Consider the following 144,179-nt stretch of genomic DNA (forward strand, 5'->3'; position numbering starts at 1 on the left):
ACCTGTGAACTCATCCTTTCTTGGCGAGGAAGCAAGTCTTCCTCATTTCGAGGGACTGCCTATGATCCTCCTGAACTCTCTGTAGCTGTGGCGTGACCAGCTCCTGGAATGTGTGCTGCAGGAAATTCTCAGCCTCCCCTGTGCCCTGCAGTGACTCCAGCCGCTGCTCAATCTCAGAAAACCTGAGCTCGAGTTCCATCAGCTGGAGGCACTTCCTGCACATGGGGTTATCCCGGACAGATGAAGCATCCTGGAGATCTCACATGGCTCAGGAATGACAGGCAACAGGTTTCTGCTGTCCCATCATTTTACTTCAAAGTCTATCTGCTTATGGTCTATAACTATGTGTTTATTTTAGTATCCTCTTACTCCTACTTATTATTTAATAATTTCTGTACACCAGATTTTAATTTAATGCAATTCAGAGACAGTTAATGTTGGTATCTTCTATTTAGTTAATTTGAAGTTATCCTTAGAGCGAACTCAATGCACTGATTATTTATCAATTTACTGTTACCCCTTGGTTTCAATTACTCAGCAGCTCTTTCCCCCCTCTGCACCGAATTCCCACCTTCCATCCTTCCTGTGTAAAAATAAAACCTACTTATCGGTTCTGGTTCTTTTGCCAGTCAGCCTTAAGTCTGTGTTCTCTGAAAACCGACCCTTCTGCCACTGGAAACAGCTTCTCCTTATTTATCAAAATATTCATGATTTTGAATACCTCTATCAAATCTCCTCTTACCTTTCTCTGCTCTAATGAGAACAACCCCAGTTTATCCACTTAACTGAAGCCTTTCATCTCTAATGACATTCTAGTAAATCTCTTCTGCACCCTCTCCCAGGCATTGACATCCTTTCTAAAGTATGGTGTCCAAAATTGTCCACAATACTCCTGTGGCCGAACCAGTGTGTTATAAAGATCCAGCAAAACTTCCTTGCTTTTATATTCTATGCCTTTAAAATTGTACCGTTTAGTTTATATTTCCTCTCCTCGTTCTTCCTACCAAAATGCATCACTTGATACTTCTGTGTGTTAGATTGACAGGAGCACAGATTGAAGCTATTGAAAGGCTCATTTCGGACTGGATGAATGAACTAAGATCAGTGGAGGTCTTCATTTCTATCTATCTGGTGTATTATCCCCTGGGGGTAGGGGGGTCTCCATTATTGCCACACTAAACCAGGTTCCACACGTTGTGCAACATGACCTGGTCCCCAGGATTCCTTTCCCCCCCCCCAACACCAAGGACCTGCTCTTCATGGAGCACTCCTATGGCTCTTCCCTACAGCATGATGTTCTTTCTGGGGCGGAGCACATCATTGAAGGAAGACACTAGACTTTTACCAGCGAGTCGCAAGTCTCAGCATTCTCCTCTACTTTCCCAGCTTTCTTCATTCTCTTCAGCCTCTTCTTTTCGATAGCTTCTGTCCGATCGAAGAAAGGATCCTTGTCACTTTCATGGACATCCTCTGCCTCCCAGTGTTTAGATTTTCACTTCTAAGAAACTGGTAAGAAAGCAAATTGTGAGGCTATTACTCTTAGTTTTGGAGCACAAAAAAAAATCACAGGAATTTCTATTAATGATAAAGGTACCTCCCTTTTAATCGTTATTATTACAGATTGTGTGCAATGCTGCAGTATTTTCAAATCTCTCCATGTCCTCGTGTTTCACAATTTCTGTAATCTTCTCCAGCCCCACATCCCTCCGAGATCTCTGCGCTCCTCTAATTCTGGCTCTTGAGTATCCCCGATTTGAATCGCTCCACCATTGGTGGCCGTGCCTTCAGCTGCCTGGGCCCTGAGCTCTGGAATCCCCACCCTGAACCTCTCTGCCTCTCTTTCCGCTGTTAAGATGCTCATTAAAACCTACCTCTTTGACAAAGGTTTTGGTCATCGACCCTAATGTACCTACTTCTTATGTGGCTCGGTGTCAAGTTTTGTTCTCTAACGCTCTTGTGAAGTGCCTTGGGACGCTATATAAATACAAGTTGTTGTTGTTAGCATTGAGTGTTAGCATTGAGCACTCCCAGGGCAGGGACAATACGGAGCTCCCTCTACATTAACCTGACAGTGTACCCCCACTGTCCCATCAAACACTCCCAAAGCAGGTATTGTACAGTGCTCCCTCTATATTACCCTAATGGTGTACCCCCACTTTATACCCAGTGTCAGCATCGAGCACTCCCAGGGCAGATACAATACTGAGCTCTCTATACATTACCCTGACTGTGTACTCCGAGTTTGTATACAGTCAGCATCAAGCACTCCCAAGGTAGGTACAATACAGAGCTCCCTCTACATTACCCTGACCGTGTACTCCCACTTTATACCCAGTGGCAGAATTGCACACACGCAGAACAGGTACAATACAGAGCTCCCTCTACATTACCCTAATGGTGTACCCCCACTGTCCCATCAAACACTTCCAAGGTAGGTACAATACAGAGCTCCCTCTACATTACCCTGACAATGTAACCCCACATTATACCCAGTGTCAGCATCGAGCATTCCCACAGCAGAAACAATACAGAGCTCCATTTCTACATTAACCTGACAGTGCACCCCCACTTTAAACCCAATATCAGAATCGAGCACTCCCAGGATACAATACAATATAGGTGTGTCTCTGATATGGGAGGGATGTGTCTCTGATATGGGAGGGATGTGTCAAGGGATATGGATATCGTGTAGGCAAGTGAAGTTGAGATAGAAGATCAGCCATGATCTAATTGGATGGTGGAGCAGGCTTGAGGGGCCAAATGTCCTACTCCTGCTCCTTTTAATGCAGTTTCTTAATGTAATCCTATGTCATTAAACTACAGTATGTGGACGACGCTTGCGTCTGTGCACATTCAGAGACTGAATTCCAAGCCAACGTCAACACATTCACCGAAGCATACGAGAGCATGGGCCTTACACTAAACATCCGTAAGACAAAGGTCCTCTAACACTCTGACACCTCCACACAGCACTGCCCCCCGGTTATCAAAATCCACGGCGCGGCCTTGGTCAACATGGACCATTTTCCATACCTCAGGAGCCTACTGGCAACAAGGGAAGACATTGCCGGTGAGGTCTAACACCGCCTTCAGTGCGCCAGTGCAGCCTTCAGTCACCTGAGGAAGAGAGTGTTTGAAGACCAGGACCTCAAACCCGGCACCAAGCTTATGGTCTACAAGGCTGTAGTGATACCCGTCCTCCGATATGGCTCAGAGACGTGGACAATGTAAAGCAGATACCTCAAAACGCTGGAGAAGTACCACCAGTACTGCCTCCGCAAGATGCTGCAAATCCACTGGCAGGATAGACGTACCAATGTCACTGTTCTCGCTCAGGCCAACATCTCCAGCATCGAAGCACTGACCACGCTCGATCAGCACCGCTGGGCGGGTCACATCACCCGCATGCCTGACACGAGACCCCCAAAGCAAGCGCTTTACTCGGAGCTTCGACATGGCAAGCGAGCTCCAGGTGGGCAGAGGAAACGCTTCAAGGACACCCTCAAAGCCTCCTTGAAAAAGTGCAACATCCCCACCGACACCTGGGAATCCCTGGCCAAAGACAGCCCTAAGTGGAGGAGAAGCATCCGGGAAGGCGCTGAGCACCTCGAGTCTCATCGCCGAGAGCAAGCTGAAGCCAAGCGCAGGCTGCGGAAGGAGCGCGCAGCAAACCAGGCTCCCCACCCACCTGTTTCTTCAATCACCATCTGGCCCACCTGTGACAGAGACTGTGGGTCCCGCATTGGACTCTTCATTCACCTGAGAACTCACTTCTAGTGTGGAAGCAAGTCATCCTCAACTCCGAGGGATTGCCTAAGAAAAAGAGGAGAAGAAGAGTTTCCCAAGCTAACTCGGCCCTCATACCTATGCAATTTGCTTTTAGATTTAAGGCTCTCATTTCGGATTTAATTAAGTCACTTTCAAACTCAATATAAAATGTTATCATATTATGGTCACTCTTCCCTAAAGACCCCTTTACTACAAGCTTATTAATGCACCATTTCTCATTGCACAATACTAGATCTAAATGAACCTGTTCCCTAGTTGCTTCCCTGTCAAGCCTTGTACAAACTGAGTATTTTCAATGAGCTCACCTCTCATTCTTCCAAACTCTAAAGAATATAGGTCTGGTCTACTCAATCTCTCCTCATAGCACAATCCCTGCCCCCATCCCAGGAATCAGTCTAGCAAGTATATCCCTCCTTAGGTAAGGAGACTAAAACTGTACACAATACACCAGGTGTGGTCTCATCAGAGCCTACATAATTGCCATGTCTTTACTCTTTTACTCAAACCCTCTTGTAATAAAGGCCAACATACCATTTCCTTTCTTAATTGCTTGCTGTACCTGCATGTTAACTTTTAGTGATTTGTGTACAAGGATACCCAAGTCCCTCTGAACACCAACATTTCCCAATCTCTCACCATTTAAAAAGTACTCTGCTTTTCTTTTTTACTACCAAAATGGACAATTTCACATTTCTCCACATTATATTCCATTTGCCATGTTCTTGCCCACCCTCTTAACCTGCCTATATCCCCTTGAAGCCTCTTTGCATCAACTTAAATTCCTACCTAGCTTTGTATAATCAAAAAACTTGGATATATTACATTTGATCCCCTCATCCAAATTATTAATATGGATTGTAAATAGCTGAGACCCCAGCACCGATCCCTGCAGCACCCGACTAGTTACAGCCTATCAACCTGAAAAAGACCAGTTTATCCCTACTCTCTGTTTTCTGTCCGTTAACCAATTCTCAATCTATGCTAGTATATTAGCCCCAATCTTGTTTACTAACCTTTTGTGTGGCACCTTATCTAATGCCTTCAGAACATCCAAATACACCACATCCACTGGTCCCCCCTTATCTACCCTGCTAGTTACAGCCTCAAAAAATTCTAATAAATTTGTCAAACGTGATTTCCCTTTAATAAATCCATGTTGGCTCTGCACAATCTTATTATTATTATTTTCTAAGTACCTATACCCTGTTACCATATCCTTGATAATAGATTCTCATATTTTCCATACTACTGATGTCAGACTAACTGGTCTGAAGTTCCCCGTTTTCTCTCTCCCTCCATTCATAAATATTGCCGTTACATTTGCTACATTCCAATCCGCGGGAACCGTTCTATAATGTATGGAATTTTGGAAGATGACAACCAATGCATCCACTATTTCTATAGCCATCTCTATCAAAGACCTAGGATGTAGGCCATCTTTAAACTAATACTAATTTATTTCAGTTCCTCATTCTCGCAAGACCCTTGGTTCTCCACTATTTCTGGCAGGTTTTTTGCTCTTCTTCTGTGAAGACAGACACAAATTATTTGTTTCTCTGCCATTTCCTAGCTCCCCATTATAATTTAATCGGGTGTCAGCCTGTAAGGGATCCACATTTACATCTCTAATCTTTATTTTTTACATACGCATAGAAGCTTTTACAGTCTGTTGTTATGTCCCTCGCTAGTTTACTCCCATATTCTAATTCCCCTTTCTTTATCAATTTCTTGGTCCTCTTTTGCTGAATGCTAAAATCCTCTTAATCCTCAGGCTTACTACTACTTTGGCAACATTATAAGCCTCTTCCTTTGATCTAATACTATTTTTAACTTCTCTTGTTAGCCACCATTGAACCACTTCTCCTGAGAGATTTTTATGCCTTAAAGGAATGTATATTTGTCGTAAATTAATCCTTGAAATTCTAGTCATTGCTTGTCTACTATCATAGTTCATTGTTTATAGGTTTATATGTAACCTTCAGGGCTGCTGACCGAGGACCGTGTGGCTCTTTGTCGGCCGGCGCAGACACGATGGGCCGAAATGGCCTCCTTCTGCGCTGTAGATTTCTATCTTTCTATACATTTTAATGTAGGCAATTGTGTGGGACAGGCTTTACCTGTCCGTCATTTTTTGTATGTTTCATTGTTTCCCAATCTACCTTAGCCAACTTGGCCCTCATATCTACATAGCTTACTTTTAGATTTAAGACGCTAGTTTCGGATTTAACTAAATCACTTTCAAACTCAATTTAAATTCTATCATATTATGGCCATTGTTCCCCAAATGCCCCTTTACTACAATCTTATTGATTACATTTTTCTCATTGCACAATACTAGACCTAAAATAACCTGTTACCAAGTTGATTCCAGAATATCAGCCTGTACACTATTACTGCATATTTGATTTGCCCAGTCGATATTTAGATTAAAGTCCCCCATGATTACAGTATTACCGTTATTACATGCGTTTCTAATTTCCTGATTTATACTGTGCCCTACATTACAACTACTGTTTGGGGCACTATAAACAACTCCCACCAATGTTTTCTGGCCCGTGCTGATTCTTAGCTCCACCCAAACTGATTCTACTTCTTGATTTTCAGAGCTAAGATCCTTTCCCTCTGCTGTCTTTAGCCCATCCTTTATTATCAGGGTTACCCCTCCTCCTTTTCCATTTTGCCTATCTCTTCTAAAAGTTAAGTATCCTGGAATATTTAGTTCCCAACCTTGGCCACTTTGCAACCATGTCTCCGTCATGGCTATTAGATCAAACCTATTCAGTTCTATCCATGCTATTATTTCATCTATTTTGTTGTGAATGCTTCTCGTATAGTGCCTTTAGATCTGACTCATTTCTATTCTTCCCTGATGTCACCTTAGTCACTGATGCCTTATTACCTTTGTTAATTTCTCTGTCCCTATCTGACGCACTCTGTTATATTTACCCAAAACTCTACTCTGCTCTGCTCTAGAGCCTTGATATTTTGCGCTGCTTTTAAATTTACTCTTTCCTGAAACCTCCCATTGTGCCCCCCCCCCACCCCGCTCATTAGTTTAAAGTCCTGTTTATTGCCCTAGTTATTCAGTTGAGCAGGACACTGGCACCAGCCTGGTTTAAGTGGAGCCTGTCCCAATGGAACAGTTCGCTCTTTCCCCACTACTAGTGCCAGTGTACCATGAACTAAAACCTCTCCCTCCCCCACCTCTCTTTGAGCCACGCATTTAAACCTCTAATCTGTTTGTCCCGATGCCAATTTGCGTGTGGCTCGGATAACAATCCCGAGATTATTAGCTTTCAGGTTCTGCTCCTTAATTTGGATCTTAGCTCCTCCAACACCCTCAGCAGAACCTCATTCCTTGTTCTACCTATGTCATTGGTTCCTACGTGGACCATGAGAACTGGATCCTCCCCCTCCCACTTCAACTTCTTCCCCAGTGCGAGGCGATATCCTTAACAGTGGCACTGGGCGGGCACACAACCTCCGGAACTCCCTGTCACGGCTGCACAGAGCAGTATCTATCCCCATGACTATACTGTCGCCTACCATTACCACATTCCTTTTTACTCCCACCACTTGAATGGCCTCCTGGACGATTGTACTGTGCCGTGGGCAGTTTGCACATCCACCCTGCAGTCCTTTTCCTCATGCATAGAGGCAGCAAGTACTTCGTACCTGTTGGACAATGTCAAGGGCTGAGGCTCCTCCTTCACTATATCCTGGATCTCCATACCTGCCTTCTGTGCCTGACTAGTGACAAATTCTAAAACACTACTGTGACTGCCTCCTGAAACAAAGTATCCAAATAATTCTCCGCTTCCCTGATGCCCCGCATTGTCTGCACCTTGTACTCCAGCACAACAACTCTGACGGAAGTTCCTCGAGCTACAGACACTTACAGCAGACGTGGGTGCTCAGGATCGCCATGCTCTCCACAAACTCTCACATACTGCTGTTACAGAACACTGCCTGCCCTGCCATGTCTACCGAACCATATTTATTTATTTGATTAGTTAATTAATAATTTATTATTTTAGTTTTATTACTTAATTGCTTTATCTAGTTTAGTTACTAATTTAATAAAGTAGTTATAGTAATTTACAGTTTCTTAGCTACTGTAGAGGCTACAAAATGGTAGTACTCACCAACCAGTCACCTATCTGCAGTCTATTGATGTCTTTATATCCGTTCCTTTAAGCAGGCTCTCCCGATCATCATATCCACCCCTCTCAGCCAATTCTCCCACTCTTTATATCCACTCCTCTCAACAGAGTGTGTCTTTACACCAAAACTGGTTGCCCAGATATCCAGCCCAGTGATAGGGGTTGTTAACACAAGCAGAAACAACGTATGTTATTGAAACCTCCGAAGACACTTGTGAACATGCTGGTGTGTCAGCAGGTGAGATGATCGACTGAATCCCTTCCCACACAGAGCTGGTGAAGAACTTCTCCCCAATGTGAACTGATCGGTGTATCCTTAGATTGGATGCAGAAGTAAATCCCGAGAGTGGGTGAATGGCTTCTCCTCGGTGTGACTGCGTCGATGAATTTCCAGCTGGGAGGGGAAGCTGAATCTCTTCCCACAGTCTCCACATTTCCATGGTTTCTCTGTGGTGCAGGTGTCCTTGTGTCTCTCCAGGTTGGATGGTCAGTTGAAGCCTTGTCCATACACACAACATGTGTACGGTTTCTCCCCGCTGTGAATGGTAAGATGTTTTTTCAGGCTGTGTAACTGGTTAAAGCTCCTTCCATAGTCAGTACACTGGAACACTCTCACTCGGGTGTGTGTGTCTCGGTGCTTTTCCAGGGTCCACTCTAACCCCCACCTTCTCTCTCTCTCACTATTTATGGACACTGATGCAGTAATTGCTCCTCTGACCTTTCTTCTCTTGTCCCTCCTACACCCAAATACACAGCCCCACACAATCTCCCTCCCCTTACATCCTTACTGTGCTGGCATCCACACCAGTCTCCCCATCTGCTCCTTGTTCTCTCCCTGGATCCTGAAACTACTGAGCTCAGACTTACTCTCCTGAGGTCTACAGGCTCTAAAACTGAAGCTTGGTGTCCCTCAGTCCCTACTCCTTGACTTACCTCCCCTTCTCTCCTCCTCTTTCCCCCTTGGTTGCGTTCCACACTCTGAGCCCTGGCCCTTCCCTGGGGATTCTCAGTATGAACAGGGGGGATGTGTGTTGAGACAAGATTTCCCAGCTCTCCTCCTTTAAAGGGACAAGGAGAGGACCAGCTGGGCTGAATGGCGCTGCTTTATGACATCACTGCAGTGCCTAGCAATCAACCTCCCTGAGCCCTGCTCATTATGGGCTGGGTTTAGCTCAGTGCTGCAATAGGAAGGGAAACAGGAGCAGGATTCGACCCCTGTGGAGCCCAGGATTAATGGGGAGAGGTACAGGATCAATTTATAACTGACTGACTGAGAAATGTCATTGTCCCAGACACTCCCTGTCCCTCAGTATCTGTGTCTGGGGGAGAAGCTGATGGGTTTGTGTTAACTTCTTTAGGTGAATCTTTGTGCTCATCAAGATGGATTGCCCTGGAGTGTTTGATGGGACACTGTAGAGGGAGCTTTACTCCGTACCTAACCCGTGCTGTACCTGTCCTGGGAGTGTTTGATGGGATAGTGTGCTTTATCTGACGGGAGAGAGTTTATGGCAGACACTCGGTGCTCAGAATACCTGGCACTAAAATCCCAAAGATAAGAGGAACCCATCAGTTCCTCCCCGACACAGATCCGGAGGAACAGTGAGTGTCCCGAACATTGTTGTACAGTGTGCTCGATAGTTCCTCCCTGAGTCTGAGCCTTTTGGTGATGATTTGAATTTGATGCCCTCGAGTTACTGACTCACCGACTGGTGGAAATAGTTTTTCCTCATTTACTTGATCACATTCTGAACACTTCCATCAGATCTCCAATTCCCTTTTGTTCTAATGAAAAGAGCCCCAGTTTCTCCAATCTCCCCTGATAACTAAAGGCTCTTGTCCCTGGTATCATCTCAGTGAATCTCTCTGCACCCTCTCCATGGCCTTGACATCCTTCCTGGTGTAAGATCCCCAAAACTTGACACAATATTTTAACTGCAGCCTAACCAATGATTTGTACAGGTTTACATGATCTCTGCCCTTTTGTACTCTGCACTCCTATTTATATTACCTAGGATCACGTGCTTTTTAACCACTTTCTCAACTTACCCTTGCACTTTTATAGGTTGTGTACATGAACCCTTGGAGGTTTTAGAGATATTAACATTGCATGGCTAAAACACATTGACTTAAAATGTCTAACATAATATGTATTATGGGAAAGAGAAGTTTAGCCTGAGTTAGAAACTCAAACAGGCACTTCACTGCAGACAGGTCGCCACAGCTAATAAGACATTCCAGTCACTGAACCGGGTAGTTGGAAGCTCTAATCAGATCAGGGAAAAGAACAGGGTTTGTCTGTTACTAACCACAATATAAGCTTAAAGCAGTGAGTAATAGAATAGATTAGATTATAATTTGTGATATTTATACCTCTAATTTTGAAATTATAAGGAATAGCATAATTATTAGTAAGCAGGTAGTTTAGCAACATTGAGAAAATTTCTGAAGAAAAGTAACTGCTGGGATCCAGAGAAAGTTTCCTTGTAAAGCACAGATTGGAGAAATTCCTGCTGTCTTTTCCTCACTTCCTGCCCAAACCCAGAAGACAAAGAAGAGACTGGTGCCAGAGACGGATCACTGCAGGGTATAAAAGTGAGGGGAGACTAATTAGCAATCTTGTTGTGTGAGGCCCCTTGGGGAAGAGTGACCATAATATGGTAGAATTCATAATTAAGATGGAAAGTGACACAGTTCATTCAGAGACTAGGGTCCTGAACTTAAGGAAAGGTAACTTCGATGGCATGAGATGTGAATTGGCTAGAATAGAGTGGCGAATGATACTAAAAGGGTTGACAGTAGATAGGCAATGGCAAAGATTTAAAGATCACATGGATGAACTTCAACAATTGTACATCCCTGTCTGGAGTAAAAATAAAACTGGGAAGGTGGCTCAACCGTGGCTAACAAGGGAAATTAGGGATAGTGTTAAATCCAAGGAAGAGGCATATAAATTAGCCAGAAGAAGCAGCAAACCCGAGGACTGGGAGAAATTTAGAATTCAGCAGAGGAGGACAAAGGGTTTAATTAGGAGGGGGGAAATAGAGTATGAGAGGAAGCTTGCTGGGAACATAAACACTGACTGCAAAAGCTGCTATAGATATGTGAAGAAAAAAAGATTAGTGAAGACAAACGTAGGTCACTTGCAGTCAGAATCAGTTGAATTTATAATGGGTAACAAAGAAATGGCAGACCAATTGAACAAATACTTTGGTTCTATCTTCATGAAGGAAGACACATAATGTTCTGGAAATACTAGGGGATCGAGGGTCTAGCGAGAAGGAGGAACTGAAGGAAATCCTTATTAGGCGGGAAATTGTGTTAGGGAAATTGATGCGATTGAAGGCCGATATATCCCCAGGGCCAGATAGTCTGCATTCCAGAGTACTTCAGGAAGTGGCCCTAGAAATAGTGGATGCATTGGTGATCATTTTCCAACAATCTATCGACTCTGGATCAGTTCCTATAAACTGGAGGGTAGCTAATGTAAGAAAGGAGGGAGAGAGAAAATGGGGTATTATAGACCGGTTAGCCTGACATCAGTACTGGGGAAAATGTTGGAATCAATTGATAAAGATGAAATAGCAGCGCATTTGGAAAGCAGCGACAGGATCGGTCCAAGACAGCATGGATTTATGAAGAGGAAATCATGCTTGACAAATCTTCTAGAATTTTTTGAGAATGTAACTAGTAGAGTGGACAAGGGAGAACCAGTGGATGTGGTGTATTTGGACTTTCAAAAGGCTTTTGACAAGGTCCCACACAAGAGATTGGTGTGCAACATTAAAGCACATGATATTGGGGGTAATTTATTGACGTGTATAGAGAACTGGCTGGCAGGCAGGAAGCAGAGAGTCGGGATAAACCGGTTCTTTTCAGAATGGCAGGCAGTGAGTAGTGGAGTGCTGCAGGGCTCAGTGCTGGGACCCCAGCTATTTACAATATATATCAATGATTTAGATGAAGGAATTGAGAGTAATATCACTAAACTGGGTGGCGGTGTGAGCTGTGAGGAAGGTGCTAAGAGGCTGCAGGATGACTTGGACAAGTTAGGTGAGTGGGCAAATGCATGGCATATACAGTATAATGTGGATAAATGTGAGGTTATCCACTTTGGTGGTAAAAACAGGAAGACAGAATATTATCTGAATGGTGGCAGATTAGGAAAAGGGGAGGTGCAACGAGACCTGGGTGTCATGGTACATCAGTCATTGAAAGTTGGCATGCAGGTACAGCAGGCGGTGAAGAAGGCAAATGGCACGTTGGCCTTCATAACCAGGGGATTTGAGTATAGGAGCAGGGAGGTCTTACTGCAGTTGTACAGGGCCTTGGTGAGGCCTTACCTGGAATATTGTGTTCAGTTTTGGTCTCCTAATCTGAGGAAAGACGTTCTTGCTATTGAGGGAGTGCAGCGAAGCTTCACCAGACTTATTCCCGGGATGGCAGGACTGACATATGAGGAGAGACTGGATCGACTGGGCCTGTATTCACTGGAGTTTAGAAGAATGAGAGGGGATATCATAGAAACATATAAAATTCTGACGGGACTGGAGAGGTTAGATGCAGGAAGAATGTTCCTGATGTTGGGGGAGCCCAGAACCAGGGGTCACAGTCTAAGGATAAGGGGTAAGCCATTTAGGACTGAGATGAGGAGAAACTTCTTCACTCAGAGAATTGTTAACCTGTGGAATTCTCTTCCGCAGAGAGTTGTTGATGCCAGTTTGTTAGATATATTCAAGATGGAGTTGGATATGGTTCTTACAGCTAAAGGGATCAAGGGGTATGGAGAGAAAGCAGGAAAGGGGTACTGAGGTGAATGATCAGCCATGATCTTATTGAATGGTGGTGCAGGCTTGAAGGGACGAATGGCCTACTCCTGCACCTATTTTCTATGTTTCTATGACTGATGTAAGGGGATAGTTGAGACTGGAGACATTGGAGATCTAGCTCAGGGCACCCGAGGTTCCATCCAGCGGGCTGACCTCGTGTCAGTTATTGTGGACACGCGGGATTTGCATGTTTACTCTGATTGATGGATCAATATAAGGTACGGTAGAGGACCGAGAATCTGCTCATTTTCTATTTCTTAATAAGGTATTAAAGGTTCTAACACCGAAATCTCAAACCTACTAGTTAATAAGACAAGGCATTTCCTTTCTCACTGCATTGTGTTATTTCCTGCAATAATCCCTGCTGTCTGTCCTGAATGAATCCATTTCACTACCAAATGCTGCAATGTTTGCTCCAGCTCACAGGGTTCCATCTGTTTATAGCCACAACAGGAAACTCTTTTTGGAGTTTATCTGAAAACATAAAACATTAATCCGTGCCACCCGACCTGGATGACACACCAGACATTTACAAGGCCCTTTTTTTCCTTTTTTGTGTTTTTTTTTTGTGTTTTTCTTTTTTTGGTTTTTTTTTGGGCACTAAAATCACATTTTTTTTTCCAGTGCCCCCTATAAAAGGGGAGGGGGACACTAAAAGCACCGGCAATTAAAACAAATTAAACTTTAAAACGTAAAATCAAATTAAAATTTGGTTGCCGGGCGTGATGATGCACTCCTAGCCACAACAGGAAACTCTTTTGAGTTTACCTGCAAAACATAAAACATTAAACGGTGCCGCCCGACCTGGGTGACACTCCAGACATTTACAAGGCCCTTTTTTTTTCCCCCCCCTTTTTTTTTCTTTTCTTTTTTTGGTTTTTTTTTTGGGCACTAAAATCACAATTTTCCCCAGTGCCCCCTATAAAAGGGAAGGGGGACACTAAAAGCACCGGCAATTAAAACAAATTAAACTTAAAAACGTAAAATCAAATTAAAATCTGGTTGCCGGGCGTGATGATGCACTCCAGTCCCTCCGGTGCCCATCTCTCGCGGAAGGCCGCGAGCGTACCGGTGGACACCGTGTGCTCCATCTCCAAGGACACCCTGGACCGGATGTAAGAGCGGAAGAGAGGCAGGCAGTCAGGTTGAACTAGCCACAACAGGAAGGTCCCGTTTCCTCCTGGAGTGTGAGAGAAATCAGCTTTAACAATGGGGCAGAGTTTCAGCCAATGAGGGAGACCCGGGCTCAGCCCCGCCCACTAGGTGCTGCAAGGCCCGCCCCTCGCACTCTGATTGGTTGGAGGACCAACCGCCCGCACGGTCCTCCAGCCACGCCCTCGCTCTTTCTATTCGTCGGGAGCTTCCGTCAATCACTCGGGCAGTGTGAGCTGAGCATGCGCGAATTGCGAGAGGCGGAGCGGCGACAGCGGGTGAGAGTTCGGTGGGTGGAGGGAGAGGGTTAATAAATCCCGGGAGGCCTCGGCCTCGGCCTCGGCCTTAACACACACCGTGTGCGGGTCTCAGGCCCCGAACAAGAACCTGCGGCTCCGGCCTTTCACCGAGCGGGGCCCCCGGGTGGCAGCTGCGGGTCTTTCTCCCGGTGACAGGCCCGGGGGGGACGGCCGCCATCTTGGGAGGCTGAGGGGGCAGCAGGGCGCATGCGCGGCCTTTCCCTGGGCCAGGAACCAGGAGGAGAGAATGTTGTGAATTTCTATCCTGGACTCACAGTCAGGGCTTTTGTAAACTGCTGTTCCAGGCTGTGAGAGAAGGGGGGCAGCATTTACAGGCCGCAAACTCACACCCAACATCACATCCCGGTCTGACACACTCACTCCATTCATCAGGGACCCAATATCATCGGCCTTTCAATGTGGAAGGAGAAATGTTTGTCTGTTCTGTCTATGGGAAAAGATTTCAAACTTCAGTGTGACTGGAAAAGCACCGAGACACACACACACCTGAGTGAGAGTGTTCCTGTGGAAAGAGCTTTAACCAGTTACACAGCCTGAAAAACATCGCACCATTCACAGTGGGGAGGGACGTACACATGTTCTGTGTGTGGACGAGGCTTCGACTGATCATCCAAACTGGAGAGACACAAGGACACCCGCACCATGGAGAAACCGTAGAAATGTGGGGACTGTGGGAAGAGATTCAATTACCCGTGTGCTGGAAACTCATCGACACCTTCACACCGGGGAGAGACCATTCAGTTGCTCTCACTGTCTAAAGACTTTCAAAGAATCATCGAACCTGCTGAAACACCAGCAAATTCATGCTAGTAAGAGACTGTTCGCCTGTGCAGTGTGTGGGAAGGGATATTGTCAATCCAACCACCTGCTGGCACACCAGCGAGTTCACACTCCGGAGAGATTGTTTAGGAGCTCTCACTGCAAAGACATTTGCTCACTCGTCAAACCTATTGAAACACCAGCAAGTGCACACCAGGGAGAGGTCGTTCACCTACTCTGTATGTGGGAAGGATTCACTCGTTCATCTAACCTGCTGACACACAACGAGTTCACACTGGGAAAAGGCCATTCTCAGGCTTCGTGTGTGGGATGAGATTCACTCATTCATCCAAAGTCAGGACACTCCAGCTTGTTCACACTGAAAAGAGACCGTTTAAATGTTCTGATGTTGAGAAGTGCTTTAAAATCACAAAGGATCTGCTGACACACCAACGAATTCACACTGGGGAGCCGTTCACCTGCCCCAAGTGTGCAAAGAGATTCACTAATTTATCCAACCTGCTGAGGCACCAGCGAGTTCACAAGTGAGTACAGGGGTTGGATTCTGCTGTTATTGTTGCTGTTAATCATATCCAGGACTGAACCATGTTCATTCTGGTTGTTGAGGCTTGCTAATGCTGCTGTTAGTAACCCTATAACTGGGCTGGAGTTTAATCCGTATCAACGTAAAATAAATGAGCTTTGTGTCCCACACATGCAGTGTGTCGGGTCCTTGATGTCTCGAGAATAAGATGAGCTGATTGGGCATTTGTTACAAACTGTGTGGAATCTATCTGAGAACTGAGTTTCCACAACTTTTTAAAGGATGGATCTACAAGATGTCCAAATCTGACAGGACAGAAAATTGTATTATATCACATGGGCCACTTCAACCATCCAGGGTAATGAGTCCCTGTAATACTGTATTTAATCTGTTATTGTCACGGGGCAAAGCAGCATTGTTACTTTATTATCAATTTAGTCAAACTCAATGGTCAATCCAATCTCCAAAGTGAAACGTCTCCTGAAAGCTGACGGTGTCGGCTGTTCTGCAGCTTATTTCTCAGCGAGCGAGTCAGAATCAGCAGCTTTAACAACAGCCCATGTTTCACAAAGGGAGACCTCACCAGACCAAAGGACATTGGTGGAGTTTAATGGGCTGTCTGTGTCACTGGGCTACAGGAGGCTATTTTTAACAGAAGGAAAGCTGGTCACAGCAAACAGACAGTGTAACAGACTGTCCATGGTCCACTCTAACCCCCACCTTCTCTCTCACTATTTATGGACACTGCTGCAGTAATTGCTCCTCTGACCTTTCCTCTCTTGTCCCTCCGACACCCGAATACATGGCCCGACACAATCTCCTTCCCCCTACATCCTCACTATGCTGGAATCCACACCAGTCCCCCCATCTGCTTCTTATTCTCTCCTTGGATCATAAAACTACTGAACTCGGTCTTCCCCTCCTGAGGTCTACAGGCTCTAAAACTGAAGCTTGGTGGCCCTCAGTCCCTACTCCTTGATTTACCTCCCCTTCGCTCCTCCCCTTTCCCCCTTGGTTGTGTTCCACACTCTGGGCCCTGGCCCTTCCCCGGGGATTCTCAGTATGAACAAGGGGATGTGTGTTGAGACAGGATGTCTCACCTCTCCACCTTTAAAGGGACAAGGAGAGGACCCGCTGGGCTGAATGGCCCTGCTTTATAACACCATGGCAGTGCCGAGCAGCTAACCTCCCTGAGCCCTGCTCATTATGGGCTGGGTTGAGCTCAGTGCTGTTACAGGAAGAGAAACAGGAGCAGGATTCGACCCGTGTGAAGCCCAGGATTAATGGGGAGAGGTACAGGATCAATTTATACCTTATTGAGTGAGAAATGTAATTCTCCCGGACACTCCCTGTCCCTCAGTATCTGTGTCGGGAAGAGACCGATGGGTTCACTCTGTATTTAACCCGTGCTGTGTCCGACTGGAGAGTGTTTGATGCTGGCACAGGGTGCTCAGCTCGATGAGCACAACATTTAACCCAAAGCTGATCAGATAAACCATCAGCTTCTCCCCTGGACACAGGTCCTGAAGGACAGGGAGTGTCTCTAATAATTTGGCAGGTGTCCTTGATCAAATTTAAACACCTCGCTCACACATTCTTTTTCTTTTATTCGTTCATGGAATGTTGTCATTGCCTCTCGCCTCTCATTCATTCTTAAATCCAGAGTATATAGGCCTAGTCTGCTCAATCCTCATAGGATAACCTCCCCATCCCAGGAATCAGTCTGGTGAACCTTCATTGCACTCCCTCTGTGGCAAGTTTATCCTTCCTTGGGTAAGGAGACCAAAACTGTACACAATACTCCAGGTGCGGTCTCAACAGGGCCCGATATAATTGCAATAAGATGTCCTTACTCTTGTACTCAAATCCTTTTGTAATAAAGGCCAACATACCCCTGGCTGGGTTCAGTTCTATACTCACTGGTTCTCCTCCCCTGAAGGTGCTGACTCTGTCTGGGTTCTGTTCTACACTCACTGCTCCCTCTCCCTCCCCTGAAGGTGCTGACTCTGGCTGGGTTCAGTTCTACACTCACTGGTTCCCCTCCCTCTCCTCCCCTGAAGGTGCTGACTCTGGTTGGGTTCAGTTCGACACTCACTGGTTCCTCTCCCTCTCCCTTCCCTGGAGGTGCTGACTCTGGCTGGGTTCAGTTTAACACTCACTGTTTCCCCTCCTTAAAGACATCTTTACTCTTGTATTGCAATTATATAGGGCCCTGGTGAGACCACACCTGGAGTATTGTGTATAGTTTAGGTCTCTTTACCTAAGGAAGGATATACTTGGCATAGGGGGAGTACAATGAAGATTCACCAGACTGATACCTGGGATGGGGGGATTGTCCTCTGAGGGGCGATTGAATAGATTAGGCCTATATTCTCCAGAGTTTAGAAGAATGAGAGGTGATCTCATTGAAACATACAAAATTCTTCCAGGGCTTGACAGGGTTGATGCAGGGAGGATGTTTCCTCTGGCTGGAGAATCTAGAACCAGGGGTCACAGTCTCAGAATAAGGGGTCTGCCATTTAGGACTGAGATGAGGAGAAACTTCTTAACTCAGTTGGTGGCGAATCGTTGGAATTCTCTACCCCAGAGGGCTGTAGATGCTCAGTTGTTGAGTATTTTCAAGACCGACATCGATAGATCTTTGGACACGGGGAATCAAGGGATATGGGGATAGTGCAGGAAAGTGTTGAGGTAGAAGATCAGCCCTGAACTTATTTAATTGCGCAGCAGGCTCGAGGGACTGATTGGCCCACTCCTGCTTTTATTTCTCATACTGAAATCCTCTTGTAATAAAGGCCAACATACTATTTCCTTTCCTAATTGTTTGCTGTACCTGCATGTTACCGTTCAGTAATTCGTTTACAGTGACACACAGGTCCCTCTGAACACCAACATTTCCCAATCTCTCATTATTTTTCTATTTTTCCTACCAAAGTGGATAACTTCACATTTCCCTACATTATATTCCATTTTACATGTTCTTGTCCACTCACTTAGCCTGTCTATATCTCCTTGCAGCCTATTTGCATCCTCCTCACAATTTACATTCCCACCTAGCTTTATATCATTAGCAAGCATGGAAAATTTACATTTGGTCCCGTCATCCAAAACATTGAGATAGATTGTAATTAGCTGAGGCCCAAGCACCAATCCTTCTGGTACCCCACTAGTTAAAGCCTGCCAACCCAAAAATAACCCGTTTCTTCCTACTTTCTGTTTTCTGTCCGTTAACCAATCCTAAATCCATGTCCAATCCCATGAGCCCTAATTTTGTTTCATAATCTCTTGTGTGGCACCTTATCGAATGCCTTCTGAAACTCCAAATACACCACATCCATTGGTTCCCCCTTTATCTGTTCCACCAGTTACAACCTCAGAAAACGCTCACAGATTTGTCAAATAAGATTTCCCTTTCATAAATCCATGTTGACTCTGCCCAATTCTATTATCACTTCCTAAGTGCCCTGTTACTATATCCTGAATAATAAATTCTAGCATTTTCCCTACTACTGATGTCAGGCTAACTGGTCTGTAGTTCCCATATTTTCTCTCTTCCTCCTTTCTTAAATAGTGGGGTTACATTGGCTACTGATGTCAGGACTACCCTACAGCACAGGTTAGATGCCGAGTAAATCTCCCTGTCCCAAACACTCCAGGCAGGTGTACCACATTTCCTCCATTGCAAATAGTAACTACACTTCAAAAGTACTTCATTGTTTCTAAAGTACTTTGAGAGGACCTGAAGGTGGTTCCTGCCTTCTTCACAGCACGGATTAGACACAGAGTAAAGCTTCCTCTATGTGGTTCCATTTAAAAACTCCCAGGCCAGGTACAGCCCGGGTTAGATACAGAGTAAAGTCCCCTCTGCACTGTCCCATCAAACACACCCAGGACAGGTACAGCCCGGGTTAGATACAGAGTAAAGTCCCCTCTGCACTGTCCCATCAAACACACCCAGGACAGGTACAGCCCGGGTTAGATACAGAGTAAAGTCCCCTCTACACTGTCCCATCAAACACACCCAGGGCTGGTGAACCACATTTCCTATATTACAATAGTAACTACGCGTCAAAAGTACTTCATTGATTGTAAAGCACTTTGAGAGGACCTGAAGGCAGGAAAGTCATTATAGAAATGCAAGTTCCTGCCTTCTTCACAGCATGGGTTAGATACAGAATAAAGCTCCCTCTATATTGTCCCATCAAAGAGTCACTGGGCCGGTACAGCATGGTTTAAATACAATGTAATTTCTCCCTCTACACTGTCCCGTCAAACATTACCAGGGCAGGTTCAGCACAGGTTAGGTACGAAGTACATCTCCTTCTACACTGTCTTAAACAATCCCAGGGCAGGTACGGCAAGGGTTAGATACAGTGTAAAGTTCCGTCTACACTGCCCCATCATCGAAACATAGAAAATAGGCGCAGGAGTAGGCCACCGGCCCTTCAAGCCTGCACCACCATTCAATAAGATCATGGCTGATCATTCCTTCTGTACCCTGTTCCTGCTTTCTCTCCATACCCCTCTACACTGTCCCATCAAACACTCCCAGGACAGGTACAGCACGGATTAGATACAGAGTAAAGCTCCCTCTAAGCTATCCCATCAAACACTTCCAGGCCAGGTATCGTACAAGTTAGGTACAGAGTAAAACTCCTTCTTGAATGTCCCATCAATCACTCCCAGGACAGGTATAGCATGGTTCAGATTCAGAGTATATCTCCCTCGAGGAGGTAACCAGGAGGGTCGATGGGGGCAGTGTGTATGATGTAGTGTATATGGATTTTAGCAAAGCTTTTGATAAGGTCCCACGTGGCAGACTGGTCACAAAAGTAAAAGCCCATGGGGTCCAGCACAAAGTGGCAAGTTGGATCCAAAATTGGCTCAGAGGCAGGAAGCAAAGAGTAATGGTTTATGGGTGTTTTTGTGACTGGAAGGATGTTTCCAGTGGGGTTCCGCAGGACTTTGTACTAGGTCGCTTGCTTTTTGTGATATACATTAATGATCGAGATTTGAATATAGGGGGTATGATTAAGAAGTTTGCAGAAGATACTAAAATCGGCTGTGCGGTTGATGCTGCAGTACTCAGCTTTCTTCTTCATTAAGATGTCAAACAAATTTGGCAGATGGAGTATAATGTGGGAAAATGTGAGGTTATCCACTTCGGCAGAAATAATAGAAAAGCAAATTATAATTTAAATGGAGAAAAATTGTAAAGTGCTGCAGTACGGAGAGACCTGGGGATCCTTGTGCATGAAACACAAAAAGTTAGTATGCAGGTACAGCAAGTAATCAGGAAGGCAAATGGAATGTTGGCCTTTATTGCAAGGGGTATAGAGTTCAAAAGCAGAGAGGTCCTGCTACAACTGTACAGGGTATTGGTGAGGCCACACCTGGAGTACTGCGTAGAGTTTTGGTTTCTATATTTAAGGAAGGATATACTTGCATTGGAGGCTGTTCAGAGAAGGTTCCCATTGGTTGATTCTGGAGATGAGGGGGTTGACTTATGAGGATAGGCTGAGTAGGTTGGGCCTATACACATTGTAGTTCAGAAGAATGAGAGGTGATCTTATTGAAACATAAGATAATGAGGGGGCTCGACAAGGTGGATACAGAGAGGATATTTCCACTCATCGGGGAAACAAAAACTAGGGGACATAGTCTCAGAATAAGGGGCCGCCCATTTAAAACTGAGATGAGGAGAACTTTCTTCTCTGAGGGTTGTAAATCTGTGGAATTCTCTGCCCCAGAGAGCAGTGGAGGCTGGGTCATTGAATATTTTTAAGGCAGAGATAGACAGATTTTTGAGCGATAAGGGTGTAAAGGGATATGGGGAGCGGGCATAGAAGTGGAGCTGAGTCCATGATCAGATTAACCATTGAATGGTGGAGCAGGCTCGAGGGGCCAAATGGCCTACTCCTCATATTTCTTATGTTCTTATGTTAACTGGTCAAGTGGGCAGAACAGTGGCAAATGGCATTTAGTCCAGAGAAGTGCGAGGTAATGCATTTGGGGAGGGCTAACAAGGAAAGGGAATACACCTTAAATGGTAGGGCACTGAGAAGTGTAGAGGAACAAAGTGACCTTGGAGTGTATGTCCACAGATCCCTGAAGGTAGCAGGCCAGGTGGATAAGGTGGTTAAGTAGGAATACGGAATGCTTACCTTTATTAGCCGACACATAGAATACAAGAGCAGGGGGTTTATACTTGTGCTGTATAAAACACTGGTTAGGCCACAGTTAGAGTACTACGTGCAGTTCTGGTCAACGCATTACAGGAAGAATGTGATTGCATTGGAGAGGGTACAGAGGAGATTTACGAGGATGTTGCCGGGAGTGGAGAATCTTAGCTATAAGGACAGATTGGATAGGCTGGATTTGTTTTCCTTGGAACAGAGGAGGCTGAGAGGAGACCTCATTGAGGTGTATAAAATTATGAGGGGCAGGGAAAGTACAGGTTAGATACAGAGTAATTTCTCTCTCTCACTGTCCCATCAAAGAGTCACGGGCCAGTTACAGCTTGGGTTAGATAGAGTGTAAAGCTCCCTCTACACTGTCCTATCAAACACTCCCAGGGCAGGTACAGCTCAGGTTAGATACACAGTAAGGCTCCCTCTACACTGTCTCAGGTCAGTAACAGCATGGGTTACATACAGAGTAAAGCTCCCTCTACACTGTCCCATCAAACACTCCCAGGGCAGGTACAGCACGGGTTACAGGTTAAAGCTCCCTCTACGCTGTCTCACTGTATATTCCCAAGGCAGGTACAGCACATCAGTAAGACAAAGATCCTCCACCAGCCTGTCCTCGCCGCACAGCACTGCCCCCCAGACATCAAGATCTACGGCGCGGCCCTGGACAACGTCCCTTATCTCGGGAGTCTCCTATCAACAAGAGCAGGCATTGACGACGAGATCCAGCACCGCCTCCAGTACAGCCTTCGGCCGCCTGAGGAAAAGAGTATTTGAAGACCAGGCCCTCAAAACTGTCACCAAGCTCATGGTCTACAGGGTCGTAGTAATACCCGCCCTCCTGTATGGCTCAGAGACGTGGACCATGTACAGTAGACACCTCAAGTGGCTGGAGATATACCACCAACGATGTCTCCAAGATCCTACAAATCCCCTGGGAGGACAGACGCACAAACATTAGCGTCCTCGTCCAGGTCAACATCCCCAGCATCGAAGCACTGACCACACTTGATTAGCTCCGCTGGGCAGGCCACCTAGTTCGCATGTAACCCCACTTTTTAAAAAAGGAGGGAGAGACAAAACAGGGAATTATAGACCGGTCAGCCTGACATCGGTAGTGGGTAAAATGATGGAATCAATTATTAAGGATGTCATAGCAGTGCATTTGGAAAGAGGTGACATGATAGGTCCAAGTCAGCATGGATTTGTGAAAGGGAAATCATGCTTGACAAATCTTCTGGAATTTTTTGAGGATGTTTCAAGTAGAGTGGACAAGGGAGAACCCGTGGATGTGGTATATTTGGACTTTCAGAAGGCTTTCGACAAGGTCCCACACAAGAGATTAATGTGCAAAGTTAAAGCACATGGGATTGGGGGTAGTGTGCTGACATGGATTGAGAACTGGTTGTCAGACAGGAAGAAAAGAGTAGGAGTAAATGGGGACGTTTCAGAATGGCAGGCAGTGACTAGTGGGGTACCGCAAGGTTCTGTGCTGGGGCCCCAGCTGTTTACACTGTACATTAATGATTTAGACGAGGGGATTAAATGTAGTATCTCCAAATTTGCGGATGACACTAAGTTGGGTGGCAGTGTGAGCCGCGAGGAGGATGCTTTGAGGCTGCAGAGCAACTTGGATAGGTTAGGTGAGTGGGCAAATCCATGGCAGATGAAGTATAATGTGGATAAATGTGAGGTTATCCACTTTGGTGGTAAAAACAGAGAGACAGACTATTATCTGAATTGTGACAGATTAGGAAAAGGGGAGGTGCAACGAGACCCGAGTGTCATGGTACATCAGTCATTGAAGGTTGGCATGCAGGTACAGCAGGCGGTTAAGAAAGCAAATGGCATGTTGGCCTTCATAGCGAGGGGACTTGAGTACAGGGGCAGGGGGGTGTTGCTCCAGTTGTACAGGGCCTTGGGGAGGCCACACCTGGAGTATTGTGTACAGTTTTGGTCTCCTAACCTGAGGAAGGACATTCTTGCTATTGAGGGAGTGCAGTGAAGATTCACCAAACTGATTCCCGGGATGGTGGGACTGACCTATCAAGAAAGACTGGATCAACTGGGCTTGTATTCACTGGAGTTCAGAAGAATGAGAGGGAACCTCATAGAAACGTTTAAAATTCTGATGGGTTTAGACAGGTTAGATGCAGGAAGAATGTTCCCAATGGGGGAAGTCCAGAACCAGGGGTCACAGTCTAAGGATAAGGGGTAAGCCATTTAGGACCGAGATGAGGAGAAACTTCTTCACCCAGAGAGTGGTGAACCTGTGGAATTCTCTACCACAGAAAGTTGTTGAGGCCAATTCACTAAATATATTCAAAAGGGAGTTAGATGAAGTCCTTACTACTAGGGGGATCAAGGGGTATGGCGAGAAGGCAGGAATGGGGTACTGAAGTTGCATGTTCAGCCATGAACTCATTGAATGGCGGTGCAGGCTGGAAGGGCCGAATGGCCTACTCCTGCACCTATTTTCTATGTTTCTATGCTAGACACGAGATTCCCAAAGCAAGCGCTCTACCCGGAACTCGTCCACGGCAAACGAACCAATGGCGGGCAGAGGAAAGGTTACAAGGACACCCTCAAAGCCTCCCTGATAAAGTGCGACATCCCCACTGACACCTGGGTTTCCCTGGCTAAAGACCACCCGAAGTGGAGGAAGTGCATCCGGGAGGGCGCTGAGCTCCTCAAGTTTCGTAGCCGAGAGCATGCAGAAACCAAGCGCAGGCAGCGGAAAGAGTGTGCGGCAAACCAGGCTCCCTGCCCACTCTTCCCCTCAACCACTGTCTGTCCCGCCTGTGACAGAGACTGTGGTCCTCGTATTGGACTGTACAGCCACCTAAGAACCCATGCTAAGAGTGGAAGCAAGTCGTCCTCGATTCTGAGGGACTGCCCATGATGATGATGATGACAGCACAAATTAGATTCACAGTAAATCTCCCTCTATATTGCCCATTAAACAATCCTAGGGCAGGTACAGCACGGGTTAGATACAGACTAAATCTCCCTCTACATTGCCCGTAAACAGACCAAGGGCAGGTACAGCACGGGTTAGATCATCATGTCATCATCACAGGCAGTCCCTCGGAGTCGAGGATGAACTGCTTCCACACTAAAAATGAGTTCTCAGGTGACTGAAGCGTCCAATGCGGGACCTACAGTCCCTGTCACAGATGGGGCAGAGGGTGGTTGAAGAATGGGTGGGTGGGGTGCCTGGGTTGCCCTGCGCTCCTTCCACTGTCAACGCTTGGCTTCAGCTTGCTCTCGGCGAAGAAACTCGAGGTGTTCAGCGCCTTCCTAGATGCCAGTTACAGCGTGGGTTAGATACAGAGTAAAGCTCCCTCTCCACTGTCCCATCAAACACTCCTATGGCAGGTACAGCATGGGTTAGTTGCAGAGTAAAGCTCCCTCTACACTGTCCCATCAAACACTCCTAGGGCAGGTACAGCATGGGTTAGTTGCAGAGTAAAGCTCCCTCTACACTGTCCCAACAAACACTCCTAGGGCAGGTACAGCATGGGTTAGTTACAGAGTAAAGCTCCCTCTACACTGTCCCATCAAACACTCCTAGGGCAGGTACAGCATGGGTTAGTTGCAGAGTAAAGCTCCCTTTACACTGTCCCAACAAACACTCCTAGGGCAGGTACAGCACGGGTTAGGTACAGAGTAAAGCTCCCTCTACACTGTCCCAACAAACACTCCCAGGGCAGGTACAGCATAATTTAGATAAAGGGTAAATCTCTCTCTAAACAGCCCAGTGAAGCACTCTCGGGGGTTCCACCAGACATTCCCAGGCCAGGCACAACATGAGTTAGATACAGAGTAAAGCACCCTCTACACTGTCCCATCCAACACTCCCAGGTACAGCAAGTGATCAGGAAGGCAAATGGAATGTTGGCCTTTATTGCAAGGGGATGGAGTATAAAAGTAGGGAAGTCCTGCTACAACTGTAAGACCACACCGATAATACTGCGTACAGTTTTGGTCTCCTTATTTAAGGAGGGATATACTTGGAGGCAGTTCAGAGAAGGTTAGCGAGGTTGATTCCTGAGATGAAGGGGTTGTCATATGAAGAAAGGTTGAGCAGGTTCAGCCTATATGCATTGGAGTTGAGAAGAATGAGAGGTGATCTTTTTAAAACGTATAAGATTCTGAGAGGGCTTGACAGGGTAGATACAGAGAGGATGTTTCCCCTTGTGGGGGAATCGAGCACTAGGGGGCATAGTTTCAGAATAAGGGGTCGCTCATTTAAAAGGGAAATAAGGAGGAATTCCTTCTCTGAGGGTCATGAAGCTTTGGAATTCTCTGCCCCAGAGAGCTGTGGAGGCTGGATCATTGAATGTATTTAAGGTGGAAATAGACAGATTTTTGAAAGATAAGGGAGTGAAGGGTTATGAGGAGCGGGTGGGGAAGTAGAGTTGAGGCCAGGATCAGATCAGCCATGATCTTATTGAATGGCGGAGCAGGCTCGAGGAGCCAAGTGGCTGACTCCTGCTCCTACTTCTTATGAGACTGGCACCAGTACTGGAACAGGAGGGAGCTGTATCGTTGGGACAGGCTGGGACCAAGATCCGAGCGGAAAGGGTAATTAGGAAGGTAAAAGGACTTTACACTACTAGAAATCATAGTTTAAATATAAAAAAGGGATAAGAGCAGAGTTCACTCACAAACCGTGATATAGATTCTCCGGGTGAAGGGAATACTACAATAACTGAAGCAGTTGCAGTATGGGTGACAAATAAGAAAGGTGTTAAGTTAAACGGAGAGAGAAAGACAGCTTCAGGGCAGAGGGACAGGTTAGGGTCTCTTGCCCAAATAGAGTTTTATATACTAACGACAGAGTACAAGAAATAAATGGTGTGAATTGGAGGCTCAAACACAGCGTAGAGGGTACAACATGGTGGCCATTACTGAGACATGGCTGCAAGCTGGTCACGGTTGAGAGTTACATATTCCAGGTTATAAGGTCTTTAGAAAGGATAGGGAAACTGTAAGAGATGGGGGGAATATCTTTATTGATTAAAGGTACTATTGCAACATGAGAGAGAGAGGATATTGGTGCGGGGGAAGCACTCAGCGGATACTCTCTGGTTAGAATTGAGGAATAAGAGGGATTTGAGTGGTGGGAGAAAACACAAGGTGTCTCTTTATACAGAGGGTGTTCTTCTTACACCTGATTCAGGTTCAAGGGCTGGAGGTGAACACAGGGAAGGGAACAAGCAATGGGACAATGGGAAGAAACCACACCCAGGGGGCAATGTTTGGGAATTCCAGGGGCAGTGCAGACACACCCGGAAATATCCCGGGGCAGTGAAAGCCCACTGGGCCCCAGCACATGCTCGGGGAAATCCCCGGGAAAGGGCAAATTTAAACAGGTTTGCAGGCGTGATGCTCTATTCACACATGGAAGGTGGGAGAGATTACAGAGAATTTACAGCACAGAAACAGGCCATTCGGCCCAACTGGTCTATGTCAGTGTTTATGATCCACACAAGCCTCCTCCCACCCCACTTCATCTAACCCTATCAGCATAGCCTTTTATTCCTTTCTCCCTCTTGTGTTTATCTAGCTTCCCTTTAAACTATGCATCTATGCTACTTGCCTCAACTCCTCCACATTCTTAGCACTCTCTGCGTAAAGACATTTCTCCCGAGTTCCCTATTGGATTTATTAATGACTATCTTATATTTATGACCCCTAGTTTTGGATTCCCCCACAAGTGAAAACATCTTAAAGATCTCCATCAGGTCACCCCTCAGCCGTCTCCCAGCTTGTTCAGCCTTTCCTGATTATAATCTCTTGGTTCCGGTATCATCCTTGTGAATCTTTTGTTGCACTTTCCCCACTGTCTCTCTTGCCTTTTTGTGATACGGAGACCAGAGCTGTGCACAGTGTATCTGTGCAGTGCCCTTTTAAAATCTCCCGAGAGCTGAGTTTGCCTCCAGGTGTTATCGAATTAGTCACTTTGTATCCGGTGTGCTTGGGCAGATTGAGTGGATAAAACAGTGTTTGGCCTGTCGGTATTGCCGAGATTTTACAATGAACTGCAGGTGGAAGGAATGCGTCACAAGGTGAGCTTCTGCTTGTCAGGGGAGGGTTAACTAGAACTAGGAACTCACTAAAAGAAGCAGCTAAAGGGCTGTGGGGCACATGCAAAGTACAGTAACTGAAAGTGATTAACAGACTGGGTTTTGTGTTTAGTGATCCCGGGCGTGTTACCCATACCGTCCCGGGATACCAAAGCTCTGGAAGGTATGGGAAGCTGGGACTTGTCCATGAGAGTAACCGAAGGTATCAAAACTGAAATAGTCTAGAGCTAGAAAGGAGAAAATGCCCAAAAATGGAAGAGTCAGTAAGAGGCATTAATTAGTCTCCTCTTATCTCGTGTTTGAAGGAAAGCTGATTTATTTGCCATTTGAACAGAATATTAAACTAGCCCAGCTATAAAAGTTATTAACATCAGCAGAAACAAACTCCAACTGCCAGAATGAACATGGTTCAGTCCTGGATGTGGTTAACAGCAGAATCCAACCCCTGCAGTCACATGTGAACTCACTGTTGGATCAGAAGGCGGGATGATCGAGTGAATCCCTTCGCACACACTGAGCAGGTGAACGGCCTCTCCCAGTGTGAACTCGCTGGTGGTTCCGCAGATCTTGTGACCTTTTGAAGTTCTTTTCACAGTCAGAACATTTAAACGGTCTATTATCACTGTGAACTCGCCTGTGTTCAGTGAGGTAGGATGACTGAGTGAATCCCTTCCGACACACAGAGCAGGTGAACATCCTCTCCCCAGTGTGAACTCACTGGTGTCAGCATCATCATAGGCGGTTCCTCGAAACGAGGATGACTTGCTTCCATGCCAAAAAAAGGATGAGTTCACAGGTGTTTTAATGAAGCACCCGAACTACATCCTTAAGGTGGAAGATGCCTGTGCGTGGATTTTTTTAACGTGTGGTGGCTGTTGCACACCAGCCACAACATGGGCTTGACAGCTAGGTCTTGTTCCAGTGACAAGGATTACCCAAGACGACTGGAGACCAGCTCTGCTGCACGGACCTCGTTTGCGCACATATCGCAGTATGGGCTGGTCCGTGCTGCCCCTGGCCCCGAACTCACTCCTCCCCTGGGCCCCGATCACATCCCTCTACAGTCTCTTGCCACTCCTTCACCCCGACCTCGCCGCTCCTGCTGTATCTGCCCACGCTCCAATCACTGACCTGGACCTTGATGATGTCACTCTTCGCTGCCGTCGCCCTCCTGCACCAGCTCGCCATGCTCCTGGAGTTGTATGCCTCCACTGGTGTACAATGAGGGTTGATGACTGCCTGAAGCTCTTCCCACAGTGCGAGCACCTGAATGATCTTTTATCAGTGTGAATAAGCTGGTGTTTACTCAGCTCATCTGAGCATTTAAAAGCTCTTTCCCCAGTGTGAACTCGCTGGTATTTCCGCAAGGTGGATAACTGAGTGAATCTCTTCCCACACACGGGGCAGTTGAACAGCCTCTCCCCAGTGTGAGTGTGTTGGTGTGCAAGCAGATTATTTCTGCTTTTAAAGCTCTTCTCACAGTCAGAGCATTTAAAAAGTCTCTTATCAGTGTGAACTCACTTGTGTTCAGTGAGGTGAAATGGCCGAGTGAATTCCTTCTCACACACTGGGCAGGTGAACGGCCTCTCCCCAGTGTGACTGCGTCAATGAATTTCCAGATCAGACAGATAATTGAATCCCTTCCCACATTCCCACGGTTTCTCCGTGGTGCGGGTGTCCTTGTGTCTCTCCAGGTTGGACGATCAGTTGAAGCCTCGTCCACACACAGAACAAGTGTACAGTGTCTCCCCGCTGTGAATGGAACAATGTTTTTTCAGGCTGTGTAACTGGTTAAAGCTCTTTCCACAGTCAATGCACTGGAACACTCTCACTCGGGTGTGTGTGTCTCGGTGCTTTGTCAGTCACACTGATGTTTGAAATCTTTTCCCACAGACAGAACAGACAATCAATTGTCCTTTCACATTCAAAGGCCAATGATATTCAGGTCCTGGTGAATCGAGTGACTGTCAGATGTTGACGTGATGTTTGGGTTAAGATTCCCGTCTGTAAATCCTCTCCTAACATCCTGTAAAAGGATTCTACAAAAGTCAGCACTGTAAGTACAGGACAGAAATTCAGAACAGACAATTCTAGTTGCTATGGAACATTCTTTCCTCTCTCGTTCCCCTCAAGCTGTAAATCCCTGTCCCACACACTCTCCCTCCTCCCTGTGCTGAAATCCAGACCCATCGCACATCTCCAACATTTCTTTCCTCCACTCCCAGTTTTCTCTCTCCCTCTGCTCTGGTTGGGTTCAGTTTTACACCTGCTGTGTGCAGAGTGAGAATAAAATCGATCAGTCAATGATTTTCTCTCTTGGTCACTGGAACCCTGAAGCCCCACCCACTCTACTGCTCCTGCACCAAGATGGCCGCGCATGCGCCGTGCTGCACGGGGAATCATTCTATCTTTCCTCCACCAAGATGCTGGCGCGTAACCCGGGCCTTTCACCGAGAAAAGGCCTCACAGCCGCCGTCTGGCAGAACACAGATCGGGCCGCTGGATCACATTTGAGCCCTTAGGCCGTTCTCCGGCTTTATAAACTGTGCGGCGCGGCCTACCCGCAGTTTATTAATCTCCCAACCCTGCTCCCGCCAACCTTCTCTATTATAAATAAAAACAGGAAATACTCAGCAGGTCAGACAGCATCTGTGGAGAGAGAATCAGATTTAATAGACAGATCTTGTATAAACAACTTCTTAAACCTTTTTAGATAATCCAAGTTAATCGGGGCATATCCCAAATTAAATGGAGCATTGTACCTGGACATCCAAAGGCCATTGATAAAGTATTGCTTGAGAGACTTCTTTACAAACTAAGGTCAGTAGTTTACACGGTGAAACATCATCTTGATTAATTACTGTCGATGTGAAGCTAGGTTGCAAAGGGAGAATACTGAGTGGGTTACCCCAGGGGTCCATGCTGGAAATCCCTCCCGGTCTTGGTCGACAAAAGTGACCTTGACTCATAATCATAATATAAAAGTTAAATTTGGAGACGACACCAAGCTAGGAAAGAATGTGAATTCAGATGAGGCAACTAGGATCTTACAAAGGAAGTTTTCAAAGAATGAAATGGCAGATGAAACTCTATAGAAAACTCAGGGAAAAATAGAAATGTGTGTGAAAGAACTCGACAAGTGGGAAGAGTGTTAGTTGAGTCACCACTCATCAATCCTAAAAGGTGTGGCTCATCAATAAACAAAGGAAGTAGCATGTTGGATCATATTGTCAAATCAGTTCAGTTCCAATACCCAGAGGTAATGCCGAAGCTGCCTGGTCACATTGCACTTGGTATGCTGCATGTAGTCCTGGTCACCGGGATATTCTGGGAGCCATCCAGGTCTTACCGGCAATCCAGACGAAAGCAACAAGCTCCGATCCATGGTGTTAGAGGGAAGAGTTATGATGTACACAAGAGTGTAATCAGTCAAATACTGACATCGAGCCAAAGAAGGAGACATTAGGACAGGTGACCAAAAGCTTGGCCAAAGATCTAAGGGCCTCGGCAATTGAAGATACAGCCGGAAATGGTGGAGCGAGGGAAGTGGGAGTTGCACAAGAGGCCGGAGTTAGAGGAGCGCAGGGTCCCAGAGGGTTGCAAGGCTGGAGGATGAGAATTTTAAAGGCTGAAGCCACCAAAATAGAAAGCAGTCTCCCCAGAGAATGTGACTTAGTATTAATAGGAAGGATGTTACTTTAACTACTAAAGGTGCAGAAAGGTGTGACATTGTCCATGTGTCAGTCTGTGGCTCAGTTGGTAACACCTTCGCCTGAGTCAGAAGGGTTGTTGGTTTAAGTCCCACTCCAGAGATGTCAGCACAAAAATCTAGGCTGAGGGAGCGCTGCACTGTCGGAGGTGCTGATAAGACGTTAAACTGAAGTCCCATGTGCTTGCTCAGGTGGAGGTAAAAGATCTATTTCGAAGAAGAGCAGGGGAGTTATCAGAACATAAGAAATAGGAGCAGGAGTAGGCCGTACGGCCCCTCAGGCCTGCCCCACCATTCAACAAGATCATGGCTGATCCGATCATGGACTCAGCTCCACTTCCCTGCCCGCTCTCCATAACCCCTTATTCCCTTAACGTTTAAGAAATTGTCTATTTCTGTCTTAAATTTATTCACTGTCCCAGCTTCCACAGCTCTCTGAGGCAGCGAATTCCACAAATCCACAACCCTCTGAGAGAAGAAATTTCTCCTCATCTCAGTTTTAAATGGGCGGCCCCTTATTCTAAGATCATGTCCTCTAGTTCTAGTCTCCCCTATCAGTGGAAACATCCTCTCTGCATCCATCCTGTCAAGCCCCCTCATAATCTTATACGTTTCAATAAGATCACCTCTCATTCTTCTCAATTCCAGTGAGGTAGAGACTCAACCTACTCAACCTTTCTTCATAAATCAACCCCCACATCTCCGGAATCAACCTAGTGAACCTTCTCTGAACTGCCTCCAAAGCAAGTATATCCCTGTGTCCTGGCCAAAACTTTGATTAGCCTGCTCCTATTTGTTATGTTTTTATGTTCTTATTCATCCATTAATCAACATCACTAAATAAACATTATCTGGCCATCATCACATTGCTGTTAATGGGATCTTGTTGTGCATAAAATGACTGCCGCATTTCTTACATTACAACTGTGACTACACTTCAAAAAGTACTTCCTTGGCTGTAAAGCATTTGGGACGTCCAGATGGCCATGAAAGGTGCTCTATAAATACAAGTCTTTCCTTCTCTAAATATCACAAACAGATGCATAGTGAGGGAAACCAATCTCTGTACCTTAAATTAACAGCAACATGGGACGAGGGAAATGAATGATCTTTAAACGCCTGGTCCACTTGGCATTGAGTGTCTGAAACTCAGAATAGGAACTCCAGGGAAACACAATGCAGAAAATGGCGGATGCTCTTACCCAGAGTGCTCCGTACATTGGAATACGTCCTATCTCCATCAGTAGGGGGGCAGCACGCAGGCTCTCGGGAAGGGCTGGTCCCTTGGGACCGCCTTCCTGCAGCAAGCATGCCTGGTGCGGCTCCGGGAGACTGAGCAGAGCGAACGCGGCCTCAGCAACACCAAGTGCGGGTCTCAGACCCCGAGTCAGAGCCGGCGGACGTGTGGCCAGGGCCCCGATACCAGGAAACCCTGGGACAGCGAGAGCCTCCCCCACACAAGGACAACAACAACTTGCATTTATACAGCAGGCCCAGCAATTCCGGGCCGCCACTATCGGGGTGGGCGCTGGATGTGGAAGTTGGTCCCGGGCCTCCTGTGTGGGTCTGTTTGAGCTGGAGTGGGGATGGAGGAGAAGCTGCTGGGTTTAACCCCCAGTATTTCTGGGCCCAGTGGGACCAACAATTCCCCATGTGGGACTGTCGGGGTGTTGGGTTCTGGGGGAGATTAGATTGTTAAACAGACACTGTCCACACAATATAAAAGAGTATTGTTTTAGGAACAAGTATTTCTGTCGAGACCTTTAGTCCATTTTACATATATACAGATTTTTTTAATTCATTCGATGTGGGCATTGCTAGCAAGGCCAGCATATATTGCCAATTCCCAGTTTCCCGTTGAGAAGGTGATGGTGAGCCACCACCTCGAACAGCTGCAGTCCATGTGCTGAACGTGCTCCCACAATGAATTTTTCGAGGAGGGTAGGTGAGGGCAGTGCGTATAATATAGTGTATGTGCATTTTAGCAAAGCTTTTGATAAGGTCCCACATGGCAGACTGGTCACGAAAGTAATAGCCCATGAGATCCAGGCAGACTGGTCACGAAAGTAATTGCCCATGGAATCCAGGGCGAAATGGCAAGTTACGTGCAAAATTGGCTCAGAGGCAAGAAGCAAAGGATTATGGTTGATGGGTGTTTTTTTGACTGGACGGCTGTATCCAGTGGCGTTCCGCAGGGCTCAGTGCTGGATCCCTTGCTTTTTATGGTATATATCAATGACTTGCACTTGAATGTTGGAGGTATGATTAAGAAGTTTGCAGATGATACAAAAATAGGCTGTGTGGTTGATAATGAAGAAGAAAGCTGCGGATTGCAGGAAGATATCAATGTACTGGTCAGGTGGGCGGAACAGGAACCAATGGAATTCAATCCAGATACGTGTGAGGTAACGCATTTGGGGAGGTCTAACAAGGCAAGGGGATACACATTAAATGGTACGACACTGAAAAGTGTAAAGGAACAAAGGGACCTTGGAGTGCATGTCCACAGATTCCTGAAGGGAGCAGGCCAGGTAGATAAGGTGGTTAAAAAGGCATATGGAATACTTACCTTTATTAATCGAAACATGGAATACAAGAGCAAGGAGGTTATGCTTGAACTGTAAAAAACACTGGCTAGGCTGCAGCTGGAGTACTATGTGCAGTTCTGGTCACCACATTACAGGAAAGATGTAATTGCACTGGAAAGGTGCAGAGGAGATTTACAAGAATGTTGCGTAGACTGGAGAATTTTGGTTATGAGGAAAGATTGGAGATGCTGGGTCTGTTTTCTTTGGAACAAAGGAGGCTGAGGGGAGACCTGATTGAGGTGTATAAAATTATGAGGGGCCTGGATAGAGTCAATAGGAAGGACCTGTTTCCCTTGGCAGAGGGGTCAACAACCAGGGGGCACAGATTTAAAGTAATTGGGGGGAGGTATAGAGGAGATACGAGAGCAAATTTCTTTACTGGGGTCTGGAACTCGCTGCCTGAAAGGGTGGTAGAGGTAGAAACCTCACCACATTTAAAAAATAATTGGATGTGCACTTAAAGTGCCGTAACCTACAGGGCTATGGACCAAGAGCTGGAAAGTGGGATTAGGCTGGATAGCTCTTGTTTGGCCGGCATGGACACGATGGGCTGAAATGGCCTCCTTCCGTGCTGTAAATTTCTGTGATTCTATGAATGTCAGGAAAGGAGTTCCAGGACTTTCACCCAGTGACGATGAAGGAAAAACGATATATATCCATGTCAGGGTGGTGTGAGACAGAGAGGGGAACTTGGTGGTGATGGTTTTTCCATGCACCTGCTGTCCTGGTCCATCCATCTGGAGGTCGCAGGTTTTGGAGGTTCTGTCAAAGTTCTGGTAAAGTTGCAGATGTATAAAATCCCTCCATTTTGCCCCGCCCACCTCGCTCTCCCCTCCCATAGAGACCAGAGTCTTGTGTAGACCCAGACCGGGTGGTAGGTTCCCTTCCCTGAAGGACATTAGTGACCAGTAGGGTATTAATGACAATACAGCAGCTTTCATGGTCACTTTTTATTGATGCCAGCCGCACAAATAACCAGATTAGTTCAGCTCAATTTCACAACCTGCCTTTGTGTTTTTCTCTCTCACCCTCCCCTTTTCCTGTTTGTAATTCATTTTACAGTGTGTTAAAATGGGAGGATTTGTAGACTGGAAGCTCAAACCAAACATCACATCAAGATCTAATGGAGTCATTTGATTAATCAGGACCAGAATATCATCGGCATTTGAATATAGAAGCAGAAAGCACCGTTCACAGTGGGGGGAAAACTACGCGTGTTCTGTGTGTGGACAAGGCTTCAGCCGATCTTTCAATCTCGAAATACACAAGCGCAGTCACACCATGGAGAGGCCGTTCACCTGCTCCGTGTGTGGGAAGGGATTCACTCAGTCATCCCAACTGCTGATACACCAGCGAGTTCACACTGGGGAGAGGCCATTCATCTGCTCCACGTGTGGGAAGGGGTTCACTCGGTCATCCGACCTGCTGAAACATCAGCGAGTTCACACTGGGGAGAGGCCGTTTACCTGCTCTGAGTGTGGGAAGGGATTCACTCGGTCATCCAACCTGCTGACACATCATCAAGTCCACACCGGTGAGAAGCCGTTCACCTGCCCTGAGTGTGGAAAGGGATTCACTCAGTCTTCCACCCTGCTGAGACACCAGCGAGTTCACATTGGGGAGAGACCATTCACCTGCTCCGAGTGTGGGAAGGGATTCTCTAACTCATTCAACCTGCTAGCACACCAGCGAGTTCACACTGGGGAGAGGCCGTTCACCTGCTCTGAGTGTGGGATGGGATTTACTCGGTCATCACATAGAAACATAGAAAATAGGTGCAGGAGTAGGCCATTCGGCCCTTCTAGCCTGCACCGCCATTCAATGAGTTCATGGCTGAACATTCAACTTCAGTACCCCATTCCTGCTTTCTCGCTATACCCCTTGATCCCCCTAGCAGTAAGGACCTCATCTAACTCCTTTTTGAATATATTTAGTGAATTGGCCTCAACAACTTTCTGTGGTAGAGAATTCCACAGGTTCACCACTCTCTGGGTGAAGAAGTTCCTCCGCATCTCGGTCCTAAATGGCTTACCCCTTATCCTTAGACTGTGACCCCTGGTTCTGGACTTCCCCAACATTGGGAACATTCATCCTGCATCTAACCTGTCTAACCCCGTCAGAATTTTATATGTTTCTATGAGGTCCCCTCTCATTCTTCTGAACTCCAGTGAATACAAGCCCAGTTGATCCAGTCTTTCTTGATAGGTCAGTCCCGCCATCCCGGGAATCAGTCTGGTGAACCTTCGCTGCACTCCCTCAATAGCAAGAATGTCCTTCCTCAGGTTAGGAGACCAAAACTGTACACAATACTCCAGGTGTGGCCTCACCAATGCCCTGTACAACTGTAGCAACACCTCCCTGCCCCTGTACTCAAATCCCCTTGCTATGAAGGCCAACATGCCATTTGCTTTCTTAACCGCCTGCTGCACCTGCATGCCAACCTTCAATGACTGATGTACCATGACACCCAGGTCTCTTTGCACCTCCCCTTTTCCTAATCTGTCACCATTCAGATAATAGTCTGTCTCTCTGTTTTTACCACCAAAGTGGATAACCTCACATTTATCCACATTATACTTCATCTGCCATGCATTTGCCCACTCACCTAACCTATCCAAGTCGCTCTGCAGCCTCACAGCATCCTCCTCGCAGTTCACACTGCCACCCAACTTAGTGTCATCCGCAAATTTGGAGATACTACATTTAATCCCCTCATCTAAATCATTAATGTACAGTGTAAACAGCTGGGGCCCCAGCACAGAACCTTGCGGTACCCCACTAGTCACTGCCTGCCATTCTGAAAAGTACCCATTTACTCCTACTCTTTGCTTCCTGTCTGACAACCAGTTCTCAATCCATGTCAGTACACTACCCCCAATCCCATGTGCTCTAACTTTGCACATCAATCTCTTGTGTGGGACCTTGTCGAACGCCTTCTGAAAGTCCAAATATACCACATCAACTGGTTCTCCCTTATCCACTCTACTGGAAACATCCTCAAAAAATTCTAGAAGATTTGTCAAGCATGATTTCCCTTTCACAAATCCATGCTGACTTGGACCTATCATGTCACCTCTTTCCAAATGCACTGCTATGACATCCTTAATAATTGATTCCATCATTTTACCCACTACCGATGTCAGGCTGACCGGTCTATAATTCCCTGTTTTCTCTCTCCCTCCTTTTTTAAAAAGTGGGGTTACATTGGCTACCCTCCACTCCATAGGAACTGATCCAGAGTCAATGGAATGTTGGAAAATGACTGTCAACGCATCCACTATTTCCAAGGCCACCTCCTTAAGTACTCTGGGATGCAGTCCATCAGGCCCTGGGGATTTATCGGCCTTCAATCCCATCAATTTCCCCAACACAATTTCCCGGCTAATAAGGATTTCCCTCAGTTCCTCCTCCTTACTAGACCCCCCGACCCCTTTTATAACCGGAAGATTGTTCGTGTCCTCCTTCGTGAATACCGAACCAAAGTACTTGTTCAATTGGTCCGCCATTTCTTTGTTCCCCGTTATGACTTCCCCTGATTCTGACTGCAGGGGACCTACATTTGTCTTTACTAACCTTTTTCTCTTTACATATCTATAGAAACTTTTGCAATCCGTCTTAATGTTCCCTGCAAGCTTCTTCTCATACTCCATTTTCCCTGCCCTAATCAAACCCTTTGTCCTCCTCTGCTGAGTTCTAAATTTCTCCCAGTCCCCAGGTTCGCTGCTATTTCTGGCCAATTTGTATGCCACTTCCTTGGCTTTAATACTATCCCTGATTTCCCTTGATAGCCACGGTTGAGCCACCTTCCCTTTTTTATTTCTATGCCAGACAGGAATGTACAATTGTTGTAGTTCATCCATGCGGTCTCTAAATGTCTGCCATTGCCCATCCACAGTCAACCCCTTAAGTATCATTCGCCAATCCATCTCAGCCAATTCACGCCTCATACCTTCAAAGTTAGCCTTCTTTAAGTTCTGGACCATGGTCTCTGAATTAACTGTTTCATTCTCCATCCTAATGCAGAATTCCACCATATTATGGTCACTCTTCCCCAAGGGGCCTCGCACAACGAGATTGCTAATTAATCCTTTCTCATTACATAACACCCAGTCTAAGATGGCCTCCCCCCTAGTTGGTTCCTCGACATATTGGTCTAAAAAACCATCCCTTATGCACTCCAGAAAATCCTCCTCCACCGTATTGCTTCCAGTTTGGTTAGCCCAATCTATGTGCATATTAAAGTCACCCATTATAACTGCTGCACCTTTATTGCACGCACCCCTAATTTCCTGTTTGATGCCCTCCCCAACATCACTACTACTGTTTGGAGGTCTGTACACAACTCCCACTAACGTTTTTTGCCCTTTGGTGTTCTGCAGCTCTACCCATATAGATTCCACATCATCCAAGCTAATGTCCTTCCTAACTATTGCCTTAATCTCCTCCTTAACCAGCAATGCTACCCCACCTCCTTTTCCTTTTATTCTATCCTTCCTGAATGTTGAATACCCCTGGATGTTGAGTTCCCAGCCCTGCTCATCCTGGAGCCACATCTGCTAAGACACCAGCGAGTTCACACTGGCGAGAGGCCGTTCACCTGCTCTATGTGTGGGAAGGTATTCACTCAGTCATTCACCTTGCTGAGACACCAGCGAGTTCACAAGTGATGCAAGATTTGGATTCTGCTTATTGCTGCTGTTAATCACATCCCGGACTGAATCGTGTTCATTCTGTCAGTTGGAGTTTTTTTCTGCTGATGTTAATAACCCCTATAACTGGGCTGGAGTTTAATATTTTGATATTTCAAATAACACAGTGTGGATATTTGATGTCTCCAAGATAAGAGGAGACTAATTGATGTCCTGTTACCGACTGCTCCATTTTTGGGCCTTTTCTCCTTTCTAACTCGAGATTATTTCAGTTCTCAGACCTTCAGTTACTCTCAGGGAAAAGTCCCACTTCCCCATACCTTCCAGAGTGCCTCTCCTAGCCTTGGTATCCAGCGAAGGTATCGGTAACACGCCCGGGATCACTGAACACAAAACCCAGTCTGTTAATCACTTTCAGCGACTGGGCTTAGCGTGTGTCCCACAGCATCTCTCACCTTCGATGTGTGAATAGAGCATCACGCCTGCAAACCTGGTTTCAATTTAAATTTGAATCAATTCAGGAAGTGTCTCCGTTTCTGTCTCTGTTTATATTACACTAGACCATGACTCTGTTTATATTACACTAGACCCTGTCTCATAGAAACACAGAAAATAGGTGCAGGAGTAGGCCATTCGGACCTTCGAGCCTGCACCACCATTCAATATGATCATGGCTGATCATGCAACTTCAGTACCCCATTCCTGCTTTCTCTCCATACCCCTTGATCCCTTTAGCCGTAAGAGCCACATCTAACTCTCTTTTGAATATATCTAATGAACTGGCCTCAACAACTTTCTGTGGTAGAGAATTCCACAGGTTCACAATTCTCTGAGTGAAGAAGTTTCTCCTCATCTCGGTCCTAAATGGCTTACTCCTTATCCTTAGACAGTGACCCCTGGTTCTGGACTTCCCCAACATCGGACACATTCTTCCTGCATCTAACCTGTCCAATCCCGTTAGAATTTTATATGTTTCTATGAGATCCCCTCTCATTCTTCTAAATTCCAGTGAATATAAGCCTAGTCGATCCAGTCTTTCTTCATATGTCAGTCCTGCCATCCCGGGAATCAGTTTGGTGAACCTTCGCTGCACTCTCTCAATAGCAAGAATGTCCTTCCTCAGATTAGGAGACCAAAACTGTGCACAATATTCCAGGTAAGGCCTCACCAAGGCCCTGAACAACTGTAGTAAGACCTCCCTGCTCCTATACTCAATTCCCCTAGCTATGAAGGCCAACATGCCATTTGCCGCCTTCACCACCTGCTGTACGTGTATGCCAACTTTCAATGACTGATGTACCATGACACCCAGGTCTCGTTGCACCTCCCCTTTTCGTAATCTGTCACCATTCAGATAATAGTCTGTCTTCATGTTTTTGCCACCAAAGTGGATAATCTCACATTTATCTACACTATACTACATCTGCCATGCATTTGCCCACTCACCTAATCTGTCCAAGTCACTCTGTAGCCTCTTAGCATCCTCCTCACAGCTCACACTGCCAGCCAGCTTAGTGTCATCTGCAAACTTGGAGATATTACATTCAATTCCTTCGTCTAAATCATTAATATATATTGTAAATAGCTGGGGTCCCAGCACTGAACCTTGTGGCACCGCACTAGTCACTACCTGCCATTCTGAAAAAGACCCGTTTATTCCTACTCTTTGGTTCCTGTCTGCCAACCAGTTCTCTACCCACGTCAATATATTACCCCCAATACCATGTGCTTTCATTTTTGCACACCAATCTCTTGTGTGGGGCCTTGTCAAAAGCCTTTTGAAATTTTAAATACACCACATCCACTGATTCTCCCTTGTCCACTCTACTAGTTACATCCTCAAAAAATTCTAGAAGATTTGTCAAGCATGATTTCCCTTTCATAAATGCATGCTGACTTGGACCGATCCTGTCACTGCTTTCCAAATGCGCTGCTTTTACATCTTTAATAATTGATTCCAACATTTTCCCCACTACCAATGTCAGGCTAACCGGTCTATAATTCCCTGTTTTCTCTCTCCCTCCTTTTAAAAAAAGTGGTGTTACATTAGCTACCCCCCCCCAATCCATTGGAACTGATCCAGAGTCTATAGAATGTTGGAAAATGACCACCGATGCATCCATTATTTCTAGGGCTACTTCCTTAAGTACTCTGGGATGCAGACTATCTGGCCCTGGGGATTTATCGGCCTTTAATCCCATCAATTTCCCTAACACAATTTCCTGACTAATAAGGATTTCCTTCAGTTCCTCCTTCTTGCTAGACCCTCGGTCCCCTAGTATTTCCGGAATGTTGGTTTGTGTCTTCCTTAATGAAGACACAACCAAAGTATTTGTTCAACTGGTCTGCCAATTCTTTGTTCCCCATTATAAATTCACCTTATTCTGACTGTAAGGGACCTACATTTGTCTTCACTTATCTTTTTCTCTTCACATATCTATCGATGCTTTTGCAATCAGTTTTTATGTTCCCTGCAAGCTTACTCTCATGCTCTATTTTACCCCTCCTAATTAAATCCTTTGTCCTCCTCTGCTGAATTCTAAATTTCTCCCAGTCCTCAGGTTTGCTGCTTTTTCTGGCCAATTTATATGCCTCTTCCTTGGATTTAACACTATCCCTAATTTCCCTTGTTAGCGACAATTGGGCCACCTTCCCCGTTTTATTTTCACGCCAGACGGGATGTACAATTGTTGAAGTTCATCCATGTGATCTTTAAATGTCTGCCATTGCCTATCCACCGTCAACCCTTTAAGTATCATTTGCCAGTCTACCCTAACCAATTCATGTCTCATACCATCAAAGTTACCTTTCTTTAAGTTCAGGACTCTAGTCTCTGAATTAACTGTGTCACTCTCCATCTTAATGAAGAATTCTACCATATTATGGTCATTCTTCCCTAAAGGGCCTCGCAAACAAGATTGCTAATTAATCCTCTCTTATTACACAACACCCCCAGTCTTGGATGGCCAGCTCTCTAGTTGGTTCCTCGACATATTGGTCTCGAAAACCATCCCTTATACACTCCAGGAAATAATCCTCCACCGTATTGCTACCAATTTGGTCAGCCCAATCTATATGTAGATTAAAATCACCCGTGATAACTGCTGTACCTTTGTTGCACGCGTCCCTAATTTCCTGTTTGATGCTGTCCCCAACCTCATGACTACTATTTGGTGGTCTGCACACAACTCCCACTCGCGTTTTCAGCCCTTTGGTGTTCCGCAGCTCTACCCATACAGATTCCACATCATCCAAGCTAATGTCCATCCTTACTATTGCATTAATCTCCTCTTTAACCAGCAACGCTACCCCACCTCCTTTTCCTTTCTGTCTATCCTTCCTGAATATTGAATACCCCTGGATTTTGAGTTCCCAGCCTTAGTCACCTTGGAGCCATGTCTCCATACTCCCAATTACATCATATCCATTAACAGCTGTCTGTGCAGTTAATTCATCCACCTTATTACGAATGCTAAATGCGTTGAGACACAGAGCTTTCAGACTTGTTTTTTTTGTTTATATTACACTAGACCCTGTCTCTGTTTATATTACACTAGACCCTGTCTTTGTTTATATTACACTAGACCCTGTCTCTGTTTATATTACACTAGACCCTGTCTCTGTTTATATTACACTAGACCCTGTCTCGGTTTATATTACACTAGACCCTGTCTCTGTTTATATTACACTAGACCCTGTCTCGGTTTATATTACACTAGACCCTGTCTCGGTTTATATTACACTAGACCCTGTCCCTTTTATATTACACTAGACTCTGTCTCTGTTTATATTACACGAGACCCTGTCTCTGTTTATATTACACTAGACCTTGTCTCTCCATGCAGTCCTGATGGAGTGCTGCACTGTCAGAGCTACTCTTTCCATTGAGAAGATAAGCCAAGGCCCCGCCTGGCCCCTCAGGTGAACATAAACATGCCATGGCATGATTTTGAAGAAGAGCAGGGGGATTGGTCCCCAGTGTTTGGGCCAATAATTATCCCTCAACCAATAACACTAACACAAGAAATAGGAGCAGGAGTAGGCCATTTGACCCCTCGAACCTGCTCCGCTGTTTAATAAGATGATGGGTGATCTAATCATGGACTCAGTTCCACTTCCCTGTCCGCTCCCCGTAACCCTTTATTCCCTTATCACTCAAAAATCTGTCTATCCCCGCCTTAAATATATTCAAAGACCCAACCTCCACAGCTCTCTCAGGCAGAGAATTCCACAGATTTACAACCCTCTGAGAAAAAATTCCTCCTCATCTCGGTTTTAAATGGGCAGCCTCTTATTCTGAGACTATGAGCCCTAGTTCTAGATTCCCCCTATGAGTGGAAATATCCTCATTGCATCCACCTTGTCAAGCCCCCTCATTATTTTATATTTTCGATAAGATCACCTCTCATTCTTCTGAACTCCAATGAGTATAGACCCAACCTACTCAAACTATCTTAATAAGTCAACCCCCTCATTTCAGGAATCAACCTAGTGAACCTTTTTTGAACAGCCTCCAATTCAAGTATATCCTTTCTTAAATACAGAGACCAAAACCGCACACAGTACTCCAGGTGTGGCCTCACCAATATCCCGTGCAGTTGTAGCAGGACTTCTCTGCTTTTATACTCTATCCCCCTTGCAATAAAGGCCTTGCTGTATACAACCAGCGCCTCACTGCTAACCTGATGATCCTTGATGACCCTGAGATGCAGAATGCCCACAGCGCTTGGTCTGCCATCCAGGCCACCATAACCAGTGCCTGAGAAGAGACGCTCGGTCACTCAACCAGGAAACACCAGGATTGGTTTGATGAGAATGACCAGGAGATCCAAGAGGTAATAAATCGCAAGTGCAGGGCATTTCTGAACCTAAAACAACAACCCAACTCGGAAGCAGCAAAGCAGCATTGCAGACGGCTTAAGGCCGATGTCCAACAAAAAACCCGCGAGCTCAAGAACAGATGGTAGGTGGAGAAAGCACAGGAGATTCAGCAGCTGGCCAACAGCCATGATGTGCAAGAATTCTTCACCGCAGTCGAGGCTACCTACTGCCCATGCATCCAAGGCCCCACCCCACTGCTGGCCAGGAATGGGGAGATACTCATCAAGGACACCGAGGCAGTCAGGATCCACTTCGAAGATCTCCTTAACCGACACTGTCTTTGACTCGAGTGTCCCCGCAGCATGCTACCCCCCACCATCTCAGCAAAACCCCAGCCCTGCACGTGGTAGAAAAGGCCATGCACCAGCTCAAGGACAACAAGGCAACGGGAGCGGATGGAATCCCCACTGCGGCACGAAAGTATGGCGGAGAGGCACTATTGGCATGAATGCATGACTTCATCTCTCTCAAATCTGGAAGGAGGAGAGCATGCCTGGAGATCTCGGAGATGCAGTAATCATGACCATCTTTAAAAAAAGGGGACAAGTCTGACTGCGGCAACTACTGAGGAATCTCCCTTTTATCAGCCACTGGGAAAGTTATCGCTAGAGTCCTCCTCAACCGTCTTCTTCCTGTGGCTGAGGAGCTCCTCCTGGAGTCACAATCTGGATTTCATCCATTACGGGATACAATGGACATGATCTTTACGGCGCGACAGCTGCAAGAAAAATGCAGGAAACAGCACCAATCCTTGTACATGTCCCTCTTTGACCTTACAAAAGCCTTTGACACTGTCAACCGCGAGGGACTATGGAGTGTCCTCCTCCGTTTCGGCTGCCCCCAAAAGTTTGTCACCATCCTCCACCTGCTCCACGACAACATGCAAACTGTGATCCTGACCAATGGATCCATTACAGACCCAATCCACGTCCAGACCGGGGTCAAACAGGGCTGCGACATCGATCTTTCTCGCTGTCATGCTCCACCTCACACTCAACAAGCTCCCCGCTGGAGTGGAACTAAACTCCAGAACCAGTGGGAACCTATTCAACCGTCAGCGTCTCCAGACCAGATCCCAGACAATCCCAACCTCTATCGTTGAACTACAGTATGCGAACGATGCTTGCATCTGCGCACATTCAGAGACTGAACGGCAAGTCATAGTCAACATCTTCACTGAGGCGTACGACAGCATGGGCCTTACACTAAACATCTGTAAGACAAAGGTCCTCCACCAACCTGACCCCACCACACAGCACTGCCCCCCAGCCATCAAGATCCACGGCGTGGACAACGTGAGCCACTTTCCATACCTCGGGAGCCTATTATCAGCAAGGGCAGACATCAACGACGAGGTTCAACACCGCCTCCAGTGCGCCAGTGCAGCCTTCGGCTGCTTGAGAGAGTGTTCGAAGATCAGGCCCTCAAATCTGCCACCAAGCTCATGGTCTACAGGGCTGTAGTGATATACGCCCTCCTGTATGGCTCAGCGACGTGGACCATGTACAGTAGACACCTCAAATCGCTGGAGAAATACCACCAAGTATGTCTCCGCAAGATCCTGCAAATCCCCTGTGAGGACAGATGCACCAACGTCAGCGTCCTCGATCAGGCCAACATTCCCAGCATCGAAGCACTAACCACACTCGACCAGCTCCGTTGGGCGGGCCCACGTTGTTCGCATGCCTGACACAAGACTCCCAAAGCAAGCGCTCTACTTGGAAATCATACACGGCAAGCGAGCCCCAGGTGGGCAGAGGAAATGTTTCAAGAGCACCCTCAAAGCCTCCTTGATAAAATGCAACATCCCCACTGACACCTGGGAATCGCTGGCCAAAGACCACCCTAATTGGAGGAAGTGCATCCGGGAGGGCGCTGAGTACCTCGAGTCTCATCACCGAGAGCATGCAGAAAGCAAGCACAGGCAGCGGAAAGAGTGTGCGGCAAACCAGTCCCACCCACCCTTTCCTTCAACGACTGTCTGTCCCACCTGTGACAGAGACTGTAATTCCCATATTGGACTGTTCAGTCACCTAAGAACTCGCTTTTAGGGTGGAAGCAAGTCTTTGCGGATGACACTAAGTTGGGTGGCAGTGTGAGCTGCGAGGAGGATGCTATGAGGCTACAGAGTGACTTGGATAGGTTAGGTGAGTGGTCAAATGCGTGGCAGATGAAGTATAATGTGGATAAATGTGAGGTTATCCACTTTGGTGGTAAAAACAGAGAGACAGACTATTATCTGAATGGTGACAGATTAGGAAAAGGGAAGGTGCAACGAGACCTGGGTGTCATGGTACATCAGTCATTGAAGGTTGGCATGCAGGTACAGCAGGCGGTTAAGAAAGCAAATGGCATGTTGGCCTTCATAGCGAGGGGATTTGAGTACAGGGGCAGGGAGGTGTTGCTACAGTTGTACAGGGCATTGGTGAGGCCACATCTGGAGTATTGTGTACAGTTTTGGTCTCCTAACTTGAGGAAGGACATTCTTGCTATTGAGGGAGTGCAGCGAAGATTCACCAGACTGATTCCCGGGATGGTGGGACTGACCTATCAAGAAAGACTGGATCAACTGGGCTTGTATTCACTGGAGTTCAGAAGAGTGAGAGGGGACCTCATAGAAACGTTTAAAATTCTGACGAGTTTGGACAGGTTGGATGCAGGAAGAATGTTCCCAATGTTGGGGAAGTCCAGAACCAGGGGTCACAGTCTAAGGATAAGGGGTAAGCCATTTAGGACCGAGATAAGGAGAAACTTCTTCACCCAGAGAGTGGTGAACCTGTGGAATTCTCTACCACAGGAAGTAGTTGAGGCCAATTCACTAATTATATTCAAAAGGGAGTTAGATGAAGTCCTTACTACTCGGGGGATCAAGGGGTATGGCGTGAAAGCAGGAAGTGGGTACTGAAGTTTCATGTTCAGCCATGAACTCATTGAATGGCGGTGCAGGCTAGAAGGGCTGAATGGCCTGCTCCTGCACCTATTTTCTATGTTTCTATGTTTTCCTCGATTTTGAGGGACTGCCTATGAGAGTGATTATGACCCTGTGCAGTTATAGCAGGACTTTTCTGCTTTTATACTCTATCCGTCTTGCAATAAAGGCAAAGATTCCATTTGCCTTCCTGATTACTTGCTGTACCTGCATACTAACTTTTTGTGTTTCATGCACAAGGACCCCCTCTGTACTGAAGCACCTTGCAATTTTTCTCCATTTAAATTATAATTTGCTTTTCTATTTTTTCTGACAAAGTGGATAACCTCACATTTTCCTACATTATACTCCATCTGCCAATTTTTTGCTCACTCACTTAGCCTGTCTATTTCCCTTTGCTGATTTTTTGTGTCCTCACAATTTGCTTTCCCACCCATCTTTGTGTCATCAGCAAACTTGGTAACATTACATTCGGTCCCTTCATCCAAGTCATTAATATAGATTGTAAATAGTTGAGGTCCCAGCACCGATCCCTGTGTCCACTAGTCACTGTTTGCCAACCGGAAAATGACCCATTTATCCTGATTCTCAGTTTTCTGTTAGTTAGCCCATCCTCTATCCATGCTAATATATTACCCCCAACCTGGTGAACTTTTATTTTGTGCAGTAACCTTTTATGTGGCACCTTATCAATGCCTTCTGGAAATCCAAATATACCACATCCACTGGCTCTCCCTTATCTACCCTGCTCGTTCCATCCTTGAAGAACTCCAGCAAATTTGTCAAACATGATTTCCCTTTTGTAAAACCATGCTGACTCTGCTTGAATTATGCTTTTCCAAATGTCCTGCTACTGCTTCCTTTTCCCAACGACAGATTTTAGGCTAACCGGTCTATAGTTTCCTGCTTTCTGTCTGCCTCTTTTTTTAAACAGGGGCGTTACATTTGTGGTTTTCCAATCTGCTGGGACCTCCCCAGAATCCAGGGAATTTTAGTAAATTACAACCAATGCATCCACTATCTTTGCAGCCACTTCTTTAAGGACCCTAGGATGCAAGCCATCAGGTCCAGGGGATTTGTCCGCTTTTAATCCCATTATTTCACCGAGTACTACTTCTTCAGTGAGAGTGATTGTATTAAGTTCCTCCCTCCCTATAGCCCCTTGATTATCCGCTATTGGGATGCTTCTAGTGTCTTGTACGTGAAGACCGATACAAAAGATTTGTTCAAAATGTCTGCCATTTCCTTGTTCCCCATTATTAATTCCCCAGTCTCATCCTCTAGGGGACCAACATTTACTGCTCATTCATCACATTGCTGATTGTTGGATATTGTGCCCAATATGGCTGCCGCATTTCCTACATTACAACAGTGACTACATTTCAAAGAACTTCATTGGCTGTGCAGCACTTTGTGACCTCTCAGGTGGTGAAAGGCGCTATAGAAATGCAAGACTTTCCTTCCTTCTTATTGATGGATGAGATTTGTTTGGAATGATGCTCGAATGATGCATTTCCATGCCTAAGAAGGAGAAATATGACGCACATGGAGAGAAACAGACACACAACAATGTGCTCCACACACAATGAATGGCTTTGAAATGTTACTAATCAACAAAAGGGGCAGTCAGGTTTTTGACAGGGCAGTGAAATAAATGAGTTTGCGATGGTTGAGAGAATGGTGTTAACCAGGATGTGTGAATAAGTCCCTTCCCTTCCTCTAATGGTACCACAGAATCTTAGTAGTTCACTGCACAGAAAGAGGCCAATAGGCCCATCATCCGTGCTGGATCTGTGCTGGAAGAAACTAAAGCTAATTGCACTGGTCCGCTCTCTCCGCATAGCTCTGTATCATCCTTGCCTTGTTCCAATGGTCCCTTAAAAGATGTAATGGTCTATGTCACAAAACTGCAACCTAACTCACTTCACCTCTCTTCTCTTTCTGTCTCAGACAGTACCTAACTCACTTAAATCCTTCTATTTTCTGATCTCCCTCTTTGGGAGAAATAACAGTTTTACTTCCCCTCATTTCTCCCAGTGATAAACCCTCAGTCCGTCTCCTCCTTAGTGAACGTGTGAAAACTCAAATATTCTTTAAAATGAGAATTGGGAACAGTCATATTGAGATGCTGAGTTCTTGGTGCTGTCAGGGTGAGGCCTGTGTGTGGGTCTTGGTGCTGTCAGGGTGAGGCCTGTTTGTGGGTCTTGGTGTTGTCAGGGTGAGGCCTGTGTGTGGGTCCTCGTGCTGTCAGGGTGAGGCCTGTGTGTGGGTCTTGGTGCTGTCAGGGTGAGGCCTGTGTGTGAGTCTTGGTGCTGTCAGGGTGAGGCCTGTGTGTGGGTCTTGGTGCTGTCAGGGTGAGGTCTGTGTGTGGGTCTTGATGCTGTCAGGGTGAGGCCTGTGTGTGGGTCCTGGTGCTGTCAGGGTGAGGCCTGTGTGTGGGTCTTGGTGCTGTCAGGGTGAGGCCTGTGTGTGGGTCTTGATGCTGTCAGGGTGAGACCTGTGTGTGGGTCTTGGTGTTGTCAGGGTGAGGTCTGTGTGTGGGTCCTGGTGCTGTCAGGGTGAGGCCTGTGTGTGAGTCTTGGTGCTGTCAGGGTGAGGCCTGTGTGTGGGTCTTGATGCTGTCAGGGTGAGACCTGTGTGTGGGTCTTGGTGCTGTCAGGGTGAGGTCTGTGTGTGGGTCCTGGTGCTGTCAGGGTGAGGCCTGTGTGTGAGTCTTGATGCTGTCAGGGTGAGACCTGTGTGTGGGTCTTGGTGCTGTCAGGGTGAGGCCTGTGTGTGGGTCTTGGTGCTGTCAGGGTGAGGCCTGTATGTGGGTCCTGGTGCTGTCAGGGTGAGGCCTGTGTGTGTGGGTCCTGGTGCTGTCAGGGTGAGGCCTGTGTGTGGGTCTTGATGCTGTCAGGGTGAGACTGCCCTCACAGACAGGAAGCCTGTTCATGGCGATAACATCAAACTGACGCCTGCTATTTCATTCTCAGGCAACACGACTTCCTGCTGCCGGCTCCAAACTGCATCTATTTATGAAGCCCAGAATGATGAAAAAGAATGAAATAAAGAGACTTAAAAGTGAAGGAGACACAAGGTGATGAGAGACAGAAAATAAATCCAAGGACCACAATCTGGTGGAAACATCTGAGAAGGCCGCCTGTATCTGGCCACACATTGTGGTGACATTTGTAAATGAGCCTATTGTTTGTGTTTGGAGTCTCCATTCCCGGCGCTGTGTGTGGATCAGTCACTCAGCTCCCTCTGCTCTCTGAAGCCGGGAGATGGGAGTTTGCTCCCTGTCAGTTTATATGAGGATATTTTTTTTTATGCAACAAGTTGTGATCTGGATTGCACTGCCAGAAAGGGTGGTGGAAGCAGATTCAATAATAACTTTCAGAAGAGAATTGTATATATACTTGACTGAAAAATAACTGACAGTGCTATGGGGAATGATCAGGGCAGTGGGGTAATTAGATTGTCCTTTCACAGAGCCAGTACAGGCACGATGGGCCGAATGGCCTCCTTCTGTGATGTATCATTCTGTCTCTCACCACCTTGTGTCACCTTCCCTTTTAAGTCTCTTTCCCTATTTATTTCACTCTTTTTCATCTTTCTGGGCTTCATAAATAGAGGCAGAGACTGCAACATTGGACAGAATACACCAACTGGGGCCTAATCTGTGAATTATAAAGCTTTAGCAATAACATCCTTGCTTCAGTATGAAAACAGTGGGCAAAATAAACAGGTATTTACTCCCAGTAGAGTTTCTGTCCCTTCTGGAGAAGGCAATGAACTGTCTATTTTAACACCAGAACCTCCCTTTGTTGCAGTGACATTAAAAACCCAGGGAGTAATTTCCACCTTCACTCCCGGGCAGTAATCCTGCCCCAGGATCAATGACCTGGAATCTGCTAAAGGGTCCGGGGCCTTACTTAGGGCCTGAACAGGGCTCACGGCAACTTTCAGCTTTCAGTCCGCTTCAGCCCCTTTATTGTTACACCAGACCTCGCTTCTGTTGTTACCACTTCCCCATGTTATTCTTCAACCAGATCCCATTTCCACTCTTGTAACACTACACACCCTCCTGGTTAATATTACACCAACCACACATCTATTGTATAGGAACAGGAAGAGCCTGTTCAGCCCATCGAGCCTGTTCCGCCAATCAATAAGATCATAGCTGATCTGTTCCATAACTCCATCTATCCTCCTTGGCTTCATATCCCTTAATCCCTTGACTAGCAAAAATCTATCACTCCCAGATTTAAAATGATTGATCGAGTATCTACGGCTTTCTGTGAGGGAGTTGCACGCTTCTACCATATCATCATAAGCAGTCCCTCGGAATCGAGGAAGACTTGCTTCCACTCTTAAAATGAGTTCTTAGGTGGCTGAACAGTCCTACGAGAACCACAGTCCCTGTCACAGGTGGGACAGATAGCCGGTGAGGGAAAGGGTGGGTGGGACTGGTTTGCCGCACGCTCTTTCCGCTGCCTGCACTTGTTTTCTGAATGCTCTCGGCGATGAGACTCAAGGTGCTCAGCGCCCTCCTGGATGCACTTCCTCTACTTAGGGCGGTCTTGGGCCAGGGACTCCCAGGTGTCAGTGGGGATGTTGAACTTTATCAGGGAGGCTTTGAGGGTGTCCTTGTAACGTCTCCTCTGCCCACCTTTGGCTTGTTTGCCGTGAAGGAGTTCCGAGTAGAGCATTTGCTTTGGGAGTCTCGTGTCTGGCATGTGGACGATGTGGCCTGCCCAGCGGAGCTGATCAAGTGTGGTCAGTACATCAATGCTGGGGATGTTGGCCTAGTCGAGGACGCTAATGTTGGTGCGTCTGTCCTCCCAGGGGATTTGCAGGATCTTGCGGAGACATCGTTGGTGATATTTCTCCAGCGACTTGAAGCTTCTACCACCCTTGGTATGAATAAGTGTTTCCTAACTTCTCCCTGAATGACCAGGCTCTGATTTTAAGGCTAGGTCCCCTTGTTCTAGACTCTCCCACCAACAGAAAAGGTTTCTCTCTGCCCTATCAATTCCTTTCAAAATGCTAAAAATCTCCGTCAAACCACCTTCTATATTCCAGAGAATACAAGCCAACCACAATAGTTATTGGACAAACAAAAAGACTTGCATTTGTACAACACCTATCATAACCTCTGCACCTTTACAACTATTTTTGTTGTAAATATTAATCAAGTGACCCCTGATTAAAGGGGGGTAGAGGCACTAAAACCGACAAAATAAACCAATTGAACTTTGGACGGTAAACTTAAATCAAATTAAAATTTGGTTGCTGGGGGTGATGATGCACTCCAGTGCCCACCTCTTGCGGAAGGCTGTAAGCATACCGGTGGACACCGCATGCTCCATCTCCAGGGACACCCTGGCTCGGATGTAACCACGGAAGAGAGGCTGAACGACTCCCTCGACCACCCGCTGCCTGGACCGGTTGATGGCCACGCCCAGCAGCAGTCCTACGAGGAGGCCCTGCGACCTACCCACTCCCCTCCGCACAGGGTGCCAAAGATCAGGAGTGTGGGACTGAAATGCAACCAGAATTTGAGGAGCAGCCCCTTCAAATATTGGAAGAGGGGCTGCAACCAACATTGTACATTAACATGGAATGTCCGCACCTTTACATCCAATGAAGTGAAGTCACTGTTGTAATGTAGAAACTTAGCAGAAATTTTTTTTCCACAGTAAGATCACACAAAGGGCAATGTGAGATGACAAGATAATCAGTTTTTAGTTAATTTGGGTGCAGGGTAAATGGATGCAGAGGAGGCCTTGGTTCAACACCTCATCGGAAAGATGACACTAGTGCAGCACACCCTCAGCACTCACGGAGTGTCGGCCTAGGTTATGGGCTCAGGACTCTGGATGGGAATTGAACCCACGATCCCTCTGACCCAGGGGCGAGAGTGCTACCACTGAGCCAAGGCTGACACAAACTGTTCCCTGTTCCCATTACACTAGACCGTGCCTGTGTTATTACACTAACCCCACCCATTCATACTGCAGTGGGCCTTCACTCTGTTATTAGACACTCGGCAAACCATTTGCAGTTATAACAATAGGCCCTGATTTGCACGCACTATAAGATGAAACCCAATCTTTGTTTTGTTGCACTAGATACTGCCTGTGTGACCATCACACTAGATCCAGCATTGTGTTCAGTGTAACACTCGAGTCTGCCTGTTATTCATCATAGGCGGTCCCTCGAACGAGGATGCCTTGCTTCCACAAGAGTTCACAGATGTTTGAATGAAGGACCCGATATTCCAGTCCTGAACTCCAATTGAAGGGTGGGAGATGCCTGTGCGTGGATTTTTTTAAATGTGTGGTGACCATTGCACATCAGCTACCACACGGGCTTAACAGAGCTAAGCCTTTATCCAGTGACAAGGATTGAACCAGGGCGACTGGAGACCTGAACATAACAATAGTTATAATAATAGAGGCATGCACTAGAACTGGAATAACAGGGGCAGGTTATTTTTCAATCAAAGCAGAAGCCGTGTCAAGCCCCCTCATAATCTTATACGTTTCGATAAGATCAGCTCTCATTCTTCTGAATTCCAATGAGCAGAGGCCCAATTTACTCAACCATCCCTCATAAGTCAACCCTCTCATCTCCGGAATCAACCTTGTGAACCTTCTTCGAACTGCCTCCAAATCAAATATATCCTTTCGTAAATATGGAAACCAAAACTGCATGCAGTATTCCAGGTGTGGCCTCACCAATACCCTGTACAACTGCAGCAAGACTTCCCTGATTTTATACTCCATCCCCTTTGCAATAAAGGCCAAGATTCCACTGGCCTTTCTGATCACTTGCTCTACCTGGATAATAACCTTTTGTGTTTAATGCACAAGTACCCCCAGGTTCCGCTGTATTGCAGCACTTTGCAATCTTTCTCCATTTAAATAATAATTTGCTCTTTGATTTTTTTCTGCCAAAGTGCATGACCTCACACTTTCCAACATTATACTCCATCTGCCAAATTTTTGCCCACTCACTTAGCCTGTCTATGTCCTTTTGCAGATTTTTCGTCTCCTCCTCACACATTGCTTTTCCTCCCATCTTTGTATCATCAGCAAACTTGGCTACGTTACACTTGGTCACTTCCTCCAAGTCGTCAATATAGATTGTAAATAGTTGGGGTCCCAGCACTGATCCCTATGGCACCCCACTGGTTACTGCTTGCCAACCCGAGAATGAACCATTTATCCCTACTCTCTGTTTTCTGTTCATTAGCCAATCCTCTATCCATGCTAATATATTACTCCCAACCCTCTGAACTTTTATCTTGTGCAGTAACCTTTTATGTGGCACCTTGTTAAATGCCTTCTGGAAGTCCAAATATACCACATCCACTGGTTCCCCTAACAGACTCGAGGGACTGAATGGCCTCCCCCTGTTCCTTATGTAACAGACTCAAGGGACTGAATGGCCTCCCCCTGTTCCTTATGTAACAGGCTCATGGGACTGAATGACCTCCTCCTGTTCCAATGTAACAGACTCGAGGGACTGAATGGTCTCCTGTTCCTTATGTAACAGACTCTCACATACCAGAAACTGACAGATACAGAATAAATCCCGCACTCACATACCAGAAACTGACAGGTACAGAATAAATCCCGCACTCACTTACCCCAGAATGAGAGATACAGAATAAAACACACACTCACATACCAGAAACTGACAGGTACAGAGGAAACACACACTCACTCACCCCAGATTGAGAGATACAGAATGAATCTCACATTCACATAGCACAAACTGACATATAAAGGTAAAAATCCACACGCAGATACCAGAAACTTGACACCCCACACATCTACCACAAACTGATGGTACAGAAAAAAAACACAATCACATCCCAGAAACTGACAGGTACATATTAATTCCTACACTCACATAGCAGTAACTGACAAGTACAAAATAAAACCCACATTCACATAGCAGAAACTGACAGGTACAGAATGCAATCCACACTTAGATAACAGAAAGTGACCGATTCAGATTAAAAATACAGTCACATATCAGAAACTGACAGGTGCCGATTAAATCCCATACTCCCATACCGGAATCTGACAGATACAGAATAAAATTCATACTCCGATCCGAAAAACTGACAGATACTGGTCAATATCCAACACTCACATACCAGAAGCTGACAATCTAGTTTAAAGTACACACTGATGTACCAGAAACTGACAGGTACAGAATAAAACCTACACTCATATATCAGAAACTGACAGGTACAGAATAAAACCCACACTCACATATCAAAACTTGACAGGTACAAAATAAATCCCAACTCACATAGCAGAGACTGACAGGTACAGAATAAATCTCACATTCACTTCACAAAAACTGACAGGTAGAGTATGAAACCCACACCCATGTATCTGAACAATAATATGCAAGTAAAACCCATACACTCCTGTCGGAAACTGACAGGGAAACACACACGCCAGAGGCTGACGGAATGAGTAAAACAGTTTAGGCACTCGTACCCCAGTGTCAGACTCACACAATCGTTATTTCAGTTATTCGGATGATAACTAACATGTTCTCAAGGTGGCCCATTAAATTAGTGATAAAAGCAACTTGTGAAATAATCCTATTTTTGCTAATTTAATTTGTGACAAAAAGATGGTCTGAGCATGCGCTAAATACATGCTGCTCCTCCCCTCCCCTCCCCACACAGTGTTTAAACCGACGGGAAGGGCCCATGTGAGCTCCCCTCCCCCAGCTCTGTCAGTCGCTGCCGTTTCCTCTGTGCTGGGCTGATGATCATTTAACTCAGATATCCCAGGCCCGAGTAAGGGAGCAAACAGCAGCCTTCTTACAGCAGCTCATCGCATTGGGATTATGTCCGCAGATGGGCTTTGAGTCGGGGTAAGTTCAGCGGCAGTCGGGGGTTGTTTGTAAGAGGTGGAGTGGAGCAGGAATTAGTTCTGGAACATGGAGTGAGTGGGGGAAGTGGGAGCCCATTCTCGGGCCGTGTGTACAGTGTAAGGTAACAGAGAAAGTAAATCACCTCGCTCTTTCAAATCATTGCTGCTTTCTTTCCCCAAATCAGTAATGAATGTTCCTGATTCAGTTCCAATCTCAGTGTCTGTTGTTCTTGGACATTGAACAGTGGAAACACAGCCTGAGAGTGAGGATGTGAGGAGTTTCACAAAGTGCATCTATTGCAGGCACCAGAAGAGGAATGTGACAGGAGACATTTCAAAAATGGGTTATTTTGTTTTGGTGCGTTGAATTCTCCAGAATCGTGTTGAAGGTGATCGAGAGATACATTGTCGCCCCCTCAGAAACATCAGGATTCGGTCACTGTGACATTCTGTTAATGACACAGGCCCTTAACTCGGTTCCAATAGACTGAGAACAATTGTTGTACAGCCCAGGTACCTGTGGTTATATTCCAGGAAGCGATTCAGAATTTTACAGGTAATCCCATGGGAGTGGGAGATATAAACCTGGACTGTGCCAATCGGGTGTTCCCATTCATGGACCAGTGCTGGGTTTGGGTTGTGTCTGGATGCTGATAACTTACTATAGAACCGTCCTATACACCTGGTGTGGGGAATCTGAGTGTCGCTGTACTGCAGTGAGGTCAGACAATGTCACTGTTTGTATCACGGATTCCTCTCTCCAGATACTTTACTTTATTATAAACATATACATTCATTACAACTTTATTTTTATATTCTCTCCATCACCTGTCCATATCATAACTAATAGTGTTCTCCTATTATTATTCTCAGAGCAAAATACTTCACCAAGCCAGAATAAATGTGATCTTTCCTCCACCCGGAACACAAGGAACAGTGCAGGCAGCTCCTTCTCACACTCAGTAAGTACATTATCACTCACAGAGCGCAGAGACACAGAACTGACCTCAATCATATTGTCACAGGCAGCAGAAGCTGTCAGTCCCACAGTAATCCAAATTTCCAGAGTTATGTTATGAATCCCAGTCACTTGGAGCAGTACAATAATGTGTTGTTTCAAAGTCCAATCATATTGCACTGAACGGCAGATCCAATTTCACTCCCTTACTCACACACATGAACAGATAGACTCTGACACAATGTCAATCCATATTGATGTCTGTACAATGACTCTCAAACCCAACAGCTAACATACAAGAGAAGAGAAATGGACGAAATGGATTGAACCAAAACTCCTCCTGAGACAGTCATCAATAATCGCAAACTATCATCCGCCTACAGCAGGTGGAGAAGGAACTAAATCCAACAGTCACACAGAGCAAGAATAGCTCAGTACAAGAGACTATCAATTACATAATGAATCTCACATTCACACACATCACCAGTCTAACAGATACATAATCAATCCCACACTCTCACATATCACCAGTCTAACAGATACATAATCAATCCCACACTCACACACAGTACCAGAGACTGAGAGAAACATAATGATACACTCAGACACATTGAATGACAGATTGAGAGAGAATCACAATCACCTCCAGTACCTGAGATTGACTGACTGACTGATAGTGAAACCCACATTCCCATACCAGGCCCTTACAGCTACAGACAAATACTCACTCACATTCCAGAGACCGATAGATAGAGTAATACCCACACTCATATTCCAGAGACCGATAGATACAGAATAAAACCCACATTCACAGATCAGAAAATGACAGGGACTGTGTAAATCTGACACTCACATACCAGAGAATGTAAGACACAGAATGAAACCCACACTCACTTACCAGTAATTGACAGGTACAGAGTGAAAACCTCTCTTCCATACCATAAACTTACAGGTATAAAGGAAAAGCCACACTCGCTAACCAGAGACTGACAGATACAGAATAAATACTACACTCACTGGTGGGCATAGTCTACAGGCCCCCGAACAGTAGCTACACTGTTGGATGGAGTATAAATCAAGAAATAATGGAGGCTTGTAAAAAAGGAACGAGAATAATCATGGGCAATTTTAATCTTCATATTGATTGAACAAATCAAATAGGCCAAGGTAGCCTTGAGGAAGAGTTCATCGTATGTATCCGGGATAGTTTCCTTGAACAGTACGTTGCGGAACCAACTAGGGAGCAGGCTTAGATCTGGTACTGTGTAATGAGAACATAAAAACATAAGAAATAGGAGCAGGAGTAGGCCATTTGGCCCCTCGACCCTGCTCCGCCATTTAGTAAGCACATGTCTGATCTGATCATAGACTCACCTCCACTTCCCTGCCCGCTCCTCATAACCCTTTATTCCCTTATCGCTCAAATATCTGTCCATCTCCGCCTTAAATATATTAAATGGCCCAGTCGCCACAGCTCCCTGGGGCAGAGAATTCCACAGATCTACAACCACATGAGAGAATAAATTCCTCCTCATTTCAGTTTTAAATGGGCAACCCCTTATTCTGAGACTATGTCCCAAAGTTCTAGTTTCCCCTATGAGTGGAAATAGCCTCATTGCATCCACCTTGTCGAACCCCCTCATTATCTTTTATGTTTCAATAAGACCCGCCTCTCATTCTTCTGAACTCCAATGAGTATAGGCCGAACCTACTCAACCTCTCTTCATAAGTCAACCTCCTCATCTCCGGAATCAACCAAGTGAACCTTCTCCGAACAGCCTCTAATTCAAGTATATTCTTCCTTAAATACGGAGTCCAAAACTGTACGCAGCACTCCAGGTGTGGTCTCAACAATACCCAGTACAGTTATAGCAGGACTTCTTTGCTTTTATACTCCATCCCCCTTTGCAATAAACACCAACGTTCCATTTGCCTTCCTGATTACTTGCTGTACCTGCATACTAAGTTTTTGTGTTTCATGCACAAGGACACGCAGGTCCCTCTGTACTGCAGCACTTTGCAATTTTTCTCCATTTAAATAATCTGCTTTTTTATTATTTTGCCAAAGTGGACAACCTCACACTCTCCCACATTATATTTGGGACGGACTCCACTTGGAACGTGCTGAGGCTAGGGTCCTGGTGAATCGAATAACTAGGTTTGCCGAGAGAGCTTTAACTAATCAGTTGTGGGGGTGGAGGTTTCAGGTGAGCAGAAACCTAAAAGCTCAAAGAACAAGATGAAGGCAATAGAGCAGGGTAGCATTGGGGGAAACAAAAACCAAAGCATGACAGGAAAGGACATAAGAGTGTATCCGAAACTGGGGCCATAGCAGGAGAAAAACCATGCTGACGCTGCTTGACTGAATTATGCTTTTTCAAATGTTGTGCTACAGATGTTAGGCTAACTGGTCTTCTGACTCTGTTGTGAAGCACCTTGGGATGTTGTACTACATTAAAGGTGCTATATAAATAAAAGTTTATTTAATAATAATGGAAAGCTGCAGGTTTGTGCGCTGCCACCAAGATTCATCGAGATGTAGAGTGCATGTGTGGCCATCTTTGCAGAGGAGCAAAGTGTGGGCAGGGCTACAGGGTCCCAGTGAACCCAGCCAGGGTCAGCACCTTCAGGTGAGGGAGAGGGGAACCAGTGAGTGTAGAACTGAACCCAGCCAGAGTCAGCACCTTCAGGGGAGGGAGAGGGGAACCAGTGAGTGTGGAACTGAACCCAGCCAGAGTCAGTACCTTCAGGGGAGGGAGAGGGGAACCAGTGAGTGTAGAACTGAACCCAGCCAGAGTCAGCACCTTCAGGGGAGGAGAAGGAGGGGAACCAGTGAGTGTAGAACTGAACCCAGCCAGAGTCAGCACCTTCAGGGGAGGGAGAGGGGAACCAGTGAGTGCAGAACTGAACCCAGCCAGAGTCAGCACCTTCAGGGGAGGGAGCGGGAAACCAGCGAGTGTCGAACTGAACCCAGCCAGAGTCAGCACCTTCAGGGGAGGGAGAGGGGAACCAGTGAGTGTAGCACTGAACCCAGCCAGAGTCAGCACCTTCAGGGGAGGGAGAGGGGAACCAGTGAGTGTAGAACTGAACCCAGCCAGAGTCAGCACCTTCAGGAAAGGAGAAAGCGGTGAACCGGAGAGTTTAGAACCCTGACAAAGTAGATGGTGAAAACTGGGAGTGGAGGACAAGCTGTCTTCAGACGTGCGATGTGTTTGAATTTCAGCACAGGGAGGACGGAGAGTGTATGGGATAGGGGATTTACAGCTTTGGAGGAACAAGAGAGGCAAGAATGTTTCATAGAATCTAGAATTGTCTGTTCTGAATTTCTGTCCTGTAATTGCAGTAATGGTTTTTGTAAACTCCTTTTCCATGGTATTAGAAGGGAAGGATTTGCAGACGGGAAACTCAAACCAAACTTCGCATCAAGTTCTGACTGAATCACTCGATTCCTCAGGACCTGAATATCATCGGCCTTTGAATGTGGAAGGAGAAATGTTTGTCTGTTCTGTCTGTGAGAACAGATTTCAAACATCAGTGTGATTGGAAAAGCACCGAGACACACACAGCCGAGTGAGAGTGTACCAGTGCACTGACTGTGGAAAGAGCTTCAACCAGTTACACAGCCTGAAAAAACATCGCACCATTCACAGCGGGGAGAAACTGTATACGTGTTCTGTGTGTGGACGAGGCTTCAACTGATCATCCAACCTGGAGAGACACAAGGACACCCGCACCACGGAGAAACCGTGGGAATGTGGGGACTGTGGGAAGAGATTAATTTGCCCGTCTGATCTGGAAGTTCATCGGCGCAGTCACACTGGGGAGAGGCCATTCACCTGCTCAGTGTGTGGGAAAGGATTCACTACCTCATCCGACCTGCTGGTACACCAGCGAGTTCATACCGGGGAGAGACCGTTCATCTGCTCTGAGTGTGGGAAGGGATTCACTACCTCATCCGACCTGCTGGTTCACCAGCGAGTTCACACTGGGGAGAGACCATTCACCTGCCCTGAGTGTGGGAAGGGATTCATTCGGTCATCCTTCTTGCTGGTACACCAGCGAGTTCACACCGGGGAGAGGCCGTTCACCTGCTCCATTTGTGGGAAGAGATTCACTCAGTTATCCCACCTGCTGAGACACCAGCGAGTTCACACTGGGGAGAGACCGTTCATCTGCTCTGAGTGTGGGAAGGGCTTCACTCAGTTATCCAACCTGTTGACACACCAGCGAGTACACACTGGGAAGAGATCATTCATCTGCTCTGAGTGTGGGAAGGGCTTCACTCAGTCATCCTACCTGCTGATACACCAGCGAGTTCACACTGGGGAGAGGCCATTCACCTGCTCTGAGTGTGGGAAGGGATTCACTGTGTCATCCCGCCTGCTGAGACACCAGCGAGTTCACACTGGAGAGAGGCCATTCACCTGCTCCGTGTGTGGGAAGGGATTCACTCAATCATCCAACCTGCTGAGACACCAGCGAGTTCACAAGTGACTGCAGTGTTTGGATTCTGCTGTTATCCCAGACTGAATCGTGTCCATTCTGACAATTGGGGTTTCTTTCTGCTGATACTGATTACCCCTATAACTGGGCTGGAGTTTAATATTCTGGATATTTGACCAATTAATCAATGGGAAATGGGTCAGATAAAAATAATGCTGATTGTGTTTGCATCCTGTTTAACTGTTTAAACAGCTTTCTTCAAATACTGAAAGCTGCAACAAATGGAGCTAAACTTTGTTGAACAATTGATGATAAAATGAATTGGTTTTGAATTTCTCTGGGATGGAGCTGGACATGATGTGCCTTGAAATACCGCCAGTGTCCAGTAGATGACGCTGTCCCTCCAATTAACCTCGACTGAGAGGAGCGTGACTGCCCCCTAGAGCAGGAGGAATGACGGCAGCTCAGCGTCAGACACTGAACATACTGCACCCCCACAGTAACATCACACACTGCCCCCCTCCCTGGGGCAGCTCAGAGTCAGACACTGATCTCACTCTCCCCACAGGGACATCACACACTGCCCCCTCCCTGGGGCAGCTCAGAGTCAGACACTGAACATACTGCACCCCCACAGTAACATCACACACTGCCCCCCTCCCTGGGGCAGCTCAGGATCAGACACTGATCTCACTCTCCCCACAGGGACATCACACACTGCCCCCTCCCTGGGGCAGCTCAGGATCGGACACTGAACATACTGCATCCCACAGGGACATCACACACTGCCCCCTCCCTGGGGCAGCTCAGGATCAGACACTGAACATACTGCATCCCACAGGGACATCACACACTGCCCCTTCCCTGGGGCAGCTCAGCGTCAGACACTGAACATACTGCACCCCCACAGTAACATCACACACTGCCCCCCTCCCTGGGGCAGCTCAGAGTCAGACACTGATCTCACTCTCCCCACAGTAACATCACACACTGCCCCCTCCCTGGGGCAGCTCAGAGTCAGACACTGATCTCACTCTCCCCACAGGGACATCACACACTGCCCCCTCCCTGGGGCAGCTCAGAGTCAGACACTGAACATACTGCACCCCCACAGTAACATCACACACTGCCCCCCTCCCTGGGGCAGCTCAGGATCAGACACTGATCTCACTCTCCCCACAGGGACATCACACACTGCCCCCTCCCTGGGGCAGCTCAGGATCGGACACTGAACATACTGCATCCCACAGGGACATCACACACTGCCCCCTCCCTGGGGCAGCTCAGGATCAGACACTGAACATACTGCATCCCACAGGGACATCACACACTGCCCCTTCCCTGGGGCAGCTCAGCGTCAGACACTGAACATACTGCACCCCCACAGTAACATCACACACTGCCCCCCTCCCTGGGGCAGCTCAGAGTCAGACACTGATCTCACTCTCCCCACAGTAACATCACACACTGCCCCCTCCCTGGGGCAGCTCAGAGTCAGACACTGATCTCACTCTCCCCACAGGGACATCACACATTGCCCTCTCCCTGGGGCAGCTCAGGATCAGACACTGAACATACTGCACCCCACAGGGACATCACACACTGCCCCCTCCCTGGGGCAGCTCAGGATCAGACACTGAACATACTGAACCCCACAGGGACATCACACACTGCCCTCTCCCTGGGGCAGATCAGAGTCAGAACTTGGAGGGGAGGATCCAGTTTTTGTGGACGATGTAGGAACCCACAACATAGGTAGGATTAGAAATGAGGTTCTGCTCAAAGAATTGGAGGAATTGGGGTCTAAATGAAAACGCTGAACCGCAAAGGTAATAATCTCTGGATTGTTACCTGAGCCACACGCCAAATGGTGCAAGGATAAGCAGATTAGAAAGTAAATGCGTGGCTCAAAGAGTGGTGTGGGAGGCATGGGTTTGCTTTACGGGCACTGGCACCAGCACTGGGCAAAGAGGGAGCTGTTCCACTAGGATGGGCTTGACATGAACTGGGTAGGAACCAGTGTCCTGGCGAATCGAATAACTAGGGCAGTAAACAGGGCTTTAAACTAATGAAGGTGGGGCAGGGAGATCCAGGAAAGTACAGCACGGTTTAGATAGAGAAAAAGCAACAAAAGACATGCCAAGACTCAAGAGCAGAGCAGAGTTTTGGGTAAAAACAAACAGAGTGGGTCAGGAATGGACAGAGAGGCATTACTGACTGAGGAGACATCAGAGAAAAATAGAAAAAAGCCAAAACTAAAGGCACTCTATCTGAATGTACAAAGCATTCGCAACAGAATAGATAAATTAATAGCGCTGATAAAAATTAATAGGTTTAATCTAATAGCCATTATGGAGACATGGTTGCAAAGTGACCACAGTTGGAAACTAAATATTCCAGGATATGGAACTTTTAGAAGAAATGGAAAAGGAGGAGGGGTAGCCCTGATAATAAAGGATGGGCTAAAGACGGTAGAGGAAAACGATCTTAGCTCGTAAAATCAAGAAGTAGAATCAGTTTGGGTGAAGCTAAGAAACAGCAAGGGGCAGAAAACATTGGTGGGAGTTGTTTATAGGCCCCCAAACCGCAGTGGTAATGTAGGGCACAGTATAAATCAGGAAATTAGAGGTGCATGTAACAAAGGTAATACAATTATCATGGGGGACTTTAATCTGCATATAGACTGGGCAAACCTGTTATATATGTAGACTATAGATATACTCTCTGTGTAGTCACTGTATAGTTGCATAAGTTGGAGACTTTACCTGATGTACTGTCAATAAGGTTTACACTGTGTACATACTATGCTGACACCACTAGAAGGTGCAACTGGTGGAGACCGGGGTTTCCTGCCCTGGTGGCAGGGGCTGTATAAAAGCAGAGCCACCATGCAACTGCCTCACTCTGCAGTTTGGAATAAAGGACCAACGTCACTACAGTTTGAGTACAACACATTGCCTCGTGGAGTCATTCATAAGTGCATTACAAACATAATAACTGATGACGAGTATACAGACTTTCATGCGATTATGGCTATCTTTGGCACACTGAGAGGGTGATGATTGGGATGCCTTCACGGAAAGACTCGAGCATTATTTCGTGGCAAACGACTTGGCAGGGGATGTGTACTCATTGGCGGAGAAGCGCAAGGCTATACTGCTGACCAGTTGTGGGCCCGAGGTCTCCCGCCTCGTCAGGGACTTGCTGGCACCCACGAAGGCCAAGGATAAGACATACGATGAGCTGAGTGAACTAATTCGCGACCAACTAAAACCAAAGGAGAGCATCCTCACGGCCAGGCACAGATTCTACTCTCACCACAGACCTGAGGGCCAGGAGATTGCAAAATATGCTGCGGACCTCAGGAGACTTGCGGCACCATGTGATTTTAGCACGCACCTCAACGAAGCATTGCGAGACATCTTCGTTATGGGAATTGGCCACGAGGACCTCCTTCAAAAGCTATTATCGGCTGACACCACAGTAGACCTGCAGAGGGCCATCAGCATCAGTCAGGCGTTCATGACCTCGACCTGCAGCACCAAGCAAATTATTCATCCTGTGGACTCAAACCCGACAAGTACTGTACACAGAATTGCGCCTTTCACAGGCAAGACTGTAGAATGTGGCTCTGCCCAGGGCAGAGAGCACAGACCTCAGGGTTCCAGAACTCAGAGTCCTCCAAGGGGTGCTAATCGAGTAGCATCATGCTAGCATTGCGGAGGAAACCATAGGGCTAACCAGTGTCGGTTTGCTGAGTACGTATGCAAAGCCTGTATCACGAAGGGCCACCTCCAGTGTATGTGTAAAAGAAATACGACTTACTCAGTGGGCATATGATAATTTGGCCAGAGTGGCAGCTCAACCCCAAGAAGAAGTGTATGAAGTGTATACCTGCACCACCAATTGTCCTCCAGTGAAAATAGAAGTCGAGATGAATGGCGTTCCAGTCTTCGGAGCAAGCCAGTCAGTGATGAGCCAGGATGCCTTTGAGAGTTATGGAACAAAAAACGACCCGAGCTGGTTTCATTACAGAAAAAGTTGCGCACCTATACCAAGGAGCTGATCCCAGTCCTTGGTAGTGCGGTTGTAAAGGTAATCCATAATGGCGTGGTGCACAAGTTACCTCTGTGGATTGTTGCAGGTGATGGTCCAACACTACTCAAAAGAAGGTGGATGGGGAAGATACAGTGGAAATGGGAAGACCTCTTCACTCCGGCAATCGATGTCCCCCGTGCTCAGAGGCAGAGCAAAACCTCACTGTAGCTCGGGCCAGGCACCAGAGAACAGACCAGCGCAGCGCCTGAGGCACAGACCATCCATCAAGACTGTGTGACAATGATCCGACCAGAACGATCTAAAAGCACCTTCCCGGCTCCAGTGGCAGGACTCCTGGGGAGGAAGATCGAATTTACAGGCACTCTTCCAGCTTTTGTGGCAGAATCGCGGGAGAGAAGGATCAAGGCAGTCGACCTTGAGGACAGAGGCAAGATGGCGTCCTTGCTGCAGTGAGGTGCAGCATGGCTGAAAAAAAAGAAGGCCATGGCCATACCACGAGGACTTGATTGGGGTAAAGCCAACAGGGTTCTCTTAAAGGAGACCTGCAACCAACTGAACTTAAAGAGACATTGCATGCATGGTAATCAATGTAACGAACTGATTAAGATTTTGAACAAAATGTTGCAAAATATCGGGAATAGAGTGTCCCCAAAAGTAGCAAACGAGCGAATTCGGGAGGGTAAAGACGCTGATACCCTGTCCCAGGTCTATCCCATGCTGTAGGCACCCCGAATGGCACTATTCGCCACGGACCTGGAAACGGAAATGGCGCCAATACGCGCAGTCAGCCGCCATTGCCCACCACTCGGGTGGAGACGGCGCAGCCCCCAGACCCAGTCGCTACCTCGGCCATGTCCGGGAGCGAAAGGTCAGAACCAACGAGTTCCCCGAATGGGAACTGGAACAGCCAGGTTCAAAACACCATTAGAGAGCAGGCAGAAGATTCTGCAGCCCTCAAATGAGGACAGGAAGGCCATACACATCTGTGGCTCTGCCCACCATTAGGCAATGGCAAAGGCCCAGAGTCCTGGCAAAGTGAGCGAACCAAGCCCACCCCAGTAGCAGGGGGTGCAGCGCCGCCATCAGACGACCAGGACCCCATCCAGTTTCTCTGGAACCAGCGTCCTTGCATACCTGTACTGCTACCTGAGTACTGACCATGACTGAACCATGAATGCAATCTACCCAATCCTGGCGCATGACCGTAAAACGTAACTAATGTAAGTCCCTGAACCAATTAAAAAACTTTTCTGTAAAAACCTTTCTTTGTACTTTCACTGTGTCTAATCCTATATGTTAATGTAATGGGCCAGCTGCATGATCTCGCTGTGGGGGGCGGGGGGAGGGCGGCGGGGCGGGGGTGGGGAATGGATGTTTGGACACACACATGGATCACACACACAACCCACTGGAATCACCACTGCATCATCAGACCATCCAAACTGGTAACCACTACCCAAAGTTGTGGCAAAAGGACTTGGGGGTTAACAGGGCGAGAGCCAAGCCAAAGCACAGCCAAGGTGCAAGGGCTACTGGCACTTAAGTCTGGGGAGAGCTAAGCCAGAGCACACAGTGCAAAGGTAATTGGCAGAAAGGACTTGGGGGAGAATGATGTTATATATGCACACTATAGATTTACTCTCTGTGTAGTCACTGTATAGTTGCATAAGATGGAGACTTGTTTACCTGATGTACTGTCAATAAGGTTTACAATGTGTACATACTATGCTGGCACCACTAGAGGGTGCAATTGGTGGAGACCAGGGTTTCCTACTCTGGTGGCAGGGGCCGTATAAAAGCAGAGTGACCATGCGGCTGCCTCACTCTGAAGTTTGGAATAAAGGATCAAGATCACTACAGTTTGAGTACAACACGTTGCCTCGTGAAGTCATTCATAAGTGCATTACAAATTTGCAGTAATATTGTGGAGGACGAATTCATGAAAGGTATACAAGATGGTTTTCTAGATCAATATGTTGAGGAACCAACTAGAGAACTGGTTATTTTAGATCTAGTATTGAGCAATAAGAAAGGGTTAATTAACCTTGTAGTAAAGGGGCCCTTAGGGAAGAGTGACCATAATATGACAGAATTTTACATTAAGTTTGAAAGTGATTTAGTTAAATCTGAAACTAGGGTCTTAAATCTAAACAAAAGAAACTATGTAGGGGAGAGTTGGTTAAGGTAGATTGGGAAACTACATTAAAAGGTATGACGGTAGAAAATCAATGGCTAGCATTTTAAAAATTAATACATAATTTACAACAAACATACATTCATTTAGGGCACAAAAACCCCACAGGAATTGTGATCCAACCATGGCCAACAAGAGAAGTTAAAGACGGTATTAGATCAAAGAAAGATTCTTATAATGTTGCCAAAAAGAGCAGTAAGCCTGGGGATTGGGAAGATTTTAGGATTCAGCAAAGGAGGACCAAGAAATTGATAAAGAAAGGGAAAATAGAATATGAGAGTAAACTAGCAAGAGACAAAATAACAGATTGCAAAAGCTTCTATAGGTATATAAAAAAGAAAAGATTAGCAAAAGTAAATGTGGGTCCCTTACAGGCTGAGACAGGAGATATAATGGGGAACAATGAAATTGCAGGGAAATTAACGCATACTTTTTGTCTGTCTTCACAGAAAAAATGCAAAAAACTTGCCGGAACTACTGAAGAACCAAGGGTCTAGCGAGAATGAGGAACTAAAAAAAATTAGTATTAGTAAAAAAATGGTACTGGAGAAATAATGGGACTGAAAGCCAATAAATATCCTGGACCTGATGGCCTACATCCTAGGGTATTGAAAAGGGTAGCTGTAGAAATAGTGGATGCATTAATTGCCATCTTGCAAAATTCCATAGATTCTAGAATGGTTCCCGTGGATTGGAAGATAGCAGATGTAACTGGGCTATCTAAGAACAGAGGGAGAGAGAAAATGGGGAACTACAGATCAGTTAGCCTGACATCAGTCATAGGGAAAATGCTAGATTCCATTATTAAGGACGTGGTAACAGGCACATAGAAAATAATAAGATTAGGCAGAGTCAATACAGCTTTAGGAAAGGGAAATCATCTTTGACAAATCTGTTAAGAGTTTTTTGAGGTTGTAACTAACAGAATAGATAAGGGGAAACCAATGGATGTGGTGTATTTGGAGTTTCAGAAAGCATTCGATCAGGTGCCACATGAGATAATTAAATTATGGCTCATGGGATTGGGGGTAATGTACTAGCATGGATTGCGGATTGGTTAACGGACAGAAAACAGAGAGTAGAAATAAATGGTTCATTTTCAGGTTGGCTGGCTGTATCTGGTGGGGTACCACAAGGATTGTGCTTGAGCCTCAGCAATTCACAATATATATCAATGATTTGGATGAGAGGACTAAATGTTATATATCCAAATTTGCTGATTATAGAAAGCTAGGTGGGACCGCAAGTTGTGAGGAGGATGCAAAGAGGCTTCAAGGGGATATACAGGCAGGCTAAGTGAGTGGGCAAGAACATGGTAAATGGAATATAATGTAGGTAACTGTGAAGATACTCACTTTGGTAGGAAAAATAGAAAAGCAGAGTATTTTTTAAATGCTGAGAAAAGTTGGTGTTCAGAGGGACCTGGGTGCCCTCATACAAAAATCACTGTAAGTTAACTTGCAGGTACAACAATCAATTAAGAGAGCAAATGGTATGTTGGCCTTAATTACAAAATGATTTAAGTATAAGAGTAAACGCGTCAGTGTAATTATATAGGATCCTTGTGAGACCACATCTGGAATATTGTGTACAATTTTGATCTCCTTACCTGAGGAAGGATGTACTTGCCATAGAGTGAGTGCAATGAAGGTTCACCAGAATGGTTCTTGGGATGGGGGAATTGCCCCATGAGGAGAGATTGAGTAGTCTACAGTTTAGAAAAGTGAGAGTCAATCTCTTTGAAACATGCAAAATTCTTACAGGGCTTGATAGGGTAAATGCAGGGAGGATATTTCTCCAGGCTAGGGAGTCTAGAATAAGGGATCAGCAATTTAGGACTGAGATGAGGAGAAATTTCTTCACTCTGATGGTGGTGAATCTTTGGAATTCTCTGCCCCAGAGGGCAATGGAAGTTCAGTCTTTGTGTATATTCAAGACAGACATCGGTACATTTCGATGCTGATGTCGATGGCAGACTGGATCATTGGAGATGTCCAGCTGTGTCATAAGAACATAGGAGCAGGATTAGGCCATTTGGCCCATCGAGCCTGCTCCACCATTTAATAAGATCATGGCTGATCTGATCATGGACTCAGTTCACTTCCCTGCCTGCTAAGGGAATCAAAGGATATGGTAATAATGCAGGGAAGTGGAGTTGAGGTAGAAGATCAGCCATGATCTCATTGAATAGCGGAGCAGGCTCGTGGGGCCAAATGGCCTACTCCTGCTCCTAGTTCTATGTTCTTATGGTGACAGTAAGTAACAGGATAGGTAAAGCCAAACTGCAGGTGTACAGGTACAACCAAGGGGTCAATCTACCCAGTGACCAGAGGACACATGACTTATGAAGATGGGTTGAGTAGGTTGGGCCTATACACATTGGAGTTCAGAAGAATGAGAGGTGATCTTATCTAAACCTATAAGATAATGAGGGGTCTCAACAAGGTGGGTGCAGAAAGGATATTTTCACTGATAGGGGAAACTAAAACTAGGGGACATAGTCTCAGAATAAGGGGCCACCCATTTAAAACTGAGATGAGGAGGAGTTTCTTCTCTCTGAGGGGTGTAAATCTATGGAATTCTCTGCCCCAGAGAGTTGTGGAGGCTGGGTCATTGAATATATTTAAGGCGGAGATAGACAGATTTTTGAGCTATAAGGGTGTAAAGGGAAGTGGAGCTGAGTCCATGATCAGATCAACCATAATCTTATTGAACGGCAGAGCAGGCTCCTATTTCTTATGTTCTTATTTTCTTATGACACAGCTGGACATCTCCAATGATCCAGTCCGCCATCGACGTCAGCATCGTGATGGATCAATTGCTAAAAATGGTTCCTCGTTGGTTAACTGACAAAAATGGAAAACAAATGCTGTAGCTCGTTATGAAATAGTCTGTGTCCGGTTCTATGCTGAGATGCAGCTCCCCACCTCCCATTATATGAAGAGAGTTCGACGTGATCTAACCGAGCACTTTGAACCTCATTGATGCCAAGATAGAAACAGTCTATAATTTATCGAGAGCCGAAATGTGGAAGGAGAAAGATCTGGCTATTGCTATTTATCTGTGTGTCTTCCATCTCTTTTGTCACCTCTCCTCAACCCCTCTGCCCCCTTCTCCCTCTCTATCTCTTTGGGGGGGGAGGGGGGGGTTGTTCCTTTTTCTGATCAGCCAGCTCTCTCTGTGACAGTCATCCACTTTCTATCCGTCTGTCCCTCTCTACCTTTCCTCCTTTCTCTCTATGGTCTCTCCCTGGCGTGTGGCCACTCCCTCTCAAACGCAGCCATACCAGGCCACAGTCCCTCAAAAAGGCAAAGTCAGGGCCATGAGGGATCTTCTTATTCGTTAATGGAATAAGGACATCGCTGGCAAGGCCAACATTCATTGCCCATCCCTAATTGCCCGTGAGAAGATGGTGGTGAGCCACCTCCTTGAACAGCTGCAGTCCGTTTAGTGAATATACTCCCACAATGCTGTTAGATAAGGAGTTACAAGATTGTGAACCAGCGACCATGAAGGAACGGTGATATATTTCCCAGTCAGGGCGGTGTGTAACTTGGAGGGGAACTTGGAGGTGATGGTGTTCCTATGCGCCTGCTGCCCTTGACCTTCTATTTGCTGGAAGCCTTGGCGAGTTTCTGCAACTTGTAGATGGTACACACTGCAGCCACGGTGCGCAGGTGGAATGTCACCAAATAGACAAAAACAGGTTTGTTAAAACATATAAACAGCAACCAACAGCAATCCCAGCCGCTCAGATCAGGTATAACTGCCGTGTACTCTGGGTTGTAACGGTCCACATTAAGGACACAAATGAGATAATAACAAGGCATTGTTGTGTGTATTGTACCACATTGTAATGCCAGAGTCCAGGAGAGTTTGGAGGGAACATGATGAATGGTCTGAGAATAATTGTATTATGGGCAGGAGGTTAAGACTGACCAATGGCTGTGCTCCTGGAAGTGCAAATACGTCCCGCTCATACAGCTGTGTGGGGCAGAAGAAACAGACAGAAGGGCGGATATAGAATGACAGACTTTCCAATCTGCTGTCCATTCTATTACAACCACGGACCGCGACCTCTGCTGCAGACCCGGGATCACAGGATGGGGAAAATAGCAACCATCGCAAAGAAATGAAGGGACACCTGATCAGTGGACTCCTGGTAAACTAGGGGAGTGAGTAGGAGCTGGAACTCCAAATAGAGACATACTAATGATTAAAAAGGTTTAGATTCCAGAACTTACTGATAATAGAGTTAAACATGTGAGGCTAAGGACACAGGAGTTAAACTGTGAGTAAATCCTTGATGGTTGTGACTGCTCCCGTGAGACCCGCAGTGGATCCCAGCAGAGGATCCGGCTGTAGATCATCACAGACCATGTAGGGAGTACAAGGTACTGAAGGATTCTATCATGGCTCTTTAAAGAGAGGAAACATCCCCGATAAAGCATTATACACAAAGGTATAGTCCCAGAGATTCAGAACACATGGGAACAGCTCTTGTAGTCTGTCCACAAGTGAATGAGACCTTGAGGTCCGGTATCGATTGATAGAAATTCAGCGCCAGGATCAATTTCTCTGAGACCCTCTTTCCCGAATTCACTGATCTCCGGTCACTCTGAGCAAAGCCGAGCCTCTCCCCGCCATGGCCGGTGATTCCGGCAGGAAATAGTTTGTAAAGTTAGCTTATACCTCACCTGGGAGTGCGTGATCCTTACATGTACCGGGATTTCTGTCCTGTATTCATACCATGCTGTACATTGTGTGTTTCATTTGATGGTGTCAGAGGAGCTGCAGGCTGCTTTGGCCACATGCTGTATCTGAGTTTGTTCTGCTTGATGAATGACTACACAGTGAGATTTACACTGTATCTAACTCCTGTCTATCTGCTCTGGAAGATTTTGATGTGACTGTGTTGAGCGAGCTTGACTCTGTATCTGAAACGTGCTGTTTCTGTCCTGGGAGTGTCTTATGGGGCAGTGTAGAGGCAGCTTTTCGCTGTATCTAGCCCGTGCTGTACCTGCCCTGGGAGTGTTTTATGGGGCAGTGTCGAGGGAGCTTTACTCTGTATCTGAAACGTGCTTTTTCTCACCTGGGAGTGTTTGATGAGGCAGTGTAGAGGGAGCTTTACTCTATCTGAAACGTGCTGTTTCTCACCTGGGAGTGTTTTATGGGGCAGTGTAGAGGAAGCTTTACTCTGTATCTGAAACGTGCTGTTTTTCACCTGGGAGTGTTTTATGAGGCAGTGTAGAGGGAGCTTTTCGCTGTATCTAGTCCGTGCTGTGCATGCTCTGGGAGTGTTTGTTAGGAGTTTGTAGAGGGACCTTTACCTGACCTGGGAGGGTTTCACGGGATAGATTAGAGGGAGCTTTACTCAGTATTTATCTGGACTTGACGTGTGAGTGTTTTATGGCCACTTTAAACATGCTTTACAATGTATCTAATACATACTGTATCTGACCTGGGAGTGTTTGCTGGGTAGTTTAAATATGCTTTACACTGTATGTAAGCCAAGCTGTACGTGACCTGGCTGTGTTTGAAGGGACAGTGTAGATCAGTGATGGGAAAAATACGGCCCGTGGGCCTTTTCCGGCCCGCTGGATGGGACAGAAATAGAACGCGAGCCGGAGCTCGAGCTGTACATTCGTCTATCCATTTTCATTTCTCATGGATCAGAGAACCGAACTGCAACCAAGGAAAAACAATAGTAATACTTCATTCAAATTAATTATTCGCAAAATCGATTCTTCCCAGCACGATTAAAAGGATCCGTTCCGTGAGCCTGGGCCCCAATGGCGGACGTGCCTACCCAGAATGCACTGCATACTAGAATATGCCCTTTACATTTTAGAGTACAGTCATGACTGCTCATCTCCACAGATCTTTTACCGAAGAAAGTGACCGGCGCTGCATCTTTCCTCTCCCTATATCCAGAGTATGACGGCAGGGGAGTTCTCATCTGTCACCAATTGGGCCGGCATTAGTAATCTTTGCAGAGGGACATAAGGATGCCTCAGGTGGGGAATTGAAGCTGACACAGGCTCTAAAGGGGCTACAGTTCTATTTCACAGCACTGATTTACAGAGACCAGAAGATACCACAACATTTTCAAATTTTTATCTTTGATTCATTTCTAGGCGGTATCGAATTCATGTTGTGATAGCATCTGACTATTATCTGAATTTATGTTTATGCAATGTTCTTGTTTATCAAATATTCCATCGAATTCTTTTCCGCACACGGTCCCTTTCAATTTGCTGCTCGGCCACTAGGCAGCTGCACATGCGCAGTGTCTCTTCCAGCGGCAGGAGCTGGGGAGCAGCCTGCGCGGGACCGCGCGATTGTTGCTGACCGTGCGGCCACGCGCCTTAGCGCCAACATTGGTGGGCGGCCCTCAACAGCTCAACAAAACTTGTTAAGTGGCTTTCAGCCCATATAATTGCCCAGCCCAGGCCTAGGTGATGGAAGCCATGGCAAGTTGCTGCATCTTGTAGATGGTACACACTGCAGCCACGGTGTACCAGTGCAATGTTAACAAATATAAACAGCAATCCCAGCTGCCCAGATCAGGTGTAACTGCCGTCTATTCTGGGTTGTAACGGTCCACATTAAGGACACACATGAGATAATAACAAGGCATTGTTGTGTGTATTGTACCACATTGTAATGCCAGAGTCCCGGAGAGTTTGGGCGGAACTTGATGAATGGTCTGAGAATAATTGCGTTATAGGCAGGAGGGTAACACTGACCAATGGCTGTGCCCCTGGAAGTGTAAATACATCCCGCTCTTACAGCTGTGCGGTGCAGAGGAAACAGGCAGAAGGGCGGATATAGAATGACAGACTTTCCAATCTGGTGTCCATTCCATTATAACCACGTACCGCGACCTCTGCTGCAGACCTGGGGATCACAGGATGGGAAAATAACAACCATCGCAAAGAAATGAAGGCACACCTGATCAGTGAACTCCTGGTAAACTAGGGGAGTGAGTAGGAGCTGGAACTCCAAATAGAGAAATACCACTGATTAAAAAGGGTTAGGTTCCAGAACTTACTGATCATAGACTTAAACCTGTGGGGCTGAGGGCTCAGGAGTAAAACTGTGAGTGATGCCTTGCTGGTGTGACTACTCCAGTGAGATAACGCACTGGATCCCAGCAGAGGATCCGTCTGCAGATCCCCACAGACCATGTAGGGAGTGCAAGGCACTGAAGGATTCTATCACGGCTCTTTAAAGAGAGGAAACATTCCCGACAGACCATTATACACAAAGGGATAGTCCCAGAGATTCGGAACACATGGGAACAGCTCTTGGAGTCTGTCCACAGCTGAATGGGACCTTGAGGTCCGGTGTCGCTTGGTGGAAATTCAGCACCAGGATGAAGGGGCCGCCCATTTAAAACTGAGATGAGGAGAAATTTCTTCTCTCAGGGGGTTGTAAATCTGTGGAATTCGCTGCCTCAGAGAGCTGTGGAAGCTGGGACATTGAATAAATTTAAGACAGAAATAAACAGTTTCTTAAACGATAAGGGAATAAAGGGTTATGGGGAGCGGGCAATGAAGTGAACCTGAGTCCATGATCGAATTAAATGGCGGAGCAAGCTCGAGAGGCCGTATGGCCTACTCCTGTTCCTATTTCTTGTTATGTAAGATTGGTCTTTCCTGACCGCTGGGCCTCTGTACCTGCCTCGGACTGGCACGGCTCTCTCGCGCCCTCTCCTGGCCCGCTGTATAATGTACGATTGCTGGTTGAGGGCCTTTCTTTAGTCTGCTCACCACATCCTCCCAACCTGACAGCCACCGACTCAATGCCCATTTTATTATATTGTTTGGATTGCCGGAAAGCACACAATGGTTTGTTCTGAGTTTTATGGATTCACTGAACATTGGACCCTATAGGTTCTCGTGAATGACTTGGACAGGTTTCATCATGACATGTAATCGACCAGTAAAACTGGAGCTGATGGTTTTTTTTAAACTGCCAGGCGAGGTTTCAGTGTCAACTCATTCTTGCCACTGGACCAAGACCTAACTCTATCAAGCCCATGTGGTGGCTGGTGTGCAACGGCACCACATGTTAAAAAATCCATGCAGAGGCATCTTCCACCCTTCAGCATGTGGTTCAGGACATGGAATATTAGGTCCTTCATTGAAACACTTGTGAACTCATTCCTTTTTGGCATGGTAGCAAGTCATCCTCGATACAAGGGACCGCCTATGATGATGATGATAGCCTTCCCTAAATGCATTACCTCACACTTCTCCAGATTGAATTCCATTTGCCACTGTTCTGCCCACCAGACCAATCCCTTGCTATCTTCTTTCAGTCTGCAGATTTCTTCTTCTTTATAACTGTACAGTCAATTTTTATAACACCTGCAATCTTTTTAATCATACCCCCGCCATTCACGTCTAAGTCATTGATATAAAACTCAAAAAGCAAGGGACCAAGTTCTGGGAGGATCATGGGGATGGAGGAGATTTCATAGATAGGGCAGGGGTGGCCATATGGAGGGATTTGAACATGAGAATGAGAATTTTATAATCTAGAGATTGCTGGACAGAGAGCCAATGTAGTTCAATGGACAGTGACGTGTGAAAGGGACTTGGTGCGAGTTAAGTTATGGGCAGCAGAGTTTGGGTGAGTAAGTTTTTGCAGGGAGCAAGATGGGAATCAGGACAGGACAACATTGGATTGGTCCCGCCTGGAAGGGACAAAAGCCTGGAAGATTTTAGTGGCAAAAGGGGCGGAGCATGGAGAGGGAGCTATGCTGTACCTGCTTTGGGAGTGTTTGATGGGACAGTGCAGAGGGAGTTTTGCTCTGTACCTAACCGGTGCTGTACCTGCCCTGGGAGTGTTTGATAGGATAGTGTGGCGGGTGGGAAGGAGGGAAAGAGGGCAGGAGGGAAGAAAGGAATGAAGGAAGGGAATGGGAGGGAAAAAAAATGAAGGAAAGCAGGAAAGAAATAAAGAAAGAAAGGCTCTTCATGTTTTTGTGAATGAGTTGAAAAGAACAGGTTGGTTTCTCACAACACCCAACCTCCTGTTCTCACTCCTTTACTCATTGAGAGAACAGCTTAAAATAAAAGATGTATCTTTCTGTATTTCTCCCATCCCCAGAATGCCCATGCTCACTGATCTCCTCCTCCTCCTCCTCCTCCTCCTCCTCCTCCTCTCCCCATCTCTTTCCCAGATGCGAGCTCAGAGTATCCGCTAGACTCCCGCCGCTGTCTCCAGATTTTTCAGGAAGGGCATGGAACTGAAGTGTGATGTCACGGGGCCCAGTAACCTTGACATGTCCTGGTACAGACAGGGCCCGGGGAGGGAGTGGGACTAAAGTGTGATGACACGGGTCCCAGTAACCCTGACATATCCTGGTACAGGCAGGACCCAGGGAGGAGCTGTAGTTGATGTTTTACTCACTAACTGTACCAAGTGTGAATCCAGAGGGGACAGTGGACAGTTTTACTGCCGAGCGACCGAGTGGCAACGAGTTGAAGCTTAAGTGCTCCAGCCTGTGGGCGGAGCAGTCAGCCATGTATTACTGTGGCTGGAGTCTGCACAGTGAGTCTAAGAGATGGAGGGGCTCGACACAAACCCCAGAGGGGCAGAGAGCACCTGTGGAACATAAAATCTCATGGTGCCTCGTCCTGTTGGGTTTATTCTGCAGAGCAAATGTGTTTTGACCAGAAGGGATATAAAATTAGATTTTAAAAAAGGCAATGGAAAAGGTGCAAAGAATGATTAAGTTAGATGTAGAGAAGAACGATAGAACGAAAGGAAGGTTAGAAAGGAAGATAGAAAGATCGATAGAAAGAATAAAAAGAATTGAAATAAATAAATTAAGAAAGATAGAAAGAATGATATGTAAGGAAAGAAGGCAGAGAAAAAAAGGATAGAAAGAATGAAAGACAAAGGAAGAAAGAAAGAAAGAACGAAAGAAGAAAGAAAGGGAGAAAGAATGTAAGAAACAAGGGAAGAATGATAGAAAGGAGGAGGCCATTCAGTTCCCTCGAGTCTGTTACTTAGGAACAGGAAAAGCTCATTAAGCCCCCTTGGGACCATATGCACAGGAACCAGAGGAGGCCCATTCAGCCCCTCAAGTCTGTCACCCGGGAACAGGAGGAGGCCCATTCAGCCCCTCGAGTCTGTTGCATAGAAATAGGAGAAGGCCCATTCATTCCCTCGAGCCTGTTACATCGGAACAAGAGGAGGTTATTCAGCCCCTCAAACCTGCTCTGCCAGCCATTGAGATCATGGTTGACGTGTTGATCTTCATTCTATCTGACCGCATTTGCACCATATCCCTTGATACCCTTACCAAACAAATATCTGTCAATCTCAGTCTCAAAGGCTCCAACTGACCCCAGCCTGAACAGACTGTTGAAGGAGAGTGTTCCATATTTACACTACCATTGTGTGAAGAAGTGTTTTTTGATGCAGCGCCTGAACGACCTAACTCTAATTTTAAGGTTATGCCCTCTTCTACTGGACCAGAAGTAGTAGTTTCTCTCTATCTACCCAATCAACTTATTTTAACATTAAAAAACTCAGTCAGTTCACCATCGAATCTTCTATACTTAAGGTAATATAGGCCAGGTTTTTGAAATCTGTCCTCATAATTTAACCCTCTGAGCCCCGGGTATTAGTCTGATGAATCTGCCCTGCACCCCTCCAAGTCTATTACATCTTTCCTGAGATGTGCTGTCCAGAACTCAGTACTCTAGATGGAGGCTAACTAAGGCTTCATATGCCACAAGCAAAACGTCTTGCCCATTGTATTCCAGATTCCTCGAGATAAAGGACAACATTCCTTTAGCCTGTTTGATTTCTTTTTTCCCTGTTTACCGGCATTTAGTAATTTATTTACCTGAGCACTTAAAAGCCCTTCCTCCTCCACAGTTCCTAGCTTCCCACTATTTAGAAAATACTCTGATCTATCTTTATTAGGTCCAAAGTGGATGACCTCGCTCTTGCCCACATTAAATTCCTCCTTCTGCTGTTTTGACCGCTCACTTAATCGCTCTATGATTCCTTCGCTGCAATATGTCTTAATGCAATTATATAGGGCTCTGGTGAGATCACACCTGGAGCATTGTGGACAGTTTTGGTCTCCTTACCTAAGGAAAGACATACTTAAGAACATAAGAATTAGGAGCAGGAGTAGGCCATTCGAACCCTCGATCCTGCTCCACCATTCAATGAGATCATGGCTGATTTTCTACCTCAACTCCACTTTCCTGCATTGTCCCCATATCCCTGGATTCCCTTAATATTCAAAAATATATCGATCTCTATCTTGAAGGTACTAAAAGACAAGAGCCTCCACAGCTCTGGGATAGAGAATTCCAAAGATTCACCATCCTGAGTAAAGAAGTTTCTCCTCATCTCAGTCCTGATTGGAAGACCCCTTATCCTGAGACTGTGACCCCTGGTTCTAGACTCCCCAGCCAGAAGAAACATCCACCTTGCATCTACCCTGTCAAGCCCTGTAAAAATGTTGTATGCTTTAATGAGATCAGCTCTCATTCTTCTAAACTATAGAGAATATAGGCCTAGTCTACTCAATCACTCCTCAGAGGACAATCCACTCATGCCAGGAATCAGTCTGGTGCATTTCCTCTATGTTAAGTATACCCTTCGGTAAGACCAAAACTGTACACAATACTCCAGGTGCAGTCTCACCAGGGCCCTATAAAGTTGCAATAAGAGGTCTTTACTCTTGTACGCAAATCCTCCTGCAATAAAGACCAACATACTATTTCCTTTCTTAATTGTACCTGCATGTTAACTTTCAGTGATTCGTGTACAAGGACACCCAGGTCCCTCTGAACACCAACATTTCCCAATCTCTCGCCATTTAAAAAATACTCTGCTTTTCTATTTTTCCTACAAAAGTGAATAACTTCACATTTCTCTGCATTATATTCCATTTGCCATGTTCTTGTCCATTCACGTAGCCTGTCTATATCCCCTTGAAGCCTCTTTGTACCCTCCTCACAACTTGCATTCCCACCTAGCTTTGTATCATCAGCAAACTTGGATATATAACATTTAGTCCTCTCATCTAAATCACTGATATATATTGTGAATAGCTGTGGCCCAAGCATCGATCCTTGTGGTACCCCACTAGTTATAGCCTGACAACCTGAAAATGACCCGTTTATTCCTACTCTCTGTTTTATGTCCATTTACCAATCCTCAATCCATGCTAGTATGTTATCCCCAATCCCATGAGCCCTAATTTTGTTCAATAACCTTGTGTGGCACCTTATCGAAAGTCATTGCTTTTCTACCATCATACCTTTTAATGGAGTTTCCCAATCTACCTTAACCAACTCTCCCCTCATACCTACATCGTTTCCTTGGTTTAGATTTTAGAGCTTAGTTTCAGATTTAACTAAGTCACTTTCAAATTTAATGTAAAATTCTATCATATTATGGTCACTCTTGCCTTTGGGCCCTTTTACTACAAGGTTATTAATTAATCCTTTCTTATTGCACAATACTAGATCTAAGATCTCTCGTTTGTTCCTCAACATACTGATCTAGAAAACCACCTTGTATACCGTCCATTAATTCGTCCTCCACACTATTACTGCAAATTTGGTTTGCCCAGTCTATATGCAGATTAAAGTCCCCCATGATTATTGTATTAACTTTGTTACAAGCACCTCTAATTTCCTGATTCATACTGTGCCCTACAGTACCACTACGGTTTGGGGGCCTATAAACAACTCCCACCAATGTTTTCAGCTCCTTGCTGTTTCTTAGCTCCACCCAAACTGATTCTACTTCTGGATTTCCCGAGCTAAGATCCTTTCCCTCTGCTGTCTTTATCCCATCCTTTATTATCAGGGCTACCCCTCCTTTTCCATTTGGCTATCTCTTCTAAAAGTTGCATATCCTGGAATATTTAGTTCCCAACTGTGGTCACTTTGCAACCATGTCTCTGTAATGGCTATTAAATCAAACCTATTAATTTCTATCTGTGCTATTAATTCGTCTATTCCGTTGTGAATATTTCACGCATTCAGATATAGTGTCTTTAGATTCAACTTTTTTCTATTTTTCTCCGATGTCACCTTAGTAAGTAATGCCCTATTACCTTTGTTACTCTCTCTGTCCCTTCCTGACCCACTCTGCTTATTGCTACCCAAAACTCTGCTCTGCACTAGAGCCTTGACATTTCTCTTGCTGCCTTTTCTCCGTATCTAAACCATGCTTATACTTTCCTGAATTCTCCCCCCACCCACTTCATTAGCTTAAAGCTCTGTGTAATGCCCTAGTTATTTGATTTGCCAGGACACTGGTTCCAGCCCAGATCAAGTGGAGCCCATCCCAACGGAACAGCTCCCCCTTTGCCCAGTACTGGTGCCAGTGCCCCATAAAGAACACCTCTGCCTCCCACACCACTCTGAGCCACACATTTAACATTCTAATCTGCTTATTCCTGTAACAATTGGTGTGGCTCAGGTAACAATCCAGAGATTATTACTTTTGAGGTTCAGTTTTTTCATTTGGACTCCAACTCCTCAAACTCTTTCAGCAGAACCCCATTCCTAGTTTTATCTATGTCATTCATTCCTACATGGCCCATGAAAACTGGATCCTCTCCTTCCCATTCTGTTGGGGCTCAAATTTCCATATTGCCGATTTTTAGCGGTGATGAAGAGTTACGGTCGATTTTTTTGTGCCCGATTACGACAAAAAAAAGTTGCAACTTTTGCCGTTTTAAATTTTGAATTTGGCGCGATGCAGATTGTCCTAAAGCTCTGTCGGTGGAGCCTAAGATCTGAGCTGAAAAATGGAGGCAGCCTTCTGTACATGCACCAAAAACAAATCCCCTTTTCCACATGACGAGTGTGCCTGCGCTTGCACAGTACACTTCCTGGTCTGCATTCAGCCGTTTTTAAACAGACAATTGTGTGTGAGAACTTGCTTGTGAGGAGAAAAATCAGAGCTGCAATATGGGATCAGGGGACAAGGACCAAGAATTTCCTACCAGAAGAAGTCGAAGCCTTGGTTTCTGTCATTGTGGGCCGATGGCACGAGCTTCAGAACAAAGGTCAAGTTAAAATAAAGCCAAAAGAAATGAACAAATGCTGGGACAAAGTTGCAGAAGATTTCTGTGGAATAGTGACCACCCTGATGACCAGCTGGCAGTGCAGAAAGTGGCAGGACCTTGGCCAAGCAATTGGTGTAAGTAATATTTTCATTTATGCACTGGAATTACAATTGTAAGCGTGACCATGTGTGTGTGCCACCCACCACAGCAGACAGACCTCTCTCTAAAGTTATTTTTGTCTTTGTAGAGGAAGGTGGCACATAACAGAGAGCAAAATCGAACTGGAGGAGGTCCGGCAAATCTGCACCCACTGACACCCCTGGAAGCGAGGGTCGCTGGTATGATTGGTGCTGGCTCTAGAAGGTCAACAAGCTGGGCCAAGACACCAGAGAGAGGGTACGTCCTGCAAATTCCACAGTCTGGCTTGGTGAAATGTTGAGTACTGCACGGGTTAGCCAGGCTTCAGTTCATGGGATATACTCTGTCAGCAACGCTTCAGTTTATGCAACATGCTTTCATTCATCGTGCTCCTTCAAATGAGCCTGCGCTGTGTGAGCCTACTCATGCCACCCTGCCCTCTCTCCTGCTACTAACCCATTGTCTTGTCTGTTATATTTTGCAGAAGTTGCACCCATCCCTGAGGAAGCACAACCTGATGCCGCAGATCATTCAGACACAGAGGAGCCTGAACATGATCATGTCTTTCATGCCTAGCTTCCAGAGGAAGAGCAGGACGAGGATGAGCAGGGGGGCGAGGGGGGACGGGGAAGCCCCCAATCGTGACACTGTCACACTGAATCTGGAGGAGGTAGTACCACCCATTGATGTGCCAGCCCCTTTCCAGACTACTACGAGTGATGTGACATTTCATGGTGTCCCACATTGAGAGGTTGTGGGTCCCAGTGAGTTACAACAAGCCACACCCAGGATGAGGAGGGGAAGGAGAGCTCGACAGTGCTCTCCTGAAATGCAGGATGCAACAGACGTGGTTCAGACATGGCAATGAGTAGGGAGTGCATTGATATTACCCGATCACGCCTGGAAACCATCAGTGGGGTGGGTGATGAGATAGCGGGACTGTCGGCAGAAGTAACAGCACTCTAGCGCGAAATGGGAACACTGTCGGGGCATATTAGGGAGGGAATGTCACAGGTAGTTGATACGCTTTTGAGGCGGATTAGGGAGGGGATATCGGAGGTAGCTGCTGCAGTATAGGAACACACCCAGGCTGTCATTGCCCCGCGGCAATTGACAGAATCAACTGCTGCCACTCCCATTCCAAACTCCAGACCAACCTCAGGCAGTGTGTCGGTTCATCCACAGGCCGAGGAAGAGCTGAAGAGACCCAAGTCGGGCCTTCCACATTGCTGTCTGTCCATCCCCACCAACAGGAAATGCACATTCCCCAAGATGCTCGAAAAAAACAGCTTGGTACCAGCGGGAGAATGCCTGCACCACCACCTCCAGCCAAGGGTGGAGTCAACAAGGGCAAGTCTTAGAATAAGGGGGAGGAGAGATGGCTGCAGCTAAAGTTTGTTTGCTGCTGTTGTTATTCTTATGTTATTGTTATTTAACTGATCTCAATTGAAAAGTTTTTTCTAAGTGATGTAAATTTACAAGTGATCTTAACTGAAAAGTTTAAAATTTGATACAAAAATATTTTTATTAAAGTTAAGTACAAGTGTAAACATTTTTAACGAATGTAATTCTTTTTTCAATTAAAGCAGAATCACTAACATTACTTCTTCAATTAACACAACACAACATTATGGAACATGTCCAAACAGTAAACATGGTCAATTATGAAACGTGCTGCTGAGCCTTCATGTAGCAAAGGGTTCAAGGATTAGCTGCTGACGGAAGGTTCGAGCAATAGTAAAAGGTGCACGGTACCCACCCCCACCGTCATCCTGGGGGTTGAGGTACTTGCATGGTTTCCTCCACCTCCTCCTCGTATCAGCCTGTTCGTCATCATCCTCATCCCCTCTCGCCTGAGGTGGCTCTTCTACTTCCAGTTGCTGTTGCCTCATGATGGCCAAGTTGTGCAGCATGCAGCACATGACAGTGAACTGACTGACAGTCTCAGGGACATATTACAGGTAACCTCCAGTGATCCAGGCATCGGAAACGCTGCTTCAGTATGCCAATGGTCCTTTCAATGACGCTGCACGTTGTTATGTGGGATATGTAGTGACGCTCGGCTTCTGTCCGGGTTATGCATGGGGTGGTGGGGTGAGGGTGATCAGGCAGGTGACGAGGCCGTACCCTTTGCCCCCAGCAGCCAGCTCTGCCCTTGTGGCTGCTGCTGAAAAATGGCAGATATAGCGCTCTCACGCAGCAGGAAGCTGCTCCCTGGGCATCTGGGCAACTGCCATGATGAGCTGGGTGTTCAGTGAGTGGAACCCTTTTCTGTTCCTGTACATCACGGAATCATCCAAAGGTGCTCGCAAGGTGATGTGTGTACAGTCAATGCAACCCTGTACCTTGGGGAAACCAGCAATCCTGGAGAAGCCCACAGCCCTGTCACGCATTGCCTGGGCGGTCATGGGAAACTTGATGTAGTCGTTCCTGCAGGCATACAGTGCAGCAGTCACCTGCTGAATGCAGATGTGTTGGATGTTGAGAGATGGAGCATACATTCCCAGTTGATGCCAGAGCCAGAGACATAGAAGGCAAGTGCTGCAGTAACCTTCACTTCTACAGGCTTCGAGGCTGCAGGTTTGCCTTGATTAATTCGCAGATCTGTTATGACCTTCCTTTCGAAAATGCAGCCTTCTGATGCAGTCTGCCTCACTCAGGTGCAGGTATAAATGCCTCTCTCTCTCTCTCTCTCTCTATACCCGATTTGGGTAAGGCCTCCTGGCCATCATCCGCCGTGCTCTCTGGTTCCTGATGTGATGCCGTCGTATCAATCGTCTCCTCTGCATCACCATGATGCAGAAGGCTATTACTAAGTAAGGCATTATTAATATTGCCCACATTATTTGTTCTAAGTTTGAAATGCAATGAAAATAGTAGCAGAAAGCACTCACACCTTCTTCCCTCTAAGATTGAAGCCCTAGTCATGGACCACACCCTGGTCTGCGCATGCACAACACGAGGCTCGGTTTCTACGGCGATGCAACGCTCACAAGGCAGACATTTGGGACACAAAATATACATTATAATAATGACTGGGGGCAATATTTAATATTTTTCATTGTTGCTGTGCAAAGAAATGTTTCTGTGCCGTCTCCGATGCTCACCGGGCTCGAGGCACACAGGGTCGGAACATCGGCCGGCAGCATCGATCCCTTGGTCGGACACAGGAGCTTAGGGCTCGGCTTCTACCCCTCGGGCTTCTTTTGAAGCTGAGTGCCAAGCTCCTGTGTCCGGCCAAGGGAGCGATGCTGCCGGCCGGCACTCTGACCCTCGAGCCCGGTGAGAAGAGGTTCAGTGGTGAGGTGGAACTTGGTCAAAAGTCACAATTTCCATTTAGACATTCAAATAAATGTAGTTTCTCCCTTTTCATTCTCCAAAAATGAACATGTATCATGCATTAATGCCTCCTTCACTCCCTCCAAAACCTCGGCTAAAAACAATGGCGTCTTATCTGCGCCGATTTTGTTATGTGACTGATTTTGTTAAAAGCCCAGAAGGTTTTTCAGCGCGGTCCAATACGTCATCTTAAAAGAAATCGTGGTTGGCCAAACTCGCTTAAATGGCAAGAAATGGTACAGCCGGCAGGTTACGCCCCCAGTGACATCAAAAAATCGTAGCATTTAAAAAAAAATCGTACCCAAGTGATTTACGATGGCGCAGAAACTTTGGGGAGATTTTAGTTTGCTCAAAAAAAACAGTGGACGCCAAAAAAACAGCACAGAATGGTGGGGAAAATTGAGCCCCAAGTTCTGACTCTGAGCTGCCCCAGGGAGGGCGCAATGTGAGATGTCCCTGTGGGGGTGCAGTATGTTCAGTATCTGGCCCTGAGCTGCCCCAGGGAGGGGGCAGTGTGTGATGTCCCTGTGGGGGTGCAGTATGTTCAGTGTCTGACCCTGAGCTGCCCCAGGGAGGGGGGCAATGTGAGATGTCCCTGTGGGGTGCAGTATGTTCAGTGTCTGACGCTGAGCTGCCCTCATTCCTCCTGCTCTAGGGGGCAGTCACTCTCCTCTCAGTCAGAGTTAGTTGGAGGGACAGCGTCATCTACTGGACACCGGCGGTATTTCAAGGCACATCATCTCCGGCTCCATCCCAGAGAAATCCCAAACCAATCTGCAGATTCAATTCATTTTATCAATGGTTCAAGAACTTTTAGCTCTATTTGTTGCAGTTTTCAGTATTTGAAGAAAACCATTTAAACAGTGAAATATGGATGCAAACAAAATCAACATTATTTTTACCTGACCCTTTTCCCGTTGATTAATTGGTCAAATATCCAGAATATTAAACTCCAGTCCAGTTATAGGGGGAATCAGTATTTGCAGAAAGAAACCCCAACTGTCAGAATGGACACGATTCAGGCTGGAATAAAAGTAGAATCCAATCCTTCCAGTCACTTGTGAACTCGCTGGTGTGTCAGCAGGTTGGATGAGGTTGTGAATCCCTTCCCACACACGGAGCAGGTGAACGGTCTCTCCCCAGTGTGAATTCGCTGGTGTGTTAGCAGGTTAGATGAGGTTGTGAATCCCTTCCCACACATGGAGCAGGTGAACGGTCTCTCCCCAGTGTGAACTCGCTGGTGTGTTAGCAGGTTGGATGAGGTAGTGAATCCCTTCCCACACTCAGAGCAGGTGAACGGCCTCTCCCCAGTGTGAACTCGTTGGTGAGTTAGAAGGTTGGATAAACAAGCGAATCCCTTCCCACACTCAGAACAAGTGAATGGCCTCTCCCCAGTGTGAACTCGCTGGTGTATCAGCTGGTTGGATGAACAAGTGAAGCCCTCCCCACACTTGGAGCAGGTGAACGGCCTCTCCCCGGTGTGAACGCGCTGGTGTACCAGCAGGTTGCATTTCAAAGTGAATCCCTTCCCACACACTGAGCAGGTGAATGGCCGCTCCCCAGTGTGACTGCGCCGATGAACTACTAGATCAGACGGGTAATTGAATCTCTTTCCACAGTTCCCACATTCCCACGGTTTATCCGTGGTGCGAGTGTCCTTGTGTCTCTCCAGGTTGGATGATAAGTTGAAGCCTCGTCCACACACAGAACACGTGTACGGTTTCTCCCCGCTGTGAATGGTGCGATGTTTTTTCAGTCTGTGTAACTGGTTACAGCTCTTTCCACAGGCAGTGCACTGGAACACTCTCACTCGGGTGTGTGTGCTTTGATGCTTTTCCAGTCACACTGATGTTTGAAATCTGTTCCCACAGACAGAACAGACAAACATTTCTCCTTCAATATTCAAAGGCCGATGATATTCAGGTCCTGATGAATCAAGTGATTCAGTCAGATCTTGACATGATGTTTGGTTTGAGTTTCCTGTCTGCAAATGCTACCCTTCGAATACCCTGGAAAAGGAGTTTACAAAAATAATTACGTCAAGTACAGGACAGAAATTCAGAACAGACAATTCTAGATTCCATGGAACATTCTTTCCTCTCGTTCCTCCAGAACTGTAAATCCCTGTCCCATACACTCTCCGTACTCACTGTTCTGAAATTCGAACACATTGCACGTCTTAAGACAGCATATCCGCCACTCCCAGTTTTCACCACCAACTCTGTCTGGGTTCAGTTCTACACTCACTGGTTCCCCTCCCTCTCCTCCCCTGAAGGTGCTGACACTGGCTGGGTTCAGTTCTACACTCACTGGTTCCCCTCCCTCCCCTGAAGGTGCTGACTCTGGCTGGGTTCGGTTCTACACGCACTGGTTCCCCTCCCTCTCCTCCCCTGAAGGTGCTGACTCTGGCTGGGTTCTGTTCTACACTCACTGGTTCCCCCCCTCCCCTGAAGTCGGCATCTCAATGCCCGGCCCACAATTGTGACTGAATTACTGCCGATAAAAGGGAATTATTGATCTACATCACCATTAATCTATACCTATATATCCGACCAGAGTGAAGGGGGAATAGGAGGCAGCAGCTGCTGACGGGGTGATTTGGAGATTAGATTTAAAGGGAGGGAGTGAGAGTGAGATTGAGCCGAGCGAGGTAGCGGCTGGAGTCCAGCACAGCCGGAGAGAGGGCGATAAAGCCCCGAAGCTGCAAACACCGGTAGTTCAGGTTATTATTCCCAGTTTGTGGCGTACACCAATTGTTTATGAAGCCTCCCTGTCCATCTGTCGGACTGCAAGAGCAAGATTGATTATCAAAGATGTTATCTTGCTATTATGTAGGCCCTGAGCTGGCTAAACAGAAGGTATGCTTAAAACTGCACATACGCATACAGCCACAAGATGACCACTCGTTGAAGGTATGCTTAAAACTGCACGTACACAAGATGACCACTCGTTGACCTCACGCGCAAGGGTGCAAGATAATCTAAGGCGAGTGACACTTGGAAGGAGGGAACAAATGGGTATTTGATCATGCGTTGGTACAACCAATCACGTCATTGTTAAGGTCTGTCCATGTGCTAAACCCTGTATAATTAAGGTGCAATTTGAACAGCTCATTGGAGGTCCTTTCTCAGGGGCTGAGAAGTGAGATGCTCCCCCTTCACATCTTGGAATTAAAGTCATTGAAACTTATCCAAGGTGTTCGTCTGTTGAATCTGGGCTTGTTGAGAGGAGAAGGGCGATTCTCCCCATCAACTGGCGTAGTTTTGCAGGATACAGTCTCGCTCGCCCGAAAATGATGTTGGAGTGAGTACGTTTTAAATACCACCTACAAGTTAGAGCTGTTACACTCTTTACGGGAAAGGAGGAAACCTGTAGAAAGAACAAATAAATGAGCCACGGGGAGGATGAAGACCAAGGAATAAGTATGACTTGGGGTATGAGTCGGCTCTAACACGGTCACAACTGGGGTGCAGTACTAACGAACAAGTATCGGTCAGGAGACGCGATGGAGGTACAAGAGTAGCCCACTAAGGGAAAGGTAGCCCCTTAGCAATCTTAGAAATGGCCGGCGAATATGACTGGGGACCCGAGGGATCTATAGGGAAAATGCTAGCAGATAAAAACATGAAACTAATTGAGGGAATGAAGAAAAAGGAATGGCAACCAGACGACTCACTGGAGAGGCAGGCAAAATGGTGGGAGTGCCAGCCAAGAAATAAAGGGGACCTGGCTCATATAGTAGTATTAGCTGCTATCGAGAACAAAATAAAGAGATGGAACGAAAGGGTCAGGTAATATAGGAAAGATGTGATTGCACTGGAAAGGGTGCAGAGGAGATTTACAAGAATGTTGCCTGGACTGGAGAATTTTGGCTGTGCAGAAAGCTTCGAGAGGCTGGGTCTCTTTTCTTTGGAATAGAGGAGGCCTGAGGGGAGACTTTATTGAGGTGTATAAAATTAGGTGGGGCCTAGATAGAGTGATAGGAAGATCCTGTTTCTTTTGGCAGAGAGGTCAACAACCAGAGAGCATAGGTTTAAAGTAACTGAAGGGAGGTTTAGAGGAGATGTGATAGGGATCAGAAATTGAAAATTGATTTAAGGAATAATGGATAAATAGTTATGACTGAATCAAAAGGAGAAAAGGGAAGATCATGTTTCTTCCTTACTGTTCGTGTTTTCCTTTGATGTTTCAGTAAAGTTTTAGAAAACATGTGCGATTGTTCCTTTGTTTGGCTGTGGCCCCTCCCCCTTTTCAAAGTGGCATTGGTAAGTTTAATATTGGAGTTACTGAGGTTAATTAACCTATTAAAAACCAGACTTTTATTATGGCCATGATCAAATTCTGGTTGATGTAAACTGTGTGAAGAGTCTTTAGTTCTGGACATAAGGCATTTCACATTAATGATTGGTATGGTTTAAAAAAAAATTCTGACCAATGTGTAACTGGGGAGAAAAGGATGAAATACTATTATGTGTAAAGATGTTTTTCTGAATGTTTATTTTGAGAATAAAAATGCAGAGACTTTATAAAAGTAACATTCTTAACTGGAGAGTTTAAACTGAAAAAGGCTGCAAGCTGAAGTCGACATTGATTAATGGTGTCTGTGTTTGTCAGCTTTCGAAACAAAGGAAGTTAACTCTTTCACAGGCAGCTGTGAACTGTTTTAACTCAGTGGGTGATACCTTTTGAATATTGGAAATCTTAATTTGAAGAGAATCACCAGAGATTCTGTGCGTTATTTTGTTTTAAGTAGATGACCATCGGAAAGAAGCGATGTTGTTTAAAGGGGTTAGTGGATTATTCCTGAGGGGTCAGGAGGGCACACCACTGTAACCGACTACATCTGAGAATAAATCTCAGAAGTGGGATTCGTCCTCTCCAGGGGAATGAGGAAGAAGGGATGCCGAATGGGATACCCCCACCTAATGAGGTACAGTATGATCCAAAGGGAAGTGGACAGGACACGGGAGCTGGAAAAATCTCCTCGGGTCCCAGATTTGGAACTACCTCCTGTCCACAGACATATCTCGCAAACCCCGCCAATCTCACAAAGTAGTAAGAGACATATCGTGAATGGTAGAAGTAAGGACAGACGAGGGTATAGGATAGGGGTACATTTACAGTGGCATGGTAATCATACCACTATAACCGTCCATTATATCAAGGACGGGAGCGCAGTTGTACAAGCAGTAGAGTTTTAAAAAAGACTCATCCAAAGGCTCCTTCTCCAACGAATAAACAGATTTGTGGGAAAAGCAAATTGTTCATCATAAACACATCCCAGGGCCAACGGTAATCTCAACTCAGGTGATATTGTACCATGATGTGCATCACAAAGTGGTACCTGTAATATTGAATCTTTGAACACAGACCTATTGTTGAGTGTTAATTTTAAATACTCCATACAATAGGCGTCACGAATAGGATCTGAAGCGGGCGGCGGACACCAGATGATGGAAGCCATGTCAAAGGCGTGAATACGTTTAAATTACCATGCAGTTAGGACAAAGGGCAGAAATCTGTCTGATGTCAGTTGCCGGAGAGATCCGAATCTGCAGGTCTGGCCGAGACTTCAAGTAGTCAGCGGAAGATCCCAGGTGAAACAATTGCGATCGGTTATATAGAAGCGTGTCTGTGTAACGTTACGATTGATAATTGATAAGTTTGCAAGTAACGGTCTCACTCGTGAGGAATAAGTAAGGGATGTACCGCTGACAACCTATAGCCATGGGAAGTGAGAAACACGAGTGGGGACCAGGGATCCCTGACACGTTACCTAGCAGACAAAAATTTAAAACTAATTGAAAATGATTAAACAAAATTGGAACCAGACGACCCACCCGCTGAACAAAGAAAATGGTGGGAGTCGGAAAAGAAACAAAAAGGAGGAAGCCCTCGTTTTAATCACTCACGCGTATTATCAATTAAGTAAATAGACCAGGCTATTGACTGAGAAAATGATGAAATAAACTGATAGTAGATGTGACGAAGATAGCATCCATCAGGACACATAAAAAGGAACAACTGCCAGCAGTCCCCATCAATTAGAAACAGTGGGATACACCCGAAGTCTGTTATAACTGCAACAGACTGACAAACATGGTGGAAATGTAGAGAGAGAGGCTCTTTGTAATGCAAGAAATGAGGGGTCGAAGTTAGTTGCTCCGGTGACTGTTTTTTTTTTTAAAAAGCAGGAAGCAATTCTAAAAGGAGATGTTTAGTGGGAATCCAAACCATGAAGTGTAGGCATATAGCAGCAAAAAGTGCTAAAAACTACAGAGGCAGCAGATTATAAAATAAACATTAAATGGTACGACACTGAAAAGTGTAGAGGAACAAAGGGGCCTTGGAGTATAGGTCCACAAACCCCTGAAGCTAGCAGGCTAGGTAGATAAGGTGATTAAGAAGGCATATGGAATACTTGCCTTTATTAGTCGAGGTATGGAATACAGGAGCAGAGACGTCAGACTTGAACTGTAGAAAACTCGAGTTGGGTTACCACATTACAGGAAAGGGATGGGTAGATATGCCGCCCCGGATTTTAATGAAATTAAGGGCAACCCAAAACCGGACCACCGGATTCACGCCATTCAAACTAATGACAAGAAGGGCAATGAGATTACCTGAGGTTCTAGTGACAGGGAGTGATGGCGTCGGACCCTACCGGGACCCAGTAAGGAGATTTGTGATGGAATTATGTAAACAATTACATGATCTGAAGGCACACGCCAGGGATCAGCAAGTGATCAAGGACTTGGAAACTGGCACCAAGGAACAAAAGGCTCAGATACCACAGGTTGGGAGCAAGGTAATGGTAAAAATAAACCCCAAAAAGCCAGGATTCTCACCAAAATGGACAGGCCCTCACCAGGTAATAATGGTAAGCGATGTGTGCGTGGCAATAGATGGAACCGGACGGTGGAAACATTGGACAGTTAGAACATTGTGTAACATGAGACCCTAACTGACCGGTGACATGTTGTGTTTTATAGGACCTTAGTCCTAGTAGGAGGAATACTGGGTAACCCCATCTTATACCATGACCCAGCAGTAAGTTGCCCAGACAGCTATCAAGGAAATATTTCCACTACAAACTCAATCTTTTGCGGAAAATGCCAAAGGGGGCGACTTGAAGTGGAATGGACAAGCCTGGATAAAGGACACTCATGGCAGAACCAATCATGGACATGCATGAATAGCATGAATGCAAGGAAATCCATGCAAGTGTGTGTGGGTAAGATGTAACCTCACCAGGGAGGCAGAGGGGACTACCCCCATACCCATCAGGGAATCACAATGCGGTAATGGTTCCTTATAGAGAATGTTCGTGTGTAAGATAGAGATCCCAACCACCACAAAAGCCCCAACCACAACGACCCCAGAACCCCCAAGATGCCCAAACATGACACGGGGCAAGCGGAGGGTTAGTAATAAAAAGAACTGAAGACAAAATCCATTTCAGGGTACGCCAAAGGGTAATTACGGTATTATTAAATCTAACGAACATAACTGTTCCACTGTTTTGCGGTAAGAAAACTATAAGCTTATATAAAAACCTAACCCCCATGAGCCCTCGAGGGGCCCGAATCCAAGTTATGAAGTTCAGCATAAAAAAGCTGAACAAAAACGGGAAAGGCGGGAGGAGAAAGAGGGGAATATTAGAAATGGTGAGAGCAGGATATGCGGTGGGTGTTGCGACAGTTAATACAATAGATCTTCAAACAATAGAAGAGCAGGTCATCATCCTCACACAGACCTTAAAAGGACTGCTGGAAAGGGGAGATAAGAAGAAAATGCAGGCCCAGCTAGGGGATGGGGTGGAATGGGAAATGCGACAGGTTGCCCATACATTGCGGTACCATGCAAAAACAATAAATTTGGTAAACCAGGCTGGACAAACTATGAGTAAAAGAATGGCAGCCGAGATAGCTTGTGCAGGATATGGGGCTTGAATGCTCAATGCGGTAGAACATAACCTAGAACAACTCCAGAATGGAGGAGTGCCGGATTGGATAATCAATGATGTATTTGCTGAATGGGCAAGAATGATACCCAAGCCTGTGAGGCCCGGAGGAATAGCCATGCCTGGGTCCCTTAGAACAGGTGTGTAACCTGACATCAGAATATAATAGGGTTTGTGTTATCAATACCACAATACGACGTGACAAAGGGAAACACATTGTACCAAGTAAGCAATGTAGGAGAAATAAGAAATCAGACCCGTGTGAGGTATCACAAATTGCACCAGTACATAATTAAAAAGGGAAACAATACCAAAGGTATCTATATTAATGATTGTTACAAGAATAATCAAGTTGTTTTATGCTGAGAGCACCCAGACCTCGATAACAACGACTGTGGATATGGCCAAACAGAAGGATGTGTGTTGAGTGTCACACCGCTAACACTGGACTCTGAAACGACCTCAGCCTCACTAGAAAAGAGAGGATGGAGTGTGAGCACCACGGCAGTCAACATGACTGTGGGGGGAGTTACCCACTGCCCTATCACGACCACCGACTTCTGTTTTGCGCCAAAATTCGTCGTCGATATTCAGGGAGATATCATATATCCGGAATTGAAAGGAGAGTCCGTCAATGGGACGGTGGTGGACACTATCAAAGCAGGGTATAAAGGTTTCGAGGAACCACAAGGACGACATATACCCAGACTTAGTGAAGAACAAACTAAGTTGGAACAGGACATCCATGAACAACAGCAGAAGTACATCATCCTGATGAAGAAGATTGACAAACTCCAGAAGGACACTAAAGAAATGTTGGCAAACCAACCCTGGTATGCCAGGCTTTGGAACTTTGAACTAAACATGCAGGTACACCCCTGGATAAGAATAATAACCCATGTATTGGTGATTGTGCAATGTGTGGTTTTAATGGTTGAATTATGTTGGAGATGTAAACGACTGGCGAGGAAAGCTATAGCTCAGGCCCCCATAAAAGCCTTAGAAGAAACTAAACCTTTATTATCTAAGGAAAAATCTGTAAAACAGGTAAGTGGTGTGTAAAGGAAGAGATACGAGAAGCCATCCGTAAGCAAGGGCTTGGCCACCCAGACGGACGGATTAAGCTGACAATATCACTTCCCCTTTGGATGAAATAATGAGGGGATGGCACATTGGCCTATCCTGGAGTATATAGCCAAGGGCCAAAAAGGGGGATTGCAAGAGCAAGATTGATTATCAAAGATGTTTTCTGGCTATTATGTAGGCCCTGAGCTGGCTAAACAGAAGGTATGCTTAAAACTGCACATACATGTAGAGCCACAAGATGACCACTTGTTGAAGGTATGCTTAAAACTGCACATACACAAGATGGCCACTCGTTGACCTCGGGCTCAAGGGAGCAATATAATATAAGGCGAGTGACACTTGGAAGGAGGGAACAAATGGGTATTTGATCATGCGTTGGTACAACCAATCACGTCACTGTTAAGGTCTGTCCATGTGCTAAACCCTGCATAATTAAGGTGCAATTTGAACAACTCATTGGAGATCCTTTCTCAGGGGCTGAGAAGTGAGATGCTCCCCCTTCACATGTTGGAATTAAAGTCATTGAAACTTATCCAAGGTGTTCGTCTGTTGAATCCGGGCTTGTTAAGAGAGAAGAAGGGCGATTCTCCCCATCACGGACCATTAGTGCCCTCTGCTCCACCGGCCCGCAACCACCTCTCCTGCTACAGATAATCCACCGACAGCAACTCAAATATTCATTTCAAAACTAAAATCCGAGGTTCCTGTTTGTTTCATGCTGTCTTGTAGCTAATTACATCTGGAGAGAGCAGAGTGGGAAGGCTGAAGGGATTTGCAGTGATCAGGATCAAATTGCAACCGGAGCGAGTGTGTGCCGGTGTAAACAATAAATTGAGTAGAAAAGGACCTGTTTGATGGGACAATGTAGAGGGAGCTTACCTCTGTATTTGAAACTGGAAACTATATAGAAATTATATCTCTAAGTTGAAACTGGCACAGGACAGAATGTGGAGAGCTCCAGTTCATACAATCACAGGACAGAGAGTGGAGAGCATCAGTTCATACAATCACAGGACAGAGAGTGGAGAGCACCAGTTCATACAATCACAGGACAGAATGTGGAGAGCTCCAGTTCATACAATCACAGGACAGAGAGTGGAGAGCATCAGTTCATACAATCACAGGACAGAGAGTGGAGAGCATCAGTTCATACAATCACAGGACAGAGAGTGGAGAGCATCAGTTCATACAATCACAGGACAGAGAGTGGAGAGCTCCAGTTCATACAATCACAGGACAGAGAGTGGAGCTCCAGTTCATACAATCACAGGACAGAGAGTGGAGAGCATCAGTTCATACAATCACAGGACAGAGAGTGGAGAGCATCAGTTCATACAATCACAGGACAGAGAGTGGAGAGCACCAGTTCATACAATCACAGGACAGAGAGTGGAGCTCCAGTTCATACAATCACAGGACAGAGAGTGGAGAGCATCAGTTCATACAATCACATGACAGAGAGTGGAGAGCTCCAGTTCATACAATCACAGGACAGAGAGTGGAGAGCATCAGTTCATACAATCACAGGACAGAGAGTGGAGAGCTCCAGTTCATACAATCACAGGACAGAGAGTGGAGAGCACCAGTTCATACAATCACAGGACAGAGAGTGGAGAGCTCCAGTTCATACAATCACAGGACAGAGAGTGGAGAGCTCCAGTTCATACAATCACAGGACAGAGAGTGGAGAGCTCCAGTTCATACAATCACAGGACAGAAGTTGGATCAATGGTCTTTGGAATGATTACTTCTCATTGTGTCTTTTGATCTACCCGAGAATTGATTTACTGATTTAATGAGACAGCTAGAGACTGATTTAACTTTTCAATTATTCAAATTCTGATTTTAAGTTTACTTATAATTAATCTATATATTAATCAATTTTGTTTCAATATAATTGATCTTGATTATACTGATTGTGCTATTGTAGAATCCCTATTGTAGTATTCCCTATTCACTGTGTAAACTGAGTTTTTTCCTCCCAGTGTCCAATTGCTGCCATTTTGGCTGCCGCTTTGGACCCGAGCCATTCCCTTCTATTTCCACTTCCTTCTCCTGCCACCGTCCCAGGCTCGACTCCCTTTGAGACAAGCCTGCAGCTTCCCTCTGTGCTCCTCTTGGCATCTGCCGAAGGGCCCACCGAGGCACTCGTCGCTGTCTCCTCACGAGCAACAACCCCAACTGTCCCATCCTCCTCTCACTGACCTTGTCCCCAGCTTGCCTGGGGGGGGGGGGGCTGACCTTGCCAATCTCCTCCCATCCAACTCATCCCTCCAATCCCTGACCCTGTGGATGCTGGCAGTGGGTCAGCCATCATCGATCCTCTCTGCATCTCCTTGCAGAATGTCCGTTCACTTGCGGACAAGGCCCTTGCCATCCATGAGCTTATTGTGGGTGATAGACATCATGGCCCTGACGGAAAGTTGGCTGAGGGATGATAGCACATTACCTTTAAAGGAAGCCGCCCCTCCCGGCTATACCTTCCACTACTTGCCCCGCCCAGACCGCCGTGGTGGTGGTGTGGTTCATCATCAAATCACACCTTGGTCTGTCCCCCTACTCCTCCAGCACTTTCTCCTCCTTTGAACATCTCACCTTATTTAAAATTCTTGTTCTCCACCACCATCCCAAGTATGATTAAAATGTTATCGCGGATATATCCTCACTGCTCTCCTCCCTCAGCCTCTGCACCGAGTGACTTCTCATCCTCGGTGATTTCAACATCCATCTCAATCTCCTGAGTGCACTACCCTCCTGTCCTCCCTTAATCTCTCCCTCCATGTGAACTCCTCAACCCATACTCACAGCCTCCCCCTTGACCTTGCCATTTCTCGTGGCCTCGATATTCCTACCGTGTCAATTACAGATAAGGCCATCTCTGACCATTACCTTGTATCGCTCTCCACCCACATCCCCCGTCACCCCACCCAAATCTACTTCCTTCTGCATCCTCCCCTGGAAAAAACTCTCTCCAAACTCTCTTATAGCTGCACTTATCAACTCCAAACTGTCCAGCCTTTGGCCCTCCTTTCACCATGACATTTCTGCAGCCACCGATCTGCTCACCCACACCCTCACTACCACCTTTGATGCCCTAGTCCCTATTATTACTCTCTCTCACCCTGGCCGTTCCCCCCGGTACAGCCCTTATCTGCGCTCCCTCAAGTCCAAGGGGCACAGACCTGATCGGATGTGGTGGACAAGTGGTTTAGGTCATTCACCTCCAGATCTGGCTCGACCACATAAAGCATTATCGGGTCCTACTCTTGTCTGCAAAAACTGCTCACTGTTTTAGGATTATTCTGAAATGCAAAGCTAATCCCCAGCTACTATTCTCTACTGCTAACCGTCTCCTTAAACCCCTCTCCCCTGTCTCCACCACACTCACCTCCAACAAGTGTGAGGAGCTCATGGACTTATTTGCCTCAAAGATTGAGACCATCCGATCGTCTGCCTCTTCCAGTTGTTCCCTTCCTTCCCCGAGCCCACGGTGGCAAAGTTCCTGAGGTGTCCCCTTGCCTTAGTTCTAAACTCGCATCTTTCTCTAGTTTCTCTCTGATCTCCCCTCTTGACCTCTCCACGCTCATCTTGTCCGTGAGACCCACTTCCTGCTCCCTTGACCCTATTCCCAATAAACTGCTGATCACACAACTTCCTGTTCTAGCTCCCATGTTATCTGACATTGCTAACGGTTCTCTCTCCTCAGGTACTGTCCCCTTCATGGTCGACAGAGCAGTAGTGAAAGCCACCCTCCTATATGCTTTAGAGACAGACAGCAGGCACCTCAAGGCACTGGAGAAGTACCAACGTTGCCTGCGCAAGATCCTGCAAATCCATTGGCAGGAAAGGCACACCATCAGTGTTCTCACTCAGGCCAACATCCCCAGCATCGAGGCATTGACCACACTCAATCAGCTCCGATGGATGAGCCACATTGTCCGCATGGCCGATACTGGACTCCGAAACAAGCGCTCGACTCAGAGCTTCGACACGGTAAGCAAACCCAGGTGGGCAGAGGAAACACTGCAAGGGCACCCTTAAAACTTCCTTGAAAAAGTGCAACATCCCCACTGACAACTGGGAATCCCTGGCCGAAGACCGCTCAAAGTGGAGGAGAAGCATCCGGGAAGGCGCCGAACACAGAGTCTCTTCACGGAAGACAAGCGCAAACAGCAGAAGGAGCGCACGGCAACCCAAGCACTCCACCCACCCGTCCCTTCAACCAACGTCCATTCAACCACCATCTGTCCCACCTGTGACAGAGACTGTAGGTCCCGCATTGGACTATCAGTCACACGAGAACTCATTAATGTGGAAGCAAGTCATCCTCGACTCCGAGGGACTGCCGAAGAACTGTCCACCTCTCCTTCAAATCTGCGGTCATCACCCCTCTCCTCAAAAACAACCTGACTCCACTGTGCTGGTTAGCTACTGCCCCATCTCTAACTCCCTTTCTTCTCCACAGTCGTTGAATGTGTTGTCTCCTCCCAAATTCAAGCCCATCTTTCCCAGAACTCCTCGTTTGAATCCCTTCAATCTGATTTCTGCCCTTGCCACAGTACTGAAACTGCTCTAATCAAAGTCACAAATGACAGTCTTTGTGACTGTGACAAAGGTAAATTATCCCTCCTCATCCTGTCTGCAGCCTTTGACACAGTTGACCACTCCATCCTCCTCCAACGCCTCTCCAACATCGTCCAGCTGGGTGTGACTGCACTCGCCTGGTTCCATTCCTATCTATCTAATCATAACCAGAAAATCTCCTGCAATGGCTTCCCTTCCCGACCCCGCATCAGTACCTCTGGTGTCCCCCAAGGATCTATCCTTGGTCCCTCCTATTTCTCATCCATATGCTGCCCCTTGTTGATGTCATCCGAAAACACGGAGTCAGGTTCCACGTGTACGCTGATGACACCCAGCTCTACCTCTCCACCACTTCTCTCGACCCCTCCATGGTCTCTAAATTGTCAGACTGCTTGTCCAACATCCAGTACTGGATGAGCAGAAATGTTCTTCAATTAAATATTGTGAAGACCGAAGCCATTGTCTATGGTCCACGCCACAAACTGCGTTCCCCAGCCACCGACACCATCCCTCTCCCTAGCATCTATCTGAGGCTAAACCAGACTGTTCGCAACCTAGGCATCATATTTGATCTTGAAATTAGCTTCTAGCAACATATCTGCAGCATATTTAAATCCATCTATTGCCACCTCTAATATTGCCTGCATCTGCCCCTGTCTCAGCTCATCTGCTGCTGAAACCCTCATCCATGCCTTTGTTACCTCTAGACTGGACTACTCCAACGCACTCCTGAATGGTCTCCCACATTCTACCCTACGTAATCTTGAGGTAATCCACAACACGACTGCCCGTGTTTTAATTTGTATCAAGTCTCCGATCACTCATCACCTCCTTGCTCATGACCGACATTGGTTAAGCAACGCCTCGATTTCAAAATTCTCATCCTTGTTTAAAAATCCCTCCATGGCCTCACCCCTCCCTATCTCTAATCTCTTTCAGCCTCACAACACCACATGATGTCTGCATTCTTCAAAATCTGCCCTCTGGAGCATTCCTGATTAGAACTGTTCAACCATCGGCAGACGTGCCTTCAGCTGCCTGAGCCCTAAGCTCTGGAACTCCCTCCCTAAACCTCTCCATCTCTGGACATTTCTTATCTCCTTTAAGACTCTCCATAAAACCTCCCTCTTTGACCAAGCTTTTAGTCATCTGCTGTAATATGTTGTTATGTGGCTCAGTGCCAAATTTATTTTTTGTCTTATATCACAGTTGTGAAGCACCTTGGGACATTATACTACGTTAAAAGCATTATATAAATAAAAGTTGTTGTTGTTGATAGCAATGGGAGCTCATACAACCGGAGCTCCAATTATTATCAATGCGAATACTAGATGTTCATTGGTGGTCCAGGCCCACGTGATCCCAAGATACAAATACATACCTGGAAGAAATGTTCCTGTACGCTGCACTGCGAAACTAGGACTCCGACCGCAATCCTATGTTCCTCCAGGACCACCAGGTAATTTTGTTAAAAAAATTCCCGTCGGGGGCGTTCACCCAAAGGAAGCCTCCAACCACAATTTCCCCCCCAAAGAATGTGTTTAATTTCTCTGCCATTTCTTTATTCCCCAATATAATTTCTTCTGCCTCAGCCTGTAGGGGACCCACATTTACTTTTGTTAATCTTTTCCTTTTAAACATACGTATAGAAGCTTTTACAGTCTGTTTTTATGTCTGTTGCTAGTTTACTCTTATATTCTATTTTCCCTTTCTTTATCAGTTTCTTGGTCCTCCTTTGCTGAATTCTAAAATGCTCCCAATCCCCAGGCTTACTGCTCTTTTGGCAACATTATAACCCTGTTCCTTTGATCTAAAACTATCTTTAACTTCTCTCGTTAGCCACGATTGACCACCTTTCCTGTGGGGTTTGTGCGCCTCAAAGGAATGAATGTTTGTTGTAAATTATGTATTAATTCTTTAATGCGCACCATTGCTTATCTACCTTCATGCCTTTTAATGTAGTTTCCCAATCTACTTTAACCAACTCGCCCCTCATACCTAAAAAGATTGTTTGCTTAAATTTAAGATCCCAGTTTTGGATTTAACGAAATCACTTTCAAACTTAATGTAACATTCCATCATATTATGGTCATTCTTCCGTTACCAACACGTCCCATGTACAAATAAACAAAATAAACAAGACTCACTGTTAAAAGTTGTTGTTGTTAATAATCACAAATCACTTTTTACAAATCACTCCAGGGCCTCGCCCCTCCCGATCTCTGGAATCTGTTGCAGCCCACAAGATGTCTGCGCTCCTCAAATTCTGCCCTTTTGACCATCTCTGATTATAATCACTCCACCATCGGTGTCCGACCCTTCAGCTGCCTGGGCCCCGAGCTCTGGAACTCCCTCCCTAAACCTCTCCGCCTCTCTCCTACTTTCAGACCCTCCTTAAAACCTACCTCTTTGACCCAGCTTTTGGTCATCTGCCGCAATTTCTGCTTCTGTGGCTCGGTGACAAATGTATGTGTTGTGTCCTGTAACACTGCTGTGAAGCGCCTTGGGACGTTTAAGACTCTCTATAAAGAAAAATTATTAATAATACTGTCGGAGTGAGGGATTGACTGAGCTGCGAGTCCAGCACAGGCGCACTGCGAGCAGTCCCACCCCTCAGCTGTGACGTCACAGGTGATGTGGGCGGGGCTGTGACGTTTCCTGGTAACGGTTGAACGGCCGGAATTTTTGAAATCAGGAGCCACGTGACCCACGAGCTGCCCAGCGCTCCTTCATCACAGTGGGCGGGGCTCGGCGGTGCTGCCGGCTCCTATTAGTGAGAGTGGTGGCAATCCGTTTCGTGCAGCCAATAGACGGCCGGGAATTCGCTGAAGGTCATTAATTTATGCAGGAAGTCGCCCTGTCGCCCCAGTGCGCATGCTCGATGCAGCCCTCCCCACCCCCCAGTCCCCGGATACGGCGCAGTTTGCTGGAACCAGCAGTTGCACAATGTGGGGAACCGGGGGCAGCAGGGAACCGGACTGATGGTGGGCGGCTGGGGCTGGGGCCGGGGCCGGGGCCGGGGCCGGGGCCGAGCCCGAGCGCTCGGCCGGGGAGCGTGCGGTGAGTCTGTGAGGGAAAACACCGAACAGCCCCGGAGCTCAGGGTTTGGGGACATGCGGGAGATAGACTGAAACTTCCAGTGAGCTCAGACAGTGTGTAACCCGGGGGCCCAGTGAGATCAGACAGTGTGTAACCCGGGGGCCCAGTGAGATCAGACAGTGTGTAACCCGGGGGCCCGGTGAGATCAGACAGTATGTAACCCGGGGGACCAGTGAGATCAGACAGTGTGTAACCCGGGGGCCCAGTGAGATCAGACAGTGTGTAACCCGGGGGCCCAGTGAGATCAGACAGTGTGTAACCCGGGGGGCCCAGTGAGATCAGACATTGTGTAACCCGGGGGCCCAGTGAGCTCAGACATTGTGTAACCCGGGGGCCCAGTGAGCTCAGACAGTGTGTAACCCGGGGGCCCGGTGAGATCAGACAGTGTGTAACCCGGGGGCCCGGTGAGATCAGACAGTGTGTAACCCCAGGGCCCGGTGAGATCAGACAGTGTGTAACCCCAGGGCCCGGTGAGATCAGACAGTGTGTAACCCGGGGGCCCAGTGAGATCAGACAGTGTGTAACCCGGGGGCCCGGTGAGATCAGACAGTGTGTAACCCCAGGGCCCGGTGAGATCAGACAGTGTGTAACCCGGGGGCCCAGTGAGATCAGACAGTGTGTAACCCGGGGGCCCGGTGAGATCAGACAGTGTGTAACCCGGGGGCCCAGTGAGATCAGACAGTGTGTAACCCGGGGGCCCAGTGAGATCAGACAGTGTGTAACCCGGGGGCCCAGAGAGATCAGACAGTGTGTAACCCGGGGGCCCGGTGAGATCAGACAGTGTGTAACCCGGGGGCCCGGTGAGATCAGACAGTGTGTAACCCGGGGGGCCAGTGAGCTCAGACAGTGTGTAACCCGGGGGCCCGGTGAGGTCAGACAGTGTGTAACCCGGGGGCCCGGTGAGATCAGACAGTGTGTAACCCGGGGGCCCGGTGAGATCAGACAGTGTGTAATCCGGGGGCCCGGTGAGATCAGACAGTGTGTAACCCGGGGGCCCAGTGAGATCAGACAGCGTATAACCCGGGGGCCCAGTGAGATCAGACAGTGTGTAACCCGGGGAAAATTCTGGTGATTTTCTGTAAGTCCAGACGGGCGGGTCAGGAATCTTGAGGAATAGGATAAAATCAAACAGAAATACTGGACATATACTTTTCTGAAACATTGGAAAAACACTTTACATTCCACTTCACAACATTAATATTCTTCTAATTTTCTGCCCTGCCATAATTAGATCTCCCGGTCAATGGCGGAGTGATTGAGAAAGTTCCACAGCTGGAAGGAAACAGGGATTGTGGACTGAGGAACAACAGCAGGTGAACCAGCACAGGATTGTGAGATCACCAACCAGGGAGCCCCTTCCGATTGAAAGTGCTTCAATAGATCGACTGGGGAGAAAGGTAAGAGAAAGTGCCATTTACTCAGATACACACCGGTCCTGTAGACCGGTGTGTATCTGTACAAGGTAAGACAGGAAATGAGACTGGGAGAGTCTGACCACCGAGCACAATTATCCAGCATGAGGCCGTGCAATGGGATGTGAAGTGAGATCAGTTTCTGTCTCTAAACACAGTCACAGTGAATCTTGTGTGTGTTTTAGAGTAAAGGGCTTTGATCTAAGAGGTGACTCCAGTTTGAGGCAGAGACCAGCAGATGGACCCGTCTCTGTACATTCGGTGGGGCTGAACTCACACCGACACCATCAGATCTCAATGTTCAAATATTTCCCATCTGGTGAGAAAGCCATTGGAAAGATTGAACCGGAAGCATCATAGTCAATTCATTGATCACGATGCACAAACCAATCTGAAATACCAGCACTGCTTATCATCGACAGAATCAATTATTCAATCATGAATATTTGGAATTAACAGAAAATATGTTGATAAGTACTACTCTTGAAGCATTGATCACTCGAGGTGTGTAGTATTCGAATAAACAAACACAGATATATAGAGTTGCAATTTATTGATTGGCGTTGTACTTGACCCTGAGATGAGCTTCTGAACCCATATTCCATCAATCACCAAGTACGTTTACTTCCAGCTCCATAACATCGCTGGTCTCTGCCCCTTCCTCAGCTCATCTGCTCAAACCCTCATCCATGTCTCTGTTACCACTACATTGGACTATTCCATTGCTCTCCTGATCGGCCTCACACCTCGCATTCTCCGCAAGCTTAAGCTTATCAAAAACAATCCTTACTCAAGAACACAAATAGCAGCAGGCGTAGGCCATATGGCCCCCCCGTCTGCTCCACCATTCAGTAAGATCTCTATTTGATAGAGAATTTCAAAGATTCACAACTCTTAAGTGAAGAAATATCTCATCTCAGTCTTAAATGGCCAATCTCTTATCCTAATACTAGGACCCCTAGCTCTAGACTATCCAGCCTGTGTCAATTCTATGTTTCAATGATATCACCTTCCATTCTTCGAAACTCCAGAGAATATAGGCTTATTCGAATCAATCTGTCCTCAGCCCCCTCATCCCAACTTGTACCAATTTCCATTCACCCATCACCCCTGTGCTCACTGAACTACATTGGCTCCTGCTCCATCGATTTCAAAATGCTCATCCTTGTTTTGAAATCCGTCCAGGACCTTGCCCCTCCCAATTGCTGTAACCTCCTCTAGCCCTACAACCCTCAGAGATCTTTGCACTCCTCCAACTCTGGCCTCTTGAGCAGCCCCAATTTTCATCCCTCCAATATTGGTGGCCATACCTTCAGCTGCCGAGACCATAAGCTCTGGAATTCCCTCCTTAAACTTCTCCAGCTTCAAAATGCTCCTTAATACCTACCCTTTTGAACAAGCTTTTAATCCTGTGCTAATATTTCATTACGTGACTGGGTGTCAAATTCTGTTTGCTAACGGTCCTGTGAAGTGCCTTGGGACATTTTACTACGTTTAAGGTGTGATATAAATGCAATTTGTTGCTGATAACTGAAGATATTTTAAATTGTAATATAACGAAACTACAGGCATGGGAAATTGCAATAGATTGATAACTGCAGAGGAAGAGGATTGTTTTGTTGCTAACAGCGTGAATTATTTTAACATGAGGTGGCCCTTGCACATTAGCTACCACACGGGCTTGGCAAAGCAAGGTCTTGGTCCAATGGCAAGGGGATCCAAGACGACTGGACACCAGGCTTTGCTGCATGATTCCTCTGGCACTGACTCTCACTGGGGTACAGTTTCCTCTGGCACTAACTCACTAGGGTACAGTTTCCTCTGGCACTGACTCACTGGGGTACAGTTTCCTCTGGCACTGACTCACTGGGGTACAGTTTCCTCTGGCACTGACTCTCACTGGGGTACAGTTTCCTCTGGCACTGACTCTCACTGGGGTACAGTTTCCTCTGGCACTGACTCTCACTGGGGTACAGTTTCCTCTGGCACTGACTCTCACTGGGGTACAGTTTCCTCTGGCACTGACTCTCACTGGGGTACAGTTTCCTCTGGCACTGACTCTCACTGGGGTACAGTTTCCTCTGGCACTGACTCACTAGGGTACAGTTTCCTCTGGCACTGACTCACTGGGGTACAGTTTCCTCTGGCACTGACTCTCACTGGGGTACAGTTTCCTCTGGCACTGACTCTCACTGGGGTACAGTTTCCTCTGGCACTGACTCTCACTGGGGTACAGTTTCCTCTGGCACTGACTCACTGGGGTACAGTTTCCTCTGGCACTGACTCTCTCTGGAATATAGTTCCCTCTGGCACTGACTCTCAATGGGATACAGTTTCCTCTGGCACTGACTCACTGGGGTACAGTTTCCTCTGGCACTGACTCTCACTGGGATACAGTTTCCTCTGGCACTGACTCTCACTGGGATGCAGTTTCCTCTGACACAGATTACTGTGTATCTAATTCGTACTGTCCCTGCCCTGGGAGTGCTTGATGGGACAGTATAAAGGGAGCTTCGCTCTTTACTGAACCCGTGTTGTACCTGTCCTGTGATTGTTTGTTGGGACAGTGTAGAGGGAGCTTTGCTCTATCTAACCCGTGCTCTGCCTGCCCTGTGAGCTTTGATGGGTCACTGTAGGGGAAGCTTTTCTCTGAATCTAACCTGTATTCTACCTGCCCGAGTTGTATCTGATGAGACAGTGTAGAGAGAGGTTTACTCTGTATCTCATCATCATCATTGGCAGTCCCTTGAAACATAGAAAATAGGTGCAGGAGTAGGCCATTCGGCCCTTCGAGCCTGCACCACCATTCAATATGATCATGGCTGATCATGCAACTTCAGTACCCCATTCCTGCTTTCTCTCCATACTCCTTGATCCCTTTAGCCATAAGGGTCACATCTAACTCCCTTTTGAATATATCTAACGAACTGGCTTCAACAACTTTTTGTGGTGGAGAATTCCACAGGTTCACAATTCACTGAGTGAAGAAGTTTCTCCTCATCTCGGTCCTAAATGGCTTATCCTTCGACTGTGACCCCTGGTTCTGGACTTCTCCAACATCGGGAACATTCTTCCTGCATCTAATCTGTCCAATCCTATTAGAATGTTATATTTTTCTGTGAGATCCCCTCTCATTCTTCTAAATTCCAGTGAATATAAGCCTAGTCGATCCAGTCTTTCTTCATATGTCAGTCCTGCCATCCCGGGAATCAGTCTGGTGAACCTTCGCTGCACTCCCTCAAGAGCAAGAATGTCCTTCCTCAGATTAGGATACCAAAACTGTACACAATATTCAAGGTGTTGCCTCACCAAGGCCCTGTACAATTGCAATAAGGCCTCCCTGCTTCTATACTCAAATCCTCTCGCTATGAAGGCCAACATGCCATTTACCTTCTTCACCGCCTGCTGTGCCTGTATGCCAACTTTCAATGACTGATGTACCATGACACCCAGGTCTCGTTGCACCTCCCCTTTTCCTAATCTGTTACCATTCAGATAATATTCTGCCTTCCTGTTTTTGCCACCAAAGTGGATAACCTCACATTTGCCTACATTATACTGCATCTGCCATGCATTTGCCCACTCACCTAACCTGTCCAAGTCACCCTGCAGCCTCTTAACATCCTCCTCACAGATCACACTGCCACCCAGCTTAGTGTCATCTGCAAACGAGGATGACTTGCTTCCACGCCAAAAAAGGATGAGTTCACAGGTGTTTCAATGAAGGACCTAATATTCCAGGTCCTGAACTACATCCTGAAGGGTGGAAGATGCCTGTGCGTGGCTCTTTTTAACGTGTGGCGGCCGTTGCACGCCAGCCACCACATGGGAAACTCTGTATCTAATCTGTGCTGTGCCTGCTCTGGCATTGTTTGATGGGATAGTGTTGATGGAGGTTTACTCTGTATCTAATCCGTGCTGTACCTGCCCTGGGAGTGTCTGATAGGACAGTGTAGATGGAGGTTTACTCTGTATCTAACCTGTACTGTAACTGCCTTGGGAGTGTTTGACTGGACAGTATAAATTGGGCTTTATGCTGTATCTAATGTGTACTGTACCCGCCTTGGAAGTATTTGATGGGACAGTGTAGAGGGAACTTTACGCTGTATCCAATCTGTGCTATACCAGTCCTGTGAGTGTTTGATGGGACAGTGTAGAGGGAGCTTTACTCTGTATCTAACCCGTGCTGTACCTGCCCTGCGAGTGTTTGAATAGACAGTGTAGAGGGAGCTTTGCTGTATATCTAACCAGTACTGTACCTGCTCTGGGAGTGTTTTTGGGACAGTGCAGAGGGAGCTTTACTCTGTACCTAACCTGTGTTGTACCTGCGCTGGGAGTGTTTGATGGGATAATTTAGAGAGAGGTTTACTGTGTATCTAACCTGTGCTAACCTAGCAAGTTGTGAAGAGGACGCAAAGAATCTACAAACGAATATAGATAGGCTAAGTGAGTGGGCAAAGCTTTGGCAGATGGAGTATAATGTGGGAAAATGTGAGGGTATCCATGTTAGTAGAAGTAATAAAAAAGCAAATTATTATTTAAATTGTGAGAGATTACAAAATGCGGTGGTACAGAGGGATCTGGGGGTCCTTGTACATGAAACACAAACATTTAGCATGCAGTTACTGCAATTAATTAGGAAGGCAAATGGAATGTTGGTCTTTATTGCAAGGGGGATGGAGTATAAAAGTAGGGAAGTCCTGCTGCAACTGTACATGGCGTTGGTAAGACCACAACTGGAGTACTGCGTACAGTTTTGGTCTCCTTATTTCAGGAAGGATATACTTGCACTGGAGGCAGTTCAGAGAAGGTTCACGAGGTTGATTGCTGAGATGAAGGGGTTGTCATAATGAGAAAGGTTGAGCAGGTTGGGACTGTACTCATTGGAGTTTAGAAAACGTAGAGGTGATCTTATTGAAACGTATAAGATTGTGAGGGGGCTTGACAGGGTAGATACAGAGAGGATGTTTCCCCACGTGGGGGAATCTAACACAGGGGGCATAGTTTCAGAATAAGGGGTCGCTCATTTAAAAGGGAAATGAGGAGGGATTTCTTCTCTGAGGGTTGTGAATCTTTGGAATTCGTTACCTTAGAGAGCTGTGGGGGCTGGGTCATTGAATGTATTTAACATGGGGATAGACAGATTTTTGAAAGATAAGGATTATGGGGAGTGGGCGGGGAAGTGGAGTTAAGGCCTGGATTTGATCAGCCATGATCTTATTGAATGGCGGAGCAGGCTCGAGGGGCCAAATGGCCTACTCTGCTCCTATTTCTTATGTTCCATACCTGCCCTTGGAGTATTTGATGGGATAGTGTAGAGGGAGACTTACTCTGTATCTAACCCATGCTGTACCTGCCCTGGGAATGTTTAATTGGACAGTGTAGAGGGAGTATTACTCTCTATCTAACCCATGCTGTACCTGCCCCGGGAGTTTTTGACAGTACAGTGTACAGAGAGCTTTATGCTGTATCTAATCAGTGCTGTACCTGCCCTGGTAGTGTCTGATGGGACAGTGTAGAGAGAACTTTACTCTCTGCATAACCCGTGCTGTACCTGCCTTGTAAGTGATTGATGGGACACTGCAGAGGGAGCTTTGCTCTGTATCTAACCCATGCTCTACCTACCCTGTGAGCTTTGATGGGTTGGTGTAGGGGGAGCTTTCCTCTGTGTCTAACCCGTACTCTACCTGCCCTAGTTATGTTTGATGGGACAGTGTAGAGGGAGCTTTAGGCTGTATGTAATCCGTGCTGTACCTATCCTGGGAGTGTTTGTTGGGACAGTGTAGAATGAGGTTTACTCTGTATCTAACCCGTGCTTTATCTGCCCTGTGAGTGTTTGATGGGACATTGTAGAGGGAGATTTACTCTGTATCCAACCAGTACTGTACCTGCCCTTGGGAGTGTCTGATGGGACAATATAGAGGGAGGTTTATTCTATTTAATCCGTGCTGTACCTGCCCTGCAAATATTTGGTGGGACAGTGTAGACAAAGCCTTACTCTGTTTCTGACCTGTGCTGTACCTGCTCTGGGAGTGTTTTTGGGACAGTGCAGAGGGAGCTTTAATCGGTACCTAACCCGTGCTGTAGCTGCCCTGAGAGTATTTGATGTGACAGTGTAGAGGCAACTTTACAATGTATCTAATCCATACTGTACCTGTCCTGGGCGTGTTTGATGGGCTAATGTAGACAGAGATTTGCCGTGTACTGAACCTGTGCTAACCTAGGAAGTTGTGAGAAGGACACAAAGAATCTACAAAGGGATATAGATGGGCTAAGTGAGTGGGCAAAAAATTGACAGATGGAGTATAATGTGGGAAAATGTGAGGTTATCCACTTTGGTAGGAAAAATAAAAAAGCAATTATTATTTAAATGGGGAGAGATTACAAAATGCGGTGGTACAGAGGGATCTGGGGGTCCTTGTACATTAAACACAAAAAGTTAGCATGCAGGTACAGCAAGTAATTAGGAACGCAAATGGAATGTTGTCCTTTAATGCAAGGGGGATGGAGTATAAAAGTAAGAAAGTCCTTCTACAACTGTACAGGTCGTTGGTAAGACCACACCTGGAGAACTGCGTGCAGTTTTGGTCTCCTTATTTAAGGAGGGGTATACTAACACTGGAGGCAGTTCAGAGAGGTTCACGAGGGGTTGATTACTGAGATGAAGGGATTGTCATATGAAAGAAGGTAAAGCAGGTTGGGCCTATACACATTGGAGTTTAGAAGACTTAGAGGTGATCTCATTGAAATGTATAAAATTTTAAGGGGGCTTGACATTGTAGATGCAGAGAGGATGTTTCCCCTCTTGGGGGAATGTAGAACTAGGGGACATAGTTTCAGAATAAGAGGTCACCTGTTTAAAACTGAAATGAGGAGGAATTTCTTATCTGAGTGTCGTGAATTTTTGGAATTCTCTACCTCAGAGAGCTGTGGAGGCTGGGTCATTGAATGTACTTAAGGCGGGGATAGAGACATTTTTGAATGATAAGGGAGTCAAGGGTTATGGAGAGCGGGAGGGGAAGTGGAGTTGAGGCCAGGATCAGATCAGCCATGAGCTTATTGAATGGCGGAGCAGGCTCGAGGGGCCAAATGGCCTACTCCTGCTCCTATTTCTTATGTTCTGTATCTATCCTTTGAGGTTTTGATGGGACAGTGGAGAGAGAGATTTGCTCTGTATCTAATCTGCTGTACCTGCCCTGGGAGTATTTGATGGGACAGTGTCGAGGGAGCTTGACTCTCTGCCTAACCCATTGCTGTACCTGCCTTGTGAGTGTTTGATGGGACAGTGTAGTGGGAGCTTTCCGCTATATCTAATCCGCGCTGTACCTGCCCTAGGAATGTTTGATGAGGCAGTTTAGAGGGAGATTTGTTCTGCATCTAACCCGTGCTGTACCTGCCCTGCCATTGTTTGATAGGGAAGTATAGAGGAAGCTTTACCCTCTGCCTAACCCCTGCTTTACCTGCCCTTGGAATGTTTGTTGGCCAGTGTAGAGGGATTTTTACTTTGCATCTAACCTGTGCTGTGCCGGCCCTGGGAGTATTTGATAGGACAGTGTAGAGGGAGCTTTACTGTGTATTAAGACCTGAGGTTGCAAGCCATCAGGTCCAGGGGACTTTTCCACCTTTCGTCCCATTATTTTACTGAGCATTTTTTCTTTAGTGATTGCTTTAAGTTTCCCCCTCGCTATAGCCCCTTGATTATCTATTATTGGGGTGATTTTAGTGTCTTCTACAGTGAAGACTGATACAAAATATTTGTTCCAAGTCTCTGCCATTTCCCTGTTCCCTATTATTAATTTCCCAGTCTCATCCTCTAAGGACCAACGTTTACTTTAGCTACCCTATCCTTTATACATACCTGTAGAAGCTCTTTTTATATTGCTTGCTAGTTTACTCTCATAATCTATCTTCCCTTTCTTTATTATTTCTTAAGTCATCATTTGCTGTTTTTAAAAACATTTGCCAATACTCTGGCCTCCCACTAACCTTGGTCACTTTGTATGCCATTGTTTTCAATTTGATCCCATCCTTTACTTCCTTCATTAACCACGGATAGTTCCCTCGTCGCTTAAAGTCTTTCCTTCTCACCAAAATATATTTGCTTGTGGCTCGAGTAGTAATCCAGAGATTATTGCCTTTGTGATTCTGCTTTTTAATTTAGCCCCTAGCTGCTCAAAATCCTCAGCAGAACTCCTTTCTTGTTCTGCCTATGTCATTGGTACGTGGACCACGACAACTGGATCTTCCCCCTCCTACTCCTATCCCTCTTCAGCCCAGAGGAGATGTCCTTAACCTTGGCACCGCGCAGGCATCACAGCCTTAAGGACTCACGCACTCGGCTGCAGAGAACAGTATCTATCTCCGAAACTATACTGTTTCCTACCACTGCAACATTTATTTTTACTCCCCCCACTTGAATGGCCTCCTGTACCACGGCGCTGTGGTCAGTTTGCTCATCCTCCCTGCAGTCCCTGCCCTCGTCCAAACAGGGAGCAAAAATCTCGTACCTGTTGGACAATTGCAAGGACTGAGGCTCCTCCATCACTACCTCCTGGGTCCCCACAGCTGCCTCACTCATAGTCACACCATCCTGTCCCTAACCATGGGCCAAAGTTGAATTGATGAATCTAAGGGGTGTGACTGCCTCCTGGAACACAAGGTCCAGGTAACTCTCCCCCTCCCTGATGTGTCGCAGTGTCTGCAGCTCGGACTCCAACTCATCAACGTGGAGCCGAAGTTCCTCGAGCAGCCAACACTTACTGCAGATGTGGTCACCGTGGACCTCAATGGGGTCAACCAGCTCCCACATGCAGCAGCAGTAACACATCGCCTGCCCTGCCATCTCGAATGTATTCAATTAATTCAGTTTTTACATTTTGAAAGTTTAGATTTTTAATCCTAGCTCTTAATTTAAACCAATGCCCAAGAAAAGAGAGAAAAACTGACCAACCAATCACTTGCCTGCTTTTCTGTGATGTCACACTTTGAATCTTTTTACTTCTTATCCTCCCAGGTCACGTGGTGCTGTTTCGGCTGTCTGCTCGGCTGACTCACGCCCTTTGTAGGCTTACCGCTGTTCCTGCTCTCGCGCCCTTTCCGAAGTCCCGCTGCTCGGCTGACTCACGCCCTTTGTAGGTTACCGCTGCTCCCGCTCTCGCGCCCTTTCCGAAGTCCCGCTGCTCGGCTGACTCATGTCCTTTGTAGGCTTACCGCGGCTCCCACTCTCGTCCCCTTTCCGAAGGGATGGGCATAAGTTGGGTTTTCCCCTCATATATTGGTTCTCTCAGCACCTGCTGCAGGCCCAGTCTGGCAGCTATGTCCTGCAGCACTCGGCCAGCTCGGTCAGTAGTGGTGCTACCGAGCCAGTCTTGATGGACATTGAAGTCCCCCACCCAGAGTACATTCTGTGCACCTTGCTACTCTCAGTGCTTCTTCTGAGTGATGTTCAACATGGAGGAGTACTGATTCATCAGCTGAGGGAGGGCGGTAGGTGGTCATCAGCAGGAGGTTTCCTTGACCTGAAGCCACGAGACTTCATGGGGTTCGGAGTCAATGTTGAGGACTCCCAGAGCCACACCCTCCCGACTGTATACTACTGTGCCGCCACCGGTGGGACAGGACATACCCAGGGATGGTGATGGAGGAGTCTGGGACATTGGCTGAAAGGTATGATTCTGTGAGTATGACTATGTCAGGCTGTTGCTTGACTAGTCTGGGACATCTCTTCCAATTTTGGCACAAGTCCCCAGATGTTGGTGAGAAAGACTGGGCTGGGTGTGCTGTTGTCGGGTCCGTAGCTGGTGCGGAGGTCGATGCCGAGTGGTCCGTCCGGTTTTATTCTTATTGTTTTTCGTAGCGGTGGATCAATTGATGAATCAATATGATCTTATTGAATGGTGGAGCAGGCTCGAGGGGCCAAAGGGCCTACTCCTGCTTCTAATTCTTATGTGCTTATACCCTAGCCCAGACCCTGTCTCTATATTAAGAGCAATGGTCCCCACACTGACCTGGGGACACCACTGTTTACATCCCTCCAGTCTGAAGAACATCCATTAAGCACTACTCTCTGTTTTCTGCCCTTTACCCAACTTCCTCTCCACGCGGCCCCACTCCCTTTAATACCATGAGCCTTAATTTGATCAACAAGCCTCCTGTCCGGCACCTTATCAAACACCTTTTGACAATCCATCCACTGCATTCACTACATCTATTGCATTTCCTTTTCTCACTGCACTGTGTTGTTTCCTGCAATAATCCCTGCTGTCTGTCCTGAATGAATCCATTTCATTACCAAATGTTACGACGTTTACTTCTGTAACCAGAATCCCCCGCGCAGGGGTAAAGCGCTCTATCAATAACACCAGGAGCCCAGACGTGGGACCGGGCTGTGCTCTGAGCAGGCGCAGTGCCAGTGGTGGAGGTGGTCTGAGGCGGAAGAGACGTTCCGCAAGTCAGTAGGAGCTTGTGGGCTCAGCGGAGGAATTGGACCCCTGGGTGGGATGGGCAGCTTCATAATCACCTGGTGTAGGCCTCAGGCACCTAATATGAACCGGCAGGACACATGTTTGACCTGCGGTGATGGACCCGACCGCTCGGGGTAACTAGCCGAATTCTTAGACACGATCAGCGTGCCTGCGTGGCCATCTTGGTACAGGAGCAGAGGGCGGGCGGGGCTTTAGGGTCCCAGTGATCTGGAGAGACAATCATTTCCTCATTTATTCTCAGTCTGCACAGTCAGGATGTAGAACTGAACCCCACCAGAGAAGAGGGAGTGAGAAAACTGCAGATGGAAGAAAGAAATGATGGAGGTGGTGCGATGAGTTTGGATTTCAGCACAGGGTGGAGGGAGAGTGTGTGGAACGGGAATTTACAGCTTTGGAGAACAAGAGAGGAAAGAATGTTCCAGAAAAAGTAGGATTGTCTGTCCTCAATTTCTATCCTGCACTTCCAGTGCTGACTTTTGTAAACACCTTTTACAGGATATTAGAAAAGGAGGATTTACAGACGGGAAACTAGAACCAATCATATCAAGATCTGACAGAGTCACTCGATTCACTTGAATATCATCAGCCTTTGAATGTGAAAGGAGAAATGTTTGTCTGTTCTGTCTGTGGGAAAAGATTTAAAACATCAGTGTAACTGGAAAAGCACCGAGACACACACCCGAGTGAGAGTGTTCCAGTGCACTGACTGTGGAAAGAGCTTTGACCAGTTACACAGCCTGAAAAAACATCACACCATTCACAGCGGGGAGAAACCATACACGTGTTCTGTGTGTGGACGAGGCTTCAACTGATCGTCCAACCTGGAGAGACACATGGACACCCGCACCATGGAGAAAATGTGGGGACTGTGGGAAGGGATTCAATTGTCCCTCTGCGCTGGAAACTCATCGACGCAGTCACACCGGGGAGAGGCCATTCACCTGCCCCGGGTGTGGGAAGGGATTCACTCGTACATCCAACCTCACTGAACACCAGCGAGTTCACACTGGGGAGAGGTCGTTCACCTGCACTGTGTGTGGGAAGGAATTCACTTATTCATCCAGCCTGCTGGCACACCAGTGAATTCACACTGGGGAGAGACCGTTCACCTGCTCCGTGTGTGAGAAAGGATTCACTTGTTCATCCAGCCTGGTGAGACACCAGCGTGTTCACACTGGGGAGAGGCCGTTTACCTCTCCCGTATGTGGGAAGAAATTCACTGCATCTTCACACCTCATTAAACACAAGCGAGTTCACACTGGGGAGAGACCGTTCGTCTGTCCCGTATGTGGGAAACGGTTTGCTAAATCATCTCATCATCTGAGTCACCAGCGAGCTCACACAGGAGAGAGGCCGTTCATCTGCTCTGTGTGTGGAAAGGGATTCACTAATTCATTCGAGATTCATGCTCACCAGCGTATTCATACCGGGGAGAGACCTTTTACCTGTTCTGTGTGTGGGAAGGCATTCACTCGTTCATCCCACCTCACTGAACACCAACTTGTTCACACCAGTAAGAGACCGTTTAAATGTTCTGACTGTGAAAGGAGCTATAAAAGCAGAAATGATCTGATGAAACACCAACGCACTCACACTGGGGAGAGGCCGTTCATCTGCTCCGAGTGTGGGAAGGGCTTCACTCTTTCATCCAACCTGCTGACACACCAACGCATTCACACTGGGGAGAGGCCATTCATCTGCTCCGAGTGTGGGAAGGGCTTCACTCGTTTATCCAACCTTCAGTTACACCAGCGAGTTCACAAGTGACTGCAGGGGTTGGATTCTGCTTTTATTGTTGCCGTTAATCACATCCAGGACTGAACCCTGTTCACTTGGACAGTTGGAGTTTGTTGCTGCTGGTGTAATTAATCCCTATAACTGGGCTGGAGTTTAATTTTCTGGATATCATAGAATCATAGAATGGTTACAGCACAGAAGGAGGCCTTTCGGACCGTCGAGTCCGTGCCGGCTCTCTGCAAGTCCCACTCCCCACCCTTTCCCCGTGGCCCTGCAAATGTTTTATTTCTGGTACTTATCCAATGCCCTTTTTGAAAGCCACGATTGAATCTGCCTCCACCAGCCTTTCAGGCCGTGCATTCCAGATCCTAACCACTCGCTGCTTAAAACAAAGTTTTTTCTCATGTCGCCTTTGGTTGTTTTGCCAATCACCTTGAATCTGTGTCCTCTGGTTCTCAATCCTTCCGCCAATGGGAATATTTTCTCTCTACTCTGTCCAGACCCCTCATGATTTTCGAGCACCTCTATCAAATTCCTCTCAACCTTCTCTGTTCTAAGAAGAACAACCCCAGCTTCACCAGTCTATCCATGTAACTGAAGTCCCTCATCCCTGGAATCATTCTTGTAAATCTTTTCTGCACCCTCTGTCAAACAACAATCAAATAAATCAGCTTTGTTTCCTACATACACTGAGTCGATTCCTTGATTTCTCCAAGAGGAGACTAATTGATGTCCTGTTATCGACTGTTCCTTTTCTCCTTTGTATTTATAAAGTGCCTTTCACGGCCTCTGTTTTAGTGATGTTGGTTGAGGGATAAACGTTAGCCAGGACACCAGAGAGATTTCTTCGAAATAACGTCATGGAATCTTTTATGCCCACTTGAGAGGTCAGATGGTTCTGATTCTCAGAAGATCAAGATGTAGAATCAGTATGGGTGGAGATAAGAAATAATAAGGGAAAGAAGTCACTGGTGGGAGTAGCCTATCAGGACAGCATATAAATCAAGAAATAATGGAGGCTTATAAGAAAGGTACTGCAATAAGCATAGACGATTTAAATCTTTATATTGATTGGATATATCAATATAAAGATTAGGTAGCCTTGAGGAAGAGTTCATAGTGTATTCGGGATGTTTTCTTAGAACAATGCGCTGTGGAACCAACCAGAGAGCAGACTATTTTAGAATTGGTAATGTGTAATGCGACTGGGATTAATTCATGATCTCATAGTAAAGGATCCTCTTGGGAAGAGTGATCATAGTATGGTAGAATTCCAAATTCGGTTTGAGGGTGAGAAACTTGGGTCTCAAAATAGTGCCCTGAAAAATAAAGGCAATTACAAAGGAAGGGTAAGACAGTAGATAAGGAGTGGCAGACATTTAAGGAGCTATTTCATAACTCAGCAAAGGTATATTCCAATGAGAAAGAAAGACTCTAAGAAGGATGAACCATCCATGGCTAACTAAGAAGTAAAGGGTGGTATCAAATGGAAAACAAAGGCATACAATGTTGCGAAGATTAATGAAAGGCCAGAAGATTGGGAACTTTTTAGAAAATAGCAAAGGACAATGAGAAAAAAAAAGTGAATAGATTGAGAGTAAACTAGCAAGAAATATAAAAACAGACAGTAAGAGCTTCTACAGATATATAAAATGGAAGAGAGTAGCTAAGTTGGTCCCTTAGAAGAGGAGACTGGGGAATTAATAATGGGAAACAAGGAAATGGCAGAGAATTTAAATAAATATTTTGTATCGGTCTTCGCTGTAAAAGACACTGAAAGCATCCCAATAATAATCAAGGGGCTATTGGGAGGGGAGAACTTAAAACAATCACTATTGCTAGGGAAAAAAGGTACTAGGCAAACTAATGGGACTAAAGGTGGACAAGTCCCCTGGTCCTAATAGCCTGCATCCTAGGGTCTTAAAAGAAATGGCTGCAGAGATGGTGGCCACATTGGTTGTAATCTACCAAAAATCCCTGGATTCTGGAGAGGTCCCAGCAGATTGGAAAATAGCAAATGTAATTCCCCTATTTAAGAATGGAGGGAGACAGAAAGCGGGAAACTGTAGACCAGTTAGACTAACATGTCATTGGGAAAATGCTGGAGTCCATTATTTAGAAAATCATAATGCAGTCAAGCAGAGTCAGCATGGTTTTATGAAAGGGAAATCATGTTTGACAAATTTGATGGAGTTCTTTGAGGATGTAATGAACAGGGTGGATAAAGGGGAACCAGTAGATGTCGTGTATTTGGATTTTCAGAAGGCATTCGATAAGGTGCCACATAAAAGATTACTGCACAAGATAAAAGCTCACGGGATTGGGGGTAATATATTAGCATGGATAGAGGATTGGCTAACAAACAGAAAACAGAGAGTAGGGATAAATGGGTCATTTTCAGGCTGGCAAACTGTAACAAGTGGGGTGCCACAGTGATCAGTGCTGGGGCCTCAACTATTTACAATCTATATTAATGACTTGGATGAAGGGACCGATTGAATGTAGCTAAACATGCTGATGATACAAAGATAAGTGGGAAAGCAAGTTGTGAGGAAGACGCAAATAATCTACAAAGGGACATAGATCAGCTCAGTGAGTGGGCAAAAGTTTGGCAGATGGAGTATAATGTGGGAAAATGTGAGGAAAAATAAAAAAGCAAATTATTATTTAAATGGGGAGAGATTAGAAAATGCTGCAATACAGAGGGGTCCTTGTACACGATAGCATGCAGGTACAGCGTAATTAAGAAGGCAAATGGAATGTTGGCCTTTATTGCAAGGGAGATGCAGTATAAAAGTAGGGAAGTCACTGTTGGTGAGACCACACCTGGAGTACTGCGTACAGTTTTAATCATCTTATTTAAGGAAGGATATACTTGCATTGGGGGCAGTTCAGAGGAGGTTCACGAGGTTGATTCCTGAGATGAAAGGGTTGTCATGAAGAAAGATTGAGCAGGTAGGGCCTATATTCATTGGAGTTTAGAAGAATGAGAGGTGATCTTATTGAAACATATAAGATTCTGAGAGGGCTTGACAGGATAGACGCAGAGAGGATGTTTCCCCCTGTGGAGGAATCTAACACTAGGGGGCATAGTTTCAGAATAAGGGATCGCTCATTTAAAAGGGAAATCAGGAGCAATTTCTTCTGAATCTTTGGAATTCGCTACCTCAGAGAGCTGTAGAAGCTGGGTCATTAAATATGTTTAAGGTGGAGATAGACAGATTTTTGAACGATAAGGAAGTCGAGGGTTATGAGGAGTGGGCAGGGAAGTGGAGTTGAAGGCAAGATCAGATCAGATCAGCCATGATCATTAAATGATGGAGCAGATTCGAGGGGCTAAATGGCCTACTCCTGCTCCTATTTCTTATGCTCTTATGGGGCCTCATGTGAAAGACGGCACCCCTGACAGTGCAGCGCTCCATCTGCACTGCATTGGAATGTCGGCTTTGATTTTATGCTCCATGCTCTGGGAGTGGACTTGAACCCACAACCTACTGACTCAGAGACTACCACTGAGCCACGACTAACACCGCATTGCTCGGGATTATTTGAGTTCTCTTGCCGTCTGTTACGCCCACGGACAAGTCCGAGCTCCCCATACCTTCAAGAGCGTCTCTCCTAGCCTTGCGATCAGAGAATCATAGAAATTTACAGCACAGAAGGAGGCCATTCAGCCCATCATGTCCGTGCTTGCTGACAAAGAGCTTTCCAGCCTGATCCCACTTTCCAGCTCTTGGATCGTAGCCTTGTAGGTTACGGCACTTCAAGTGCATATCCAAGTACTTTTTAAATGCTATGAGGGTTTCTGCCTCTACCACTCTTTCAGGCAGTGAGTTTCAGACCCCCACCAACCTTGGTGAAAATATTTCCCCTCAAATCCCCACTAAATCTCCTACCACTTACTTTAAATCTATGCCCCCTGGTTATTCAACCCTCTGCTGGGGGAAATAGGTCCTTCCTATCTGCTCTATCTAGGCCCCTCATAATTTTATACACCTCAATTAGGTCTCCTAAGCCTCCTCTGTTCCAAAGAAAACAACCCCAGCCTATCCAATCTTTCCTCATAGCTAAAATTCTCCAGTCCAGGCAACATCCTCGTAAATTTCCTCTATCCTCTCTGGGGCAGTCACATCTTTCCTGTACTGTGGTGACCAGAACTGCACGCAGTACTCTAACTGTGGCCTAAGTAGTTTTTTATACAGTTCAAGCATAACCTCCCTAATCTTCTATTCTATGCCTCGGCTAATAAAGGCAAGTATCCCGTATGCCTTCTTAACCACCTTATCTACCTGTCCTGCTACCTTCTAGAATCTGTGGACATGCACTCCAAGGTCCCTTTGTCCCTCTACACTTCTCAGTGTCCTACCATTTATTGTGTATTCGATTTCCTTGATAGCCCTCCCCAAATGCATTACCTCACACTTCTCCGGATTGAGTTCCATTTGACACTGTTCTGCCCACCTGACCAGTCCATTGATACCTTCCTGCAGTCTACCGCTTCTTCATTATCAAGCACAGGGCCAATTTTTGTATCATCTGCAAACTTCTTAATCATACCTCCTACATTCAAGTCCAAATCATTGATTATATATATATCACAAAAAGCAGGGGACCAAGTACTGAGCCCTGCGGAAGCCCACTGGAAACTGCCCTGGGAGGGTGTAGAAGGAGATTTACTCTGTATCTAAACCAAGCTGTAGTTGGCCTGGGAGTGTTTGATGGGGAGTATAAAGGGAGCTTTACTCTCGATATGTCGAGGGAACTTAACTCTATACCTTGCCCGTGCTATATATGACCTGGAAATGTTTGATGGGACAGTGCAGAGGGAGCATTACTTTGTCACTAACCCGTGTTGTCTATGCCCTGGGAGTGTTTGAAGGGTCAGTGTGGAGGGAGCTTTACTCTGTATCTAATCCGTGCTGTACTACATGTCTTATTACATTAATATACTTGCAGAATTGGCATATAATGAATTTCAACACTGATAAATGTGAGGTATTGCATTTTGGTAACAGAAATAAGGAGGTCACATATTAGTTGGAAAACCAGAATCTAAATGGGGCAGAAGAGCAAAGTAATCTCGGAATACAAATGCAAAAATCACCAAAAGTAGCGACGTAGGTTAATAAGGCCGTTAAAAAGAGTAAACCAAGCACTCGGGTTTATTTCCAGGGGGATTGAATTGAAAAGTAGCTAAGTTATGCTGAACTTGTATCGAACCTTGGTTAGACCACATTTGGAGTACTGTGTACAATTGTGATCTTTATATTATAAAAAGGATATAGAGGAATTGGCGAGATTGGAAATTAGATTTACAATTATGATACCAGAAATGTGAGGTTATGCCTATTAGGAAAGGATGAACAGGCTGGGTCTCTTCCTCTTGAAAAGAGAAGGTGACTTTTAAAAAAAAAATGTGTTCATGGGATGTGGGCTTCGCTGGCAAGGCCAGCATTTATTACCTATCTCTAATTGCCCTTGAGAAGATGGTTGTGAGCCACCTTCTTGAACCGCTGCAGTCCGTGTGATGGAGCGGCGAGGTCAGGGCGAAGGAGCGGCGAGAGATTGTAGAGGGATATGACCGGGGCCCAGGAGAGGTGTGAGTTTGGCGACCAGAAGAGGCGAGAGCCCAGGGGCAGCACGGGCCGTCCACACTGCGATATATGTGCGCATTAGGTCCGTGCAGCAGAGCTGGTCTCCAGTCGTTTTGGTTAATCCTTGCCACTGGACCAAGACCTAGCTCTGTCAAGCCCGTGTGGTGGCTGGTGTGCAACGGTCTCCACACGCTAAAAGAAATCTACGCACAGGCATCTTCCACTCTTCAACATGTAGTACGGGACCTGGAATTTTAGGTCCTTCATTGAAACACCTGTGAACTTTTTGACGTGGAAGCAAGTCATCCTCGATTCGAGGGACTGCCTATGATGATGATGAGGGAGGGAGTGCCAGGATTTTGACCCAGCGACGAAGGAACGGTGATATTCTTACATATAAGGATAGTGTGTGACTTGGAGGGGAACGTGCTGGTGGTGGTGTTCCCATGTGCTTGCTGCCCTTGTCCTTCTAGATGGTAGAGGTCGAGGGTTTGGGAAGGGCTGCCGAAGAAGCACTCTCATATCTCCACCTGTTTCTTTCTCAATTTCTCTCTCTTCCCCCACCTTGTTCTCTCTCTCTCTAATTCACATTTGCTCTATTAAGAACATAAGAAATAGGAGCAGGAGTAGGCCATTTTGCCCCTTGAGCCTGCTCCGCCATTCAATAAGATCTCTACCTCTCTCATTTCTCTCTGCCTCACTGTCTCTCACTCTTTCCACCTTTCTCTTCTCTGCTTCTCTGTTCCTCTTTCTGCTATGCTCTCAGTCTACCTCTCTCCACCTCTTTCACCCATCTCTCTTCTCTCTGCCCCATTCTCTTCTCCCTTGCCATCCCGGCCAATACCTTCTCTTTCTTTCCTTTCTTTCTCTGCCTCATTCTGTCTCTCCCACTTCCCCTTTTGGATTTAAGTCTCTCTGTCTCACTTACTTTGCTGTCTGTTTGATCTCACTCTGTCCAGCTCTCTCTCCCTTCCGTGTCAATCTTTGTCTCACTCATTTGCTCTCTCTCCCTTCGTGCGGATTGGAAGGTACCAAATATAACCCCACTATTTAAGAAAGGAGGGAGAGAGAAAACAAAGAACCACAGATCAGTTAGCCTGACATCAGTAGTAAAGAAAATGCTCGATTCTATTATAAGGATGTGGTAACAGGGCACTATTAAAAATAATAACAGGATTGGGCAGAGTCAATACGGATTTATAAAACTGAAATCATGTTTGACAAATCTGTTAGCGTTTTTTGAGGTGGTAACTAGCAGAACAGATAAGGGGGAAACTAGTGGATGTGGTGTATTTGGATTTTCAGAAGGCATTCGACAAGAGATAATTAAACAAAATTAGAGCTCATAAGATTGGGGGTAATATACTCACATGGATTGAGGATTGGTTATAAAATCATAAAATAGTAAAGGACAATATAAGCTTAAACCAGAGTGAGTAATAGAATAGGTTAGATTATAATGTGTGATGTTTATATCTATAATTATGAAACTATAAGAAATAACTAACAGCAGGCAGGGGAGTTTAGGGATAATCAGAAAATTGCTGAAGAAAAGTAACTGCTGGGAACCAGGGAAAGTGTCCTTGTAAATCACAGATTAGAGAAGTTCCAGCTGTCTTTTCCCAGCTTCCTGCCAAAACCCAGCAGAGAAGACAAAGAAGAGTCAGGTGCCAGAGATGGATCACTGCAGGGTATAAAAGTGAGGGGAGACTGATGTAAGGGGGCAGTCGGGACTGGAGACACCGGAGATCAAGCTCAGGGCGCCCGAGGTTCCATCCAGCGGGCTGACCTTGTGTCATTTACTGTGGACACGAGCATGGATTGAGGATTGGTTAATGGACAGAAAACAGAGTCGGAATAAACGGGTAATTTTCGGGTTGGCAGGCTGTAACTAGTGGAGTGGTACGGTAAGGATCAGGGCTTGGGCCCCAGCTATTCACAATCTATATCATTGATTTGGATGATATCCAAGTTTGCTGATGATACAAAGCTAGGTGGGAATGTAATTGTGAGGATGATGCAAAATGCAAAGAAACTTCAAAGGGATATAGATGGACTAAGTGAGTGGGCAAGAAGATGGAAAATGGAATATAATGTGAAGTTATCCACTTTGGTAGGAAAAATAGAAAAGCAGAGTAGTTTGTAAATGCAGAAAGATTGGAAAATGCTGTTGTTCAGAGGGTCCTGGGTGTCCATGTATATGAATCACTGAAAGTTAACCTGCAGGTACAGGAAGCAATTAAGAAAGCAAATGGTATGTTGACCTTTATTATAAAAGGATTTGAGTATAAGAGTAAAGATGTCTTACTGCAATTACATACTGCCCTGGTGAGACCCCATTTGAAGTATTGTGTACAGTTTTGATCTCCTTGCCTAAGAAAGGATATACTTGCCATTGAGGAATGGAGGTTCACCAGACTGATTCCTGGGATGGGGGATTGTCCTATGAAGAGAGATTGAGTAGATTAGGCCTATATTCTCTGTAGTTTAGAAGAATGAGAGGTGATCTAATTGAAACATACACAATTCTTAAAGGGCTTGACAGGGTAGATGCAGGAAGGATATTTCCTCTGGCTGGGAGTCTGGAACCAGGAGTCACAATCTCAGAATAAGTGTCGGCCATTTAGGACTGAGATGAAGATAAATTTCTTCACTCAGAGGATGGTGAATCTTTGGAAGTCTCTCCCCCAAAGGGCTATGGATGCTCAGTGTTTGAGTATATTCAAGGCAGCTTGATACATTTTTGAATATTAAGGGGTGAAGGGATATGAGGAAAGTGGAGTTGAGGTAGAAGATCAGCTATGATATTATTGAATGGTGGATCAGGCTCGAGGGGCCGAATGGCCTGCTCCTATTTTTTGTGTTCTTATAACATAAGTGAATTGGAGTCACTGTTAATCTAGTGGAAAACTTGCTTTAGGTTCTAACCTCTGCTGCACCTGACACAGTTGACTACTCCATCCTCCTCCAACGCCTCTCCATCAATGTCCAGCTAGGTGGGACTGCACTCGCCTGGTTCCATTCTTGCCTATCTAATCATAGCCAGAAAATATCGTGCAATGGCTTCTCTTCCCACTCCTGCATTGTTACCTCTGGTGTCCCCTAAAGATCTGTCCTTGTTTCCCTCTTATTTCTCATCTATATGCTGCCCCTTGGAGATATCATCTGAAAACACAGAGTCAGTTTCTACATGTACGCTGACGATACCCAGCTCTACCTCTCCACCACTTGTCTTGACCCCTGCTTGGTATCTAAATTGTCAGATTGCTTGTCCGACATCCAGTACTGGATGAGCAGAAATTTTCTCCAATTAACTATTGGGAAGACCGAAGCCATTATCTTTGGTCCCCGCCACAAACTGCGTTCCCTAACCACTGACTCCATCCCTCTCCTTAGCATCAATCTGAGGGTGAACAAAACTGTTCACAATCTAGGTGTCATATTTGACCCTGAAATGAGTTTCCAGCCACATATCCATGGCATAACTAAAACCACCTTTTTCCACCTCCATAACATTACCCACCTCCGCTCCTGCCTCAGCTCTTGTGCTGCTGAAACCCTCATCCATGCCTTTGTTATCTCTAGACTTGACTACTCCAACTCACTCCTGGCCGGTCTCCCACATTCCTCACTACGTAAATTTGAAGTCATCCAAATCTCAGCCCCCCATGTACTAACCCGCATCAAGTCAAGATCACCCATCACTCCTGTGCTTTCTGACCTACATTGGCTCCCAGTTAAACAAAGCCTCGATTTCAAAATTCTCATCCTTGTTTACAAATCATTCCATGGTCTCGCTCCTCCCTATCTCTCTAATCTTTTTCAGCCTCACAACTCCACAAGATATCTTGCTCCTCAAATTCTGGCCTCTTGAACATCCCTCATTATAACTGCTCAACCACCATTTTCCAATCCTCTCTGGCTTTAGATATGGTGCTGGAGGACTACTAATGTGGTACTTTTGTTTAAGAAGGGTGAAAGGGATAGACCGAGTAATTACAAACCAGTCAGCCCAACATCAGTGGTAGGAGAATTATTGGAAAAAATCCTGAAGGACAGGATAAATCTTCACTTAGAAAGACACGGCTTAATCAAGGACAGTCAGCACGGATTTGTTAAGGAAAGGTCGTGTCTAACTAATTTGATTGCATTTTTCGAGGAGGTAACCAGGAGGGTGGATGAGGGCCAAGCGCGTATGATGTAGTGTATATATCTTTTAGCAAAGCTTTTCATGATAGTCCCACATGGCAGTTTGGTCACGAAAGTAAAAGCCCATGAGATCCAGGGCAAAGTGGCAAGTTGGATCCAAAATTGGCTCAGAGGCAGGACGCAAAGGGTAATGGTTGATGGATGTTTTTGTGACTGGAAGGATGTTTCCAGTGGGGTTCCGCAGGGCTCAGTACTAGGTCCCTTGCTTTTTGTGATATACTTGAATATAGACTTGAATATAGGGAGTATGATTAGGAATTTTGCAGATGATACTAAAATCGGCTGTGTGGTTGATAATGAAGAAAGCTGAGGACTGCAGGAAGATATCAATCAACTGGTCAAAACAGTGGCAAATGGAATTTAATCCAGAGAAGTGTGAGGTAATGCATGTGGGGAAGGCTAACAAGGAAAGGGAATACACATTAAATGGTCGGACACTGAGAAGTGTAGAGGAACAAAGGGACCTTGGAGTGCATGTCCACAGATCCCTGAAAGTAGCAGTACAGGTAGATAAGGTGGTTAAGAATGCATACGGAATGCTTGCCTTTATTAGCCGAGGCACAGAATACAAGAGCAGGGGGTTATGCTTGAACTGTTTTTTTTTTTAAAAAAGCTGAGTACTGTGTGCAGTTCTGGTCACCACATTACAGGAAGGACATGATTGCACTGGAGAGGGTACAGAGGAGATTTATGAGGCTGTTGCCGGGAGTGGAGAATCTTGGCTATGAGGACAGATTGGATAGGCTGGATTTGTTTTCCTTGGAACAGAGGAGGCTGAGAGGAGACCCCATTGAGGTGTATAAAATTATGAGGGCCTAGATATAGTAGACACAAAGGACCTATTTCCCTTAGCAGAGGGTTCAACAACCAGTGGGCATAAATTAAAATAATTGGTAGAAGATTTAGAGGGAATTTGAGGGGAAATTTATTCACGCAGAGGTTTGTGGGATTCTGGAACTCACTGCCTGAAAGGGTGGTAGAGGCAGAAACCCTCACCCACATTAAAAAATACTTGGATGTGCACTTGAAGTGTCGTAACCTGCAGGGTTACAGCTGGATAGCCTCTTGTTGGCCGGCACGATGTGCCAAAATGGCCTCCTTCCGTGCTGTAAACTTCTATGATTCTACTTCCAATATAAATAGCTGTGACGTGGTGCATTTTGGTAGGTGGAATAAGGAGGCCAGGTACTCAGCTGTGTCAGCTGTGGCTCAGTGAGTAGCACTCTCACCTCTGAGTTATAAGATTGTGGGTACAATTCCCACACCAGGGATTTGAGCACAAAAATCTAGGCTGACAATCCAGTGCAATGCTGAGGGAGTGCTGCACTATCAGGTGCCGTCTTTCAGAAGCGACGTTAAACCACAGCCCCGTCTGCTCCCTCAGGTGCATGTGAAAGGTCCCATGACACTATTTCGAGGAAGCGCAGAGGAGTTATTCCTGGTTTCCTGGCCAGTATTTATCCTTCAACATTACAAAAACAGATTGTCTGGTCGTTATCCCCTAGAGGATGAGATGGGGAATTAATAATGGAGAACAGGGAAATCGCAGAGACGTTGAACAAATATTTTGCATCGGTCTTCACGGTAGAAGGCATTAAAAACATCCCAATAGTGGAATAACAAAGGACTATATGGAGGGAGGAACTTAACACTATCACTAATGGAGTAGTACTTGGTAAAATAATGGGACTAAAGGCAGACAAGTCCCCAGGACCTGATGGCTTACATCTTTGGGTCTTAAAACAGGTGGCTGCAGAGATACTGGATGCATTGGTTGTAATCTACCAAAATTCCCTGGATTCTGGGGCGGTCCCAGTGGATTGGAAAACCGCAAATGTAACGCCCCTATTTAAAAAAGGAGGCAGACAAAAAGCAGGAAACTATAGACCAGTTCGCCTAACATCTGTCATTGGGAAAATGCTAGAGTCCATTATTAAGGAAGCAGTAGCAGGACATTTGGAAAAGCATAATTCAATCAAGCAGAGTCAGCATGGTTTTATGAAAGGGAAATCATGTTTGACAAATTTGCTGGAGCTCTTTGAGGATGTAACGAGCAGGGTGGATAAGGGGGAACCAGTGGATGTGGTTTAATTGGATTTCCAGAAGGCATTCGATAAGGTGCCACATAAAAGGTTACTGCACAAGATAAAAGTTCACGGGATAGGGGGCAATATATTTGCATGGGTAGAGGATTGGCTAACTAACAGAAAACAGAGAGTCGGGATAAATGGGTCATTTTCCAGTTGGCCAACAGTGAATGTTGGGGTGTCGCAGGGTGCTAGGTCCTCAACTATTTACAATTTATATTAATGACTTGGATGAAGGGACCGAGTGTAATGTAGCCAAGTTTGCTGATGATACAAAGATGGGTGGGAAAGCAAGTTGTGAGGAGGACACACAAAATCTGCAGAGGATATAGATAGGCTAAGTGAGTGGGCAAAGATTTGGCAGATGGAGTATAATGTGGGAAAGTCTGAGGTTGTCCACTTTCGCAGAAAGAATTAAAAAGCAAATTATTATTTAAATGGAGCAAAATTGCAAAGTACTACAGTACCGAGGGGCCTGGGCATCCTTGTGCATGAAACACAAAAAGTTAGTATGGGGTACAGCACGTAATCAGGAAGGCAAATGGAATGTTGGCCTTTATTGCAAGGGGGATAGAGTATAAAAGCAGAGAAGTTCTGCTACAACTGTACAGGGTATTGGTGAGGCCACACCTGGAGTACTGCATACAGTTTTGGTCTCTGTATTTAAGGAAGGATATACTTGCATTAGAGGCTGTTCAGAGAAGGTTCATTAGGTTGACTTATGAAGATGGGTTGAGTAGATTGGGCCTATACACATTGGAGTTCAGAAGAATGAGAGGTGATTATATCGAAACATACAAGATAATGAGAGGGCTCGACAAGGTGGATGCACAAAGGATATTTCCACTCATAGGGGAACTAAAACTCGGGGACATCGTCTCAGAATAAGGGGCCCATTTAAAACTGAGATGAGGAGGAACTTCTTCTCTGAGGGTTGTAAATCTGTGGCATTCTGTGCCCCAGAGAGCTGTGGAGACTGGGTCTTTGAATATCTTTAAGGTGGAGATAGACAGATTTTTGAGTGATAAGGGAATACAGGGTTATAGGGAGCAGGCAGGGAAGTGGAGCTGAGTCCATGATCAGAACAGCCATAATCTTATTGAATGGCGGAGCAGGCTCAATGGGCCGAATGGCCTACTCCTGCTCCTATTTCTTATGTTCTCATCACATTGCTGTTTGTGGGAGCTTGCTGTGTGCAAATTGGTGCTGAGTTTCCCACATTACAACAATGGCTATGCTCCAAAAGTACTTCATTTGCTTTAAAGCTTTGTTTTGAGATGTGTGGTGGTGGTGAAAGGTGCAATATAAATGCAAGTACTCCATTTTTGGGAAAAAAGTATCTAAATGGTGTTGAGGAGCAAAGAGATCTAGGGCAGGGTAGGCAATTATTTGGGCTGGAGGGCCACTTAACAAAGTTTTGGTGAGCTGTTGAGTGCCGCCTACCAATATTCCACCAATCGCTGGGTCCCGCACAGACTGATCCCCAGCTCCTGCCACTGGAAGAGACACTGCGCATGTGCAGCTGCATCGTGCCCGGCTGTGCAGCACATTTAAAGGGACCGTGCACAAAAAAATAAAACATTGCATAAACATAAATTCATGTAGTAGTCAGATGCTATCTTACACACACAACTTGTATCCGGTACTGCTTATAAATGAAACATAGAAACATAGAAAATAGGTGCAGGAGTAGGCTGTTCAGCCCTTCGAGGCTGCACCACCATTCATTATAATCATGCACTTCAGTACCCCATTCCTGCTTTCTCTCCATACCCCTTGATCCCTTTAGCCGTAAGGGCCACATCTCATTCCCTTTTGAATATATCTAACGAACTGGCCTCAACAGCTTCCTGTGGTAGATAATTCCACATGCTCACAACTCTCTGAGTGAAGAAGTTTCTTCTCATCTCGGTCCTAAATGGCTTACCCCTTATCCTTAGACTATGACCCCTGGTTCTAGACTTCCCTAACATCGGGAACATTCTTCCTGCATCTAACCTGTCCAATCCCGTCAGAATTTTATATGTTTCTATGAGATCCCCTATCATTCTTCTAAATTTCATTGAATATAAGCCTAGTCGATCCAGTCTTTCTTCATATGTCAGTCCTGTCAGCCCAGGAATCAGTCTGGTGAACCTTCGCTGCACTCCCTCAATAGCAAGAATGTCTTTCCTCAGATTAGGAGAACAAAACTGTACACAATATTCAAGGTGTGGCCTCACCAAGGCCCTGAACAACTATAGTAAGACCTCTCTGCTCCTATACACAAATCCTCTCGCTATGAAGGCCAACATGCCATTTGCCTTCTTCACCGCCTGCTGTACGTGTATGCCAACTTTCAATGACTGATGTACCATGAAATCCAGGTCTCGTTGCACCTCCCCTTTTACTATCCTGTCATAATTCAGATAATCTGCCTTCCTGTTTTTACCACCAAACATTTATCTACATTATATCGCATCTGCCATGTATTTGCCCACTTACCTAACCTGTCCAAGTCACCCTGCAGCCTCTTAGCATCCTCCTCATAGCTCACACTGCCACCCAGCTTAGTGTCATCTGCAAACTTGGAGATGTTACATTCAATTCCTTTGTCTAAATCATTAATGTATATTGTAAATAACTGGGGTCCCAGCACTGAACCTTGCGGTACCCCACTAGTCACTGCCTGCCATTCTGAAAAGACCTGTTTATTCCTATTCTTTGCTTCCTGTCTGCCAACCACATCAGTATATTACCCCCAATACCATGTGCTTTAATTTTGCACACTAATCTCTTGAGTGGGACCTTGTCAAAAGCCTTTTGAAAGTCTAAATACGCCACATCCACAGGCTCTCTCTTGTCCATTCTACTAGTTACATCCTCAAACAATTCTAGACGATTTCTCAAGCATGATTTCTCTTTCATAAATCCATGCTGACTTGGACCGAATCAAAGATAAAAGTTGAAAATGTTGTGGTATCTTCTGGTCTCTGTAAATCAGTGCTGTGAAATAGAACTGTAGCCCCTTTAGAGCCTATGTCAGCATCATTTTCCCACCTCAGTCATCATTATGTCCCTCTGCAAAGATTACTAATGCCGTCCCAATTGGTGCCAGATGAGAACTCCCCTGCCATTGTACCGGGAGAAGAAAGATGCAGCGCCAGTCACTTTCTTCGGTAAAAGATTTGTGGAGATGAGCAGCCATGACTCCACTCTAAATTGCATAGGGCATATTCTAGTACGCAGTGCATTCTGGGTACTGATGTCTGCCATTGGCGCCTAGAATTACTCAACGGATCCTTTTTAAGATCAGGCCAGAGAGAATCGCTTTGGCGAATTATTAATTTAAATGAAATATTACTATGTTTTTTCCTTGGCTGCAGTTGGGGTCTGTCTCTGACTCATGAGAAGTGAAAATGGATAGACGAATGTGCAGCTCGAGATCTGGCTCGCGTTCTATTTCTGTCCCATCCAGCAGGACGGATAGAATGTCTTGGCGGGCCAGATATGGCCCATGGGCTGTATTTTGCCCACCAGTGATCGAGGGGAACAGATGCACAAATCATTAAAAGCAGGTTAACAAGGCAATGGAAATGTAAATAAAGCACTGGGTCTCATTTCTGGAGTAAGAGAATTACAAAGCAGAGAAGTTTTGTTAAACGTATATAGAACTTGATTAGACCACACTTGGAATACTGTGTTCAGTTTTGGTCTCCATATTATGAAAAAGATATACAGGCACTGTGGCTGTTGCAAAAAAGATTTCCAAGGATGACACCAGAAGTGAGAGGTTATAAGTATCCAGAATGGCTGAACATGCTGGGGCTCTTTCTCTAGAAAAGAGAAGGCTCATAGAGATCTTTATAATTATGTAGCTGTTTGTTAGGATAGATGTAGAGAAGATGTTCGCACTTGTGAGGAGTCCAAAACTAGGAACTAAATATAAGATAGTCACTAATAAATCCAATAAGAAATTCAGGAGAAACCTCTTTACCCAGAGAGTGGTTAGAATGTAGAGCTTGCTAGCACGTAGAGTTAAGGTGAATAGCTGAGCGCCTTTAAGGGGAAGCTAGATACGTACATGAGAGAGAAAGGAATAGAAGGATATGATAGGGTGAGGTGAACTAAGGTGAGAGAATGCTCGTGTGGAGCATAAACACCGTCATGGACATGTTGGGCAGAATGGCCTGTTTCTGTGAAGTAAATACTATGTAATTTTATAGTGAATTCTGAAAACACATGGTACAGCACTCGAAACAATCTTCAGCAATGAGCTGGGTGTCACAAAGGGTCAAAATACTGACCTTTCACCCCTACCAATCTGAAGGACTTGTGTAAAATGAATGTGGTGAGTTCAAACAGAGTCCTTGGTGAGAGGTCAGATTTGTACCAAACCAGGCCCGAAATTGGCAGATGGACTGACGAACAAGTGCCTTTAAAAGTCTGCTTAATCCCTTTCAGTCCACCTACACCCTTCACCCATGTGTGTGTTTCAGCATGTTTGTGTGTGTGTTTGTCTTTGTGTGTCAATATACAGACACAGAACCCAACCTAACAAAAATCAGTCAGTCTGAGTCTTGAATGTTTCAGTTGAGCTCCAGCTTTTTGGGGGAGAGATTTCCAGATTGCGACTGACCTTTGTGTGAAGAAGTGCATTCTGGCCTCACTCCTGAATGGCCTAGCTTTAACTTTTAAGTTTATTCCCCTTGTTCTGGGCTCTCCCACCAGATGAAATAGTATCTCTCTATCATCTTAAACGTGTCAATGATATCATCCTTCATTTTCTATCTTCAAGGAAGTAAAAGACTTGTCTATGCCACCTGCCCTCATAATTTAATCCTTTTAGCCCCGGTATCAATCTGCTGAATCTGTGCTACACACCCGCCAAAGCTAATACATCATTCATGAGGTCCAGAACTGAACACAATTCTCTCGATGGGCTCTTCCTTTGCATGGTTTAGTTTGCGCGGATGCAATTCATCCAGTCCTGAGGATTTATCGTTTCTACATTTTCCTAGTTTATAAATTCAGGAACAGAAATGGTCTGGAGTAGGGCTGGGGACAGAGTGACAGTAGTAATGCCAAGATAATGAGGATGTGCCCTGGGAGTGCTTGATAGTGACACTGGAGATAAACTGGAGGAAGGAACATCGGAACAGGAACAGGCCATTCAGCTCCTCAAGCCTGTTCCCCCATTCAGTGAGATCAGGGCTGATCTGTCTCTTAACTCTGTAGATACTGGATTCTTTTCCCTTCAATCTGTTTCAGCGAATTCACTGACACACGAACACTTTTAGTCTTAGCAACATAAGACCTTTATTAGAGATTCTCCGGCCGGGACCTGTTAAGATAAAGGGAACACCCTCGATTTGAGCCTGTCCACCTCTCTCCTGACACGGCCCGTAACAGTACAAAAGCTCAATATTTATACATTGTTACAGCAGAACGTATTTGAGTGACACTCAGTTTATACAATCATTGGTCGACTTCCCCCAATAGCATACCCAATTGCAGGCTAACAACTCTCCAAATAGGGCGGGCTCCAGGGATGTGTTTATAGTTTCGATTTTACATAGCATTTCCCTATTTTATGGCTGGTTATTAGCAGCCCCTCGTCTGACTCATGCCTGACTTTGCTTTTTGCGTAACTCGTGTTTGACCACAACTCTGAGTAACCCCTTTTTGTGTCGACATTGCAAATATCTCAGCTTGACATTTTCTTTTAGCCATCTTCCCATGATCCTATTCAACTGACACATTCACAACTCTTCTATTCACATTCTCAACTCCTTCCACCTGCTTTACCTCCGTATCTTTTTATACCCCTCCCCCGAAAAATCTCTGCTCATCCACAGCTCCGAGCTTCTCGCCGTTAGAGAAGTGTATGTGTGTCAATCTTTGTAGCTGTGTATGTGTATGTATATATTTTGATATATGAATGTGTACGTGCTTGTGTATGTGCTTCTGTGGGTATGTCTCTACGTGTGTGTATGTGTCTGTGTGAGATTGTCTCTTCCTCCTTGTTCTGTTGCTCACTAAATGCAATTCAGTATCAATGTGTCTCGGCCATTCACCTCCCCAGAAAGTGCTGAATTTTCTGTTTCAATTGGTGCATTCTGATCAATTTGATTCTGGTATTTAACAGCAGAAAACAACTGCTGCAGAGTCTCAGCAAATGAATCTCTATTTGGATTATTTCACCGGTCCTGGCAACTGCTCCATAGGAACAGGAGTAGGCCATTGAGCCCCTCGAGCCTGTTCCCCCATTCAATGAGATGATGGCTGATCTGTGACCTTACTCCATATACCCACCTTTGACCAGATCCTTTAATACCTTTAGTTAACAAACAGCTATCAATCTCCGATTTAAAATTAACAACTGATCTAGCATCAATTGGTGTTTGAGGAAGCAAGTTCCAAACTTCTACCACCCATTATGTGTACATGTGTTTCCTCATTTCACTGCTAAAAGTTCTGGCTCTAATTTTTAGACTGTCCCGAGTCCTAGAATCCCCAACCAGCGGAAATAGTTTCTCTCTCTCTACCCCATCTGTTCCATTTAATATCTTAAACTTCGATCAGATCAGCCCTTAACCTAAATTCTAGGAGATACAGCCCTAATTTGTGTAATTTTTCCTCATACCTTAAATCTTGGAGTCCAAGTATCATTGTGGTAAATCTACGCTGCACTCGCTCCAAGGCCAATATAACCTTCCTAAGGCATGGTGCCCAGAACTGCTCACAGTGCTCCAGGTGTTGGCTAACCAGGGCTTTGTATAGCTGCAGCATAACCTCTACCCCCTAGTATTCTAGTGCTCTAGATGTAAAAACCAGCGTTCCATTAGCCTTTCTGATTATTTTCTGTACTTGTTCATGACATTTTAATGATCTCTGTACCTGGACTCCCAAGTCTCTGTGGACCTACACTGTTTTTAGCTTTTTATCATTTAGAAAGTACCCTCTTGTATCCTTTTTAGGTCCAAAGTGGATGACCTCACATTTGTCTACATTGAAATCGATTTGACGCAGTTTTGCTCATTAACTTAATCTATCGCTATCCCTTTGAAATTTGATGCTTTCAACTACACTGCCTGCAATGCCATCTTTTTTTTGTGTCAGCGGCAAATTTAGATATATGACTTTCTATTGCCATCAACTAAGTCATTAATAAATACTGGGAATAGTTGAATCCCCAACACAGATCCCTGTGGGACACCACATCCTGCCAACTTGAGAACCAACCTTTGTCCCTACCCTCTGTCTCCTACAGCTCAGTCAATTTCCTAACCAGGTCAATAATTTGCAATGAATTCCTACTATCACCAAATTCCTCCACCCTGCTTGCAATCCACATATCTGTGATGTTACAAGAAAAAGCTATATTCCAATCTGGTGATTATTTACCTTACTCACCGAATACCTACCAGTGAATTCGTACTATCACCAAATTAATCCACTCGGCTTGTGTGAACGATCCAGTGATGGATTCCCACCAGCCCGAGCTCTCTCTCTAAATCTACTGGGCCTTGTTTTCCATTATTTTTGACAGCCCGTGTCTGTTTTTGAAGCAGTTTGGTCATTTTGTGCATTTATCTGAAACTTTTGAATAATCGGCAAGCGACACGTACTGATCTGCTAAGTTTATTTCCAGAGGACACCTATGCCGCGAGGGAGCAGGTTTCATAGACAGGTTAAAATAGAATAAACCCAAACTCACATTCCAGAGATTGACGGGTACAAAAAAAACCTACACTCTCATACTAGAAGCTGACAGGTAGAGTAAAACCCGCACTCGCATAGCAGAGACTGACAGGTACAGAATTAAACCCACATTCCCATAGCATAAACTGATAGGAACAGAATTGAACCCACACTCACATAGCAGAAACTAAGAGATACAGAATAAAACACACACTCACATAGCAGAGACTGACAGGTACAGAATAAAACCCACACCCAGTTATCAGAACAATAATATGCAGCAAGTAAAACCCATAGTCCCCTATCATAGTCCCTGACAGGGACAAACTCACACACCAGAGACTGACAGAAAGAGTAAAACTCTCTAGGAAATCCCACTCCAGTGTCCGGCTCACCGAATCATTTTGTTGGTAATTCGGATTATAATTAAAATTCTCTCAATGTGGCCCATTTAATTAGTGATAAAAGCAACTTGTGAAACAATCCCATTTTTGCTGATTTAAATAGTGACAAAAAGATGGTCTGAGCATGCACTAAATACATGCTGCTCCCCCCTCTCACCGCCTAGTGTTTAAACCGATGGGAAGGGCCCAGGCGAGCTCCCCTCCCCCAGCTCTGTCAGCGGCTGCCGTTTCCTCTGTGCTGGGCTGATGATCGTTGAACACATCAGGAAGCGGAGATATCCCGGGCCCGAGTAAGGGAGCAAACAGCAGCCCCCTTACAGCAGCTCATCATATTGGGACTGTGTCCACAGATGGGCTTTGAGTCGGGGTAAGTTCAGCGGCAGTCGGGGGCTGTCTGTAAGAGGTGGTGTGGAGCAGGAATTAGTTCTGGAACATGGAGTGAGTGGGGGAAGGGAGAGGCCATTCTTGGGCTGTGTGTGTACGGTGTAAGGTAACAGAGAAAGTAAATCACCTCGCTCTTTCAAATCAGTGCTGCCTTCTTTCCCCAAATCAGTAGTGAATGTTCCTGATTCAGTTCCAATCTCACAGTGTCTGTTGTTCTTGGACATTGAACAGTGGAAACACAGCCTGACTGAGGAGTGTCACAAAGTGCATCTATTGCAGGCACCAGGAGAGGAGTGTGACAGGAGACATTTCAATAATCGGTTATTTTGTTTCGGTGTGTTGAATTCTCTAGAACCGTGTTGCTGGTGATCGAGAGATACATTGTCGCTCCCTCAGATACATCTGTGACATTCTGTTAACTGTACAGGCTCTCAGCTCTGTTTCATTAGACTGAAAACAATTGTTGTACAGCCCAGGTACCTGTGGTTATAATCCAGGAAGCGATTCAGAATTTTACAGATTGTCCCATGGAAGTGGGAGATATAAACCTGGACTGTGCCAGTCGGGTGTTCCCATTCATGGACCAGTGCTGGGTTTGGGTTGTGTCTGGATGCTGATAACTTACTATAGAACCGTCTGACACAGCTGGTGTGGGGAATCTGATCACTCGCCACACCTCCGCCACAACCGTCCCGCTCCTCTGCTCATGGTCGTGGCGGAGGTGTGGTGAGTGATCGAGGTGGAGGGGCATTGAGGGATCGTGGCTGAGATTCGGTGGGTGATCGTGGCGGAGGTTCGGCGAATGTTTGGTGTGGATGTGCGGTGGGAGATCATGGCGGAGGTGCGGCGAATGTTTGTGGCGGAGGAGCGCGAGAGATTGTGACGGAGGTGCGGCGAATGAGGGTACAAGGCCCAGAAGAGCCGATGGCCCAGGGGCAGCACAGGCCAGCCCACACTGGGTCTGTGCGCACTAGGTCTGTGCAGCCGAGCAGGTCTCCAGTCCTGGTCTACCCTTGCCACTGGATAAAGCTCTGTCAAGTACATGTGGTGGCTGATGTGCAACGGTCACCACACGTTAAAAAAAATCCACGCACAGGCATCTTCCACCCTTTCAATTGGAGTCAGGACTGGAATATCAGGTCCTTCATTGAAACATCTGTGAGCTCACGTGGAAGCAAGTCATCCTGGTTCGAGGGACTGCCTATGATGATGATGATGATGATGATGAGAGTATCTGAGTGCCGCTGTACTGCAGTGAGGTCAGACAATGTCACTGTTTGTATCGCGCATTCCTCTCTCCAGATACTTTACTTTATTATAAAGAAACACATTAATTATAACTTTATTGTTATAGTCTACAGGCACCTGTCCATGACTTGTACCTAATATTTTTCTCATATTATTATTCTCAGAGCAAATTACTTCACCCCCAGAATAAATGTGATCTTTCCGCCACCTGGAACACAAGGAACAGTGCAGGCAGCTCCTTCTCACACACAGTAAGTACATTATCACTCACAGAGCGCAGAGACACAGAACTGACCTCAATCATATTGTCACAGGTAGCAGAAGCTGTCTAGTCCCACAGTGATCCGAATCCCAGAGTTACATTATGAATCCCACAGTCACTTGGAACAGTACAATAAGATGTTGTTTCAAAGTCCAAACATAACGCTCTGAGAGGCAGATCCATTTTCACTCCCTTACTCACACACAAGGACTGACTGACACGGTGTCAATCCACAATGGGGTCTGTACACTGACTCTCAAACCCAGCAACTAACATACAAGAGCAGAGAAACGGAGGTAATGGACTGAACCAAATCTCCTCCTGAGATAATCTCAAACTAGCATAGGCCGAAAGAAGGAACAGAATCCAACAGTCACACAGCAAGAATAGCTGACAACAAGAGACTGTCAATTACATAATAACTCTCGCACTCATACACATCACCATTCTAACAGAGACATAGTGAACCCCACACCCACAAACAGTGCCAGGGATTGAGAGACACAGAATGGACCCCACACCCACAAACAGTGCCAGGGATTGAGAGACACAGAATGGACCCCACACCCACAAACAGTGCCAGGGATTGAGAGACACAGAATGGACCCCACACCCATAAACAGTGCCAGGGACTGAGAGACACAGAATGGATCCCACACCTACAAACAGTGCCAGGGACTGAGACACAGAATGGACCCCACACCTACACACAGTGCCAGGGACTGAGAGACACAGAATGGATCCCACACCTACAAACAGAGCCAGGGACTGAGACACAGAATGGACCCCACACCTACACACAGTGCCAGAGACACAGAATGGATCCCACACCTACAAACAGAGCCAGGGACTGAGACACAGAATGGACCCCACACCTACACACAGTGCCAGGGACTGAGAGACACAGAATGGATCCCACACCTACAAACAGTGCCAGGGACTGAGAGACACAGAATGGACCCCACACCCACACACAGTGCCAGGGACTGAGACACAGAATGGACCCCACACCTACACACAGTGCCAGGGACTGAGAGACACAGAATGGATCCCACACCTACAAACAGTGCCAGGGACTGAGAGACACAGAATGGACCCCACACCCACACACAGTGCCAGGGACTGAGACACAGAATGGATCCCACACCTACACACAGTGCCAGGGACTGAGAGACACAGAATGGATCCCACACCTACAAACAGTGCCAGGGACTGAGAGAGACAGAATGATACATACTCTCGGGCACAGTGAATGACGGATTGAGATTGAATCACAATCACATATGGTAACACACTGACTGACTGGCAGATATCGGTTAAAATCCACACTCACATATCGAAAAGTGACTGGTGCAGAGTAAAATGGATATTCACATAACTTTTATTCTGTACCTCTCAGTTTTTGTTAATACATTCTGTAAACCAGCTGATACAGAATAAAATACATACTTGCATCCCAGAGTCAGACAGCTATAAAGTAAAACACACACTCACATACCAGAGACTGGAAGATATGACTAATATCCACACTCCTGTACAAGAAACTGGCAGGTACTGATTAAAATACACAATCACATCCTGGAAACTAACAATTGGAGAGTAACAACAACAGACAAATACCAGAAATTGACAGATAAAGATTAAAACCAAACTCGCATTCCAAAGACTGACAGATACAGAGTAAAGCCCACACTCACACCACAGAGAGTGACACATACAGTCTATGACACACTCACACATGAGAAAATGACAGCTACAGAGTCAAACCCACATTCACACCCCAGAGAGTGACAGCTACAGAGCAAAATCAACAGCCACATATAAGATACTGATCGATGCAGAGTCAAACACACGCTCACATCCCACAGCCTAACAGGTACAGATTAAAACAGACTCACACATCAGAAACTGACAGATACAGCACAAAAGCAGCACTATCACAGCAGAAACTGACAGGTACAGATTAAAACCCCTATTAATATACTAGAAACTGACGGGGACAAAATAAAACCCAACTCAGATTTGAGAAAATGAAAGTTGCAGAGTACAACCCAGACTCATATCACAGATATTAACATACAGAGTAAAACTCTCACTTTCATCCCAGAGCTTGAATGATAGAGGAAAACCACACTTGCATACCAGAAACTGACAGATACAGAGTAAAACTCACACACTCACATCAGAGACTAACAGATACAGAGTAAAATCCACACTTGCATCACACAGACAGACAGCTATAGAGTAAATTCTGCACTCCCATATCCGAGACTTAGCTATACAGAGTAAAACTTACACTTACATAAAAGACAATGAGAGATACCCACTCTCAGATATCATAAACTGACAGATACAGGCTAAAATCCACTCTCGCATATCAGAAACTGCCAGGTACTGATTAAAGCCCACGTTAACATACGAGAAAATGACAGGTACAGAATAAAACCCCACTCACATACCAGAGTCTGAATGATAAAGTGTAAAATCACACTCGCATAGCAGAGAAAGACAGCTATAGAATAAAACCCACTCACATACCAAAGACGTGACTGATACAGAGTAAAACGCACACTCACATCCCAGAGACTGAGAACTACATAGTTTTACCTACATTCCTATACCGGAAACAGACAGGTACAGACAAAAACTTAACACTCACATCCCAGAAACTGGCAGGTACAGAGGAAAACCCATGTTACAAATTCAGAAAATAACAGGTACAGAATAAAACTCACATAACAGAAACTGACAAGTACAGAATAAATCCCCAATCACATACGAGAAACTGACAGGTACAGGATAATACCCACATTGACATACCAGAGACCGACAGGTACAGAGTAAAATCCACACTCACATCCCGGAGACAGGCAAAAACAGAGTGGAACTTGCAGTCACATTCCAGAAGCTGACATGGTGTATAATAAAACCCACTTTTGCCCACCAAAAACTGAAGAAAGAACAACACTCACGTAGCAGATACTGACAGCTGTAAGAGAATAAGAAATAGTAGGCGGTAAGGCCGCTCGAGCCTGCTCCACAATTCATTACATTCATGGCTGAACTTCACCCTGAACTCCTGCCTGATACCCATTTCCCTTGATTCCCTTTGTTCTCTGTCTTGAATATACTCAATGACTGAGTGTCTCAGACCTATGTGTATAGAATTCCAAAGATTCACATCCCTCTGAGTGAATACATTGCTCCTCATCTCAGTCCTAAGTGTCCAATCCCTTATCCTGAGACTATGACCCCTAGATCGAGACTATCCAGCAAAGGAAAACATCCTCACAGCATCTACCCTGCCAAGACTTTTAAGATTTTTTTTAGGTTTCAATGAGCTCAGCTCTCATTCTTCTAAACTCCAGAGTGTATAGGTGCATTTCACTCAATCTCCCTATCCCAGGATTCAATGTTGCACCCCCTCTAATATCCTTCCTTAGGCAATGAGACCAAAACTGTGCCCAGTAATCCAGGTGTGGTCTCACCAAAGCCCTACATAATTGCAGCCACATTTCTTTACTCTTATACTCCAAACCCCTTGTAATAAAGGCCAACGTATCCTTTACCTTCCTAATTGCTTGCAGTAGCTGCAAGTTAACTATATGTGATTCGTGTACAATGACACTCAAATCCCCCTGAATAACTATATTTGCTAGTCTCTCCTCTTTTAAACATTCTGCTTTTTGATTCATATAAAATTTAACACACACTCACATCCCATAGTCTGAATTATACAGTGTAAAACACACACTCACATCCCATAGTCTGAACTATACAGTATAAAACCCACACTCACATCCCATAGTCTGAACTATACAGTGTAAAACACACACTCACATCCCATTGTCTGAACTATACAGTGTAAAACCCACACTCACATCCCATAGTCTGAACGATACACTGTAAAGCACACATTCACATCCCATAGTCTGAACTGCACAGTGCAAAACACACACTCACATCCCATAGTCTGAACTATACAGGGTGACAGATTGAGCAGAGACAGCGGCCTCTGAGCTTCCAGATCCACCTCCAAACTTCACACTCGAGCATTGAAATATTTGCCTGCTCCCCCCCCACCCCCGGCCACTCGTCTCCCCGCCCAGTGTTTAAACCGACGGGAAGGGCCCATGCGACCTCTCCTCCCCCAACTCTGCCAGTGGCTGCCATTTCCTCTGTGCTGGGCTGATAATCGTTGAACACATCAGGGAGCGGAGATATCCTGGGCCAGAGTAAGGGAGCAAACAGCAGCCACCTTACAGCAGCTCATCGCGTTGGGACTGTGTCCGCAAATGGGCTTTGTGTCAGGGAATCGGGGGCTGTTTGTAAGAGGCAGAATGGAGCAGGAAGTAGTTCGGGAACGTGGAGTGAGTGGGGGAAGGGAGCGGGGATATCCCGGGCTGTGTGTGTACAGTGTAAGGTAACAGAGAAAGTTAATCACCACACTCTTTCAAATCATTGCTGGTTTCTGTCACCAAACCAGTAGTGAATGTTCCTGATTCAGTCCCAATCTCACCGTGTCTGCCCTTCTTGGACATTGAACAGTGGAAACACAGCCTGACAGTGAGGATGTGAGGAGTATCACAAAGTGCATCTATTGCAGGCACCAAGACAGAAAGTAGACATTTCAAATTTGGTAATTTTGTTTGTGTGTTGAGTTCTCCAGAACCGTGTTGAAGGTGATCGAGAGATACATTGTCGCTCCCTCAGATACATCATGATCCGGGCTCTGTGACATTCTGTTGACTGCACAGGCACTTAACTCGGTTCCAATAGACTGAGAACAATTGTTGTACAGCCCAGGTACCTGTGGTTATAATCCAGAAAGCGATTCAGAATTTTACAGGTAGTTCTATGGGAGTGGAGGATATAAACCTCGATTGTATTAATCGGGTGATCCCATTCATGGACCAGTGCTGGGTTTGAGTTGTGTCTAGATGCTGATAACTTTCTATAGAACCGTCCTACACACCTGGTGTGGAAAATCTGAGTGCTGCTGTACTGCAGTGAGGTCAGACAAGGACACTGTTTGTATCACGGTTTCCCCTCTCCAGATACTTTACTTTATTATAAACATATACATTCATTACAACTTTATTTTATATTTTCCCCATCAGTTGTCCATATCATAACTAATATTTTTATGGTATTATTATTCTCAAAGCAAAATACTTCATTGAGCCAGTATAAATATGATATTTCTTCCACCCAGAACACAAGAAAAAGTGCAGGCAGCTCCTTCTCGCATACAGTAAGTACATTATCACTCACAGAGCGCAGAGACACAGAACTGACCTCAATCCTGTTATCACAGGCAGCAGAAGCTGTCAGTCCAACAGTGATCTGAAGTGGCTGAGTTTCATTGTGAATCTTACAGCCACACAGAGCGGTAGGATCAAATGCTGTTTCACCATTGAAACATATCACATTCATATACCAGATACTGAAATATACAGAATAAAACCCACACTTGCACACCAGAAACTGATGGGTATAGATTAAACCCACACTCATCGACCAGAAACTGACAGGTACAGATTAAAACACATACTTTTTATCAGAAACTGATGGTTACAGATTAAACCCCACACATAGACCAGAAACTGACAGCTATGGGATAAAACCAACACTCAAATACCAGGAACTGACAGGTACAGATTAATCCCCACTTTCACATATCAAAGACTGAAAGGTACATCTGAAAACCACTCTCTCATACCAGAAACAGACAGATACAGAATATCACCCACACTCACATACCAGAAACTAATAGGTACAGATTAAAGCCCACAATAATAGACCAGAAATTGATAGGTACAGATTAACCCCACACTCATATATACCAGAAACTGATATGTACAGATTAAACCCACACTCACATACCAGAAACTGACAGATACAGGTTAAACCCCACATTCATATATCAGAGATAGACAGGTACAGAATAAAATGCACACTCTCATACCATAATCTGACACCATCAGTTCCGGTGAGATCCAGACCGCTGTGCGCCTGCTGCTGCCCGGGGAGCTGGCCAAACACGCCGCGTCGGAAGGGACAAAGGCGGTGACCAAGTACACCAGCTCCCAGTAAAACTCCACGCTGTCCTGAGAGAACAAACCAGAAACACAACGGCTCTTTTAAGAGCCACCCACAACCTCTCTGAAAGACCTAAAGCACATCACCCTTTAGACTCAATTTACTGTAATTATTTCCTGAACAAGTGTGTTTGGGAACCTTTGCAGTTCCAGCTGTGGAGTTAGTTTTGAATTCTCATAAGCAGCTTCACTGTCTGGTTCGACGTTAGGACCGCTGTTGAATTTCCCGCCATTCAAGCTACAAACACGATTCCTTGTCGCTCGTTCCCATTTACAGCGCCTGCCGAGGAATTAAGAGCTTGTTTAGGGAATGAGGCTCAGATTTCAGTCACCTCATTCTCTCGCAAGCCCTTTACAAGTTTATTTTTCAATTCCTGTTACGGTCAATCCGTTTATTAACCCGGGACTCCCTGCAATGTAAAAACCCAAAATGGGAGTTCATACAGAGACCAGAACGGGAGCAGTGTGAACACTCTATCCCTCTTCCCTTTTCACAGAAGGGCTCCCAGTTCTGGTCTCACTCCCGCCTGTGCGGAAGATCAATCCTTGATTTGTGATTCCCAACTTTTACACAGTTTGAGCTGGAATGTGTCCTGTTACAGAATCAGTGAGGATTGATTGCCGTCCGTTACAGACAGATTGACAGTGAACGCGAATTTAATTTTGATTGTAACAGCCTGGAATTAGTAAGGGAAATATGGAATAAAATAAAATGAAGTAAAACCTGTTTGTAAACCTTTGGCTAATGGTGCATTTGTTAACATAATCCACACTTTAAAAAATTATTGGCGGTGTTTTTGAAATTAAAAATCGTTCGAGGTATGACTGTTGAGGACAGGAATTTCCGCCCTCGTTTCATTGGTGGTCTCAACAGACAATGGGTAAGGCGAGAGATTAACATTCAGCGGCGATTTCAGTAAAGAATCATCATGACTGGAGGAGGTAAAGGAGGCAAAGGACTGGGTAAAGGCAGAGCCAAATGGCACCATAAAGTGCTCCGTAATAACATCCAGGGCATCACCAAACCAGCCATCCGCCTCCTGGCTCGCCGTGGCCGTGTCAAGCGGATCTCGGGCCTGATCTACGAGGAGACCCGCGGGGTGCTGAAGGTTTTTCTGGAGAATGTGATCAGGGATGCGGTCACCGACACTGAGCACGCC

General features: G+C 46.0%; 1 long non-coding RNA gene and 1 pseudogene across 1 annotated transcript; one reads left to right on the top strand and one right to left on the bottom strand.

Moving 5' to 3' along the window:
* Nucleotides 1-14,133: 14,133 nt before the first annotated feature.
* On the top strand, nt 14,134-115,724 carry LOC139251748 (zinc finger protein 850-like; annotated as a pseudogene).
* On the bottom strand, nt 82,850-100,888 carry LOC139251747 (uncharacterized). The gene is made up of 2 exons (XR_011591423.1): nt 100,721-100,888; nt 82,850-86,691 (listed from the first exon to the last, which is right to left on the bottom strand). It is a non-coding gene; the product is annotated as an uncharacterized lncRNA (long non-coding RNA).
* Nucleotides 115,725-144,179: the final 28,455 nt, after the last annotated feature.

This window comes from Pristiophorus japonicus, unplaced genomic scaffold (assembly GCF_044704955.1).
Source record: "Pristiophorus japonicus isolate sPriJap1 unplaced genomic scaffold, sPriJap1.hap1 HAP1_SCAFFOLD_438, whole genome shotgun sequence".
Taxonomy (NCBI): Eukaryota; Metazoa; Chordata; class Chondrichthyes; family Pristiophoridae; genus Pristiophorus; species Pristiophorus japonicus.